General features: G+C 31.7%; 11 protein-coding genes across 13 annotated transcripts; 9 read left to right on the forward strand and 2 right to left on the reverse strand.

Moving 5' to 3' along the window:
• Positions 1–7,692: 7,692 nt before the first annotated feature.
• On the reverse strand, positions 7,693–31,057 carry LOC114739776 (germin-like protein subfamily 1 member 13). 2 transcript variants are annotated; one of them, XM_028927853.1, is made up of 3 exons: positions 31,010–31,057; positions 8,608–8,749; positions 7,693–8,435 (listed from the first exon to the last, which is right to left on the reverse strand). In XM_028927853.1, the coding sequence occupies exons 2-3, from the start codon at positions 8,729–8,731 to the stop codon at positions 7,885–7,887; spliced, it is 675 nt and encodes a 224-aa protein (XP_028783686.1). In that variant the 5' UTR covers positions 8,732–8,749; positions 31,010–31,057; the 3' UTR covers positions 7,693–7,884. The 2 variants fall into 2 exon arrangements, with proteins under 2 accessions (XP_028783686.1, XP_028783685.1); XM_028927852.1 differs by lacking the exon at positions 31,010–31,057 and having other exon boundaries at positions 8,608–8,751.
• Positions 8,348–92,120, forward strand: LOC114739775 (germin-like protein subfamily 1 member 13). Of its 2 annotated transcripts, none has more exons than XM_028927851.1 (2): positions 8,348–8,407; positions 91,376–92,120. In XM_028927851.1, exons 1-2 carry the CDS (start codon positions 8,369–8,371, stop codon positions 91,925–91,927), a joined length of 591 nt encoding a protein of 196 aa, XP_028783684.1. In that variant the 5' UTR covers positions 8,348–8,368; the 3' UTR covers positions 91,928–92,120. The 2 variants fall into 2 exon arrangements, with proteins under 2 accessions (XP_028783684.1, XP_028783683.1); XM_028927850.1 differs by lacking the exon at positions 8,348–8,407 and adding an exon at positions 91,066–91,189 and having other exon boundaries at positions 91,377–92,120.
• On the reverse strand, positions 10,970–12,086 carry LOC114739781 (germin-like protein subfamily 1 member 13). Its single transcript, XM_028927858.1, has 2 exons — positions 11,926–12,086; positions 10,970–11,840 (listed from the first exon to the last, which is right to left on the reverse strand). The coding sequence occupies exons 1-2, from the start codon at positions 12,047–12,049 to the stop codon at positions 11,293–11,295; spliced, it is 672 nt and encodes a 223-aa protein (XP_028783691.1). The 5' UTR covers positions 12,050–12,086; the 3' UTR covers positions 10,970–11,292.
• Positions 26,763–27,623, forward strand: LOC114739777 (germin-like protein subfamily 1 member 7). The gene is made up of 2 exons (XM_028927854.1): positions 26,763–26,923; positions 27,010–27,623. Exons 1-2 carry the CDS (start codon positions 26,800–26,802, stop codon positions 27,555–27,557), a joined length of 672 nt encoding a protein of 223 aa, XP_028783687.1. The 5' UTR covers positions 26,763–26,799; the 3' UTR covers positions 27,558–27,623.
• LOC114739778 (germin-like protein subfamily 1 member 13) lies at positions 30,956–31,880 on the forward strand. Its single transcript, XM_028927855.1, has 2 exons — positions 30,956–31,079; positions 31,168–31,880. Exons 1-2 carry the CDS (start codon positions 30,956–30,958, stop codon positions 31,713–31,715), a joined length of 672 nt encoding a protein of 223 aa, XP_028783688.1. The 3' UTR covers positions 31,716–31,880.
• Positions 44,821–45,588, forward strand: LOC114739783 (germin-like protein subfamily 1 member 13). Its single transcript, XM_028927860.1, has 2 exons — positions 44,821–44,954; positions 45,041–45,588. Exons 1-2 carry the CDS (start codon positions 44,831–44,833, stop codon positions 45,586–45,588), a joined length of 672 nt encoding a protein of 223 aa, XP_028783693.1. The 5' UTR covers positions 44,821–44,830.
• LOC114739779 (germin-like protein subfamily 1 member 13) lies at positions 49,303–50,085 on the forward strand. Its single transcript, XM_028927856.1, has 2 exons — positions 49,303–49,449; positions 49,538–50,085. Exons 1-2 carry the CDS (start codon positions 49,326–49,328, stop codon positions 50,083–50,085), a joined length of 672 nt encoding a protein of 223 aa, XP_028783689.1. The 5' UTR covers positions 49,303–49,325.
• Positions 59,008–59,828, forward strand: LOC114739782 (germin-like protein subfamily 1 member 13). Its single transcript, XM_028927859.1, has 2 exons — positions 59,008–59,131; positions 59,220–59,828. The coding sequence occupies exons 1-2, from the start codon at positions 59,008–59,010 to the stop codon at positions 59,765–59,767; spliced, it is 672 nt and encodes a 223-aa protein (XP_028783692.1). The 3' UTR covers positions 59,768–59,828.
• Positions 63,490–74,769, forward strand: LOC114739786 (germin-like protein subfamily 1 member 13). The gene is made up of 3 exons (XM_028927863.1): positions 63,490–63,623; positions 72,740–73,116; positions 74,599–74,769. Exons 1-3 carry the CDS (start codon positions 63,500–63,502, stop codon positions 74,767–74,769), a joined length of 672 nt encoding a protein of 223 aa, XP_028783696.1. The 5' UTR covers positions 63,490–63,499.
• On the forward strand, positions 78,393–79,255 carry LOC114739780 (germin-like protein subfamily 1 member 13). Its single transcript, XM_028927857.1, has 2 exons — positions 78,393–78,533; positions 78,623–79,255. The coding sequence occupies exons 1-2, from the start codon at positions 78,410–78,412 to the stop codon at positions 79,168–79,170; spliced, it is 672 nt and encodes a 223-aa protein (XP_028783690.1). The 5' UTR covers positions 78,393–78,409; the 3' UTR covers positions 79,171–79,255.
• A 10,427-nt stretch (positions 92,121–102,547) lies between the features above and the next one.
• Positions 102,548–103,324, forward strand: LOC114739785 (germin-like protein subfamily 1 member 7). The gene is made up of 2 exons (XM_028927862.1): positions 102,548–102,688; positions 102,776–103,324. Exons 1-2 carry the CDS (start codon positions 102,565–102,567, stop codon positions 103,309–103,311), a joined length of 660 nt encoding a protein of 219 aa, XP_028783695.1. The 5' UTR covers positions 102,548–102,564; the 3' UTR covers positions 103,312–103,324.
• Positions 103,325–144,179: the final 40,855 nt, after the last annotated feature.

Raw genomic sequence — 144,179 nt, forward strand, 5'->3', positions numbered from 1 at the left:
ATCTCACCTTCCTCTTGTCTCATGTATCAATAGTAGGAGCAAGTTCTTGAAAGAGAAAGAGCAAACTTATAGAGGATATCTAAAGGTGGAGACTCCAAAGAAGCTTTCAATAATTATCATATTAATTGAGTTCAATTAATGCTAATAGTGTGTGTGTGTGTGTGTGTATGAGTGTGTTTAATTTAAAGTTTCCTTAAGTTTAAATTTATACTCTTATATATAAATCTCCTTCATATCGAAGTGCAAGGAGGATGAGCATCGATAGGTAAGGGCTATGTCAAATACAAAGCCAAGTACATGGTTAAATAGTGATAGCTGATTGTAATAATTAATTAAGCTTTATATTTGTGTTTGCTAAATTTACCCTAAGTGGTCGAATTTGGTTATGAAATTATGTATGAAAATGGCACACATCCGGAACTTTAAAATGAGCACTAGTTTATAATTTTTGGATCTGTATATTAAAAGATATTATTTTTTTTTCAGTTTGGATTAGAATTCTAGAATTTTCTGTGTATATTCTACTGTACAATTTTGGTTTATGCGAATTATTGGACCAAACAGGACTAAGATGAGCCCAGGTCTTAATTTTTCTTCATATTCCTTAAGCCTTGCAACAAATAAATGGACACTTAACACAACAATTATAATATCATTCACAAATCATGATTAATATAATAATTTTACTAATTTTGAGTATGCATAAATCTTTTCCAATTCATATATAAAAAAACAAATGTATTATGATCAGAATACTAAACTTTCTATAGATGTTTCGGTAGAATCTTCTAAATTATATATAAAAATCAATACAAGTATAAATTTATATTTACATAAATAAGTAGTTGAGCAAAACAGATTTACAACTCTGGATTAGCAATAAAAGCCCTCACGGAGATGCAGGGCCAAAGATACTATCTGAGGCCATAAAAATCTCCCAGTGAATAACATCCCAATAATAGAATTAAGGCAAAGCAAATGTTGAGAGAGCAAATTACACAGATATAATTATGTAAAATAAAATATTAATAGTACCTTTCAATATCTAAGTAATTAAACTAGTAAGACATAAAAGAAAATGATAAGAAACTTTTATTATACAAAATTAGCTAAACATCCAAACGACTTATTTATGAAATCAATTTATGAAATAGTGTGAAAAAAAAAAACCATTTTTGATGGAGGACTTTAATAAAACGAGCAACAAGCATGGACATGTAGTTTACAAGAGTAAGTAACTAACAAACACGACTGAATCTATGAATATAAACGTGGGAATGATTCCCACGAATATTATGTGAGATTGATGTTAACCAAAAATAAGTATGGGAACAAAGCCCACAAATAACAAGCACGGACGAAATCACTGATACTAGCAAGCTTGATATCAAACATGGTGCGCCACGGGTGAACAGTATCGCTGTTAGCAAGTAATGTTCTGAATTTACACTACAAAAAAATTGACTTTTAGCAGCGATATTAAAAGTATAAAAGTCGCCGTTGAAAGTCTTTAGCAGCGCGACTTGTCGCCGCTAAAAAGTTGTTGCCGTAGTAGCCGTGGCTGAAAACTTTCAGCGGCGACTAAAAAGGTCACCGCTGAAAACACTTTCGGCGACGACAAGAATGTCGTCGCTGAAAGACACGCTGAAAGTAATGCCTAAGAAGAATTGGCTTTACCAACGTCACGTCATCACTGCCGGCCGCCACGTCATCACCGCTGGACGCCACATCATCGTCGCCAGCTGCCACATCATCACTGTCAGCCGCCACCTCCACATCATTGCCACCATAAAAAAACATTCAACAAAAATCATCATAGAAGATCAAACGGTAACAAAAACATTCTTTCAATGAAAATACTTCAAACTCTTTTCCAAAAAGCATTGGAAATCCATCAAGCCTAGAGTATTTCGAATGACAAAATATATATTTACACACACACACACACAAGCTCCGGTCCCAATTATAAGAGCTAGTTGACTAATTTGAAAAGATTAAGGAAATAAGTTAAGTGAGTTAATTGAAATAAATAGATGTTGTCTTTCCTAAAATATCCTTGCTAATCAAGTGTATTGGTTAAAACTACCATTGTTAGAAGGATTATTTTAAGAAAAAAATGCATAAATATGAGAGACAAGGTGAATTAGGGTCTTATATTTAGGACTAAAATAAAAGTTAAATAAGATCTTATATCAAGGACTGGAGGTAGTATATGTAGACACACACTGCTGGCAAAATATATATATAATTATATTTATATATAGACAGACACACACATCAGAAATATACTTTAACACATATGAATTACTTGATGTATAAATATAAAGATAGGAGAAAATTTTTCTAAAATTTAATTGAGACACTATTCACTTGCTTGATGCGTTCTTATAACTTGCCTCTTAACACCCTTCATTTACACATCTGGGCAACATCCTTAATCCTCCCAAGTCTCAACATATTTATAAAATAACTTTTATATTAACTTTAGTCGTTAAACAATAACCCTACTTACTTACCCAACTTATGATACTTTTTCATGGATGTCTCCCAGCGAACGTCCTGCCCATTCCTAATTACATATCAATAGAAAAATGAAATAACATACAACTTATAATCTAAACAAATCATCATCGTCAACTCAATTCCATAAGTCCTTATACCAAACATTTCATCAAACATTTTACATGCACTTTACAAAATAAAATAAGAATAAACAAACTTATTTATTGAAATTTCACGTCAATATTCTCCCCACCACCACTATCGTGAAGATATGAAGCATCCAAATTCCATTTTTTGGCAAACTTGTGTTAATTCAAAACAGAACAGAACCTAAATCAATTCCTTTCCACTTCGAACAACCAAAATACAAAGTACAATTTCCCACCCACAAGAAACCTCTTTTCTTTCCGACATTTTTTTCGAACATTCAGCGCACAAAGTTTTGTACACATTTATGTTGTTGTTTTTGTTGTTAGATTTTCCATTTTGAATGAATATCCATTTTAAAAATGAGTAGAGAATGCTCATCTATAATTTAAATTATTTAAAGTATTTCACAGTTTATTTAGTATCAAAAAATATGATCAGAAAAATCCTCCTAAAAAAATGACTGTTGAATTTCAAAATTTCAAATCAGAAACTACTACAAAAATGTATTGTCATTTGCTTTTCGAGTATAATCATTTTCTTTGTGAGTGTAATCACCAATACTGATTTAGAATTTTGAAATTCAACGATCATTTTTTAGGATTTTTCCAATATTATTTTAGTTGTGTTCAGCACTATAAAAAATAATTAAAAAATATTTTATAGGGGTTAATGCATAGTCATTTAATGGATTTTAGATGAGTTAACAGCGAGATTAAAATATTTCCTGAAAAATAATGTAAGAGTACAGCTGCTTCTGAAAAAATTAACACTTTTGGGAAAAGAATTGCACTACAAAATATTTTTATAGTGCTGAACACATTTGAAAAAAATATTTTAATATGCTGAATGAATCTCAAAATATATTATAGTATTAGAATCATCTAGTAAAATACTTCATGGTCGTGTGCTCACCTTAACCCAATAATTAAACATTAAGTTAAATTATCGAATCTTATATAATCTGAAATGATTCCAAAATATTATGTTACCATCAAAACCAATTTATCAATTGACTAAGTTTGTTCTAAGCAAATAACATTAATTATACAATAAAAAATGACCTACGCTCACCATGGCTAATGAAAAGAGATGGAACTTGGAAATACTTCCTCCAATTCTTAATACAAAGAACTATTTAACTAATTTAAGTAGATTAAAAATAAAAAAATTAGTTAATTATAATAAAGATGATTTAATCTTTTTAAAACAACCTTGTAATATTATATTTTAAGTAAATTAGTTTGAAAAAAATTACAAAATTCAATGCACAACTATTTACTACTCCCTCTAGTTCAAAATATAAGTTAAACTTTCTTAAAAGGGTTAGTTTTTCTTTTATACGATAACATTGACTTTTATTCAAGCATTTAATGAGATTTTTTTCAATTTTATCCCATATATTTTCTCTCCTTTTTAATTCATCTATTACATCTTTTGAAAACTGGAATGAGTAGATATTAAAGAAATTGATCAGATAGCATTCTTTTACTATTAACCCAACGCAAAATTCATCTTTCGTCTTCAAAATTCTTCAAATTTTGATAGATTCCCCATGCATGCATGGTAAAACGATAGAAACGTTGAGAAATTAAAGGACCACTACTCCTAGTTGTTTTCTTGTTCTAATTGGACGACATATATAGTACCACCTCCAATACTTAATTTAGGACTCAATTGGCTAACTTAAAAAAAATTAAGAAAACTAAATAGCTACTTAACTATAACATATATTATATGATCTTTCTAAAACATTTATATGTATTATTTAGTTATATATCAGTGTATAAGTTGAGCAAATTAGTTTGGAGAAAAACAATAAATACTATACTTTAAAATAATTTATTTAACTTATATTAAAGACTAGAGGTAGAAATATAGTAATGAAAAACATCTGTAATTGCTGAAATGGTTCTGTATGCATTCTTTGTGAATGTTTTAAGAGGTTGCGTGTTCGAGACGTGGCATGGTATACACTTCCTCCTTTGAACCAAAAAAAAAAATCTGTAATTGCTGAAATGGTTCCTATATTTTTTCAATTAATTTAGGACCCAATTGATTAATTTAAGAAAATTAAGGAAACTAAACAGTTACTTAATTATAGCATATTATTATATAATTTTTTTAAAGATACTTATATGTGTTATTAAATTATATGTCAGTTTATAAGTCGAACAAATTAGTTTAAAAAAAATGATAAATATAATACTTTAAAAGAATTTATTTAATTTTTTTAATCTCATCAAATTAGTTAATTAGGTCTTATATTAAATATTGGAGGTAGTAATATAGTAATTAAAAGTATCTGTAACTGCTGAAACGGTTCCTTTTTTTTTTTCCAATTATGGGACCGGTTTAAACTTTTATCGTCTCATACAGTTTCTTGATGTCTCTTCTGCCTCTCTCAAAAACACGAGCATGTATATCCTAACGATCTGTTAGGGTATGGCGTCGCCAAGTGCACTCTTTGCTTTTATAATTTGCTTTAGACGTCAGCCTCACTTGTCACCAAAAAAAAAAAAAAAGACTCGAGCATGTTCCCATGACTTTTTCTCACTACTATTTTATGAATACTTTTAGATGTACGATTATGTTGACCTAGTTCTTCGTTGACGTCGGTCAGTGTTTTATTTCACGAAATAATTAATGATGTTAAGTTTTTTTTGGCCAAAAATTAATGATGTTAAGTTGCTCATTCAATTTTTGTTATTCTCCTCCCCACCTTCATTTCTTGTTTAGAAAAGTCTATAGGAAGACGTTTTCGCATTCTTTTAAATATAATAACCCCAAACCCTTTTTCAAGGGCTGGCTCTTTAGGTCAGGCCAATCTTTATTGACAGATCTATACAAATAAAAATAAAAAGTAAAATATATAGTAGAAAGATTACTGTACCAAATATTTTTTAAATAAAAAAGGACATTAATTATTAATATATATTTAATAATATATTAAATTATTTATATAGTTATGTGTGAGTTTATATAGTATAGAAATAATATAATTATTTTTTTGTTTGCAAAGTAAATAACAATATTTACTCTTACCAATTTTCCTTGGAGAAGGTATGCTCTTGGAAAAATCACAAACAAAGAACCTAAAAAATTGATAATTATGACTTAGAAAAATTAATTAAGTTAGTTATTTGTCATATGTGTTGGCACTGGATCAAATAATTGGAATTATCTATTGGTCGGAACCCTTTACAATCAATAAGAATATTTTTGGAAAAGATGGGAGACAAAGTGAATTAAAGTCTTATATTTAGAATCAAATTCAACTCCCAACTAGCTTTACACTAAAAACTAGATATAGTGTTAACATAAGCAATGAGTATATCTAATAAAAGGGAAGGAGTGAACAGACATAAAAGATAGAGCAAAATACTATCACCTCCTTTATGTTGTCTTAATTATACAGACTTTCTTTATTTTAAAAACATACATTTAAGTCTAAACCAATAACTTTATTAGAAATATTTTGAACAGATTCTACAAATATATTTTTAAATTAAAATTTATATTAAAATAAATTTTATTTATTAATTTACCCTTCTTACTAAATGGGAAAATTACAAATAAAGACCCCTAAATATATAAAATTATGATTTGGGACTCTAAATTGGAAAAATAGCAAGTAAAGACCCAGGCCTACTTTTACAAATATAAAATGTGGGTGAAATGCCTAAAATGGCCATCAGACAAATTGTGATTTAGTCTATTGAAATTGTCATTCGCTAAAATAAACTTGTCATTTCTTATAGTCAACTTGTCATTTGGTATACCCTCAGTCAAGTTGTGATTTGATCTATTGAAGTTGACATTCGCTAAAGTGAACTTGTCATTTTTTATAATCAATTTTTCATTTGACCGAGGGGTATTTCAGACATTTCATCTACATTTCATATTTGCAAAAGTGGAATTGCATCCTTATTTGCTGTTTTCCAAATTTAAGATCCCAAATCATAATTTTACATATTCAGGGGTCTTCATTTGTAATTTTTCCTTACTAAATCCCTAATTTTACTTTCCATAGTTTGCAAACATGGGAGGTATTAGGTATCAAGTAAAAACGCTTGAAAAAAAAGTAATTTTGCAAAGTCGAGACAAAAATTTTTTTACATATTTACTTTGTATATCATAGAATTACTTTTAAACTATAGTTTGATTTCATCCAAACATCTCCTTAGAGGGGAGGAATCAAATCGCAAGAACAGCCCTGGAGAACTCAAGTGCAGCAATGGAGAACTGTTCCATTTCAATTCTCTCTCTCTCTCCCTCTCATACGTATATAATTGATTAATTACTTGATACGAGTTAAGACAAAATTATAATCTCATATGGTTTCTTGATGTTTCTTCTCTCTTTCTCTCTCAAAAACACAAGCATGTTCTCACGACCCTTTCTTACTACTACACTATTTTATGAATAGTTTTAAATGTACGATTATGTTGACTTTTCTTCTTTCGGTGGCGTCGTTCAGTGTTTTATTGCTCAAAGAATTAATAATACTAATAATATTGTTAAGTTTCTTACTATTTTATGTTCAAAGTTTTTTTATTCTCTCTCTCCCTCTCCCTCTCTCATTTCTTGTTTAGAAAAGTCTACAGGAAGACGTTTTCTCCTTCTTTAAAAATTAAAATTTACAATCGTAATGCTACAACGATAATTTTAAAATTGCACGTAATTTTGCCTGCGTATTTTTTTTTGCTTATATTTATTTTGTAATTTATGACATCAATCATTAAAATATATTCACTCAAGCAATAAGCTGTATGTTAAAGAACGACATCGTTTTTATTCTCATAGAACATAAATGAGTTTTTATGGTTAATTAGCCGCGGTTGAACGTTGTCATCATAATTTCTGAAACGAGTCTACCTTGTCGAAGCGAACTTTGGAGACAGATATAAAAAGTAGTAAGGTACGTAGGACTCAGAATAAAGAGAAAAGAAGAAAATCGTCAAACATGAGTTTAATAATTAACTGATGTTAATCAGAATATGCAAAGCCAAATGAAATTGGAAGAGAGAACAAGGCAACAGGTTAAAAAGAAGCATCATATTTATTTATTCCGAGATATATATAAATGAAGTTACATGAGTAAACAGTGTAGATTATGCTTGCATGCCTGTCATATAATAGAGGAGACAACATAAAGCTGCAAGCATTTATATTTATTTAGTTACTCCAGAATACGAACTAGAATTATGGAGGTATATATAGGAGATAGGCTATTTAGACGTTATTGTCATACCATTGTTGCTTTTGAAGATAGGCAATTATGTTCTTGTCAACTTGGAAGGCTTTAGTGAGAACATCAGGAGAGATGAGAGGATCGGATCCAAACAGGGCTTTAGCAATTGTAATGACTCCTGGATTTTGGCTACTAAGGCTAGAAAGTGCCACAGCATCGTCTTTGCCAACGTTGAGTTGAAAGTGAATCATACCAAAGGGAAATATAAACACCTCTCCTTTGTTGAGTACTTTGGTAAATAAACGATTGTCGTTTTGATTGGAAGCCACAAATCCAACCATGAGAGTTCCTTCAAGAACGGTCAACACCTCAGTGGCACGAGGGTGAGTGTGGGGAGGATTCAAACCATAAGATGCGTAATCGATACGAGCAAGGGAGACTCCAAGAGTGTTGAGCCCTGGAAACTCATTTACAGACACCTGAGTCACTTGGGAGCCCAATGGGTTGTCTGTGTTCCCTGGCATTATGCGGAAGAAGAAGTCTTCTGCTTTCACCAAATTGGGATCCTTGCAGAATTTCCCATTCACAAATACTGCACAAAAACAAATTCATTACTAATTAACAGAATGACTAGATATATAGACCAATGATAATGTAGTTCAGGTGGTAAGGGAGCTACTCTAGCTTAACCAGAGGTCTCATGTTTGAGTCCTGGGTGAAAAAATAACATAAAATATGCATGGTATTATAGTGCGTGTACTTACCTCCAAGTTTGGTATCATTCACACCCACACAGAAATCTTGAAGAGGGCTGGGGTCATAGGCAGAAGCAACAGAGCAAGCCAAAGCCAAAAGGGCAATGAAAGAGATCCCTACTGAACCTTTCATCTTTCTCAAATCCTTTCTTCAAATTGTGTTTCTTGTGACAGAATGCAGATCCGGTTGCCATCTATTTATAGCTCAAGGAAGCAGCCCTCCTCGTATGTTGAATTAGCATTCGTTTTTACTTTTTACTTAATCAAAAGGAATATATATCCACATTACTCTATCAATTATTAATATTATCTTTAATGCATTGCTGGAAGCATTCATTAATTAACAAGGTACTTAAGATTTGACTTGGACTTCTTCTCATCGCTCTTCATCACAACTCTAGGCCTAATGTTACAAGGATAACATTGTGCCCTACATTTCTTATTATGAGATTTTTACATACCAGAATTATTTATAATTTTTCCAAAGTTTTGATTCACAGGGAATATAAATTAAATGTCTCAAACCATTATATGTCTTCTGATATATTACCTAGAATGGGTGACATCTTAGTTAAGACTTGGTAAAGTCTTTAAAATTATCTCATCTCTCTCTCTCTCACACAAAATCAAACGTAAGCATGTTTCCATGACCCTTTCTTTCTACTATATATTATATGAATAGATTTGAATATAAGAGTATTTTATCTTCTCTTCTTTCGCTGACGTTTCTCAGTGCTTTATTCCACAAAATAATAATACCGATATATTGCAAAGATGTTTACTTATGTTCACAGTTTGTTATTCTCTCTCCTTCTGTCTTGCATTTCTTGCTTAGAAAAGTCTGCAAGAAGACGTCTGTATTTCTTTTAAAACTTAAATTTACATTCGTAATGGTACCGTCGTCAATTTTAAAACACAACGTAACTTTATGTCAACTTTTCAAGTCTTTAATTTTCATCTTGTGCACAGGCATGGGTGTGGGGAGCACATAAGAAATATTTTGAATGCTTCAGATTTAATTTAAATATTTTTATATTTTAAATAACTTTTTATTTTAATTAACACCAAATTTAAAATAAAGATAATTTTATTACTGAAACTTCTAAAAAAAAATTTGTTATTGAAAAAACTGTAAATTAAAAATTTGAAATCTAAACCATTCAAAAAAGATATAAACTTATCCTCAAAGTTTTTACTCAAGATCGCTGAGCATCTGAAAGATATTTTGGATGCAAATTTGCTCCCAAAGTTTAAAATTATAGCAATATTACCCCTACAATTAACAAACTAACATTGATATTTAAAATAGTGAAATTTACTATTAACATTCTTAATGGTAGGAGACAATATTTTAAACTTTTGGATTTGCACCCAAAAAAATTTTCAAGCGCCCAGCAATGAGGTGATGTTTGGATAAGCATGTTGCAACTTACATAAGAAACTAAATAATTTCAAACATCAATGCAACCAATGGATTATATTTCAGAACATCTGATCATACCGAATCATTTCTAAATCATTATGAGATTTCATGATTTCAGAAATAATCACACGTGTCTGCTTAAAATATTTCAAACTTCTTCCGGTAGAAAATACATACTTCAATTTGTCTACACAGTGATTTCTAAAATTGCTTATATATTCTATATTATTGATATCAGATTCTTATGTTCATTTTAAACAAACATTCAATCCTTAACAAAAATTTGATATATTGCGTACTATTTTAATCCTGTACGTCAAGTTAAAGGCATTAACGTATCAACGAAATCACAATCACAAAGTCAAAGCCGTCAAATCTTGTAGCATCAAATATTCCAATTTCTGGAGAAGTGAAAGAAGAAAATAGTAAACCAAAGACTGTAATTTAGCTGATATAATCAGAATGTGCGAAGCAATTTATTACTTTATTCCTTGACGTTCCTGTTACAGGACAGCAAGCAGTTATCTGAACAGAAAAAACAATGTATATTACTTTTTTTTTTTTTTAGGCTTAGTTGGAATGGCTTACAAGCAAACTTTTCAATTGTGATGTACGGCACATGAGAAAAGCATGTGAGTGGAATTTTCTCTCGATTTATGTGAAAGTGTTTCCATCGCAGATCCAAACGGATGTACTACCTCCAGTTCTAATTATAGGAGTCAGTTGATTAATTTGAGGAGATTAAATAAGTAAGTTGAGTTAATTATTTGTCCTAAATAGGTGTTATCTTTCCTAAAATATCTTTACTAATCAAGTGTATTGACTAGAACTATAATTATTAGAACTATCTTGAAAAAAATTGAGTAAATATCAGAGACAAAGTAGATTGGGGTCTTATATTTAAGATCAAAATAAAAGTCAAATAGAGTTATATTAAGGACCGGAGGTAATATTTGTTTAGCTAAACCGAAAGTAAAACTAAGTACGTAACAGATAAGACGTCGAACGTTGGCTTCACAGAGGTATAAGTACATGGTATTATGAGGTGAGCAGTACGACTTGTGCAGGAAGCCAGAGGAAATTGGAAAGGAGAACAAGGTGCAAGGTAAAAGAGAACACAACATATTTAGTTATTCCAAAAATATATAAATGAAGTTACATGAGGATAGAATATTGATTTTGCATGATTGTCTTGCAACACAAGATCGTTGCATGCATCTGATTTATTTATTTATTACAGAACAATAATGGGTACGCAGTGAATAGCGTGTTTAGTTATTATCGTACCATTGCTGCTTTTGAAGATAGGCAATTATATTCTTGTCAACTTGGAAGGCTTTAGTGAGAACATCGCGAGAGATGGGAGGAGTGGATCCAAACACAGCCTTAGCAACAGTAATGACCCCTGGATTTTGGCTACTGAGACTAGAAAGTGCAACAGCACTGGCATGGCCGACGTTGAGCTGAAAGTGAATCATACCAAAGGGAAACACAAACACGTCTCCTTTGTTGAGTACTTTAGTAAATAAACGATTGTCATTTTGATTTGAGGCCACAAATCCAACCATGAGAGTTCCTTCCAGGACAGTCAGCACCTCTGTGGCACGAGGGTGAATGTGGGGAGGATTCAGACCATAGGGAGCATAATCGATACGAGCAAGAGAGATACCAAGAGTGTTGAGTCCTGGGAATTCATTTACAGACACTTGAGTCACTTGGGAACCCAATGGGTTTGATGTGTTGCCTTCCATTATGTGGAAGAAGAAGTCATCAGCTTTCACAAGCTTGGGATCTTTGCAGAATTTCCCGTTAACAAATACTGCACAAAAGCAAGTCAATGTTACTAATCAATGAAAAAAAAATATAGAGGTATACATGCATGGTATTATTGTGTGCATACGTACCTCCAAGTTTGGTATCATTGACACCCACACAGAAATCTTGAAGAGGGCTGGGGTCATAGGCAGAAGCAAAAGAGCAAGCCAAGGCCAAGAGGGCAATGAGAGAGATCCCTACTGAAACTTTCATCTTTCTCAAATCCTTTCTTTAACTTCGAATTGTGTGTTTGTTGTGACCACATGTTTTGTTGTTGTAATCTATTTATAGACTAGGAGAGGAGCCGTCATTGTTGAATTAGTATTATTTTTTTTGTTTCGACTTAATCAAAACAAATGTATCCACATTGTAAGGTAGCAAATATTGACATTATATTTAGTCCATGGCTGGAGCCGTTCAACGATTAGCATATCTAAAGTATCTTTTACTTACTCAACATGTCAAAGTTGCTATGTTATAAAATATATCAATATTTGAATTCTTCCTTGCGATTACTGTTTCTCATCAGTATTATAACTTTTTTTTTAAAAAAAATACTTTTATGCATGAAAATATTTTGTGCGGGTCACCCTTCCCTTCCCTATGAGGAAGAGTATGAAACTATGAATAGGACAGTCAGGGGGCAAAACAGGGGGGGAAAACGGATTATGAAGTTTGTAGTATAATATATAATTGATTGATTCCTTGGAGGAAGAAAGTTAATTTAGACTTGGTAAAGTCTTCAGATGGTTTAATTAATTTGTTCCCATGACCCCTTTCGTTCTCCTATTCTATACATGGTTTTAAATATTTGATGATTTTACCTTCTCATCTTTCGTTGACGTTCTTTATTTTACAAAATAATAATACTATTAATAATATTGCTAAGTTCTTGCTACTTATAGTCGTAGTTTTTTTTTAATTCTTTCTGTCATTTCTTGTCTTCTTTTAAAATTTAAATTTACAATCGCAATGCCACCAATGTTAATTTTAAATCACAATTGAACGTAATTTTGTGTCAACTTTTCATGTCTTAAGTTTTCATTTTGCGCACATGTAAGTGCATACACACACAAAGTCATTGCAAACTTTATTTGCATACACTTGAGAAGGTTTAGTGTGTGTGTGTGTGTGTGTGTGTGTGTGAGTTTTTACAAAAGAAAAGGAAAAAAAGGTTGATAAAGGAATGGGTTAAGTTTCGGTACGATATTATTATCAATGACCTAATCAGAAGTTCATATCCATCATTATTTCCGAAAACCAGTAGTCTACTTTGTTAAGGAAATCTTTAATTTGAAGACGAAGATAAGGTAGGACGAAGAACAAAGAGCAAACCCCTGCTGTGAAAATGCTAAAATTTGACGATTATTTTATTTTATATAAATTTATTGGAACATAGTATTTTATTTTATGGCTATTTAGGCATCGAACTCACATAAATATAACAGTTACATGTGATATGTGTATATTTTGTAATTAAATAAGTTCAGATTTTGGATATTGAATTAAATTTATAAATGTTTTATAACCATTTAACTTATTATATATATTAAACTAAATTTTCAGGATAAAAATTACAAAATCTACTTTTGTCCGTTTTATTTTGTAGGAAAAATGAAATAAATTGAAAAGTGGAAGAAGACTTGGACCCACATGAGATTTGGAAAGAATGAGGCCATTAATTGTAATTTTCTCTGATAAAAAAATAAGTTTCCAATCTTTATATAATTTCATCAAATTTTGAATCAGGTCGCTGTAGTATTTTATAGTTGTCAAAAAGAGATGATAAACCTAAAATATAGTGTGAAGCTTAAGCAAGAAAGGAGATAAAAATGATGATGAACAGAGGCCGAAAAACGGGCCGACTTGTTTAAGATCAGTTGAACTTAAAAAGGCCTGCTTTATCTGGCAGAAAATTAAAGGGCCAGCCAAAAAAATTTTTTAAAGTTAGCTAATAATTAATGTGCAAGTAATATATGTTTATTTTTTTAACAGCTGGAAAAGTAGAAAATTCTAGCTCTATACTCTCCATCTCTCTCGCTTTCACTTCGCTCAAATCTTGCTCCCTCCCACACACCGTCACACTCACGCAACGCCTTCCCTTTCCTTGAGTTTCTTCAATCATTCTGTTGATGCAACGGTTGGGTTTTCCTGTTGTTGTGCTTAGTGAATTATGGTTTTAATTCTTTAAACCACAAATAAAAGAAAGATAAGATTTTCCTCTTGAGAAAATTTTGATGAGATGAATGATTGATGTTTCCGGAGAATTCTTTTTGAGTATTTCATTAAATGTCATTATTTGGATATTGAAATAAAATATTTTCATGAAATAATTGTGACCTAGAATCCTGTAGTATTCACACTGTGCCAACCTCTATATCCGCTATAGATATTACGAAAAAAAATGAGACTGGGTTATTTCTTTTAAAGGAGACATGAGATAAATAATTTATTAAAACTTTTCATACTTTATTTTTGAGTAATTTAAACTTAAAATTTTTATTTTTGAAGAGAATTAATTTTTTCACACATTAGGAGGACTTGAACTTAGTAGCATCATATCTTTCCCACGATCAAAACAAGGAAAAACTCAAGAGACTGATGAATTATTAGCTATATTTATCCATTTAATGAGTAATTTTTCCGTTTTGTTTTCATTTTTTATAAAAATATATGAAAAATAAAATAATTTTGTTAAATGGGTTTGAAGCACACGGGCTGGCCCAGAACCCATGAGCTCAAAGGTTAGGCCTTAAAAAAAGGAAAAATGACAAAAAAAAACTAAAAATTACTAAATCCCAAATCAAGTTTGGTAATAATATTTTATTTGGTGTTGACAACACTAAATTTGTAAATAACAACAATTTTTTGTTGATATTTCTTGTTTGACATTTAGTAATTTTCATTTTTTTAAATCATTTTCCCTTAAAAAAAACACCCCATTTCTAAAAAGCAGACCTGAATGGGTTGACCCATTCCCATGATACCACCAGGATTGAAACTTATATAAAATGACATCGTTTCAAAGAATTGCAGGACATGCTCTATTAAGAGAAAAGAGCTTTAAGTTCAAGAGATTGAAATTGTCAAATTGGTTTTAGTCATTTGAGGATTAATTCAACCAAATTTATTCCCCTGACTTTTTTTATTTTGAATAAAAAAGTAAACTGTTGTTTGAACCTGTCCATTACTTTTATCCAGTCTCAATTTTGCACGGAATATTAGGCTTGTAATTTCACATGCAAATTATTTTATAGAGAAAGATTTCTATATTTCACCTAAAAGAATTGTCAAGTTAGCGTATGACTGAGGCCGTATCTTCTTTTTGAGTCGGTCATTCTGGAAATCAATAAAATAATTTTCAACGGAAATATATTTAAGTAAAAGACTTATTTAGTTCAAACACCTTAATATTCAAGTAAGATATTAATTAAGGGAGGACGTGAGCAAAACAAAATTTAAGTTTTGGATTCATACTTGCTTTATGACTTGTTTGATATTATAGAAGAGTTTTTTACGGAAGTATAATTAAAAAATGAAAGTAGGTAGAATAGGTAACAAAGGTATATAGAATTAAAGTGGGTTTTAAAAATATATTTGTTATAAACAAATGACTACCTAAACCTAATATAATTTGATATTTTTATGCATGAAAATGTATAATATTGGTATATAACGAAAAGTATTCAAATGAAAAATTGAAATATTGGTATATAATTGAGACTTGTTTTCAAAGAAATAGGAAAAATTAATTTCAAGTCAAAAATAAGAAAGCACAAAATATTCATATTTTCAATCTAAAATCTCAATTTTTATGCAAAATCCAAAAATCAACCAATTTATCCAATTATGCATAAAAAATCTAATTAAGCTCAAAATTATCATTTAAATCTTGAATTAATGTGGGATAAAATATATAAAAATTAGGCTTTATCAAGTTGAACATCTTAGAAAATGAAGAGAGTCAATAAAAAAAATATAATGGAATGTAAGAAACTAACTAAACTTGAATTGGGTCATTCTTTTTCTTTTTTTCTTTTTTCTTTTTTTTCTCTTTTTTTTTCAAGCACTTTTTTTTTAAAACTTTCTTAGGCCGTTATGTATATGCTCTTTTGACGCGAACCTTCATATTGGTGATACAAAGGCCCGGTTACTCAAGCATGGATAACTCATTGGCACTAAGATGCTACTAGCACGCTCATAGCCCTTACTGGCCTTTTGATGCGAAGATCAACATTGGTGATGAAGATCCCCGGTTACTGAGCTCAGCTTAAACTAGAGGAGCGGAATCTTATTACAATATTTTTTTTTCTTTTTTTCAAATTGACCCAAACCATAACTCCAAATGTGTTCCTCCATCCCAAGCACATATAATATAACATTCTTCAACTCCTAAGACATTCAAAAAGGGTAAGATTTTTTTTTTTTTTTGCTATGGGTTAAGAGAGAAAAAATGATGAAGGCTCAAAAGGGGTTAAGCAAAGGATAAATGTAGAAAAGGGTAGGCTTTTGGCTTATCTGGCTAGAAAAATTAAACTGAATGCCTTTATCATCTTTATGAATGCAAATGCACAAACGTGGTCTCAAACAAGATTCAAGTCAAGTTCTAGATTGAGAAAAGAGATAGGAGTATACACACATGAAAAGAAGACATGTATCAGGCTCAAAACCTCACTAGGTACATGATTGCTAGCTTAAATTCACTTAAGTCAAATCCATTGCCACTTAGCTTATCCGCTCAAAACATGATCAATCACTTTTCAAATCAAGAATGCATCATATTTGAATCACTTCAAACTTGCAATCTTCACATTCAGAATAAAATAAACAAAAAAAATTTTTGAACAGAAAATTTCTTTCTTTTCTTGAAAATAAGAAACAAAAACGAAAGTAAAAACCAAAATATTTTTCTTTTCCTCATTTTAAAAACAAAAAACAAAAACCAAAAGTAGAAACAAAATCCCTCCCCTACACTTAAACCATGCATTGTCCTCAATATGAAATGTACATCTAACCAATACCAACAAGTAATGCAAGTAAAAGAGAAAAGAAGGAATACGACCAGATGAGTAGAAGTTTGAAGACCCAAATAAAGCAGTAGAGTTGGCATATCTCCTTTGTTTGGTGGCAAGTCACATGAAAGCACTATTGGTATTTGCTTTTGATGTTCAAAAGACATCATCTCCTTCTTTAAGATCCTCAAAAAACACTTTAATTCAAGTGTAATAACCTGAAACTTTTATTATAATTTATGTAGTAATTATATAAATTTTGTAGCTAGAGCACAACAAGGAGGTGGGAGATGACTAGCAGTAAATGGTGCTAAAAGATTAAAGCTCCCAGGTTCGAATCCTCCAATTGTTCAGGGAAAATATCTTTTCTCTCCTATTTTATAAGAGTTCCCCAAATGCTTAAAAAATAATAATAATAATAATAATTAAAATATTGATCCTAAGTATAAATGTGATGTCAAAAAATTTATAAATGAGAAAGTCTGTGATTTTTTTTTAGTGGAGCTTTGATATTTTGATTTTGGGTTATTAGGGGATTGAGGAGTGAACTTATCTCAAGGTTTTATAAACCAAAACCATTTAAAGGTGGGAGCACAGGAGGTGAGTGGATAACATCCCATTATTACAAATTTTACGAGTAAGCTTTTATTGTTATTGACTCAATTAAACTTTCAGTTTTTCTTTATTTTTCATTTTATCAAAGTGATCATATTTCTTGTCAAATTTTTGCTTATTAAATGTCTTAACATGTTACTTGTTGAAAGAATAATTTTGCTTGTTATGACAAACAAAATGTCAGCGATTGATCCCATGCATGCTTGTACATATTTTAAGAGGACTGAATACAGAACGCTGGTTACTAGTAGCAGTATTGTTGGTCCTTGGCGCGCCATGGTAAATTCGAGCTCGCTTGATTATTCGTGGGCATAATTCCCGCGCTTGTTTCGTGGTTTCGGCTACGCTTGTTTCGTGTCTCCGGCTACGCTTGATTGGTTACTTGCCTCTCATGGACTGTGTGTCCATGCTTGTATTCGTGGCTTCAAGCCGCGCTTGTTGTTTCGTTCTGTTGATGTCCTACAGGTGATATAACATTTTATACTTTTTGTATTGCAAGTTATTTTATTATGAAAAGTGTTTTTACGGATTTATTGAGTTTAATCACATATTTAACCTTTTTAATTTATAGCCATACGTTGTATAGATCTTAAATCTTTGCCATATTAATACTCAAATTTAAAGTTATTTCATTCTTTTCTTTTAGTAATGCATTTAAATTTGATAAATGGGATGTTATTCACCAATAGATTGTTTTTGGCCTCAGATAGCACTCCAGACTCTGTATTACCAGCTGAGCCGTGAAGAGCCTTGTCAAAGATCCAGAGCATGTAATTTTATTTTGAGTAATTGCTAGCTAATGTAACCACAAGAGTACTCGTATGTCTTTATTTTATTAGTTAGATGCTCCACATAATCTTGGGTTAGGTCCTAGTCTTTTGGGTTATTTTGGAATGTAATTATATACATTGGTACTGGGGAGCAAACCTCCAAATTTTTATTCAAAAAGAAATGTGCTAGCAGATGATGGGTTTTATTCAATGAGATCCTTCTGTTTATGATTACTTTAAAAATGTTATTTATACAATTGTTTACATATGTTTAGGCTTGGGAGTGTGAGATCTCTCTTATTTCTGCTCTAGGCATAAAAAAAAAATTGGGGCGTGACATCAAGTATGGAAGGTGTCTGGATAGGAGGAATCAATCCATATACCTGCACAAAACCATGACTCCAAGCAATATCCTGTCTCATAAAAATATAATCAATAAACTCAACAAACTTTTCAGCAATTAAGGAAGATCCCAAAATAAATTGATGAAAACAAAGACTTGGAACTCCCAAATATTGTGAACAACCCACAAAATCAATATGACTCTCCTCAATAAGAGTCAAGCTTGTTAGAGAATGAAGTGAAAGGTGATTACTCAAAATGGTCTCCCCATGCTTATCATCGTCATTACACAAAGCAAATTCTACATGTGAAGTCTCATCAGGCAACATGTCCTTACTGTTTAAGTGCACATCCAACTCAAGATTTCCCCCACACTTATCCTTAACAACATCCTCATTAACAACAGTCATGTTAAGATCACAAGTGATGTCAGCAGAATCAAAAGAAATACTACTTTTACCATGCAAAGCATCAATACACAAAGGAGCATCAGCACTCAGAGATGATACATTATCTTTGGACTCAACAGTGTATAGGGGGTCAACAATGATCTCTTCATCAATTTCATCATTAGACTCATCTTGCTTAAAATTCTCTATCGACCCAACACAATCAACAGAATTTGAATCAGAGGTATAGCAATAAGTATCAACGCATGAATTGCAAGATGCAACATTATTTGACTCAATAGAACCAGTCAATCCAGAAACATCATCAGTGCATGCATATTCGGTTACTGTACTATTCATGTCATCATGTGAGACAGTAGGAGCAAAAGGATATGGATCATTAGAGGGTGAAAATGTGCTATCATATGATAATTCACCATTTGTTTCCAATTCTCCATTTTCCAAGTCGCTAATTGCATTAGACAACTGCTGAATTTGAGTTTGTAGAGTCTGAATCGCTTGATTGTGTCGCAATTCCCTTTCTTCAAACTTGTTTAGTAGGATTTGCATCATAGTCTCCAGCTTGTTCTCTAACTTTAAGTCTTCTTGAATAGGCATAACTTGATGGACATATCCAAGATTTGAGTAATTTTGCCACATTGGAACATTAGTCATAGTCTCCAACCTACTCTCTATTCTTGAATATGGATCATATCCCTGTGTCACATCATGGACATAATGATAAGGCATAGAAATATAAGAATGATTTTCATAAGGAGAAGCATTCCAAGCCATCATAAATTTAAGATCAAGAACATCAACACAAATAAAAGGAAAAGAAAAACTAAACTAATAAAAGAAGGCTGAAAAAATATTCAGAAAAATTAAAGAAGAAAAACCTGAAAAAATGAAAAAAAAATAAAGAAAATTCGAAAAAAAAAAGAAAACTCAATGAAAATGGTTGAATTTGGCTAAAACAACCCAGCCCTGATACCTAAAGGTATCAAAATTGATCAGCACACCCAAAAACGTTAAGAACCCGAATCTTACAAAAATCTGGGCAGTGAAAAGTTAATTTTCAGAGCAGGATGAATTAGTTAAATTAACCGAAAATAGAACAGGTAATAAAGAGAAAATAAAATGCAAAGAAAAAAAATGCAGGAAAAACAAGAGAAATCACCTAGAACTCAAACCTAAAGTTTAACCATTGCTCCCCGGCAACGGCGCCAAAATTGATGATGCCTCTGTCGTCAAAGCATTCAATTAAACTAGGTCCTAATTAATTTGTAGCTTAGGGTCGACCTAGGTCATTACTTCCAAGGAGCAAGTTGTGGGTTTCTTTAGGTGAAAATTTAGGTGATAAAAAAAAATGCAATAAAGTGGACCCAACTAAAATGCAAAATTCTAATTCTAAATGCAAAATGCAAATGTCCTAAAATCTATATGAAAATTAAATCAAACTAAATGAATGCAATGCAATTTTTGGGGGGTTTTTTTGAAGGAAAATAAAAATAATGAATAAAGAGAATTAATCAAAAAGCAAAGAGAATTAGCAAGTAAAAATTCAGAGATTTCTCTTCAGGTATGGTAGAGGGGACAACTTAGGATTTGCATGGATTTAACCTTCATAACCTTAATCAGTTAATTAGACCAAAGGGAAGTGATAAGAGAGTAGAATTAATAAACTTAATTACCTTCTTGAAACAAAGGGAACCCTCAATCTCAAAAACCCTTAAACTATTAGAGAACTCATAACAGTATAAGGTTGGTTAATTAAGCTTATTAAAACCAATGAAAATAACTCAAATTAATTCTGGAAAGTATGTTTGAAATTATCCAATTAAACAATTAGATAATTAACCAACTTAATTAAACAATTAAGAGGTAAAAGAACCAAAATTTTGCAATCAAACCACATTGATAATTAAACTCATAATGAAAACTCAATTATAAATTCAATTAACAATGCAAAGGTTTTAAACACAAATTCCAACAAGTGTCTCGGCACAAATAAGATCCAAATATCAATCCAATCCAAGAATAAAGATGACAATCTAGAACTAAATTGTCTCAACAAAAATACAACTTAAAATCATTTAAAACTAAATAATCTCAAGTCCTTGAATTAAAAAGATGAATGGAACATCACTCCCTTGTGGTCTTCAAGTGCTAGCCCAAGGCTCTAGTCTCCTTCATGCTCCTCCCAAGTTGCCTCCCTAACAAGCTTAAGCTTCCATCAACATATCTCCTCCTCCAAAGTTGTTAGACAACATAGCCATGGATGATGAGGTGTGGATGACTGAGAACAATTGGCGTGATTGAAGGGATGGGAATAATGGATATTTGATGAGTGGACGATGGAGTAGGCGTTGAAGATGAAAACTGTTGAGAGAGAGCTTTTCTTGATTGCGTCTATGGTGAGAGAGTGAGCGTCTCTATGGAGATGGAAAAGTGTGATATTTAGGCGTGCTTCCCTCCTCCAAAAATAAGGAAAATAGTATAATAAGGGAAAAGGAAATTTTTTGTGGATCCAAAGCTCAAGCCCATTAGTAATTAATTGATCCACTTGATATTAGCCATTGGATTGTTCTTAGATTCTAAGAAATAATCTTGCACCATTGGATTCCCTATGTGCCCCTTTCTTGACCTACAAGAATTTAAGTGCATCTATTAATGTAGATTATATCCAAATATAATCAAAAATTAAATATTAAATCTGCACAAAAATTAGGCAAGAAAGTGCAAAACTTTCTAAAAATAATCTTTCTAAAAATATGAGACTTGTTTTCAAAGAAATAGGAAAAATTAATTCCAAGTCAAAAATAGGAAATCACAAAATATTTATATTTTTAATCCTAAATCTCAATTTTTATGCAAAATCCAAAAATCAACCAATTAATCTAATAATGCATAAAAAGTTCATTTAAGCTCAAAATTATCATTTAAATTCTGAATTAATGTGGGATAAAATATATAAAAATTGGGCTTTATCAATAATTTTAAAAATATTCTACCTCAAATCCTTAACATATGAATTAGTTTTATCCTAAATATAAGACTTTAATATATTTTTTGTTTTCCAAATTTATAACTTTTTTCTTAAATTATCCTTACTGATTGTAAGGGTGATTCTTACCAAAGAGCAGCTTCAAAGCACGAATAACAAGAGTAGTTTAAAAAGCTAACATATATTTGTTATAAATGATTAACTTAACTAATTTTTTTAATATCTCTAAATTAATTATATATCTTTTATATTAACAAGCGGAGGTAGTATCAAATATATGATATGTTAGGAATCTTAACTTAGGATAACGAAGTGGTGTATGACAATTTTAATGAAACAAACGAGGATGTTATTATAATTTTTTAACAAATGATTAAGAAAGCCCTGAATAATTCACAATCTCACTTACTACTCTTAACACCTGAAAAAGCATGGTAAGAAGTTCTTATACTAAAGATCGCAAAAAGATCAGTCAATCAAATATTGTTTAGCTATAAAAAGTAGCGTTTAGCATCAGCAAACCATGTATTTGCATGCATAAGGAAGAATTATTTCTCAATCATAATAATTAAGTCCAATTAAAAAAATCAACTCAAATTTTCCCTTTATTTTTCTTGTCAGTCATTAATTAATTACTCACTCTGGCCGATTATTTCTATATAAGTTCTCATTACTTTACAAGATAAAATGTATTATCTTTGATTTTTAATATAAGAGCTTGATAATTAATTTGTGAGTATTAAGAATCAAGTTAGTTATTTGTAACAAATTCATGTTAGTTTTCCTAAAATACCTTGCATAATCATGTGCATTATAATTACTTCTTAATAAAAACTTTCTTAATGTATACAATAATAAATAGTGATATTTTAGGAAAAAAATTATAAATTTAAGAGACAAATTGAATTGAGATTTTATATTTAAAATTAAAATAAACCCCTTGATAGCTCCTATATTTAAGACAAGAGGAAATATTATATTATATGAAAGATGCTTTTAATAAGGGCACAAAATTATAAATTTTATAAACAAATAAAAACAGAGCAACTGGGTGAAGAAACCGAAGAAAGGATGCACCTGATCAGAAATTGTCGTCAGAAATTGTCGTCATACATTACAACGACGGAAATCTCTCGTGGATCAAACAAGTGGCTGGAGTTCATTTCGTTACAGGGCGTGGAGTGGGCTAATTAGATAGAACTTCAAACAGGAAGCAGGGCAAGAACACCAAGAAAATCCATTGGTCTATCCTGTTTGGGTATATCTGTTGGGATATTTGGCGAGATCGATGCAGAAAACTGTTTAAAGATTTCATTAATGATGCTAGATTATTTGTGAATAGGAATTGGCAGGTCCTGATTAGACATTCTTTTAGTGAACTTTTGTTTTGGCTCGACCATTTAGGTAAACTATCTCATAGTTTAGAAGCCAGTTTTTGGATCTTTGATCAACCTCTACCTATTACACAAGAAGGGGAGGTTGATGAGGGATAAGTGCCTTGGCTTTAGTTATTAGCTTTTGTTTTATTGTATTCGGGTTTTATTAAAAAAAAAAAGTTTGGTTTTGAAAAAAAAAGAAAAGAATGAGAGATGACGTTAATTAAGGGCTTTGTTATATCTTGTTAATTAAGGGCTCAATCATCCACAACAAAAATTTAATTAAGTCAATTAATGATTGATGCCGTGATATGAATATGTTTTGATTAAGACATCCACCTAAAAGCTGGGGTAACAAGAAAACGTGCAATTGCACGAAAGATCGAACTTAAAGATAAGCTGCCATCTCCACCAAAAGCCTACCAATCGTTGCATTCTACTCCCTCCGTACCTTGTTATAAAAAACAATTACTAAAATCATGTAATTCAAAATGTTAGTTCAATTTCGTTAAAAGTAATAAATGTATAAGATATATATTTTTTATTATACCCTTATTTGTCAAGAGATTATATGAGAAATAATGAGTAAGATTTATTATAAAGAGATAATAAGCGACGCATATTTAATGGGATAAATGTGAAAAGAATATTTTAAAATTTTCAACAAAGAGAATTCGTTTTTTATATTTAGGAACACTGCTACCAAATATATTGTTTGTTTTTACAAAAAGGGACGAGGGAGTATTGCTTATAATATTCGCTCAAATCTTTATTATAAAGACCTCCAATATGTTTTTAATATAATGTTTTATTTAAAGTATTAGTTTTGTCCAGCTAGCAATTTTAATCAATTAAAAAACTTTTTAGGTAATTAACCAAACACCTCTAACTAATGCCTTTCATTGAGATTTGAGAGTAATTTTGATATTTTATAATAAATAATTAATTTTAATAACTTCATTAATTTATATAAAGTTGTTAGTAGGTGCTTTCAATAATGACCGGAGAGAATATGAATGATGCAAACGTCTATCCCTATATCTTTCAAATGGAGTTATTTATTCGTTTTCTTGTTTGAGACTTACTTGGCTACGCTGGAATATTTTTTTTTTTTCCTGATTTGGATAGCTACCTAATAATATTGATTAGCATCTGAACGCATAGTTTGTTTCTCATTTAATTTGGAAAGTCGTTCATAGCAAGTCTTGACTACGAAGGAGCTAGCCGCAGGTTTTATAAAACTTGGAATCTTATAACTTTGTTTTCATACAATTTTTCTTTTTCATTCATATTTATTTATATACCACCTGGGTCATTATATTGAACTCTAAATATAAGACTCTAAACTATTTTGTTTTCAGTATTTAAATAAACAATCCTTACAGTAATTACACATACTAATGAGTCTCCATCAATGGTAGTTTTAATGCACATTAATGGGGATATTTTAGGAGAAACAACATCCATTTATTATAATATCTAATTTAACTAACTTTCTTAATATTTTCAAATTAGTAATCTAGTTCTTATGTTAAGTGCCAAAAGTAGTACATTGATTTCTATTTCATTTTAATGATAGGGTTGCTAGTACAGAAACTGTTGTTAATACAGGCTAGTAAAGTGAGACTTGTTCTACAAACTGAAGTAATCTTAAAATCCAATTACAAATATACAGAGTAATGATTAAATCAATCATGCTTACCTCACTTCTTAGCTTAGCTTGGCAAGCCTGAGAGGAAATGATGCCAAACCCCAATTTCAAATGCAATTTACATGATTGGAATAATTATCACTTAAAATTCTCAATTCTCTCGCCTATAACTCCCAATTTCACATTCCCAATCTAAACTCTATCGTTTCTTAATCCAATTAACTCATTAGAAAGTTCAGTTCACCACATAAGCCTCCCATTGCACAAAATCCCCTAGTTGCATATTTATGTAAAATTCAAGTTTAAACCAACAATTAACTTCAATTTAAGCTTAGATAAAACCAACCAAACCAATAAATTGCACTTCAATTGTATAGTAATCATCATTATCCAACTTAAACTCCAATTTGTTATTGAACCCTAACTCCAAATCACCTAAATCATAGAATAGAGCACAAATGAAAGTTATTAGTTAGAAACACTAGATGAAAAAAATTAATATTTTAATTTCGATAAAATGGATTATATTTCAAAGCATGTGGAAGATGCTTGGATCAAAAGGACTACAAATTATATATACAAATAAGCGAAAGAGCAAGTGGATGAAGTTTGGCATATGCGATTTATGTTTGTGGAACATATAAATATGCTGCGGGATAAATACCCTATCAATTGGTGAAAAGAATGAGAGCTTTGGGTTAATTAATGACTCAGTCGTCCACCACAAAAAAAAATTAATTAATTCAATTGATAATCGTTATTGTAATATGGATATAAATGTTTTGCATTAAAAAAAAAAATTAGCCATAGATTTTTTTTGGGTCAAAAATTAGCCATAGATTTTAACAACAGAATTTACAAATTGTGTTAAAAAAAAAGTCAATAAATTTATTAACTACGGAATTTTGTTGCTAAATTGATTAAGGAAAAAACTTTGACTGCTAACGTGTGGTTTCTTAGTACTCCCTCTGTCCTATATTATAAACAACAACTACTATTTCCTTCTTGTCCCTAAATATAAGCAAAATTTACAAGTCGTCTTATATTTTTGTAACAAATTCTCTATTTTGCCCTCATTAATTACTTATTTTAATACTCAATATATTTATTATCTCAATTCTCAAACCATCATCTCTCCATCACACATTTTTTCTCTTCTATAATTCTCTTTATTATAATAATTTTCTTATTCTCTCTCTTATACTCTCTCCCTCCATAAATAAGGGCATTTTAGTGAGAGAAAAAACTTCTAATTTTTACACATTTATTGTCTTTAACTAATTTTAACTAATATTTTGATCTACGTGATGAGCTCCAATATTGCTTATAGTATGGCACGGAGGGAGTAGTTGATTAAGACTATCCACCTAAAGCCTGGGGTAAAGATAAAGAACAAGGGATTAATTACTGGAGTAGTTATTGAAAGGCTGAAGGAAACTAACATAAGCTGCCACGTTACGTTACATGTGCCCCACATTTCTTTCTTTCTTTCTTTATTATTTCTTTATCTCTTGTTCTAGGAACCAATCACTGACACGTTAATATGCTCGTAACTTCAGGCGGCTTAGATTAGTGAAGAAGAAGACTGACGAATAGTCCAAGTCAAATTTTACTTACATTGTTAATATTTGATTGGCTAACGTGGATATATTTCCTTGTGATTAAATCGGAAAACCAAAAATTATATGAATACTAACTCAAAGGGCCGGCTGCTATCTTGAGCTATAAATAGATGGCAACCACAAATGCATTTGGTCACAACAAACACACAATTAGAAGTTAAAGAAAGGATTTGAAAAAGATGAAAGGTTCAGTATTTATCTCACTTGTTGCCCTCTTGGCCCTGGCTTCCTCCGTTGCTTCTGCCTATGACCCTAGCCCTCTGCAAGATTTCTGTGTGGGTGTCAATGATACCAAACTTGGAGGTAAGTATACACACAGCACCATTTATATTGTATCTTTCCCTATATTTCTCGTCATTGATTAGTAATATTGAATTGGTTTTGTGCAGTATTTGTGAATGGCAGATTTTGCAAAGATCCCAAGCTTGTTGAAGCGGAAGACTTCTTCTTCCACATAGTGGAAGGCAACACATCAAACCCATTGGGCTCCCAAGTAAATCAAGTGTCTGTAGATAAATTCCCAGGACTCAACACTCTTGGTATCTCCCTTGCTCGTATCGATTATGCTCCTTATGGTTTGAATCCTCCCCACATTCATCCTCGTGCCACTGAGGTGCTGACTGTCCTCGAAGGGACTCTCATGGTGGGATTTGTGGCCTCCAATCAAAATGATAACCGTTTCTTTACCAAAGTACTCAACAAAGGAGATGTGTTTATATTTCCTTTTGCTATGATTCACTTTCAACTCAACGTCGGCCATGGCAATGCCGTCGCCCTTTCTAGTCTCAGTAGCCAAAATCCAGGAGTCATTACTATTGCAAAGGCTGTGTTTGGATCCAAACCTCCCATCTCTAGTGATGTTCTTTCTAAGGCCTTCCAAGTTAGCAAGGACATAATTGCCTATCTTCAAAAGCAACAATGGTACGACAATAACTAAGTAATCTATTTTGTAATAAAATAATAAATAAATAAATATGCAAGCAGCTTTATGTTGTAACCTTAATTATATGATGTGCGTGCGTGCATGCATGCATAACCAAGTCTCTTTCCTCATGTTGTAACCTCGATCATATATTTATGCATAATTAAATATGTGTGTTCTCTTTTATCTCGTACGTTGTTCCCTCTTCCGATTTTATGCTTCCTCCTTAAGTGATGTTCACCTCAATAATACTACTTACAGCTCTGAAAAGCGAAACGTCTTATATCTTATGTACTTCTGGGACAGAGTGAGAAAGAGAATGAGTGAGAAAAGATGAGAGACAATGGACAAGGAAAAAAAAAGGAGGGAGAAATAAAAGGGAAAAATAAATTAACTTTTTAAATAAGTACAAAAAGTAACTTATAAAAAACACATCCTCTATCCGAAAAATTATTACTTTTGGAATAATAATAACTGAACTCGCGTTTATTATTTCTTCCTTCACAACTGCAGAATTTGGTTTGGATTATGCTTTGAAATTTGACAGTCACGTTATTCTGTTGACTTGGCTCGATTGGACAGTGCTTTAATTTCCATTCGATTTTTTCATTAACTCGTTGGTGAGTGAACTTAACGTGTGATTAAAATAGTACACAAATTTAAAACGAATTTATCAAATCGATATCAACAGTATAGAATGTATGAAGAATCCTAAAAATCACTGTATAGTCATGTAGTGTTTTCAGCGGGAGGCGACCTCCTCTCCTCTCTTCTTCCCATCATTTTCCATCTTCTTTTTCTAACAGTTAGATCAACATTTTAATAGTTCAGATTTTAATTTTTTACATTATTATTAAAATATTAAGTTATAAAAATAAATAAATAAAAAATAAAAAACTGAAAGTTAAATTTGACAGTTTACAAATGCACTAAATGTTTTTAAAAATATTTTATAAGATGTTTTTAAAGATATTAAAATCTGAGCCATTGAAAAGTATTAATCTAACTGTTAAAAAAAGAAGAGGATGTGAAGGGAAGAGAAGAGGTCTCCTCCCGTTTTCAGCTGACAGGATCGGATTTGAAATATTTTAAGCAAACACAAGTGATTATTTTCAAAATTCTGAAATCTCATAACGAATTATTCTTAAAAACATATTAATAAATTAATAATTGACACCGTTCTAAAATTCTGAATCATAATAAAGAACCACAATAAATTAAAGAATAAAGAAAAGATAAAGGAAATCAATTTCAAAAAAGGATTAAAAAATTTTGAGAAGCAGTGTTATAGAAGTTTAATAAGGAAAAGATATAAGATAAAAGAATAAGAAAAATCAGTTAAAAGGTTGTAATCTCACTTTTTTAACTTCTTTTTTTAAAAATCGAGCTCATTAAAATTTTTGCAGACCCTTCGTTTTTGGATAAAATTATGATCATGCTATTGATCCCTGCTCTGCTCATCTGCAGTTTCCTTCTGGCCTTGGACTTCTGAGAAATGAGAATTAATTTGTTATTCTTTACTCAATTTTGGTGCTAGTCCGCTATTACTTTTGGATGATGTGAGCGTGACCATCTCCTCTCTCAGCTTCTCTCTTCCCCTCCTTTGCAGCTTTGCCCACCATCATCATCATCTTTATCTCCTTTCTTGCTTAAGCTTTACACTAACTTTTAGATTTATCATTTCCTTTTGACAGTCCTAAAATAGTATAGGGACCTGATTAAAATTTATAAAATTATAAAGATTGGTATATTAGTTTTTTGTCAGAGAAAAATACAATTAAGATCCTATTCTTTCCAAATCTCATGTGGGTCCAAGTCTTCTTCCACTTTTCAATTTATTTTATTTTTCCTACAAAAGTAAATTTTGTACTTTTTACCCTGAAAATTTGGTTTAATATATGTATAGTGAATTAAATGGTTATAAAATATTTATAAATTTAATTCAATATATCCAAAATCTGAACATAATTAATTACAAGATATGGCACTTATCACACGTGCGCAGCTGTCATATTTATGTGAGATCATACGAAAACTAAATAACCATCATATGGAATATGTTAAAAATAAATTTGTATAAAATGAAATAATCGTCAAATTTTAGCATATTAGCAGCAGTGTTTGCTCTTTATGTGAGATCAGATGAAAACTAAATAACCATCAAATAATGATGAGAAAGTTAAACCCTAATTAACCATAAAATCTAATTTATACTTTGTAGGAGCAAAAACGTTGAAATCCTTAAGCATACAGCTTAGTACTTTAATGAATGATGTGAAAAATTACAAAACAAAGCATTTTAATGGCCATGTTTCAAATAATTCACGTATCGATCTTTTTATGTTTTTATCACCCAAACATTTTTACATTGAGAAAATATTGATGGCTATGAACTTCTGATTAGATCAATGATAATACTGTATCGAAACCTAATCCAACCCTTTATCAACTATTTTTTCCTTTTTCTTTTGTAAAAATTGTAATATATATTTATATTAAACCTTCTCAAGTGTATGCAAATAAAGTTTGTAATGACTTTATGTGTGTGTATGCACATACATGTGCAGAAAAATGAAAATTTAAGACATGAAAGTTGACATGAAATTACGTTCAATTGTGATTTAAATTAACATTGGTGGCATTACGATTGTAAATTTAAATTTCAGTTGTAGACTTTTCTAAAACAAGAAATAACAGAAAGAATAAAAAACTGTGAATATAAGTAAGTAGCAAGAATTTAGCAATATTATTAGTATTATTATTTTGTAAAATAAAGAACGTCAACGAAAGATGAAAAGTTAAAATAATCAAATATTTACAACTACGTGGAGAATAGTAGAACGAAAGGGTCATGGGAATAAATTAAACCATCTGAATAGTGAAAACCTTACCAAGTCTTAATTAACTTGCGTCCTCGAAGGGGTCAATCAATTATATATTATTATACAAACTTCACAATCTTTTCTTTTCCTTTTTTCCTTCTTGACTATCCTATTCATAGTTTCATACTCTTCCTCATAGGGAAGGGAAGGGTGACCAACACCAAAATATTTTGATGCATAAAAGTACTTTTTTTTTCTAAATAAGTTATATTACTGATGAGAAACAGTATTCGCAACGAAGAATTCAAATATTGATATATAATTTTAAAATATAGCAATTATGATATGTTAGGTAAGTAAAATGATACGTCCAATTTGCTAACCGTTGAACGCCTCCAGCCATGGACTAAAGATAATATCAATAATTGATACCTTACAATGTGGATACATTTGTTTTGATTAAGTCGAAACAAAAAATAATACTAATTCAACAATGAGGGCTCCTCTCTTGAGCTATAAATAGATTACAACAACAAAACATTTGGTCACAACAAACACACAATTCGAAGCTAAAGAAAGGATTTGAGAAAGATGAAAGGTTCAGTATTTTTCTCACTTCTTGCCCTCTTGGCCTTGGCTTCCTCCTTTGCTTCTGCCTACGATCCCAGCCCTCTTCAAGATTTCTGTGTGGGCGTCAATGATACCAAACTTGGAGGTAAGTACACACACATAATACCGTATATATTGCATCTCTCTCCATGTTTCTTGTCATTGATTAGCAATATTGAATTGGTTTTGTGCAGTATTTGTAAATGGGAAATTCTGCAAAGATCCCAAGCTTGTGAAAGCAGATGACTTCTTCTTCCACATAATGGAAGGCAACACATCAAACCCTTTGGGCTCCCAAGTAACTCAAGTGTCTGTAAATGAATTCCCAGGACTCAATACTCTTGGTATCTCCCTTGCTCGAATCGATTATGCTCCCTATGGTCTGAATCCTCCCCACATTCACCCTCGTGCCACTGAGGTGCTGACTGTCTTGGAAGGAACTCTCATAGTTGGATTTGTGGCTTCCAATCAAAATGACAATCGTTTATTTACCAAAGTACTCAACAAAGGAGATGTGTTTGTGTTTCCCTTCGGTATGATTCATTTTCAGCTCAACGTCGGCCACGACAATGCTGTGGCACTTTCTAGTCTCAGTAGCCAAAATCCAGGAGTCATTACTATTGCTAAGGCTGTGTTTGGATCCACTCCTCCCATCTCGCGTGACGTTCTCACTAAAGCCTTCCAAGTTGACCAGAACATTATTGCCTATCTTCAAAAGCAGCAATGGTACGATAATAACTAAACACACTATCCGCTGCCCATCCATTATTATTCTGTAATAAATAAATCAGATGCATGCAACGATCTTGTGTTGTAAGATACGCATGCAAAATCAATATTCTTTCCTCATGTAACTTCATTTATATATTTTTGGAATAACCAAAGTAGTATGTTGTGTTCTCTTTTACCTGCACCTTGTTCTCCCTTCCAGTTTCATTTGGCTTCCTGCCCAAGTCGTACTGTTCACCTCATAATACTACGTGCTAATACCTCTGTGAGCCCCATGTTGGACATCTTATCTGTTATGCCCTTAGTTTTACCTTAAACAAAGGAAAAACAAGTAATCTATATTGTTTTCTCTGTTCAAATATAACTCCACGCATTGCCCTGTAACGAGTGCCAAGGAATAAAGTACTAAATTGCTTCGCATATTCCGATTATATCAGTTAAATTACGCTCTCTGGTTTACTATTTTCTTCTTTCACTTCTACACAAATTGGACTATTTGATGCTACAAGATTTGACGGTTGTGACTTTGTGATTGTGATTTAGTTAATACGTTAATGACTTGAACTTAACGTACAGGATTAAAATAGTGCGCAATATATCAAATTTTTATGAAGGATTGAGTATTGTTTAAGATGAACATATCAATTAGATATTAATAGTATGGAATATATGAGCAATTATAGAAATCACTGTATAGACTAATTAAAGTACGTATTTCCTGCCGAAGAAGTTTGAAATATTTTAAGCAAACAGAGGAGATTATTTTTCAAATCATGAAAGCCCATAATGATCAAGAAATGATTCGGTATAATCAGATGTTCTGAAATACAATCCATTGATTACATTGATATTTCAAATTATTTACTTTCTTATATATTTACTCAGTCTGAGTTAAAATATACTCATAAGCTTGATCTATATATCATGACTCAATATTATATTGCAGTAAATTGAAATATAAATTTTCTAAATGCTTCAATTTGCAAGCTGAAATCATGATTTAAAACACAATAAGACGGCTTATTGTTTGCATTACCAAAATAATCTAATGCCATTTTAAAATACGAAAAAGTCAATAACTGTTGATTTACTTGTTATAGATTTGTTCATTTCTCTATGTTTACCCTAAAGTGCATACATGGTGATAAGTAATATAGTGAATAAAAATAATATTGTTTCCGCTGAGACTCTTGTTTCTAAGACCCGAATATAAAAAATATTATAAATCAAATCTTACATTTTGGACTAGAAGTAGTATTTCTGTGAGATTTCTGTGAGATCATATCACAGTTAAATAATTGTCAAATAAAATATATACCAACATATAACCATCAAATTAAAGTTTTTTTTTTTTTTAGTTGTGTTTCCTTGCTCTTTATTCTAAGTCCTATCTTACTACATTTTACCTTTGTCTTCAAAGTTCGCCTTAACAAGGTAGACTTGTCGGAAATAATTATGATAATGTCATATTATATGAGAATAAGAAGGATAAAATCCTTAAACATATATGATGATAATGTTATATTATAGGAGAATCAAAGCGATAAAATCCTTAAACATACAGCTTATTGCTTGAGTGAAGATATTTTCATGATATTTCATAAATTACCAAATAAAACATTGTAATAAAGCCCATGACATGTAATTGCCATGTCTCAAATAGTTCACGCAAATGCCCTTCAGTAAATCTTGATCTTTTGATATTTTTATCACCGACACATTTTTATAAGGAAAAATTGCAAAAAAAGACCTTGGAATTACAAAAACGCAGATAGGGACCTTGACAACTTCACTTTGGGTTTTGATAATAATAATATGTCATAAAGTTGTCAAAACCCAAAATCAAGTCGTCAAGGGTCTCCTATCTACGTTTTTGCAATTCTAAAGTCTTTTTTTGCAATTTTTCCTTTTTATAACAACTCAAAGTAACGACAATTAGAAAATATTGATGGATATGAGCTTTCGATTAGGTCAATAATGTAAGATATTTTAATTATATATTTTATATTATATTATATAATATTATTTTTTGTTTTCATTAAAATATTGAGTCTGGTCTGTTAATCAATTAGGCTCAGTTAGGATTTTTTAGACTCGGTCCTTTTTAGTTATTTATTGATCTTGATGGTAAGTTAAGTTTTTGATGGCTGACTGAGTAAGTGAAGAGAGAGAAAACCTAATTTACTACTTTTGAGGGTTCCCTAACTAGTGGCGACTCTTATTAGTTTCATCATCATGCCCACCTTCCAGTTAGAAGAATTCTAACATTCTTTCTACTAACAGGTTTCTATGTTTTCAGTTGTTCTAATCCAAATTTAAATTATGAGTATTGTTGGTTGCTTCTTTAGATCATCTAGCATGACGAGATGTATTTATATAATTGTAAAATTCCATATGATTACTTGGATAAATATTTTGTTCATATGGTTTGTTCTAACATGTGGCATCAGAGCCTGGTGTCAGATCTCCCTCTGTTTGCTATTTTTATATATGAGATCTATCTATTTTATTATTTAATAATATTTTGAGAAGACGCTACAGTAACATTATGTCTATGTTCTTCGTTTGTTTCAATCGTAATATATACACATAAGTTTTCGGATTTTGGAAAGTTTTATGTTGTCTGTGATGTTGTCGAGCCTGTGACAAGGAGAAGAATGTTTTATACTACCTCTAGTTCTTAATATTAGACCTTATTTCATTTTTATTTTGGTCCTAAATATAAAACCCCAATCTATTTTACCCCTCATATTTAATCATTTTTCCTTAAGATAGACTTTCCAATAATAGTTTTTTTAGCCAATAAACTTGATTAGTAAAGATATTTTAGAAAAGACAATATCTATTTATTACAAATAACTAACTTAACTTATTTTTTTAATCTGCTCAAATTACTCAATTGGCCTTTTTACTTAAAAGACTGGAGGTAGTATCATTCTCTAATAATTGCCGACGTCTTTGCTGTCAAATTCCATGGCCGACGAACGGAGATTATCCTCAAAGTCGATATCTGTTTTGTTTTGTTTATTTATTTATTTTTTTAAAGCTCTTTTCCATGCTTTGATGGCTTAAAGACTTCTTGACTTCTTGTTATTCTTGTTCTTGATTTCACGCACACTGAAGAACGGTACCTGAAACGCCGCACGAATTTGCTGGCTGCGGCGGCTTTGCAATTTGGTTTCTTCGCTGGTCAGGAGTCGGGTAGGTTAACCCGACTCCATCGAGCAGCAGATGACCCAAAATGCAACAACGCGTTGCTGTTTTGCTCAGAATGAAACACACCGTTTCATTAGTTCCTGGAGCTGGGCGAAAGCATATTGGAGTCTCATTTCGGCTTGCTACAATAATTTTATTCTGTTGATTGCATCGTTATGGGCCTAAGGTTTTGGGTTCTGCATTTGTGTTATTTCATTTGCCTTTATTTTTTATTTCCAAATTGGGCCCTAAGATTTGGGCTTCTGCAAAATATTTTCTCTTACGTTGTGTGTTGTTTTCAGCAAGTTGGGCTCTCTGTTTTGGGTTTCCAGTTTGGGCATTTTAACTGGGCTGTGCAGAAGAGTGTTTGTTTTCTGGTTTTATTTTAATTTTCCAGATTGGGCTTTCATTAAGTCTGGGGCATTTTTGGTTTACTTTTAGAAAATGTTTTGGGCCATAGAAATTATTTCAATTTCTTTTTTTGCTAAAACATAAGTATCTTCCTATTAGAAGCAATCCTATTTGAGGTATTATCGGACATTAAATGTGGACAACTCTCTCAGTGGGGATTTGAATCTTGGTTCGCCATATTGTGAGGGCTAGTCCTTTACGCTAGACCCAATCTCCGTTGGTAATTATTTCAATTTCTGAAAATCGGAACCTGGGCTTTTGGTTCTCTGGGCTTTTCACTTTTTCTTAGAATGGCCCCTTCAGTTTTTGGACTTTTTGTAAAAAAATTATTTCCAGCACAGTCAGATTGTGATTTGCGCCTTCAATTTGATGTTTTCAATTCATAAATCCCTTTTGTCACCATTTTGGGTCTCTGTTTCTCTTGACTTTAGGAAAACTCTAATGCTTGATTATTGGAGAAATGGTGGCTTACTGGGGCTCATTTTGGTCTTAAAAAACATTGTTCATTTCTGGAATTTGGGTTTTAGGCTCCATTTGTCGGTTTGCCCTATGGGCCAATTTTTTTTATTGTCCATTTTAATTGTTTAAATAGAGGGGAAATCAATTTTCAGCTATTTTGACATTTTGAAAAATTTACAAAATTTAATTTTAGGTGGGTCATTTAATTGTCTAAATATTTGGAAAATTGGTTTTAGTCAATTATATCCTCGTTTGATTTTTGCAAAAAAAAAAAATTGTATTTGAGCTGAAACATGCTGAGTTTGTTTATTAAACAATTTTTTGTGCATAAAATAGTAGAAGAATTTAATTTTAGTTATTAAGTCACTTATGTTGATTAAATTAATTGAATGAATTCTCCATTATGTTGTGCATATATGAAATTTAAATGTACATAGTTGAATCCACCTACGAGGAAGAGTATGAAACTATGAATAGAATAGTCAGGGGGCAAAAAAAGAAAAAAAAAAGATTGTGAAGTTTGCAGTATAATATATAAGTGATTGATTCCTTGGAGGAAGCAAGTTAATTATGACTTGGTAAAGTCTTCAGATGGTTTAATATGTTCCCATGACCCCTTTCGTTCTACTATTCTATACGTACTAGTTTTAAATATTTGATTATTTTAACCTTTCATCTTTCGTTGATGTTCTTTATTTTACAAAATAATGATACTATTAATAACGTTGCTACGTTCTTGCTACTTGTATTCGCAGTTTTTTTTATTCTTTCTGTCATTTCTTGTCTTCTTTTAAAATTTAAATTTACAATCGTAATGCCACCAATATTAATTTTAAATCACAATTGAACGTAATTCTATGTCAACTTTTCTTGTCTTAAATTTTCATTTTGCGCACACGTATGTGCATACACACATATAAAGTCATTACAAACTTTATTTGCATACACTTGAGAAGGTTTAATATGTAGATATATATAACAATTTTCACAAAAGAAAAGGAAAAAAAAAGTTGATAAAGGAATGGATTATGTTTCGATACAATATTATCATTGACCTAATTAGAAGTTCATATCCATCATTATTTCCGAAAACCAGTAGTCTACCTTGATAAGGCAATCTTTGAAGACGAAGATAAGTAAGGTAAGACTTAGAATAAAGAGCAAACACTGCTGCTAAAATGCTAAAATTGGACAATTATTTTATTTTGTATAAATTTATTGGAACATAATATTTTATTTGATGGTTATTTAGTTGTTGATGTCACATAAATATAACAGCTACATGTGATATGTGCGTATTTTGTAATCAAATATGTTCAGATTTTGGATATATTGAATTGTATATGTTAAAATAAATTTTCAGGATAAAAATTACAAAATCTACTTTTGTACCTTTTGTTTTGTAGAAAAAATAAAATAAATTGAAAATTGGAAGAAAGCTTGGACCCACATGAGATTTGGAAAGAATGAGGTCATTAATTGTAATTTTTTCTGATAAAAAAAATTAATTTGCCAATCTTTATAATTTCATAAAATTTTGAATCAGGTCCTATGGTATTTTAGGGCTGTTGAAAGGAAATGATAAATCTAAAACATAGCATGAAGCTTAAGCAAGAAACAAAATAAAGATGATGATAGACTTAGAACTAGAAAAACGGGCAGACCCATTTAAGCTTGTTTAAGTTCAGAGCCAGACTTGTAATTTAGAGTTGCTAAAGGTTAGTTGGACTTAAAAGGACTAGTCCTGTAAAGCTAAAAATTAAATGGGCCGCCCATTCAAGTCCACCGATTTTTTTAAAAGTTAATTAATAATTAATATGTAAGTATTTTAATTTTTTTTTCCCAGGAGGCAAAGTAGAAAATCCTAGCTCTATGCTCTCAATCTCTCTCACTCTCACTTTGCTCAAAGTCAAGTCTTAGTCACTCACGCAGCGCCTTCCCTTTCCTTGAGTTTCTTCAATCATTCTATTAATGCAACGATTTTCCTGTTGTTGTGCTTAGCGAATTATGGTTTTAATTCATTAAATCACAAATAAAAGAACCTCTTGAGAAAATTTTGACGAGATGAATGATTTTAGAAAGAAAATGCTTCTGGAGAATTCTTTTTGAGTATTTCATATTTGATCAATTTTATGCGAAAAAATTAAATGTCATTATTTGGTTATTGAAATGAAATATTTTCATGAAATAATTGTGACCAGGAATCTTGTAATATTCACCTGTGCCAACCTCTATATCCACTCTATATATCACAAACAAATGAGAATGGCTTGTTTCTTTCAAAGGAGACTCATATGAGATAAATTAATTTGTTGAAGTCAAACTTTTCATACTTTGTTTTTCAGTAATTTAAACTTAAAATTTTTATTTTTGAAGAGAATTTATTTTTGTACACATTAGGAGGACTTGAACTTAGTAGCATCATATCTTTCCCACAATAAGAACAAGGAAAAACTTAAGAGAATGATGAATTAGTAGTTCTATTTATGCATTTAATGAGTTTTTTTTTTTTGCTTTGTTTTCACTTTTACAAAAATATATGAAAAATAAATAACTTTGCTAAACGGGCCTGAAGCCCATGGGCTAGTCCTGAGACCGCGAGCTCAAAGTCTGGACTCAACAAAACACTTCATTTCTGAATAGCAGGTTTAAACGGTTCCAGTACTTTCAAGATTGAAACTTGAACCAATAAGTGTTGATGCAAGTAGAAGGGACTTGGACACCTTAAAGATCATGTTATGAGTTCATCTTTGGGATGGTATGCATAAAAAAAATACTGTTGAGAGGGGTCTCCGCTACAGTGCCTAACAGTACCCTGAAAGATTAGTCTCTTACCTTTCGGATAGAAGAATATCCTAGCCAACCGGGAAAAAAAAAAAGATTGAAACTTATATAAAATGACAACCTTTCAAAGAATCGCAGGACGCGCTCCGCTAAGAGATAAAGAGCTATAAGTTGAGTGATTGAAATTGTCAAATTGGTTTTAGTCATTTGAGGATTAATTCAACCAAATTTGTTCCCCTGACTTATTTCGAATAAAAAAGTAAATTGTTGTTTGAACCTGTCCATTACTTTTATCCAGTCTATATTTTGCACTGAATATTAGGCTTGTAATTTCATATGGAAATTATTTTAAGGAGACAAATTTCCATAATTCATCAGAAAGAATTGGTAAATTAGAGTAAGAGTCCGTATCTTCTTTTTGAGTCGGTCATTTTGGAAATCAATAAAAAAATTTTTTAAGGGAAATATACGTAATTAAGTAAAAGACTTATTAAGGTCAAACACCTTAATACTCAAATGACATATTATCTCTCATCCTTAATATAAGTGTTAGTTTACTTTTAATTTGATTCTAAATATAAGATCTCAATTCATTTTGTCTTTCATATTTATCTTTTTTTCAACGTAGTCCTTATAGTAGTTGCATATGTTAAATGTTCTATCAAATAATAATTTTAGCTAATACACATGATTAATAAATATAGTCTAGGAAAGATAACGTTTATTTATTACAAGTAATTAACTTAACTAATTTTTTTAATCTCTCCAAATTAATCAACTAGATCTTATATTAAGTATCAAAGATAGTATTAATTAAAGCAGGACGTAAGCAAAATAAACACTTAAATTATCCGTGTAATTTAAGTAAAGTTCTCGATTCAAACTTGCTTTATGACTTGTTTGTTATTATAGAAGAGTTTTTGATGGAAGTATAATTAAAAAATAAAAGTTGGTAGAATAGGAAACAGAGGTAGAACTAAAGGGGGTTTTAAAAATATATTTATTATAAACTTATAACTACCTAAACCTAATATAATTTGATATTTTTATGGATGAAAAATATATAATTTTGGTATATAACGGAAGGTATTCACAATGAAAAATTGAAATATTGCTATATAATTTTAAAAATATACTACCTCAAATCCTTAATATAAAAATTAGTTTGGGGATTGGATTTGATCCTAAATATAAGATCTTAATCTATTTTTTTGTTTCCCAAATTTATAACTTTTTTCTTAAATTATCCCTACTAATTGTAAGGGTGATTCTTAACAAAGAGTAGCTTTTAAGCACAAATAAAAAGAATATGTTAAAAAAAACTGACATACATTTATTATAAATAACTAACTTAGTTAATTTATTTAATATTTTAAAATTAATTATATATCTCTTATATTAAGAAGTGGAGGTAGTACCAAATATATGATATGTTAGTGTAACGAAGAGGGTGCATGACATTTTTAATGAAACAAAGTAGGATGTTATTATAATTTTTTAACGAATGATTAGGAAAGGCCTGAATATTATTATAATTCACAATCTCTCTCAAACTACTCTTGGCACCCGAAAGCATGTTAAGATCTTATACTAAAGATCGCTAAAAGAACAGTCAACCAAATATTATTTAGCTATAAAGAGAAGTGTTCGGCATCTGCAAACCATGTATTTGCGTGCATAAGAAAGAATTATTTCTAAATCATAATAATTAAGTCCAATTAAACAAAAATTAACTCAAAATTTTCCTTTACTTTCCTCATTAGTCACCAATTAGTTACTGCTTTTGGCTGATTATCTCTATATAAGTTCTCCTTACTTTACGAGATAAAATACACTACCATCGATTTTTAATATAAGAGCTTGATAACTAATTTATGGGTATTAAAACTCAAGTTAGTTGTTTGTAACAAATGTGTGTTAGTTTTTCAAAATACATCTTCTAATCATGTGCATTATGATCAGTTCTTGATGGAAACTTCCTTAATATGTACAATAAATAGTGATATGTTTGAAAAAAAATTATAAATTTAAGAGACAAAATTAATTAGAATCTTATATTTAGAATCAAAATCAACCCCTTGATAGCTCCTATATTTAAGACAGGAGGTAATATTATATTATATAACATACAAAAGGTGCTTTTAAAAGGACAAAAAAATATAAATTCTATAAACAAATAAAACAGAGCAAGTGGATGAAGTTTGGTTTAAAAAAACAATGAGAGGTGGGGTTAATTAATTAAGGGCCTTGGTATATCTTGTTAATTAAGGGCTCACTCATTAACTACAAAAATTTAATTAGGTCAATTAATAATTGGGAGAATTACAACAAAATTCCAAATAAGGAAAACAATTGAAAAATAAGTTCAAGAGGTTGTCATTCTCACTGTAAGACTTGTCATTATAGGCTAGGCTGTTGAGGTTGTTATTGTGACCTTTTAGTAATTATTTTTTATTTGTGGGACTTGATTGTAATTCTGCCTTAATAATTGATACCGTGAGATGAATGTGTTTTGATTAAGACATCCACCTAAAACCTGGGCCAATCGGAAAACAAGGAATCAAGTGCTGAAGAAGCTGTTAAAAAACAGGAAGATAAAAACGTGCAATTGTACGAAAGATCCGACGAGACACCTTGACCAAAAGCCCACCAATCGTTGTATTCTACTCCTTCCCTGTATCCTTACAAGAAACAACTACTAAAATCACAATCATATGATTCAAATTGTTGATTAAATTTAGTTAAAAGCAATAAATATGTAAGATATATCTATATATTTTTAATCATATCCTTATTTGTAAAGAAAATATGTGAGAGATCATGATTGAAAATTTATTGCGAAGAGATAATAAACAATGTACATTTAACGAGGTAGAAGCGGAAAGACTATTTTAAAATTTTAGATAAAGAGAATTTTTTTTTTGCCTTATATTTAGAGACACCACCATAAAAAAGATTGTTTTTTTATAAAAGGGAACAGAGGAAATGTTGCTTAATATTCGCTCAAATCTTTATAAAGACCAATATATTTTTCAAATATGTTTTATTTAAAGTATTGGTTTTGTCCATCTGGCAATCTTAATCAATTATAGAACTTTCTAGCTAATTAATTAAACACCTCTAACTAATGACTTTCATTGAGATTCGAGAGTAATTTTGATATTTTATAAGAAATGATTAATTTTAAATAACTTCATTAATTTATGGAAAGTTTTTAATAGGTGCTTACAATAACGACTGGAGGGAATATGAACTATGCAAACGTCTATCCATATTTTTCAAATGGTGTTGCTTTTTCTTGTTGCTTGATCACCAACTCGAACATCAGTTTACTCAATAACTGGCTCAAGTAACAATTGATAATGACTTTTCATTTCCTCATTTCTTCTAATGCTTTTACTTAATAACATGTTTGAGTAGCATGTTGCTCGAGAGCTTAATCGATCAATGTAGAACTTCTGGTCTTTGCCTCACTAAATTCGAATTCTGATTCAAGCAAAATGAACTATGCAAACGTCTATCCATATTTTTCAAATGGTGTTGCTTATTCGTTTTCTTGTTTGACGCTTACTTGGCTATGCTTAAATATGATTTTTCCCAGATTTGGATGGTTAGCTAATAATATTGATTAACATCTGAGTGCAACGTTTGTTTCTCATTTAATTTAGCAAGTCGTTCGTTTGTTAGTGAGTCTTGACTATGAAGGAGCTAGCCGCAGGTTTTATAAAACTTGGAATCTTGTAATTTTGTTTTCATACAATTTTACTTTTTCATTCACATTTATTTATATACTAATTACAGTCTTTAATATAAAAGCTAATTATAGATTCAATTAGATTTTAAATATAAGATCTCAATCCACAAGAAAATTATGATAGTAAAAAAATTTGAGAAATTCAATTTTCATCTCAGTCCTTTCAACTCTATTGTTGAAAAGCAATCCTTACAGTAAGTACACATGTTAAAGTGTACTATCTCTATCAATAGGTAGTTTCAAAACGCATCAATAGGAGTATTTTAGGAGAGACAACATCTATTTAGTACACATACCTAATTTAACCAACTTCTTTAATATTCATAAATTAATTATCTAATTCTTATATTAAGAGCCGAATGTAATACATTGATTTCTGTCTCATTTCAATGATAGGCTTACTAGTACAAAAACTATTTGTTAACACAGGTTAGTAAAGCAAGACTTGTTCTACAAATTGAAGTAATCTTGGAATCCTGTAACTTCGTTTTCATACAATTTTACTTTTTCATTCATATTTATTTATATACTAACTACAATCTTTAATATAAGAACTAATCAGAGATTTAATTGGATCATAAATATAAGATCTCAATCTATTTTGTTTTCAATATTTATCCATTTTGCCCTCAAACAATCTTTACAGCAATTGCACATGTTAATGTGTCTCCATCAATGGGTATTTTTAATGCACATCAATTGAGGTATTTTAGGAGAGACAATATCCATTTATTATTAATACCTAATTTAACTTCTTTAATATTCGTAAATTAGTTATTTAGTTCTTATATTAACAACTAAAAGTAGTACATTGATTTTTTATTTCATTTCAATGATAGGCTCACTAGTAAAAAAACTGTTGTTAATACAGGTTAGTAAACTAAGACTTGTTCTACAAACTCAAGTTATCTAACAATCCAATCGCAGATATACAAAGTAAAAATTAAATCAATCATGCTTACCTCACTTCTTAGCTTAGCTTAGCAAGCTTGAGAGGAAATGATGCCAAACCCCAAATTCAGATGCAATATAAATTATTGGAATAATTACTTATCGATACAGAGGATGATCAAGTAATAAACACTAACTATATATCTCACTTAAAATGCTCAATTCTCTCACCTATAGCTCCCAATTTCACATTTCCCAATCTCAATTCAATCGTTTCTTAATCCAATAACTCATTAGAAAGCTCAGTTCACCATCTAATCCTCCAATTGCGCAATATCCCCTAGTTGCATAACTTTTTAGGGTAATTGCATTTCCATTTATAGTAATCATCATTACCCAACTTAAACTCCAATTTGTTATTAAACCCTAACTCCAAATCACGTAAATCATAAAATAGAGTGTATGTGGACTACCTCCATCAATGAAAGTAATTAGTCAGAGAAGTTTAGTTAAGTAGTTTGGAAGTTTTATAATTTAGTGTGGTATAATTTGGATAAAATGTATTATATTTCAAAACATGTGGGAGATGCTTGGATCAAAAGGATTCTAAACTATATATACAAATAAGCGAAAGAGCAAGGGGATGACGTTTGGTATATGTGATTTAGTGTCGGTGGAACATATAAATATGCTGTGGGATTAATACCTTATCAATTGATAAAAAGAATGAGAGCTTTGGGATATTAAGGGCTCAATCATCCACCATAAAAAACATTAATTAATTCAATTGATAATTGTTATTGTAATATGGATATAAATGGTTTGCTTAAAAAAAAACAACTCCTTTGATCCTATTTATAGGATACTTCCAATATACTTCACGTAGATCAATTAACATATACATTCTTAAAAAAATAACTATTTACACTATAATAAATAAATAACAAGATAGTATATTCATACTAACAATTTAATGATGTGACTTATAAATAGGATGGAAAAAAAATCTTCTCACTCTGCCTTTATAGGACCAGAGGAGTAGCAAATTAACAATAGATTTTAACAATAGAATTTACAAACTGTCCAAAAAAAAGTCGATAATTTATTAACCACGGAATTTTGTTGCCAAATTGATCGAGGAAAAAACTTCGATCGTTAATGTGCGGTTTCTTAATAGTTGATTAAGACTATCCACCTAAACCCTGGGGTAATGATAAAAATCAAGGGATTAATTACTGGAGTAGTTATTGAAAGGCTGAAGTGAACCAACATAAGCTGCCACGTTACGTTACATATGCCCCGCATTTCTTTCCTTCTTTCTTTATTTTATTATTTCTTTATCTCTCGTTCTAGGAATCAATCACTGACACGTTAATATGCTTGTAACTTTAAGTGGCTTGGATTAGTGAAGAAGAAGACTGACGAATAGTCCAAGTCAAATTTTACTTACATTGTTAATATTTGATTGGCTAACGTTGATATGTTTCTTTTTGATTAAATCGGAAAACCAAAAATTATATGAATACTAACTCAAAAGGACGGCTGCTACCCTGAGCTATAAATAGATGGCAACCACAAATGCATTTGGTCACAACAAACACACAACTAGAAGTTAAAGAAAGGATCTGAGAAAGATGAAAGGTTCAGTATTTATCTCACTTGTTGCCCTCTTGGCCCTGGCTTCCTCCCTTGCTTCTGCCTATGACCCTAGCCCTCTGCAAGATTTCTGCGTGGGTGTCAATGATACCAAACTTGGAGGTAAGTATACACACAACATCATATATATTGTATCTTTCCCTATATTTCTGGTCATTGATTAGTAATATTGAATTGGTTTTGTGCAGTATTTGTAAATGGGAAATTCTGCAAAGATCCCAACCTTGTGGAAGCAGAAGACTTTTTCTTCCACATAATGGAAGGCAACACATCAAATCCACTGGGCTCTAAAGTGACTCAAGTATCTGTAAATGAATTCCCAGGACTCAACACTCTCGGTATCTCCCTTGCTCGTGTCGATTATGCGCCCTATGGCTTGAATCCTCCCCACACTCACCCTCGTGCCACTGAGGTGTTGACTGTCCTCGACGGGACTCTCATGGTGGGATTTGTGGCCTCCGATCAAAATGATAACCGTTTCTTTACCAAAGTACTCAACAAAGGAGATGTGTTTATATTTCCCTTTTCTATGATTCACTTTCAACTCAACGTCGGCCCTGAAAATGCCGTTGCCCTTGCTAGTTTCAGTAGCCAAAATCCAGGAGTCATTACTATTGCAAATGCTGTGTTTGGATCCAAACCTCCCATCCCTAGTGATGTTCTTTCTAAGGCCTTCCAAGTTGGCAAGGACATAATTGCCTATCTTCAAAAGCAACAATGGTACGACAACAACTAAATAATCTATTTTGTAATAAAATAATAAATAAATAAATATGCATGCAGCTTTATGTTGTAACCTTAATTATATGATGTGCGTGCGTGCATGCATGCATGACCAAGTCTCTTTCCTCATGTTGTAACCTCGATCATATATTTATGCATAATTAAATATGGTGTGTTCTCTTTTATCTCGTACGTTGTTCCCTCTTCCGATTTTATTTGGCTTCCTCCTTAAGTGATGTTCACCTCAATAATACTACTTTACAGCTCTGAAAAGCGAAACGTCTTATATCTTATGTACTTCTGGGACAGAGTGAGAGAGAGAATGAGTGAGAAAAGATGAGAGACAATGAACAAGGAAAAAAGAGAGAGAGAAATAAAAGGGAAAAATAAATTAACTTTTTAAATAAGTACAAAAAATAACTTATAAAAAACACATCCTCTATCCAAAAAATTATAACTTTTGGAATAATAATAACTGAACTCGTGTTTTATTATTTTCTTCTTTCACAACTGCAGAATTTGGATTATGCTTTGAAATTTGACAGTCACGTTACTGTGTTGACTTGGCTAGATTGGACAGTGCTTTAATTTCCATTCGATTTTTTCATTAACTCGTTGGTGACTTGAACTTAACGTGTGATTAAAATAGTACAAAAATATAAAACGAATTTATCAAATCGACATCAACAGTATAGAATATATGAAGAATCATAAAAATCACTTCATAGTCACGTAGTGTTTTCAGCAGGAGGCGACCTCTTCTCCTCTCTTCTTCCCATCATTTTCCATCTTCTTCCTTTTCTAACTGTTAGATCAACATTTTAATGGTTCAGATTTTAATTTTTTTACATTATTATTAAAATATTAAGTTATAAAAATAAATAAATAATAAAATAGTAAACTGAAAGTTAAATTTGACAGTTTACAAATGCACTAAATGTTTTTAAAAATATTTTATAAGAAGTTTTTAAAGATATTAAAATCTGAGCCGTTGAAAAGTATTAATCTAACAGTTAAAAAAAGAAGAGGATGTGAAGGGAAGAGAAGAGGTTCTCCTCCCGTTTTCAGCTGACAGGATCGGATTTGAAATATTTCAAGTAAACACAAGTGATTATTTTCAAAATTCTGAAATCTCATAACGACTTATTCTTAAAAACATATGAATAAATTAATAATTGACACCGTTCTAAAATTCTGAATCATAATAAAGAACCACAATAAATTAAAGAATAAAGAAAAGATAAAGGAAATCAATTTCAAAATTGGCTAATAAGCTTGCTTTTTGCCTTTAAAAAGCTTAAACAAGGCTCCAAATATCTCACGGAGAATTCTTAAATACTCATGATAGTATGATTGGAAGCCTATTGAGTGACGCTTATAATCATATAAATATGTAGGATTCGCTTTGTGAAAGGTGCTTCACGTCTTCAAGTCTTTCCTTTTTCGTCTTCGGCAAAAACTACAACTAAATATCCCATTCTATTATTGTCTCATCAGCTCCTCTCTCTTACCCAGCCTAATGTTTGGTACGAGAGAACTGGGGGGAAAAAGGATTAAAAATTTTGAGAAGCAGTGTTATAGAAGTTTAGTAAGGAAAAGATATAAGATAAAAGAATAAGAAAAATCAGTTAAAAGGTTTTAATCTCACTTTTTAACTTCTTTTTTAAAAATCGAGCTCATTAAAATTTTTGCAGACCCTTCGTTTTTGGATAAAATTATGATCAAGGCCTCATCATGCTATTGATCCCTGCTCTGCTCATCTGCCGTTTCTTTCCGGCCTTGGACTTCTGTGAGAAATGAGAATTAATTTGTCTCTCTTTATTTTTTCATCAAGTTTTGAATGAGGGTTAAAAAAAAAAATCAAGTTTAATGCAATTGTCATTATTTACTCAATTTTGGTGTTAGTCCGCTATTACTTTTGGATGATGTGAGCGTGACCATCTCCTCTCTCAGCTTCTCTCTTCCCCTCCTTTGCAGCTTTGCCCACCATCATCATCATCTTTATCTCCTTTCTTGCTCAAGCTTTACACTAACTTTTAGATTTATCATTTTCTTTTGACAGTCCTAAAATAGTATAGGGACCTGATTAAAATTTATAAAATTATAAAGATTGGTATGTTAGTTCTTTGTCAGAGAAAAATACAATTAAGATCCTATTCTTTCCAAATCTCATGTGGGTCCGGTCCAAGTCTTCTTCCACTTTTCCATTTATTTTATTTTTCCTGCAAAAGTAGATTTTGTACTTTTTACCCTGAAAATTTGGTTTAATATATGTATAGTGAATTAAATGGTTATAAAATATTTATAAATTTAATTCAATATATCCAAAATCTGAACATAATTAATTACAAGATATGGCACTTATCACACGGGCGTAGCTGTCATATTTATGTGAGATCATACGAAAACTAAATAAACATCATATAGAATATGTTAAAAATACATTTGTATAAAATGAAATAATCGTCAAATTTTAGCATATTAACAGCAGCGTTTGCTCTTTATGTGAGATCAGATGAAAACTAAATAACCATCAAATAATGATGAGAAAGTTAAACCCTAATTAACCACAAAATCTAATTTATAGTATGTAGGAGCAAAAACGTTGAAATCATTAAGCATACAGCTTAATACTTTAATGAATGATGTGAAAAATTACAAAACAAAGCATTTTAATGGCCATGTTTCAAATAATTCACGTATCGATCTTTTTATGTTCTTTATCACCCAAACATTTTTACATTGAGAAAATATCGATGGCTATGAACTTCTGATTAGATCAGTGATAATACTGTATCGAAACTTAATCCAACCCTTTATCCACTATTTTTTCCTTTTTCTTTTGTAAAAATTGTAATATATATTTATATTAAACCTTCTCAAGTGTATGCAAATAAAGTTTGTAATGACTTTATGTGTGTGTATGCACATACATGTGCAGAAAAATGAAAATTTAAGACATGAAAGGTTGACATGAAATTACGTTCAATTGTGATTTAAATTTAACATTGGTGGCATTACGATTGTAAATTTAAATTTCAGTTGTAGACTTTTCTAAAACAATAAATAACAGAAAGAATAAAAAACTGTGAATATAAGTAAGTAGCAAGAATTTAGCAATATTATTATTAGTATTATTATTTTGTAAAATAAAGAACGTCAACGAAAGATGAAAAGTTAAAATAATCAAATATTTACAACTACGTGGAGAATAGTAGAACGAAAGGGTCATGGGAATAAATTAAACCATCTGAATAGTGAAAACCTTACCAAGTCTTAATTAACTGGCGTCCTCGAAGGGGTCAATCAATTATATATTATTATACAAACTTCACAATCTTTTCTTTTCCTTTTTTCCTTCTTAAGGGAAGGGTGACCAACACAAAATATTTTGATGCATAAAAGTACTTTTTTTCTAAATAAGTTATATTACTGATGAGAAACAGTATTCGCAACGAAGAATTCAAACATTGATATATAATTTTAAAATATAGCAATTATGATATGTTAGGTAAGTAAAATGATACTTCCAATTTGCTAACCGTTGAACGCCTCCAGCCATGGACTAAAGATAATATTAATAATTGATACCTTACAATGTGGATACATTTGTTTTGATTAAGTCGAAACAAAAAATAATACTAATTCAACAATGACGGCTCCTCTCTTGAGCTATAAATAGATTACAGCAACAAAACATTTGGTCACAACAAACACACAATTCGAAGCTAAAGAAAGGATTTGAGAAAGATGAAAGGTTCAGTATTTATCTCCCTTATTGCCCTCTTGGCCTTGGCTTCCTCCTTTGCTTCTGCATACGATCCCAGCCCTCTTCAAGATTTCTGTGTGGGCGTCAATGATACCAAACTTGGAGGTAAGTACACACACATAATACCGTATATATTGCATCTCTCTCCATATTTCTTGTCATTGATTAGCAATATTGAATTGGTTTTGTGCAGTATTTGTAAATGGGAAATTCTGCAAAGATCCCAAGCTTGTGAAAGCAGATGACTTCTTCTTCCACATAATGGAAGGCAACACATCAAACCCCTTGGGCTCCCAAGTAACTCAAGTGTCTGTAAATGAATTCCCAGGACTCAATACTCTTGGTATCTCCCTTGCTCGAATCGATTATGCTCCCTATGGTCTGAATCCTCCCCACATTCACCCTCGTGCCACTGAGGTGCTGACTGTCCTGGAAGGAACTCTCATGGTTGGATTTGTGGCTTCCAATCAAAATGACAATCGTTTATTTACCAAAGTACTCAACAAAGGAGATGTGTTTGTGTTTCCCTTCGGTATGATTCATTTTCAGCTCAATGTCGGCCATGACAATGCTGTGGCACTTTCTAGTCTCAGTAGCCAAAATCCAGGAGTCATTACTATTGCTAAGGCTGTGTTTGGATCCACTCCTCCCATCTCGCGTGACGTTCTCACTAAAGCCTTCCAAGTTGACCAGAACATTATTGCCTATCTTCAAAAGCAGCAATGGTACGATAATAACTAAACACACTAACCGCTGCCCATCCATTATTATTCTGTAATAAATAAATCAGATGCATGCAACGATCTTGTGTTGGAAGATACGCATGCAAAATCAATATTCTTTCCTCATGTAACTTCATTTATATATTTTTGGAATAACGAAAGTAGTATGTTGTGTTCTCTTTTACCTTGCACCTTGTTCTCCCTTCCAGTTTCATTTGGCTTCCTGCCCAAGTCGTACTGCTCACCTCATAATACTACGTACTAATACCTCTGTGAGCCTCATGTTGGACGTCTTATCTGTTATGGACTTAGTTTTACCTAAAACAAAGGAAAAACAAGTCATCTATATTGTTTTCTCTGTTCAAATATAACTCCACGCATTGCCCTGTAACGAGTGTGTCAAGTAATAAAGTACTAAATTGCTTCGCATATTCTGATTATATCGGTTAAATTACGCTCACTGGTTTACTATTTTCTTCTTTCACTTCTACACAAATTGGACTATTTGATGCTGCAAGATTTGACGGTTGTGACTTTGTGATTGTGATTTAGTTAATACGTTAATGACTTGAACTTAGCGTACAGGATTAAAATAGTGCGCAATATATCAAATTTTTATGAAGGATTGAGTACTTGTTTAAGATGAACATATCAATCAGATATTAATAGTATAGAATATATGAGCCATTATAGAAATCACTGTATAGACTAATTAAAGTACGTATTTCCTGCCGAAGAAGTTTGCAATATTTTAACCAAACACAGGAGATTATTTCAAATCATGAAATCCCATAATGATCTAGAAATGATTCGGTATGATCAGATGTTCTGAAATACAATCCATTGATTACATTGATATTTCAAATTATTTACTTTCTTATATATTTACTCAATCTGAGTTAAAATATCATTCCTAAGCTTGATCTATATATCATGACTCAATATTATATTACAGTAAATTGAAATATAAATTTTCTAAATGCTTCAATTTGTAAGCTGAAATCATGATTTAAAACACAATAAGACATAGCTTATTGTTTGAATTACTAAAATAATTTAATGCCATTTTAAAATACGAAAAAGTCAATAACTGTTGATTTACTTGTTATAGATTTGTTCATTTCTCTATGTTCACGCTAAAGTGCATACATGATGATAAGTAATATAGATCAAAAGACATGTGAATAACTTGGGGGAATGGTGTCTCGTTTTTGGAATCACCTGCTGGTTTCTTTGGAATTGGAGAAATCAGGCTCTTTTCTCTGAAGAGTTTGATGATAGGAATATCAGTATTAATACTATACGGAGGTATGTGCAGCAAGTGGAGGATAGTCGCAACGAATTCATGGATGGGAATAGGAAAGTATGGAGAATGTATGGGTGGAAGCCACCCGAAAATGGGTGGGTGAAGCTTAATATAGATGGTGCTGCAAAGGGGCAGACTGGGGGAGCTGGATGCGGTGGACTGATTAGGAATGGGAATGGTGACTGGCTTGGAGGCTTTGTGAATAACATAGGAATCTGTCCTGCGATGAGAGCAGAGTTTTGGGGTGTGTGGTCTGGATTTAAACTACTGAAGGAGAGAGGGTACAGAAGAGTAATTGTTGAATCAGACTCTCGCACTGTAGTCGCAGTACTGAATGAATTTCTTGTACAGAAAAGGACTGATAACAGATTTATGATACAGATTAGTAGGTTGATATCTGATGATTGGGAAGTTAAGGTTGTGCATACGTATAGGGAGGGGAATTTTTGCGCAGATTGGTTAGCCAACTGGAGCCTGTCAAAGAATCCTGGTCTGCAGCTGTTACGTGAGCCACCAACTGGTTTACTTGACTTGCTGTATAGAGATGCTATGGGTGCTTGCCATCCAAGATTAGTTACTGATAGTGTTTGATTTTGGGCGTTTGCCCCATTGTACACCAGAAAAAAAAAAATAATAATATCGTTTCCGCAGAGACTCTTGTTTCTAAGACCCGAATATAAAAAATATTATAAATCAAATCTTATATTTAGGACTAGAATAACATCTGTGAGATTTCTGTGAGATCATATTACAGTTAAATAATTGCCAAATAAAATATATACCAATATATAATATAACATAAAATAACCATCAAATTTAAGTATTTTTGTAGTTGTGTTTGCTTGCTCTTTATTCTAAGTCCTATCTTACTACATTTTATCTTTGTCTTCAAAGTTCGCCTTAACAAGGTAGACTCGTCGGAAATAATTATGATAATGTCATATTATGTGAGAATAAAAACGATAAAATCCTTAAACATATATGATGATAATGTTATATTATAGGAGAATCAAAGCGATAAAATTCTTAAACATACAGCTTATTGCTTGAGTGAAAATATTTTCATGATATTTCATAAATTACCAAATAAAACATTGTAATAAACCCCATGACATGTAATTGCCATGTCTCAAATAGTTCACGCAAATGCCCTTCAGTAAATCTTGATCTTTTGATATTTCTATCACCGACACATTGTTATAACAACTCGAAGTAACGACAATTAGAAAATATTGATGGATATGAGCTTTCGATTAGGTCAATAATGTAAGATATTTTAATTATATATTTTATACTATATTATATAATATTATTTTTTGTTTTCATTAAAATATCCTGAGTGTGGTCCGTTAATCAGTTATGCTCAGTTAGGGTTTTTTAGACTCGGTCTTTTTTAGTTATTTCTTGATCTTGATAGTGGATTAAGTTTTTGATGGCTGATTGAGTAAATGAATAGAGAGAAAACCTAATTCACTACTTTTGAGGGTTCCCTAGCTAGTGGCAGCTCTTATTAGTTTCATCATCGTGCCCACCTTCCGGTTAGAAGAATCCTAACATTCTTTCTACTAACAGGTTTCTATGTTTTCAGTTGTTCTAATCCAAATTTAAATTATGAGTATTGTTGATTGCTTCTTTAAATCATCTAGCATGACGAGATGTATTTATATAATTGTAGAATTCCGTATGATTACTTGGATAAATATTTTGTTCATATGGTTTGTTCTAACATGTGGTATCAGAGCCTGGTGTCAAATCTCCCTCTGTTTGCTATTTTTGTATATGAGATCTATCTATTTTATTATTTAATAATATTTTGAGAAGAAGCTACAGTAACATTATGTCTATGTTCTTCATTTGTTTCAATCGTAATACATACACATAAGTTTTCGGATTTTGGAAAGTTTTATGTTGTCTGTGATGTTGTCGAGCCTGTGACAAGGAGAAGAATGTTTTATACTACCTCTAGTCTTTAATATTAGACCTTATTTTGCTTTTATTTTGGTCCTAAACATAAAATCTCAATCTATTTTGCCCCTTATATTTATTTATTTTTCCTTAAGATAGTCTTTCCAACAATAGTTTTTTTAAGCCAATAAACTTAATTAGTAAGGATATTTTAAGAAAAATAATATCTATTTGTTACAAATAACTAACTCAAAGTCGATATCTGTTTTGTTTTGTTTGTTTATTTATTTTTTTAAAGCTCTTTTCCATGCTTTGATGGCTTAAAGACTTCTTGACTTCTTGTTATTCTTGTTCTTGATTTCACGCACACTGAAGAACGGTACCTGAAACGCCGCACGAATTTGCTGGCTGCGGCGGCTTTGCAATTTGGTTTCTTCGCGGGTCAGGAGTCGGGTAGGTTAACCCGACTCCTTCGAGCAGATGACCCAAAATGCACCAACGCGGTGCCGTTTTGCTCAGAATGAAACACATCGTTTCATTAGTTACTGGAGCTGGGCGAAAGCATGTTGGAGTGTCATTTCGGCTTGCTACAATAATTTTATTCTGCTGATTGTATCGTTATGGGCCTAAGGTTTTGGGTTCTGCATTTATGTTATTTCATTTGCCTTTATTTTTTATTTCCAAATTGGGCCCTAAGATTTGGGCTTCTGCAAAATATTTTCTCTTACGTTCTGTGTTGTTTTCAGCAAGTTGGGCTCTCTGTTTGGGCTTTCCAGTTTGGGCATTTTAACTGGGCTGTGCAGAAGAGTGTATGTTTTCTGGTTTTATTTTAATTTTCCAGATTTTTTGGTTTACTTTTACAAAATGTTTTGGGCCATAGAAATTATTTCAGTTTCTTTTTTTTTTTGCTAAAACATAGGTATATTCCTATTTGAGGCAATTTTATTTGAGACACTATCGGTCACTAAATGTGAGAACCTCCCTCAGTGGGGATTCAAATCTTGGTTCGCCACGTTGTGAGGGACTAGCCCCTTACGCTAGACCCAATCCCCATTGGTAATTATTTCAATTTCTGGAAATCGGAACCTGGGCTTTTGGTTTTCTGGGCTTTTCATTTTTTCTTAGAATGGCCCCTTCAGTTTTGGGGCTTTTTGTACAACAAGTATTTCCAGCACAGTCAGATTGTGATTTGCGCCTTCAATTTGATGTTTTCAATTCATAAATCCCTTTTCTCACCATTTTGGGTCTCTGTTTCTCTTGACTTTAGGAAAACTCTCTAATGCTTGATTATTGGAGAAATGGCGGCGTACTGGGGCTCATTTTGGTCTTAAAAACCATTGTTCATTTCAGGAACTTGGGTTTTAGGCTCTATTTGTCGGTTTGCCCTATGGGCCAAGGTTTTTTTTTATTGTCAGAACCATTTTTGGCTGAGTAAAGTAGCATTTAAATTGTCTTCCATTTATTTAGCCACTAGGTTTATGTGTAATTCATTTCATGTGCCATTTTAATTGTTTAAAAAAAGGGGAAATCAATTTTCAGCTATTTTGACATTTTGAAAAATTTACAAAATTTAATTTTAGGTGGGTTATTTAATTGTCTAAATATTTGGAAAATTGGTTTTAGGCAATTATATCCTTGTTTGATTTTTGCAACAAAAAAAAAATTGTATTTGAGCTGAAACATGCTGAGTTTGATTTATTAAACAATTAAACAATTTTTTGTGCATAAAATAGTAGAAGAATTTAATTTTAGTTATTTAGTCACTTATATTGATTAAATTAATTGATTGAATTCTCCATTATGTTGTGCATATATGAAATTTAAATGTACATAGTTGAATCCACCTATGAGGAAGAGTATGAAACTATGAATAGAATAGTCAGGGGGCCAAAAAATAAAAGATTGTGAAGTTTGTAGTATAATGTATAACCGATTGATTCCTTGGAGGAAGCAAGTTAATTATGACTTGGTAAAGTCTTCAGATGGTTTAATTTGTTCTACTATTCTATACGTACTAGTTTTAAATATTTGATTATTTTAACCTTTCATCTTTCGTTGACGTTCTTTATTTTACAAAATAATGATACTATTAATAACGTTGCTACGTTCTTGCTACTTGTATTCGCAGTTTTTTTTTAATTCTTTCTGTCATTTCTTGTCTTCTTTTAAAATTTAAATTTACAATCGTAATGCCACCAATATTAATTTTAAATCACAATTGAACGTAATTTTATATCAACTTTTCATGTCTTAAGTTTTCATTTTGCGCACACGTATGTGCATACACACATATAAAGTCATTACAAACTTTATTTGCATACACTTGAGAAGGTTTAATATGTAGATATATATAACAATTTTTACAAAAGAAAAGGAAAAAAAAAGGTCGATAAAGGAATGGATTATGTTCCGATACAATATTATCATTGACCTAATCAGAAGTTCATATCCATCATTAGTTCCGAAAACCAGTAGTCTACCTTGATAAGGCAATCTTTGAAGACGAAGATAAGTAAGGTAGGACTTAGAATAAAGAGCAAACACTGCTGCTAAAATGCTAAAATTGGACAATTATTTTATTTTATATAAATTTATTGGAACATGATATTTTATTTGATGGTTATTTAGTTGTCGATATCACATAAATATAACAGCTACATGTGATATGTGCATATTTTGTAACCAAATATGTTCAGATTTTGGATATATTGAATTAAATTTGTAAATATTTTATAGCCTTTTAATTTATTGTATATATTAAAATAAATTTTCAGGATAAACATTACAAAATCTACTTTTGTACGTTTTATTTTGTAGAAAAAATAAAATAAATTGAAAATTGGAAGAAAGCTTGGACCCACATGAGATTTGGAAAAAATGAGGTCATTAATTGTAATTTTTCTGATAAAAAAATTAATTTGCCAATCTTTATAATTTCATAAAATTTTGAATCAGGCCCTATGGTATTTTAGGGCTGTTGAAAGCAAATGATAAATCTAAAACATAGCATGAAGCTTAAGCAAGGAACAAGATAGAGATGATGATAGACTTAGAACTAGAAAAATGGGCAGACCCATTTAAGCTTATTTAAGTCCAGGGCCAGACTTGTAATTTGGAATTGCTAAAGGTTAGTTGGATTTAAAAGGGCTAGTCCATTAGAGCTAAAAATTAAATGGGCCGCCCATTCAAGTCCACCAATTTTTTTTTTGTAAAAAAGTTAATTAATAATTAATATGTAAGTATTTTATTTTCCCAGGAGGCAAAGTAGAAAATCCTAGCTCTATTTTCTCAATCTCTCTCACTCGCACTTTGCTCAAAGTCAAGTCTTACTCCGTGACTCTGTCCCGCACACCCTCACACTGCCCCTTGTGCTCACTCACGCAGCGCCTTCCCTTTCCTTGAGTTTCTTCAATCATTCTATTGATGCAACGGTTTTCCTCCTGTTGTGCTTGGCGAATTATGGTTTTAATTCATTAAATCACAAATAAAAGAACCTCTTGAGAAAATTTTGACGAGATGAATGATTTTAGAAAGAAAATGCTTCTGGAAAATTCTTTTTGAGTATTTCATATTTGATCAATTTTATGCAAAAAATTTAAATGTCATTATTTGGATATTGAAATGAAATATTTTCATGAAATAATTGTGACCAGGAATCTTGTAATATTCACACTGTCCCAACCTCTATATCCACTCTATATATTACAAACAAATGAGAATGGCTTGTTTCTTTCAAAGGAGACTCATGTGAGATAAATTAACTTGTTGAAGTCAAACTTTTCATACTTTATTTTTCAGTAATTTAAACTTAAAATTTTTATTTTTGAAGAGAATTTATTTTTGTACACATTAGGAGGACTTGAACTTAGATGATGTGAGCGTGACCATCTCCTCTCTCAGCTTCTCTCTTCCCCTCCTTTGCAGCTTTGCCCACCATCATCATCATCTTTATCTCCTTTCTTGCTCAAGCTTTACACTAACTTTTAGATTTATCATTTCCTTTTGACAGTCCTAAAATAGTATAGGGACCTGATTAAATTTATAAAATTATAAAGATTGGTAGATTAGTTTTTTGTCAGAGAAAAATACAATTAAGATCCTATTCTTTCCAAATCTCATGTGGGTCCAAGTCTTCTTCCACTTTTCCATTTATTTTATTTTTCCTGCAAAATTAGATTTTGTACTTTTTACCCTGAAAATTTGGTTTAATATATGTATAGTGAATTAAATGGTTATAAAATATTTATAAATTTAATTCAATATATCCAAAATCTGAACATAATATATACAAGATATGGCACTTATCACACGGGCGTAGCTGTCATATTTATGTGAGATCATACGAAAACTAAATAAACATCATATAGAATATGTTAAAAATAAATTTGTATAAAATGAAATAATCGTCAAATTTTAGCATATTAACAGCAGCGTTTGCTCTTTATGTGAGATCAGATGAAAACTAAATAACCATCAAATAATGATGAGAAAGTTAAACCCTAATTAACCATAAAATCTAATTTATAGTATGTAGGATCAAAAACGTTGAAATCCTTAAGCATACAGCTTAATACTTTAATGAATGATGTGAAAAATTACAAAACAAAGCATTTTAATGGCCATGTTTCAAATAATTCACGTATCGATCTTTTTATGTTCTTTATCACCCAAACATTTTTACATTGAGAAAATATCGATGGCTATGAACTTCTGATTAGATCAGTGATAATACTGTATCGAAACTTAATCCAACCCTTTATCAACTATGTTTTCCTTTTTCTTTTGTAAAAATTGTAATATATATTTATATTAAACCTTCTCAAGTGTATGCAAATAAAGTTTGTAATGACTTTATGTGTGTGTATGCACATACATGTGCAGAAAAATGAAAATTTAAGACATGAAAAGTTGACATGAAATTACGTTCAATTGTGATTTGAAATTAACATTGGTGGCATTGCGATTGTAAATTTAAATTTCAGTTGTAGACTTTTCTAAAACAAGAAATAACAGAAAGAATAAAAAACTGCGAATATAAGTAAGTAGCAAGAATTTAGCAATATTAGTATTAGTATTATTATTTTGTAAAATAAAGAACGTCAACGAAAGATGAAAAGTTAAAATAATCGAATATTTACAACTACGTGGAGAATAGTAGAACGAAAGGGTCATGGGAATAAATTAAACCATCTGAATAGTGAAAACCTTACCAAGTCTTAATTAACTTGCGTCCTCGAAGGGGTCAATCAATTATATATTATTATACAAACTTCACAATCTTTTCTTTTCCTTTTTTCCTTCTTGACTATCCTATTCATAGTTTCATACTCTTCCTCATAGGGAAAGGAAGGGTGACCAACACAAAATATTTTGATGCATAAAAGTACTTTTTTTTCTAAATAAGTTATATTACTGATGAGAAACAGTATTCGCAACGAAGAATTCAAATATTGATGTATAATTTTAAAATATAGCAATTATGATATGTTAGGTAAGTAAAATGATACTTCCAATTTGCTAATCGTTGAACGCCTCCAGCCATGGACTAAAGATAATATTAATAATTGATACCTTACAATGTGGATACATTTGTTTTGATTAAGTCGAAACAAAAAATAATACTAATTCAACAATGACGGCTCCTCTCTTGAGCTATAAATAGATTACAGCAACAAAACATTTGGTCACAACAAACACACAATTCGAAGCTAAAGAAAGGATTTGAGAAAGATGAAAGGTTCAGTAGTTATCTCCCTTATTGCCCTCTTGGCCTTGGCTTCCTCCTTTGCTTCTGCATACGATCCCAGCCCTCTTCAAGATTTCTGTGTGGGCGTCAATGATACCAAACTTGGAGGTAAGTACACACACATAATACCGTATATATTGCATCTCTCTCCATATTTCTTGTCATTGATTAGCAATATTGAATTGGTTTTGTGCAGTATTTGTAAATGGGAAATTCTGCAAAGATCCCAAGCTTGTGAAAGCAGATGACTTCTGCTTCCACATAATGGAAGGCAACACATCAAACCCATTGGGCTCCCAAGTAACTCAAGTGTCTGTAAATGAGTTCCCAGGACTCAATACTCTTGGTATCTCCCTTGCTCGAATCGATTATGCTCCCTATGGTCTGAATCCTCCCCACATTCACCCTCGTGCCACTGAGGTGCTGACTGTCCTGGAAGGAACTCTCATGGTTGGATTTGTGGCTTCCAATCAAAATGACAATCGTTTATTTACCAAAGTACTCAACAAAGGAGATGTGTTTGTGTTTCCCTTCGGCATGATTCATTTTCAGCTCAACGTCGGCCATGACAATGCTGTGGCACTTTCTAGTCTCAGTAGCCAAAATCCAGGAGTCATTACTATTGCTAAGGCTGTGTTTGGATCCACTCCTCCCATCTCGCGTGACGTTCTCACTAAAGCCTTCCAAGTTGACCAGAACATTATTGCCTATCTTCAAAAGCAGCAATGGTACGATAATAACTAAACACACTATCCGCTGCCCATCCATTATTATTCTGTAATAAATAAATCAGATGCATGCAACGATCTTGTGTTGGAAGATACGCGTGCAAAATCAATATTCTTTCCTCATGTAACTTCATTTATATATTTTTGGAATAACTAAAGTAGTATGTTGTGTTCTCTTTTACCTTGCACCTTGTTCTCCCTTCCAGTTTCATTTGGCTTCCTGCCCAAGTCGTACTGCTCACCTCATAATACTACGTACTAATACCTCTGTGAGCCCCATGTTGGACGTCTTATCTGTTATGCACTTAGTTTTACCTAAAACAAAGGAAAAACAAGTAATTGTACGAAAGATCCGACGAGACATCTTGACCAAAAGCCCACCAATCGTTGTATTCTACTCCTTCCCTGTATCCTTATAAGAAACAACTACTAAAATCACAATCATATGATTCAAATTGTTGATTACATTTAGTTAAAAGCAATAAATGTGTAAGATATATCTATATATTTTTAATCATATCCTTATTTGTAAAGAAAATATGTGAGAGATAATGATTGAAAATTTATTGCGAAGAGATAATAAACAATGTACATTTAACGAGGTAGAAGTGGAAAGACTATTTTAAAATTTTAGATAAAGAGAATTTTTTTCCCCCTTATATTTAGAGACACCACCATAAAAAGATTGTTTTTTTTATAAAAGGGAACAGAGGAAATGTTACTTAATATTCGCTCAAATCTTTATAAAGACCAATATATTTTTAAAATATGTTTTATTTAAAGTATTAGTTTTGTCCATCTAGCAATCTTAATCAATTATAGAACTTTCTAGCTAATTAATTAAACACCTTTAACTAATGACTTTCATTGAGATTCGAGAGTAATTTTGATATTTTATAAGAAATAATTAATTTTAAATAACTTCATTAATTTATGGAAAGTTTTTAATAGGTGCTTACAATAACGACTGGAGGGGATATGAACTATGCTAACGTCTATCCATATTTTTCAAATGGAGTTGCTTAGTCGTTTTCTTGTTTGACACTTACTTGGCTATGCTTAAATATGATTTTTCCCAGATTTGGATGGTTAGCTAATAATATTGATTAACATCTGAGTGCATCGTTTGTTTCTCATTTAATTTAGCAAGTCGTTCGTTTGTTAGTGGGTCTTGACGAGCTAGCCGCAGGTTTTATAAAACTTGGAATCTTGCAATTTTGTTTTCATACAATTTTACTTTTTCATTCACATTTATTTATCTACTAATTACAGTCTTTAATATAAAAGCTAATTATAAATTCAATTAGATCTTAAATATAAGACCTCAATCTACAAGAAAATTATGACAGTAAAAAAATTGAAAAATTCAATTTTCATCTCAGTCCTTTCAACTCTATTGTTGAAAAGCAATCCTTACACTAAGTACACATGTTAAAGTGTACTATCTCCATCAATGGGTAGTTTCAAAACACATCAATAGGAGTATTTTAGGAGAGACAGCATCTATTTAGTACACATACCTAATTTAACCAACTTCTTTAATATTCATAAATTAATTATCTAATTCTTATATTAAGAGCCCAATGAAGTACATTGATTTCTATCTCATTTCAATGATAGGCTTACTAGTACAAAAACTATTTGTTAATATAGGTTAGTAAAGCAAGACTTGTTCTACAAACTGAAGTAATCTTGGAATCTTGTAACTTCGTTTTCATACAATTTTACTTTTTCATTCATATTTATTTATATACTAACTACAATCTTTAATATAAGAACTAATCAGAGATTTAATTGGATCATAAATATAAGATCTCAATCTATTTTGTTTTCAATATTTATCCATTTTGCCCTCAAACGATCTTTACAGTAATTGCACATGTTAACATGTCTCCATCAATGGGTATTTTTAATGCACATCAATTGAGGTATTTTAGGAGAGACAATATCCATTTATTATTAATATCTAATTTAAGTAACTTCTTTAATATTCGTAAATTAGTTATCTAGTTCTTATATTAATGACTGAAAGTAGTACATTGATTTTTTATTTCATTTTAATGATAGGCTCACTAGTAAAAAAACCATTGTTAATACAGGTTAGTAAAGTAAGACTTGTTCTACAAACTCAAGTTATCTGACAATCCAATCGCAGATATACAAAGTAAAAATTAAATCAATCATGCTTACCTCACTTCTTCGCTTAGCTTAGCAAGCTTGAGAGGAAATGATGCCAAACCCCAAATTCAGATGCAATTTACATTATTGGAATAATTACTTATCGATACATAGGATGATCAAGTAATAAACACTAACTATATATCTCACTTAAAATGCTCAATTCTCTCACCTATAGCTCCCAATTTCACATTCCCAATCTCAACTCAATCGTTTCCTAATCCAATAACTCATTAGAAAGCTCAGTTCACCATCTAATCCTCCAATTGCACAATATCCCCTAGTTGCATAACTTTTTAGGGTAATTGCATTTCAATTTATAGTAATCATCATTACCCAACTTAAACTCCAATTTGTTATTAAACCCTAACTCCAAATCACATAAATCATAAAATAGAGTGTATGTGGACTACCTCCATCAATGAAAATAATTAGTCAGAGAAGTTTAGTTAAGTAGTTTGGAAGTTTTATAATTTAGTGTGGTATAATTTGGATAAAATGTATTATATTTCAAAACATGTGGGAGATGCTTGGATCAAAAGGATTCTAAACTATATTTATAAATAAGCGAAAGAGCAAGGGGATGACGTTTGGTATATGTGATTTAGTGTCGGTGGAACATATAAATATGCTGTGGGATTAATACCTTATCAATTGATAAAAAGAATGAGAGCTTTGGGATATTAAGGGCTCAGTCATCCACTATAAAAAACATTAATTAATTCAATTGATAATTGTTATTGTAATATGGATATAAATGGTTTGCTTTTAAAAAAACAACTCCTTTGATCCTATTTATAGGATACTTCCAATATACTTAACGTAGATCAATAACATATACATTCTTAAAAAAATAACTATTTACACTATAATAAATAAATAACAAGATAGTATATTCATACTAACAATTTAATGATGTGACTTATAAATAGGATGGAAAAAAAATCTTCTCACTCTGCCTTTATAGGACCAGAGGAGTAGCAAATTAACAATAGATTTTAACAATAGAATTTACAAACTGTCCAAAAAAAAGTCGATAATTTATTAACCACGGAATTTTGTTGCCAAATTGATCGAGGAAAAAACTTCGATCGTTAATGTGCGGTTTCTTAATAGTTGATTAAGACTATCCACCTAAAACCTGGGGTAATGATAAAAATCAAGGGATTAATTACTGGAGTAGTTATTGAAAGGCTGAAGTGAACCAACATAAGCTGCCACGTTACGTTACATATGCCCCACATTTCTTTCTTTCTTTCTTTATTTTATTATTTCTTTATCTCTCGTTCTAGGAATCAATCACTGACACGTTAATATGCTTGTAACTTTAAGTGGCTTAGATTAGTGAAGAAGAAGACTGACGAATAGTCCAAGTCAAATTTTACTTACATTGTTAATATTTGATTGGCTATTGATATGTTTCTTTTTGATTAAATCGGAAAACCAAAAATTATATGAATACTAACTCAAAAGGACGGCTGCTACCTTGGGCTATAAATAGATGGCAACCACAAATGCATTTGGTCACAACAAACACACAATTAGAAGTTAAAGAAAGGATCTGAGAAAGATGAAAGGTTCAGTATTTATCTCACTTGTTGCCCTCTTGGCCCTGGCTTCCTCCCTTGCTTCTGCCTATGACCCTAGCCCTCTGCAAGATTTCTGCGTGGGTGTCAATGACACCAGACTTGGAGGCAAGTATACACACAACATCATATGTATTGTATCTTTCCCTATACACTACAAGAAAATGTTGAAGTAGCAGCGGAACATTTCTAGTGGTTCAACAAAACCGCTAGAAATTCCAAATATTTCTAGCGGTTTCTATAAAAACCGCTGCAAAATACAGACGGTTTGACCATTGCCCGCACATTTCTAGCGGTTACCACCTAACCGCTAGAAAATTAGAGCTAGAAAATTCCCCGGGCTTTGGCGGGAACTTGGCGCCAAATTTGTAGCGTTTACTTTCTAGCGGTTCAGGCCAATAAACCGCTAGACACCGAAAAATTCTAGCGGTTGATGAATGAACCGCTAGAAATATTTTTCATTCCCCGAGGAGTTTAGAAATTTCTAGCGGTTCGGTCCGAACCGCTAGAAATTTCTAGCGGTTGCGGACCGAACCGCTAGAAATTTCTAGCCGTTCTGCACTGAACCGCCAGAATTTCTAGCAGTTCTGGGCCGAACCGCCAGAATTTCTAGCAGTTCTGGGCCGAACCGCTAGAAATTTCTAGCGGTTTGGACCGAACCGCTAGCCAATTCCCGAGGCACATGTGACCGTTGGGAATTCCTAGCGGTTCGGCCCAAAACCGCTAGAAATTTCTAGCGGTTTGGACCGAACCGCTAGGAATTCTCGGTCTATATATACCCCCCCACACTCTCACTTCTTCAATCGTTCTGGAAGCGAAGCTCTGCTGAATTTTCTCCACAAACATATTTGAGTTCTGATTCAGTTGCAGATCCTTGTTTTCAGGTAAAAATAGTAATTTATTGATAAATAATTTTTATTTTATGTTTTATTTTATTTATTTTATTATGTTGTAGCTTATAAATAATTTTTCTTTTTATTTCATTTATAAATAATTACTATTTGTTGTTATTAGGATGACTCGTCGACACGGGAAAGACCCAGTTGATCCTGAGAGAGCTGGACCTAGTGAGGTTCATCATGATGCTGGTGAGCCATTCCCCAGCATTCATGACTACGATCTCAGCGAGGAGGATATCCTCAGTTTTATGGAACAGGATGATTTTGAGCGGACTGAGGAGGCTCATTTTACTGGGGATGAGCAACCCCATGCTGATGCTGATGCTGCTGACGAGGAGGAGGAGGAGGAGCAGGATCAGGGGAATGAGTATCCCCAGGCTGCGCAGCGTCCTGCTCCGAGACGTCAGGCTGGTTATGAGGTGGAATTTGTCGGTAAGTATTTATTTAACTTTTTAAAGTTTTGATCAGTATTTAATTTATATAGAAATTGTATTAATTTATTGATATATAATTTATTTCTTAATTAAATTTTGCAGACACTGAGGGGAACAGGTCCTATCGGAGGCTGACAGCCAGAGAGCTGTCTATGATGACGAGCGGACGAGTGGTTGTGCCGCTCAATGAGTTGGGCCAACTGACGAAGAAAGGTGGCCAGTTGTACAACAAGTACGTGCGCCTCCTTGGTCAGCAGTGGACGCTGTTCCCCATCTACGTGCAGGACTGGAAGAAGATCACCTCAGACAAGAAGCAGCAAGGCTGGGAAATGATGAAGGTAATATAAAATTGTTATTTATAATTTTTTTTAATTTAAATAAATGATTATATATTTTGTTTTCAAATAATTTAATTGTTTGATTATAATTTTTTATTTATTTAATTTGTTTGTTATTTATAATATTTTTAAAAGTAGTTAAATGAATATATATATTTTTTATTTAAATTATTTAAAAGTAGTTAAATGAAAATAATTTGTTATTGATTTCATTAATTTATTACTTATAATAATTTTAAATTTAGTTGAGTAAAAATATTTTTTCATTTAAATTACTTAATTGTTTAATTATTATTTGTTTTTGATTATTGAAATTGCTTAATTATTTGTTTATAATTTGTTATTTAGTTAATTTATTATTTTAATCATAGAGTAAATTTATTCTGGGGGAGGAGTTGAGGGCTGACACGATCAAGAGGCTTGGGATGGCATGGAAGAACAGGAGGGCCGACCTGTGGAGGGAGAAGAAAGGTGACGGGACGAGGCCCCTCCAGGAGATACTGGCAGATGTACCTGGTGGAGTCCCGGACCAAGACTGGTTCAGTTACGTCTATTTTAGGATGACGGCTGACCAGATGGTATGATAATATTGTATTAATTATAATTTCTTTATTTTTTATCCGACTTGACTCATTTAATTTAATTTTTTTACATTTTGCTTCAGGCTCTTTCTAGGAGAAATGCTGGGAGCGTCAGGCATCAGACGATACGTCATAGGGCTGGATCCAGGAGCTTTGCGATCACTTATGACGAGATTGTGAGTACTTGAAATAAATTTATTAAATATGTATATGTATTTAATTTGTAACTAATTATTTCTTTGATTTCATTTACAGAGGGAAAAGACGCAGCAGGAGCGGGGATACACGCCCACTTATGGCGAGATGTGGCCGATGGTGTATAGACCCCGAGACGGGCGTGCGTCGGATGAGGTTGAGGAGATAGCGGTAAGTAATAAATTAAATATTAATATAATATCACAGTGTAGATATCATTATATTATAATTAACTTCTTTATATTAATTTTGGTAGGCACGGATGACTCAGGTCGATTCCGAGTTGCGTGAGTCTCAGGGGTCTGCCTTGGATCCCACCGCCTCACTTTTAGCGGGTCGTGGCCGGCCGCAGCACCCTGGTCGAGTTAGCGGGCTTGGACTTGGACCTACACCGACTAGGTTGCCCCGCTCAAGTGGCGCTGGCCCTTCATATACTGCTGGGAGCTCTCATGCGAGTGCGAAGCGGCCGGGTTCCTCATCCTCAGAGGAATTGCGAGAGGAGCTCAGACAAGAGTTTGAGGCCAGGATGGAGGCCAGGATCGTGGAGCGTGATCGTCAGTTCCAGGAGCGTGATCGTCAGCTCCAGACGCAGCTTGACCAGCTCTTGGCAGCTGCTACGGCTCTGCGTCATGTGGTGGTCAGTATAGCTCCAAACATCTCGGTTCCTGACATCCCCGACCTACACATGCCACCAGTCCCGCCCCTACCCCCCATCCGCCAGTCCAGTCCCAGCAGGTTGAGCGGCCTGCCCACCCCCAGCCGGAGGATTCAGCAGAGGATGATCACGATGATGCTGCTTCTGCCCCCCACCCATGATTTGCTTTCATTGTATGGGATTTTATTAGAATCTTGATTTTACGGTTTTATATACTATTTAGATATTTATTTAAATTTTATATTTATTTGTTTACTTTATTGATTTATTTCTATAATTTTATTTATGTCAAGTACTAATTAATATTGAAATATTTATTTATTTATTACAACATCAACATTACAATTTATTAAACACGTTAAACATGTTAATTAATCAAAATAATTCTATAATCATTTATTAATTTAATAAATATTTATTTTCGTAATGTTATTAATTTATTGTGCGGTATTTCTATTTAATATTTAAAAATAATATCGTTTGTAGCGGTTCAAAAACCGTTAGAAAATTCAACTGGATTTTAACCATCGTTTGTAGCGGTTTTCTTGTGAACCGCTAGAAAATTAGCAAATTTTACCTAATTTTCTAGCGGTTCTATAACCGCTAGAAAATTCAAAACCGATGGAGACAAAATTCCCGTTAAACCGCTAGAAATTTCTATCGGTTTGTAACCGATATTTAGAATTTCTAGCGGTTAATAACCGCTGGAAAATGAAAATTTCCGTTAAAACCGCTACAAATTTGTAGCGGTTTTGTAACCGCTACAAAAAAATGACCGTTCCACCAGCCTCCTTTATAAGCTGAAGCACTCCAACTGAATTCCATTTTAACTTCTTTTGAGCTCTGTGTCATATTTTCACGAAATTTGAGCATTATTAGTGATGGATAGGTCGTGGATCAACTTGCACCGGTCGACTCCGCAATACTTGGCTGGTCTAAACTATTTCTTGGATTTTGCTTTCGCCAATGCTGCCGTAAATGGTAAGATTCAGTGTCCCTGTCCTAAATGTAATTTCAAAAAGTGGCATCCCAAAGATATTGTTAGGGAACATTTAATCTTTAAGCCTTTTCCGCGAGAGTACGTATTTTGGCAACTACATGGGGAACGGCTAGATATGGGTGCTGAGTCAGTGCCAGTAGTTTCACGGATGGGAGTTCGAGTGGATGAAGCCGATGCCGTGAATGATGCTGTGCGTGATGCTTTTGGTGTTCACGAAAGCTCGAATCCCAACGAAGATGAAGTAGAGGGACCTCAACCGGAGTTTCTAAGAAACGAAACTGCTCGGGAATTTTTTGACCTCATGACCGAAGCTGACAAGCCTCTTTATTCTGGGTGTACAAAGTATTCGAAGTTGTCATTCTTGGTGAGGCTGTATCACATCAAATGCTTGTGCGGTATGACTGACAAGGCGATGTCTATGTTGCTGGAATTACTGGGAGATGCTTTCCCCCAAGCTGAATTCCCTCCATCTTTTTACGAAGCAAAAAAGATTATTAACAAGCTTGGCTTGAACTATAAGAAGATAGATGCATGCCCAAACGACTGTATGCTATACTGGGGAGATGATGCCAACAAAGAGATTTGTACGAGATGCAAGACGTCACGCTATAAGTCGGTACGGAAGGGCAAGAAGCAAAAGAAGAAACCGGCCAAAATTCTCAGGTACAAATTATTACAGCGTGTTACTTGTTCCGTCTCTAAAAATATTCGATATTTGAAATTCTTAAAACAATTGATTATGTCATCAATTTTCTTAAATTGAGTCAATATTTAGTATTTAAATATTCGGTATTTTAAATTTTTAATATATTATTTTCTTAGATACTTTCCTTTGAAACCACGGTTGCAAAGAATGTATATGTCATCAAAAATGGCTCAGCACATGAGGTGGCACGCGACTGAGGAAAACCTAGATGGTAGGTTAAGGCACCCACGAGACTCGGAGGCGTGGAAAGCGTTTGATGCGAAATTTCCAGACTTTGCCAATGATCCTAGAAATGTACGTCTTGCATTGGCAACCGATGGTTTTAATCCCTTCGGAAACATGAGCACAAGTTACAGTATCTGGCCGGTGGTGTTAATTCCATACAATCTACCACCTTGGATGTGCATGAAGCAGAGCTCCTTTTTGCTTTCCATGATCATTCCTGGCAAGAAAGCACCAGGAAATGATATTGACGTATACCTGCAACCGTTGATACACGAATTGATCGACCTATGGACGAATGGTGTTGAGGCATATGACTCACATGACAAGCAACTATTCAATCTCCGTGCAGCCTTGATGTGGACAATAAGTGATTTTCCCGGTTTGGGAACTTTGTCTGGCTGGAATGTGCATACTGGGTTGGCCTGTCCTGAGTGCAATTTTGATTCTGTGCCATGTCGCCTTCCACACAGTCGCAAGTGGTGCTTCATAGGACATCGACGGTTCCTTGATTCCAAGCACAGACTTAGATTGCAACGGATTCGCTTCGATGGGAAACAGGAGAAGAGAGATCCTCCTGTTACTTTGTCTGGTATGGATATTTTGCGGCAGTTAGAAGATGTTCATGTCGAGTTTGGTAAGAGTGTGGATCCCGAACGATTGGGACGATGATCTCGTGGGACATCTGATACGCAACCTATGCAATGGCGGAAGAGAAGCATATTTTTCACTCTTCCTTATTGGGAATCTAATTTGCTACGACACAGTTTGGATGTTATGCACATTGAAAAAAATGTGTGCGATAATGTGCTATATACGTTGCTCAATGAAGCTGGAAAGTCCAAAGACCATCTCGCAGCTAGAAAAGATTTACGGGCCTGGGGAATTCGTGAAGAGGCTTGGCCTGATGAAAACGACAAGTTTCAGCCAGCTAAATTCACCTTGACAAAGCAGAACAAGGATATCTTCCTCTCGACGTTGAAGAACATAAAAGTACCAGATGGATATTCTAGCAACATCTCAAGGTGTATCGATCTGCAGGCTCGAAAGGTTACTGGGTTGAAAAGTCATGACTCTCATGTTCTTATGCAACAGTTACTTCCATTGGCCTTGAAAAACACACTTCCTTCTGATGTATCGGTGGTTTTGGTAGAATTATGTTCATTTTTCAAGAAGTTGTGTGCGAAGGTCTTGGTAGCGGAAGAGCTTGATCAGCTGCAAAATAAAATTATTCTTACACTTTGTCACTTGGAGATGATATTTCCTCCATCATTCTTTACTGTTATGGTTCACTTGACTGTCCACCTTGTTCGAGAAGCAAAGGTTGCTGGCCCAGTTCACTATCGATGGATGTACCCTATAGAGAGGTACTAGATTATCTTTTATTCCCGCCTCTTTAAATTTCACATTGTTCTTTCATTTACTCGTAATTATTAATGCAATTTTAACTTACAGGTACTTGGGAAAATTAAAATCATATGTTAGGAATAAGGCATGGCCTGAGGGGTCAATAGCAGAAGGTTATTCCGGAGATGAGGTCCTAACTTTCTGTTCGAGGTACTTTGATGACATGGAGACATCTTTTAACCGCCCGCGTCGCGTAGATGATTCTCCTCCTGGTCCTTCCACGTCAACTTTATTTCCTCCTGTTGGGAAACCAGTTGGAGGATATGAATTCTTCAGACTCACTCCTACAGAGAAACTCCAGGCACACAGACACGTTTTGATAAATTGCAGCCAAGTTGAACCCTTCATGCAGTAAGTATATATATCATATAAGCTCACTAGCTTTTACACTTTATATTTGTTTCTTACTGACTCTTCTAACAAATTACACTTTACTATAGTGAGTTTAGGAGTTATCTCAGGCGTCAGCTACGGGGCCGTGCGCGTTCTGCTGACATTGATAAAAGAGTCCACAAAGAGTTTCCCAGTTGGTTTACACGTCGAATACGTAATGACAACAGCCCATACACAGATGAATTCAAAGCTCTTTCTCTCGGTCCGTTAGACCATGCACGAAGGTTTACCGCGTACAATGTCAACGGCTTCAAGTTCTGTACGGTTGGACGTGATCAGGGATTGCTCACACAAAACTCTGGAGTTTGCGGGACATTCGGAACGAGATGTTATGCTAGCAGTAGTGATGGCGATATGCGCTTTGGAGGCGTCACTTACTATGGAAAGCTAATTGACATTATTGAGTTGAGTTACCAGCTTTTCACCGTGACACTGTTCAAATGCTCCTGGGCAAATACGACAACTTCACGGGGACTCGCTACTGACCATTTGGGCATCACCTCAGTCAATTTCTCTAGACTTATTCATACGGGGGCATCTGAAGATGATGAGCCATATATCCTTGCTTCTGAGGCACACCAAATTTACTATGTCGAGGACGAGAAACATAAAGACTGGAATATGGTCGTTCACCTCAAGCCACGGGATCTTTACGATATGGGTGATGGTGACATTATTTACGACAGTGAACCCTTCCAACCCTCGAATTTTGAAGACTTCTTTCCTCAAGGAGATGATAATTTGCCACTTATCAGGTACACGTCTTTTCTTAAATTATTTAAATAATTAACTACTAATTACTAATTTTTTCCAAATACAACATAAATTTAACAAATTTTTTTAAAATGTGTCCTTTCAGGCCGGATGATGATGGAGAATAGCAGCATCCAAAATAAATTATTTAAAAAAATTTTCGTCCATAAATACATATGTATAAATTAAAATTCGTACAGTTTTTTTAAAAATAAAAAAATTTTCATTTGTAGCGGTTACATAACCGCTACAAATTTTTTTCACGAAATTGTATTTTGTAGCGGTTATTAACCGCTACAAATGTATTTTCACGAAATTGTAATTTGTAGCGGTTATTAACCGCTACAAAATACATATCTATAAATTAAAATTCGTTCAGATTTTAAAAATAAAAAATACTAAATTTCTAGCTGTTAATAACCGCTACATATATAACCGCTACGAAATACTAGCGCTTATAGATACGCTAGAAAATGAATAACAGCTACAAAATGCAATAAAACGCTACAAAAACACCGCTACAAATGTGTCGCTGATCTCTATAAATACCATATCTTCTCTACATTCATTTACTCCATCTCTTTTCCTTCCTCTCCTATTCTTCTTCATAATTCTCTCTTTTTTTCTTACTATCTCATATGGTGGTTTTTTTCTCTTTACTCTATGGTAAGTGAATTTTATTTTATAATTCATTGTATCTTTTATTTGTTTTTATTTAAAATTTACTAACATATTTATTTCTCCTTTCCTTTCAGATTTTTCTTCTCCACACTTGTCATGCCCTCCTCAACTGATTCAAATACTCATCAACCTAATACTATAGGTTCAATATTACAAAATATATCATCTTCAATTCAACTATCTTATTAAATATTCAATTAAATTATCTTATTAAATTAAATTCACTTCTTTTGACACATTCATAATTTAATTACATATTTTTATTACAAAATTTGAATATATAAAATGTAACATATAACTAATTATACAAATTAACAAAAATTCTTCAAAATAATTTATTTAATGGTTTTTAAAATTATAATATGAAAAACCATAAATTTTTTTTTCTGGCACGGTAAACATTTCTAGCGGTTCCGAACCGCTAGAAATATTTCGTCAAATTTAAATTTTGCGCCAAAATTTCTAGCGGTTCAAACCGCTAGAAAATTTTTTCCCGCCATTCCTAAAATTCAATTGGCGGGAAAATTTAATTTTCCAAACATTTCTAGCGGTTCTATAACCGCTAGTAATTTCCGCGCGCTACTGAAATTATTTAATTCCCGGTAAAATGGATTTCGTTTAGCAGGTTTCTAGCGGTTATAAAACCGCTAGAAATTTTTTTCCGGGAACTTTTCTAGCGGTTTTATAACCGCTAGTAATGTGTCTCCTTCAGATATTTTCTAGCGGTTAGAAACCGCTAGAAATTTTCTATCGTTTTGACCATGATGTGTAGCGGTTGCGATAACCGCTAGAAATTTTTTCTTGCACCTGTTTTTCTAGCGGTTTCCTTAACCGCTACAAATTTTATTTGTTGCGGTTAAAACCGCTAAAAATGTAACACTCTAACCGCTAGAATTAACATATTTTTTTGTAGTGATATTTCTGGTCATTGATTAGTAATATTGAATTGGTTTTGTGCAGTATTTGTAAATGGGAAATTCTGCAAAGATCCCAACCTTGTGGAAGCAGAAGACTTTTTCTTCCACATAATGGAAGGCAACACATCAAATCCACTGGGCTCTAAAGTGACTCAAGTATTTGTAAATGAATTCCCAGGACTCAACACTCTCGGTATCTCCCTTGCTCGTATCGATTATGCGCCCTATGGTTTGGATCCTCCCCACATTCACCCTCGTGCCACAGAGGTGTTGACTGTCCTCGAAGGGACTCTCATGGTGGGATTTGTGGCCTCCGATCAAAATGATAACTGTTTCTTTACCAAAGTACTCAACAAAGGAGATGTGTTTATATTTCCCTTTGCTATGATTCACTTTCAACTTAACGTGGGCCCCGTGAAGTTGAACTTCCCTTAATTATCGCTTTGGGGTTACTCCAAAAATTAACCGAATTAATGCAATACAGTGCAAAACTCGGGTCGTTTCACTTTGAGGAGCCGAAAACGAAATTAAACCCTAGTAAATAAATGCAAGTAACCTAAACTATAAAAAGGATTTTTGATTTGATTTTGAAAAATTGCTAACTAAATGCCCTGAATTAAATTGAAATTAAAATACTTGTTTTCATGTAAAAATGATTAAAATGAATGAAGATTAAAGAAATGAAAATGAGACACACAAATAACACTGATAAAAATCAATCCTCCAATTCAACAACGCAGGCAATCATCACTCTAAAAGATGTGAGAGTTAAAACAATGAATTAAGAATTATAATTAAGCTTTTAATCCAACAACCGAGCCACCTCGAATTGCCTCAAAATATTTTCCCAAAAATTCAAATTACTAACTGCAACCAGAATAGTAAAATGAAATTAAGGATACTAAAAACCAATGCTCAATTAAATTCTTAAATCCACAACAATAGACTTAAAGCTAGCAAGAGACAATATGATCCAAGATTCCAAGCCACTTTAGAAAATCACAATATATTAACTCCAAAATCAATACAAATGTCATAACCACAACATCATAATTGAAATCAAAGCTATAAACAGCCCAATGTCAAATGCTAAACAATAATTCAGTCACAATAATCCCCAAATATAATCAGATTAAGCAATACAATTATCCCAACAATCAGAAAAACTATCCTAAGACCTAGGAATTATTAAACAATTATTGAGTAGGAAATTAAAGCAACTAAAACTCCCCTTTGATGATCTAAGCTCCTGCCATTATTGTTGAATTAGAGAATTAGGAATTAGCCACGGTTTGCCATCAAATTCGCTGCAATCAGTATTTTGCTACAGGATCCCATGGAAGAACACTGTTCACGCTAAATGGTTCACGTCTCTGTTTCGCTCGCGCCTCCCTCTTCCGTTCGGCGTGCTCTGTTCTTTTCCAGGTCCGTCGCTCAGCTCGTGTGTGCGTTTTTAGCTTCCGTTCGGCGTCTTCTGTTTTTCCGCTCGTCAGCTTCTGCCGCGCCTCGCGTGTGTGTGTGGGGTTTATTTCAGTCCGCCTCTTGGAGAAGATGATGAATATTGGATTATTAGGGTGGGGCAAAACGTTGCGTTTTGCCCCACCTATTATTATTATTATTTTTATTTTTAATTTTATTTTTCTTTTCTTTTCTTTTTTTTTTTAATTTTTAAATCTTTCAAGAACCTGCAAGCAAAATTCAAGGATAAGGTAGCATTAATTGTCCTCAAAAATCAATTAGTCACAATTAAATCAAAATATGACAATTTTGCCCCTATAAAATAATAATTCAAAATAAAATAAAATAAATCAATTAAGGCAAAAAGGGACCAATTAAGCTGACAAAACTCATATAAAAGATACCAAAATATATAAAAATAATTGAGTTTGTCACCCTAAAAATGCCGTTGCCCTTTCTAGTCTCAGTAGCCAAAATCCAGGAGTCATTACTATTGCAAATGCTGTGTTTGGATCCAAACCTCCCATCCCTAGGGATGTTCTTTCTAAGGCCTTCCAAGTTGGCAAGGACATAATTGCCTATCTCCAAAAGCAACAATGGTACGACAACAACTAGATAATCTATTTTGTAATAAAATAATAAATAAATAAATATGCATGCAGCTTTATGTTGTAACCTTAATTATATGATGTGCGTGCGTGCATGCATACATAACCAAGTCTCTTTCCTCATGTTGTAACCTCGATCATATATTTTGGCATAATTAAATATGGTGTGTTCTCTTTTATCCCGTACGTTGTCCCCTCTTCCTATTTTATTTGGCTTCCTCCTTTAGTGCTGTTCACCTCAATAATACTACTTACGGCTCTGAAAAGCGACACGTCTTATATGTTATGTAGTTCTGGGACAGAGTGAGAGAGAGAATGAGTGAGAAAAGATGAGAGACAATGAACAAGGAAAAGGGAAAAATAAATTAACTTTTTTAAATAAGTACAAAAAGTAACTTATAAAAAACACATCCTCTATCCAAAAAATTATAACTTCCGGAATAATAATAACTGAACTCGTGTTTTATTATTTTCTTCTTTCACAACTGCAGAATTTGGATTATGCTTTGAAATTTGACACATTACTGTTTTGACTTGGCTAGATTGGACAGTGCTTTAATTTCGATTCGATTTTTTCATTAACTCGTTGGTGCCTTGAACTTAACGTGTGATTAAAATAGTACACAAATTTAAAACGAATTGATCAAATCGATATCAACAGTATAGAATATATGAGGAATCATAAAAATCACTGTATAGTCATGTAGTGTTTTCAGCGGAGGGCGACCTCCTCTCCTGTTTTCTTCCCATCATTTTCCATCTTCTTCCTTTTCTAACTATTAGATCAACATTTTAATGGTCCAGATTTTTATTTTTTTACGTTATTATTAAAATATTAAGTTATAAAAATAAATAAATAAATAATAAAAAACTGAAAGTTAAATTTGGCAGTTTACAAATGCACTAAATGTTTTTAAAAATATTTTATAAGAAGTTTTTAAAGATATTAAAATCTGAGCCATTGAAAAGTATCAATCTAATGGTTAAAAAAAAAAAGAAGAGGATGGGAAGAGAACAGAAGAGGTTCTCCTCCCGTTTTCAGCTGACAAGATCGGATTTGAAATATTTTAAGCAAACACAGGTGATTATTTTCAAACTTCTGAAATCTCATAACGAACTATTCTTAAAAACATTTGAATAAATTAATAATTGACACCGTTCTAAAATTCCGAATCATAATAAAGAACCACAATAAATTAAAGAATAAAGAAAAGATAAAGGAAATCAATTTCAAAATTGGCTAATAAGCTTCCTTTTTGCCTTTAAAAAGCTTAAACAAGGCTCCAAATATCTCACAGAGAATTCTTAAATACTCATGATAGTATGATTGGAAGCCTATTGAGTGACGCTCATAATCATATAAATATGTAGGATTCGCTTTCTGAAAGGTGCTTCGCGTCTTCAACTCTTTCCTTTTTCGTCTTCGGCAAAAATTACAACTAAATATCCCATTCTATTATTGTCTCATCAGCTCCTCTCTCTTACGCAGCCTAATGTTTGGCATGAGAGAACTGGAAAAAAAAAGAAAAGAAGGATTAAAAAAATTAGAGAAGCAGTGTTATAAAAGTTTAATAAAGAAAAGATATAAGTTAAAAGAATAAGAAAAATCGGTTAAAAGGTTTTAATCTCACTTTTTTAACTTTTTTTTAAAAATCAAGCTCATTAAAATTTTGCAGACCCTTCGTTTTTGGATAAAATTATGATCAAGGCCTCATCATGCTATTGATCCCTGCTTTGCTCATCTGCCGTTTCCTTCCAGCCTTGGACTTTTGAGAAATGAGAATTAATTTGTCTCTATTTTCTCATCAAGTTTTGAATGAGGGTTAACAAAAAAAAAATCAAGTTTAATGCAATTCTTATTTACTCAATTTGGGTGCTAGTCCGGTATTACTTTCGGATGATGTGAGCGTGACCATCTCCTCCCTCAGCTTCTCTCTTCCCCTCCTTTGCAGCTTTGCCCACCATCATCATCATATTTTTTATGTCCTTTCTTACTTAAGCTTTACACTATCTTTTAGATTTATCATTTCCTTTTGACAGTCCTAAAATAGTATAGGGACCCTGTTAAAATTTATGAAATTATAAAGGCTGGCAAATTAGTTTTTTTGTCAGAGAAAAATACAATTGAGACCCCATTCTTTCCACGCCCATGTGGGTCCAAGTCTTCTTCCACTTTTGAATTTATTTTATTTTTCCTACAAGATAAAACGTGCAAAAGCAGATTTTGTCCTTTTTGTCCTGAAATTTTGGTTTAATATATATAGTGAATTAAATGGTTATAAAAAAATTTATAAATTTAATTCAATATATCCAAAACCTGAACATAATTAATTACAAAATATAGCATTTATCACACGTACGTAGCTGTTACATTTATGTGAGATCATACGAGAACTAAATAATCATCATATAAAATATGTTAAAAATAAATTTATATAAAGTGAAATAATCGTCAAATTTTAGCATATTAGCTGCAGTGTTTGCTCTTTATGTGAGATCAGATGAAAACCATCAAATAATTATGAGAAAGTTCAATCCTAATTAACCATAAAATCTAATTCATACTATGTAGGAGTAAAAACGTTGAAATCCTTAAGCATAGCTTAATACTGAAATGAATGATGTGGAAAATTACAAAATAAAGCATTTTAATGGCCATGTTTCGAATAATCCACACATCGATCTTTTTATGTTTTTTATCACCCAAACATTTTTACATCGAGAAAATATTGATGGATATGACCTTCTGATTAGGTCAATGATAATATTGCATCGATACTTAATCCAACCCTTTATCAACTATTTTTTCCTTTTTCTTTTGTAAAAATTGTAATATATATTTATATTAAACCTTCTCAAGTGTATGCAAATAAAATTTGTAATGACTTTATGTGCGTAGATTTAAGACATGAAAATTTAAGACGTGAAATAACAGAAAGAATAAAAAACTGCGAATATAAGTAGCAACAATTTAGCAATATTATTATTAGTATTATTATTTTGTAAAATAAAGAACGTCAACGAAAGATGAAAAGTTTAAATAATCAAATATTTAAAGCTGCGCATAGAATAGTAGAACGAAAGGGTCATGGGAATAAATTAAACCATCTGAATAGTGAAAACCTTACCAAGTCTTAATTGACTTGCGTCCTCGAAGGAGTCAATCAATTATATATTATTATACAAACTTCACGATCTTTTTTTCCCTCCCATTTTTCCCTCTTGACTATCATATTCATAGTTTCATACTCTTCCTCATAGGGAAGGGAAAGGTGACCAACACAAAATATTTTGATGCATAAAATTATTTTTTCTAAATAAGTTATATTACTGATGAGAAGCAGTGTTCGCAACGAAGAATTCAAATATTGATATATAATTTTAAAATATAGCAATTATGATATGTTAGGTAAGCAAAATGATACTTCCAATTTGCTAACCGTTGAACGCCTCCAGCCATGGACTAAAGATAATATTAATAATTGATACCTTATAATGTGGATACATATGTTTTGATCAAGTCCAAACAAAAATAGAATACTAATTCAACAATGACGGCTCCTCTCTTGAGCTATAAATAGATGACAACAAATCCATTCTGTCACAACAAGCACACAATTAGAAGTTAAAGAAAGGATTTCAGAAAGATGAAACGTTCAGTAGGGATCTCTCTCATTGTCCTCTTGGCCTTGGCTTGCTCCTTTGCTTCTGCCTATGACCCCAGCCCTCTTCAAGATTTCTGTGTGGGTGTCAATGATACCAAACTTGGAGGTGCGCATAGACACAATAATACCATGCATATTGTATACCTCTCTATATTTCTTGTCATTGATTAGTAATATTGACTTGGTCTTGTGCAGTATTTGTGAATGGGAGGTTCTGCAAAGATCCCAAGCTTGTGAAAGCAGATGACTTCTTCTTTCACATAATGGAAGGCAACACATCAAACCCACTGGGCTCCCAAGTGACTCAAGTGTCTGTAAATGAATTCCCAGGACTCAACACTCTTGGTATCTCTCTTGCTCGTATTGATTATGCGCCCTATGGTCTGAATCCTCCCCACATTCACCCTCGTGCAACTGAGGTGCTGACCGTTCTTGAAGGGACTCTCATAGTTGGATTTGTGGCTTCCAATCAAAATGACAATCGCCTCTTCACCAAAGTACTCAACAAAGGAGATGTGTTTGTGTTTCCCTTCGGTATGATTCACTTTCAGCTCAACGTTGGCCATGCCAATGCTGTCGCACTTTCTAGTCTCAGTAGCCAAAATCCAGGGGTCATTACAGTTGCCAAGGCTGTGTTTGGATCCACTCCTCCCATCTCACGTGACGTTCTCACTAAAGCCTTCCAAGTTGACAAGAACATCATTGCCTATCTTCAAAAGCAGCAATGGTACGATAATAACTAAACACACTATCCGCTGCGCATCCATTATTATTCTGTAATAAATAAATCAGATGCAGGCAACAATCTTGTGTTGTACGATACGCATACAAAATGAATATTCTTTCCTCATGTAACTTCATTTATATAATTTTTGGAATAAACAAATATGATGTGTTCTCTTTCACCTTGCACCTTGTTCTCCTTCCAATTTCATTTGTCTTCCTGCCCAAGTCGTACTGCTCACCTCATAATACCGCGTACTTATGCCTCTGTGAGCCCCACGTTGGACGTCTTATCTGCTATGCACTTGTTTTTACTTTCGGTTTTGCCAAACAAATACATCCCACTTAAAACAAAGGAAAACAAGTAGTCAGTTAAATTGCTTTCTCTGTTCAAATATAACTCCATCCACCCCTTACCCTGTAACGGGTATGTCAAGGAATAAAGTACTAAATTGCTTCGCATATTCTCATTATATCAGTTAAATTACGTTCTCTGGTTTACTATTTTCTTCTTTCACTTCTACACAAATTGGAGTGTTTGATGCTAGAAGATTTGACGGTTTTGACTTTGTGATTGTGATTTAGTTAATACGTTAATGACTTGAACTTAACGTACAGGATTAAGATAGTACGCAATATATCAAATGTTTATTAAGGATTGAGTACTTGTTTAAAATGAACGCATCAATTAGATATCAATAGTATAGCATATATTAGCAATTATAGAAATCACTGTATAGACTAATTAAAGTACGTATTTCCTGCCGAAGAAGTTTGAAGTATTTTAAGCAAACGTAGAAGATTATTTTTCAAATCATGAAATCCCATAATGATCTAGAAATGATTCGGTATGATCAGATGTTCTGAAATACAATCCATTGATTACATGGATATTTCAAATTATTTAGTTTCTTATATATTTACTCAATCTGAGTTAAATATCATTCATAAGCTCGATCTATATATCATGACTCAATATTATATTCCAGTAAATTGAAATTTGAATTTTCTAAATTCTTCAATTTGTAAGCTGAAAGCATGATTTAAAACATAATAAGACATAGCTTATTATTTCAATTACTAAAATAATTTAATGACATTTTAGAATACGAAAAAGGCAATAACTGTTTATTTACTTGTTATAGATTTGTTCATTTCCCTATGTTTACGCCAAAGTGCATACACGGTGATAAGTAACACAGTGAATAAAAATAATATTGTTTCCGCAGAGACTTTTGTTTCTAAGACCTGAATATAAAAAATATTATAAATTGAATCTTATATTTAGCATCAGAAGTAGTATTTCTGTGAGATTTCTGTGAGATCATATCACAGTTAAATAATTGCCAAATAAAATATATACCAATATATAACATAACATAAAATAACCATAAAATTTAAGTATTTTTGTAGTTGTATTTTCTTGCTCTTTATTCTAAGTCCTATCTTACTACATTTTATCTTTGTCTTCAAAGTTCGCCTTAACAAGGTAGACTGGTCGGAAATAATTATGGTAATGTCATATTATACGAGAATAAGAACGATAAAATCTTTAAACATATATGATGATAATGTTATATTATATGAGAATCAAAGCGATAAAATCCTTAAACATACAGCTTATTGCTTGAGTGAAAATATTTTCATGATATTTCATAAATTACCAAATAAAACATTGTAATAGACCCCATGACATGTAATTGCCATGTCTCAAATAGTTCACGCAAATGCCCTTTAGTAAATCTTGATCTTTTGATATTTTTATCACCGACACATTTTTATAACAACTCGAAGTAACGACAATTAGAAAATATTGATGGATATGAGCTTTCGATTAGGTCAATAATGTAAGATATTTTAAGTATATATTTTATATATTATATTATTTATTTTATTTTTTTTTTGTTTTCATTAAAATATCCTGAGTGTGGTCTGTTAATCAGTTAAGCCCAGTTAGAGTTTTTTAGGCTCGGTCCTTTTTAGTAATTTCTTGATGGTGGGTTAAGTTTTTTACGGCGGACTGAATGAGTGAATAGAAAGAAAACCTAATTCACTACTTTTGAGGATTCTTTGAATGGTGGCGGCTTTTATCACTTTGCCCAACTTTCAGTTAGAAGAATCCTAACATTTTTTCTACTAACAGGTTTCTATGTTTTCAGCTGTTCTAATCCAGATTTAGATTATGAGTATTGTACATTGCTTCTTTGAATTATCTAACATGACAAGATGTATTTATATAAGTCTTTCGTTGCTACTATGATAATTGTAGAATTCTATATGATTATTTGGATAAATGTTTTGTTCATATGGTTTGTTCTAACATGTGGTATCAAAGCCTTGTGCCAAATCCCCCTCTGTCAGGTATTTTTATATAGGAGATCTATCTATTTTATTATTTAATAATATTTTGAGAAGAAGCTACAGTAACATCATGTCTGTGTTCTTCATTTGTGTCAATCGTAATACACACACATAATTTTTGGAGAGTTTTATGTTGTCTAGGATGTTGTCGAGGCTGTGACAAGGAGAGGAATGTTTTATAGTACCTCTAGTACTTAATATAATATTTTATTCAACTTTTATTTTGATCATAAATATAAAACTCCAATCCACTTTGTCTTTCATATTTATTTATTTTTTTTCTTAAGATAGTATTTCTAATAATGATAATTTTAGCTAATAAACTTGATTAGTAAAGATATTTTAGGAAAGATAATACCTATTTATTACAAATAACTAACTTAACTTATTTTTTTAATTTACTCAGTCAACTAGTTCTTATACTTAGGACTAGAAGTAATATCATTCTCTAATAACTGCCGATGTCTTTGCTGTGAACTTCCATATCCTCAAAGTCGATATTGTTTTGTTTTGTTTTTTTTAAGCTTTTTTCCATGCTTTGCTGGCTTAAAAACTTCTTGTTATTCTTGTTCTTGATTCCACGCGCACTGAAAAAGGGTACTGAAACGCGGCACGAATTTGCTGGCTGCGGCGGCTTTGCAATTTGGTTTCTTGGCGGGTCATGGGTCGGGTATCTTAACCCGACTCCATCAGGATGACGACCCAAAATGCACCAACGCAGTGCTGTTTTGCTCAGAATGAAACACATCGTTTCATTAATTCCTGGAGCTGGGCTAAAAGCATATTGGAGTGTCATTTAGGCCTGCTACAGTAATTTTGTTCTGTTGATTGTAGCGTTATGGGCCTAAGGTTTTGGGCTCTGCATTTATTTTATTTCATGTGCTTTCATTTTTATTTGCACATTGGGCCTGAAGATTTGGGCTTCTGCAAAATAGATTTCTCTTACGTTCTGCTTTGTTTTCAGCAAATTGGGCTCTCTGTTTTGGGTTTCCAGCTCGGGCATTTTAACTGTGCTGTGCAAGAAAAGTGTTTATTTTCTGGTTTTATTTTAATTTTCCAGATTGGGTTTCATTAAATCTGCGCAATTTTTGGTTTACTTTTAGAAAATGTTTTGGGCCATAGAAATTATTTCAATATCTGGAAATCAGCACCTGGGCATTTGGTTCTCTGGGCTTTTCAATTTTTCTTAGAATGGCCATTTCAGTTTTTGGACTTTTTGTATAAACATAGGGGCGTTGGTATTTCCAGCGAACTTAGATTGTGATTGGGGCCTTCAATCTGATGTTTTCAATTCATAAATCCCTTTTGTCACCATTTTGGGTCTCTGTTTGTTTCTCTTGACTTTAGGAAAACTCTTTCCCATGTTTGATCATTGGAGCAATGGCGGCGCTATTGGGGCTCATTTTGGTCTAAAAGAACGTTGTTCATTTTTGGAATTTGGGTTTTAGCTCCATTGGTGGTTTTGCCCTATGGGCCAATTTTATCTTATTTTCAGAAACATTTTTGGGCTGAATAAAGTAGCATTTAAATTGTCTTCTGTTTATTTAGCCTCTTGGTTTATGTGTAATTCATTTCATGTGCCAATTTAATTGTTTAAATTAAGGGGAAATGAATTTTCAGCTATTTTGACATTCTGAAAAATTTACAAAATTTAATTTTAGGTGGTTTATTTAATTGTCTAAATATTTGGAATATCGGTTTTAGGCAGTTATATATTTGTTTTATTTTTGCACAAATTTTTTTTTTTTTGTATTTGAGCTGAAACATGCCGAGTTTGATTTATTAAACAACTTTTGGTGCATAAAATAGTGAAAAAAATTTTAATTTTAGTTATTTAGTCGCTTATGTTGATTAAATTAATTGGTTGAATTCTTCATTATGTTGTGCATATATGAAATTTAAATGCACATAATTGATAATTGTTATTAGCATGTAGAGTTAAGGAGTAGCCACAATATCCTCTGCTATAGTGCATGCATAAATAATCACATATTGATTTTAAAATATCAATTATAATCAAGGAGTAATCATAATTTGATCACATAGATGATTTAGTTGATCCAATTAATTAGTTGAAACTCTCATTGATATTGTGTACATATATGGAATTTAATTGTACATATATGATGTTAATGATTAGCATACATATTTTGTTTAAAGAGTAGCCACAACATCCTTATACACCATGTTATATGTATAGACAATCACATGTGAATTTAAAATATCAATTTTTGCTTAAATGTACAATTAATATACACATTGATTTGATATTTTGTGATACGCCTGTAGAGTTGAGGAGTTGCTATAGCATCCTTACGTATACATGCATTCTAAATTATCTTAATAGAAAAATTATCACATAAAGATTTAAAGATATCACATGTAATTAATTATGTGATTATATTTAATCTTTTCTTACAAGTAGATAATTATAATTACATATTTAATTAGGATGGAATAGAAATGGCTTTATGATTCCTAAGTAGCTCATAGGTATTAGAAAATCTAAATGCATTCTAGTTTCACTAATTAGAGGAGATAAATTTATGCTATGCTGAAGTTTTTGCCCACAGGTAGACTTTAGTGATATCTAACCAAAAAAAAAAGACTTTAGTGATATGAAATTTATGTCTGTACGATTTACATTGGTAAATGTACGCTTAAAAATGATGGTTGATTGCCTCAGAAAGTGTTGGTGTACGCATGATTTAAATTTAAATTTTATTTTGCAGTGTTATTGTTATCTCTAGTTGTATTATTTTTATCTCGTTACTTGTTGACGTTGATGAAATTTTATTATGGACAATTATTGAGCCTAAAAGAATATAAATGTAACTTCTTCAATCAAATAGAACTTGATATTAAAAAGGTTCTAGTACCTATTGATACTAGCATAATGAGATAGAGTTATGAGATCTACTCAATACAATTATCTCAATTAGGAGCTAGTTATGGGCATATAACGAATGAAACAAAGCCAAGAATTCTCATGGATCGAAGGACAAATTTGAGAAATTCTCATAAAAAGTCATTGCATTGTATGATGGCTATAAAGTGATTTTCTATAAAATGTATTGACACAAGAGATCTCCATTATTGCTGGTAAAAGAGATTCTCAATTTATTATCTTATTAGCATGAGCTGTTATACCTTTTCATAAATACATGCAAGATTAAGTATTTATTGAGAATATATATATATATATATTAAGTATTTGGCTCAAATTGGGAAAAGAATGAGATTCTAAATAAGGGTCATTAGGTCACCAACTTCAAGACCATGAAGTGATATACATATATAGGAATTACATGCTGATAAAGAAAGGTCTAACTGGAGATAATGATGGATAGATTCTTGTCATTGGTGCATTTAAAATCTCATTTTGTTTAAACTAATCATGAGAAGGATTTCTTCAAGTTATGTAGTGCACAATATTTTCAATGATCATCATCAGTAATGAGATTTAATGATCTCTTAACCTTATTCATTCTAACCTATGTATGGTTTACATTAAGAAATATGTAAACCATCGCACTACTGTAAGAGAGCTTGAAGGATTATGACTAGTAAGATAGTACATATACTATTATTTATTTCAAGTTTATGTTCTAGTAAACAGAATTATATATTTCCCTAATAGGTGTCCTCTCACAATGCCTGATCATTATTTGCCCTATAATTATGTAATCATCATTTGATGTGTATAAGGTAAAAGTGGTTAATATGATAAATAGATTAATGCAATGAGATCAACAGGGAAGATAGATGAAATGAAGTTATGTCTTAGTCCAAGTGGGATAGCATTTCTCTTCTGCATATCCATGGAGTTTTGAAAAATCCAAACATCTAAAAAATAGATAGCAAGGTAGGAATTTATCTAACAAACTGCACTACTGCATATATATTAGGAGTCTATTGATAAGAAGGAGTAGGGGACAGCTTTTAACCCAATTCTTGCAATGTGTACATCGTTGATGGACAATAATATAGTCTATATGTTCAGTTTCTTCGTACAAGAAATTACTTGGTGATGTTGTTGAGAGAAGAAACATAGATTAATAGACATATTGAGTAATAAAGTTTACAATTTGAGTTTCCTCTTGGGGTACACACTCAAGCCAATTTTATATATTTTAAATAAGATTCTAACATAGTTTGTATATATTTAAATTCTTTAAAAATCTAAAGGGTTGAAAGCTCAACTTATTATATACACTTGTACAAAATTGTCTTATGAAGGAAATAGTATAGAAGGAAAATATTTCTTGAGACTTGCATTGCATATTTTGATGAAAATGCATAAATGTCTCAGGCATTCAAGTGTTTTGTCTATCATATTTTGGTGTAGTATTTTGAAGAATGCCAAATTTATTATGATTGTCATGATTAGTGGGAGTGATCAAGCTAATTAAGAGTGATCACATTTAAAGAACAACTTCTAACTATGGTAGAACATTGGTTTTACATGGCACTCACCTTGTTGTTAAGGTGAATGTAAAACCATCATGAAGTTCTTAGATTCACAATTGATTATGCTTGAAATTATGAATATCAAAATTAAGAATTTCAACAATTATACAAGGAGTATCTGAAAATAAATAAGGGATATCTCAAAATTAATGGATGATACTCTTTTCTGCAGCTTTAATATCATCAATAGATTAAATTAAGATTAATAGTGATTGAAATTGGCAATTCACAATAACTACATGATGTGCATAAAAGTATTTAGTCATACTCAATATAAATATTGAGTATGACCTTAATTTTATATTTCAAGAATTGGAATAAATTTAAAGTAAAGGCATTATTTTATGATAGATATGTGAGATCCTAAGGCAAACAATGATATTTGGATATTTGTGTAGTTGTTAGTGTGCAACATTGAGTAATACAAAAAAAATGTTGTTGGCTGAAGTTTCTCTATAAAGAAAAGGAACTCATAATGAGATATTATCTCCTATGTTATTGAATAGTACCTTTCATATTTTTATAATGTTAATGTTTATATTGAGTTGAAATATTATTAGAATCTTTCCATTTTGACATAAGGAGATATATATGAATTAATAAAGGAGGTCCAATAGCTTATACAAGGAGAATTTAGTCCATCAGCAAGTCTCATAATAGTAATAATAAATATATTATGATATAATCACATACATAATCAAGTTGAGAATATCATGGTCATGTTTGTATCACTTGATTAGTAGGAGTTAAATCATCTATAATTTGCATGTGGGTGATCTATATATTGCTCATGTTTAATGACTCAAGGTGTTAATAATGACAGGATGGTCATTGTTCAAAAGGTGTGATATAATTACTTAGGTGTGGTATTCTTTCAGAATATATAAATGGTTTATTCTTAAGGTATTTAAGATCATCATAAGTAACTTATAATTACTAGTATTTGAACATCCATGACTAGATGACATTTTTCATGTGTAACACACTTGATATGAGGATATCATCAAATTGTCCATATATCTCTAACGTGATCATTATCTAAAGGAGATGATAAGTATTCCTTCTAAGATAATTGCTAAGGTAAAGCCTTATTTGAATATGCACATAACAGGCAAAGCCATTGGAATGAATATTAGGAGGATTCTCAAGCAAATTAATGCTTGAATGATAACTAAAAATTTGCAAATGGTGAAGTATATTACTAAATGTACATTAAGTATCATGCCTTACATATATGAGAGTCAATTTTCTTGAATGATTGAAATTGTTCAATTTAGTTGGATGAGTTAGCAATAAATTGTTAATATTGTGATATACATTCATACTTGCTGAACAAGTTACACAATGAAGGAGTTCAAGATTGCTAAACAAGCACTGGTTATTTACTTCTATCATAGAATGTCTCTTCTATTCATTCATAAAGGCAAGTTGTAAGATTATTGATTAATGAATTTTATCACAGGGATTTGAATTATTGAATTAATTTCAAATCCATTAAGGGTGTTTGTTATATGACCATGGATTCAATTAGTCATAAAACACATAAAGCATAGATCCTTTGAGTAAAGAGCATGTTATTAGAAAGGCCAAAGGATCAATATCTTATTAGAGATGGATCACATTTAGTGATCTAGATGAGGCATTATCAGGTGATGAAATTCAAATTGTGGTTTGTTGTCTCAAGTTTGGTAACTGAATTATGTGAGATTAACAAACATTCAAGTTGAAACCGAATAAACATTTAAGATTTATTCAAAAAGTTATAACCCATTAAGTAAGGATTCTACTTGTAATACATGAAAGGTAACTTAAGGGGACTTACTGTGAATATTCTAGTAGTATTGTCCTAATTAACCTTGACACGTTAACTGACATATAATGTATATAGGCCAACTGAAAGAATATAAGATATTTTAATTATATTATATTATTATGTTATATTATATTTGTTTTAATTGAAATACCTGAGTATAGCCTGTTAGTCAGTTAGGCCTAGTCCAGGTAGGGTTTTGAAATAGCCTGTTAGTCAGTTAGGCCTAGTCCAGGTAGGGTTTTGAACTTAGTCCTTTTTAGTCATTTCTTGACCTTGATGATCGGTTAAGTTTTTGACGGTAGACTGAGTGAGTGAATGGAGAGAAAACTTAATGCACTGCTTTTGAGGGTGCCTTGACTAGTGGTGGCTCTTATTACTTTCATCATTGTGCCCACCTTCTAGTTAGAAGAATACTAACATTCTTTCTACTAACAGCTTTCTATATTTTTGGTTGTTCTAATCCAAATCTAGATCATGAGTATTGTAGATTGCTTCTTCAAATTATCTAACGTGGCAAGAGGTATTTATGTAAGTCTTTTACTGCTACTATAATAATTGTAGAATTCCATATGATTAGTTGGATAAATATTTTGTTCATATTTTTTGTTCTAACAAATAATGTATAGAAACTTAATCCATTCCTTGGTCATCTTTTGTGAAAAAAATGTGAAGTATATATACTAAACCTTCTTTTTGATAAAAACAGAAAACAAAACTTCTCAGGTGAATAAACTAAAGTTTCTTATGAATTTATGTGTGTGTATAGACATACATGTGAGCAAGATGGAAATTAGAGACTTGAAAAACTGACGTAAAATTAAGTTCAGTTTTGATTTACAATTAAAGTTGGCATTGCGATTGTAAATTTTAATTTTCAAAAGAAGGTATAGACGTCTTCTTGTAGGTTTTCAAACAAGAAATGAGAGAGAATTAAAAGCTGTGAACATAAGTAAGCACCTTAGCAATACGTAAGTATTATTATTTTGTGAAATAATTGAGAAACGTCAGCGAAAGAAGAAAAGTTAAAATAATCATAGATTCAAAGCTATTCATAAAATAGTAGAAAGAAAGGGTCATGGGAACTTGCTTGTGTTTAATTTTGATATATAGCCGAGTGTGTGTACAGAGAGAGAGAGAGAGAGAGAGACGCCAGAAACCATCTGAGATGATAATTTTGAAGACTTTACCAAGTCTTAACTTGTTTCCTAGGGAATCAATATAAATTGTAAAGTACACAGACCACACAATCCTATTCTAACCCTTTATCGTGTCGAAGGGTGACCCACACACTTACCTCAAAAGAGATGTAATGGTAAGAGACATTTGAACTCATTCCTTAATTGTTAAAATTTATGGGCAATTAAATTTTTTTATTTAGGACTTATATGCAATTATTCCTTAAAATTTTGATCCGTCCTCCAACTAGGATCAGTACTTATGCCCAGTTTAGTATCATGGAAGAGCATTAGAAATTAAGGGAATTGAAGTAGAAATAAAAATAGAAGCGGAATGGAAGGTATTTTTTACAATATCTTTGGTATGACCATGGAAAGTTCTTACAATTTATTAGTCAGGAAGTTTTATATATAGTTTTAATTAATGATATAATTAATATGGAAAAAATTAATGTTTTAGACAAAACATTTTATATATTACAAAATGGGCAGGAGATGCATATAATAGTAGCGGCAATGGTTGTTTGAAGAGTAGGAGGAAAGATGAATAAAAAAATTGTGCATAATGTCTTCAAGTGTTTGGTCTAACAGTTTCCTTTAAATTTAATACACCCCACCTATTTCAATTTTAGGGTGCAAATTGAGTTGATTATATAATTTTTTTAGGATATAATGAAGACTAAAGTATTATTTGCATTCACAAAACTCAAGTTGAGACAATAATGGATTTTACAAAGTGATAGTATAACTTGACTTTATCTCTAGTGCACTAAAAGACTAAGGCAATAAATTTGATATTGTATGTGAATAGAGTGATGATATTCATAAACAATGAAGTATGATGCTTTGAATTGGTGGTTGTTGAAGCAATATGCCTCTTCAACATTGAAAAGTCATAACTCATAACTCTAAGTTATTTAATGAACCAACATAACTTCAATAACCAATAGTTACTTAAAATATTTTTTTTTCAATGAAGATCAAAAACATTCTTCTAGTAACGAGGGTTTCCTTAATTAAAATAACACAGCCTCTCATCAAAGCTGTAATCACCAAACCTCTGGGCTTCAGTCGTAGCTCATAACCTCCCATAGGTAATTTTTTGAAGAAGACATGACTTTGGAAATTTTTAGTGTTATAATAACTTCCTACATAAGGAAAATAAATACTATGATGCTTATCAAATCTCAACCGTTCATATTTAATATTAACAGTCTAGATTTAATTGTTTATATTTTTGGTTTTTTAAAAATGATTTTTTTAATAGGTAGATAATCTAAAATAAATATAATCTTTTAGATGTACATTTTTTAAAAAATAATTTTATTTAAAAATTATTAGTTGAAAGTTTTAAATCTAGACTTTTAAAATTGCATTTGCATAGTATAGATTTCACCACAGCAATAAACATTATGGTGCTAGTCACTACTATGACTACCGAAATTGGTTCCCCCTCCATAACCTTTCGCATGAATTTCTTAACTTGTAAGGACATGATTTTCAAAAAACACATATCTTATTTTGAAAATATTCCGACATATAATAATTACCCGAATGAGTATAAATTATATAGACAAACAAACAAAAGAGTGAGAGACAGAGACAGAAGTGTGAAGAAACAAACCATCTGAGATGATAATTTTTGCATCAGGGGAGGAAAAATATGGAAGACTTTACCAAGTCTCAATCGCTTCCTCCTGGGAAACAATCAATGATATATTATAACGCTCCACACAATCCTCCAAGGAATAGGACTGAAGATATTAAACAACGACGTTTCTAAGAAATGTAGGGCACATTGTTGTGCTTGTAACATTAGGCCCAGAGTTGTGATTAAGACCGATGAAGAAGTCCAAGTCAAATCTTAATTACATTGTTAATGAATGCTTAGCTTCCAGCAATGCACTAAAGATAATATTAATAATTGATAGAGTAATGTGGATATATATATTCCTTTTGATTAAGTCAATACTAATTAATAATGAATAGTAATTCGATTTACAGTGAAGGCTGCTTCCTTGAGCTATAAATAGATGGCAACCAGATGCATTTGGCCACAAGAAACACACAATTTGAAGAAAGGATTTGAGAGAAAGATGAAAGGTTCGGTAGGGATCTCTCTCATTGCCCTCTTGGCTTTGTCTTGCTCTGTTGCTTCTGCCTATGACCCCAGCCCTCTTCAAGATTTCTGTGTGGGTGTCAATGATACCAAACTTGGAGGTACGTACACACACTATAATACCATATATATTGTATATCTTTCTACATCTCTCGTCATTTTTACTCAAGACTCAAACATGAGATGTCTGGTTAAGCTAGAATAACTCCCTTACAACCTGAGCTGCATGCTCATTGGTCTATATATCTGGTCATTCTGTTAATTAGTAATGAATTTGTTTTTGCGCAGTATTTGTGAATGGGAAATTCTGCAAAGATCCCAATTTGGTGAAAGCAGAAGACTTCTTCTTCCGCATAATGCCAGGGAACACAGACAACCCATTGGGCTCCCAAGTGACTCAGGTGTCTGTAAATGAGTTTCCAGGGCTCAACACTCTTGGAGTCTCCCTTGCTCGTATCGATTACGCGCCTTATGGTTTGAATCCTCCCCACACTCATCCTCGTGCCACTGAGGTGTTGACCGTTCTTGAAGGAACTCTCATGGTTGGATTTGTGGCTTCCAATCAAAATGACAATCGTTTATTTACCAAAGTACTCAACAAAGGAGAGGTGTTTATATTTCCCTTTGGTATGATTCACTTTCAACTCAACGTTGGCAAAGACGATGCTGTGGCACTTTCTAGTCTCAGTAGCCAAAATCCAGGAGTCATTACTATTGCTAAGGCTTTGTTTGGATCCGATCCTCTCATCTCTCCTGACGTTCTCACTAAAGCCTTCCAAGTTGACAAGAACATAATTGCCTATCTTCAAAAGCAACAATGGTATGACAATAACGTCTAAACAGCCTATCCACTATATATAACTTCCATAATTCTAGTTCGTATTCTGTAGCAAATAAATAAATACAAATGCTTGCAGCTTTATGTTGGGTCTTCTATTATACGACAGGCATGCATACATAATCTGTACTCTTTCCTCATGTAACTTCATTTATATATCTTGAAATAAATAAATATGATGCTTTCTTCTTTAATTACCTCGTACCTTGTTCTCTTTTCCAATTCCATTTGGCTTCCTGCACAACGTTGGACGTGTTATCTGTTTATGTGCTTAGTTTTACTTTCTGTTTCACCAATTCCATTTTACTTTCTGCCATGTTGCAAATTGTTCACATGTTCTTCAGTAAATCTTTATCTTTCTGTTTCTATCACCGAAACATTTTCGATATCAACTTTATGAGTAACGACAGTCAGAAAACATGGATGGATATGAACTTTTGATTAGGTCAACAAAGTATCGAAACTTAGTCCATTCCTTTATCAACTTTTTTCGGTTTTTCTTTTTCTTCGTAAAAAAGTTATTATCTATATCAAACCTTCTCAAGCGGATGCAAATAAAATTTGTTGACTTTATGTTTGTGTATACACAAACATACATCTGCACAAAATGATTGTTTTTTTTAATCAGATACAATTAAAGCACTACGCAAAATTACATTCAATTTTAAAATTTGCATTGGTAGCATTGCGAAGGTAAATTTTAATTTTAAAAGAATGGGAAAACTTCTCCCTATAGACTTTTCTAAACAAGAAATGAAGGACCTTGAGAATAAAAAAAAATTGAACATAAAATAGTAAGCAACCTAACATTATTAATTATTTCGTGAAATAAAACACTGAACGACGTCAACAACCCCTGTCCCACGATTGCAATGCGGTGCCAATTCTGAAATCTTATTTTGGCCCCATAAAAAAGAAAAAAGAAAAAAGATCGAACCAAGGATATTTGTATAATTAATTGGAAAAAAAATAGGAACCGTTTCAGCAATTACAGATGTTTTTAATTATTATATTACTACTCCCGATCTTTAATATAAGATTTAATTGACTAATTTGAAAATTTAAATAAATTACTTAAATAATGGTTAAATAATTCTTCGTATTAAGAATTGGAGGGAGTATTTCCAAGTTCCATTTCTTTTATATGCCATTTTTTATTGTATAATTAATGTTATTTGTTTAGAACAAACTTGGTCAATTGATAAATTGGTTTTGATGGTAACATAATATTTTGGAATCATTTCAAATTATATAAGATTCGATATTTAGCTTAATTGAGTCTAATATTATAAAATATTTTATCATTCATTCAGCACGTTAAATATTTTTTAAAATGTGTTCAACCCTATAAAATATTTTGTAGTACAACTCTTTTCATAAAAATATTAATTTTTTTAGAAGCGGTTGTACTCTTACAGTATTTTTCAAGAGAAATTTTAATCTCGCTATTAGCTCCTCTAAAATCCATTAGATGACTACTATAAAATATTTTTAATAATTTTTTATAGTGCTGGACACAACTAAAACAATATTTTAGAATAGTGAATGAAGTGCAAAATACTTTAAAAATGAGCATTCAAAGTGATGAAGATAATTTAAATTAGAGATCAGCATTCTCTACTCATTTTTAAAATGGATATTCATTCAAAATGGAAAATCTAACAACAACAACACAAATATATACAAAAATTTTTCAATCACTCTATCTAGATTCCCAAGCCTAAACTAAAAACTCAATGCAAATAATTTAAATTTCACAAAAATAAACAATAAAAAATTGGTGATATAGTGAGTTCCTGCGTGGAAAATAATCATATAAATAAACCATAATATAATCAATCAATATAATGTAATAAATGAATATACATTTCATTCGCACTATCTAAGATGAGATTTAGACAACTCAGATTTTATTATATTCAATTAATGATATTTATTTCAAATAATTATTTACATTAAATTTCCAATTATTATTATTACTACTACCACTACAATAAAGCATCATATGGATTGTCCAAATCTCCAAATCCAGGCTGGCAGTTTGGGATTTTTTTGTGTGGAAAAAAGTGTTCATTATACCGTATCAAATTGGTCCCGAAATGGAGGACAGTGTATAGGCTTAGAGCCAGACAGAGTTTAAAAACGTGTTCTTTGTAGTTTCTGTGTTTGATGGACGATTCTCCAAGGGCCAAAAAAAAATAATCAAAGAGACCCACGACGTCCAGGAAATTGTCTTTATACATAGTGTGTTGTCATGTCACCCCAAAAAAAATATTCCTCTAATCTTTAATATAAAATCTAATTCACATATTTATTAATTTTTTTTAAATTAATTCTATTGATATCTCCTCAATAATAATCAAGTAGGAGGGGAAAGAAGTGAATTAAGAAAGATATTTAGTGTATTTTAGAAAAAAAATATCTAATATTCTTAATCTACTCAAATTAATTAATTAGGTTATATATTCAAGATGGGATATATAGTGTAGCAGATAACATACATATGTCCTCGTTACCAAAAAAAAAAAAAACATATATATGTCCTCAAAAATGGAAACCCAAAGTAGTGGTGGTCCTCAATTTGCCTTGTTAATTAATGTTTTTAGCATATTTGCGCGTAGTAGTCTTGTCTTGTTCGATGAAAACCCGTACGATACGAACGAGAGGTTCTTCGACCTCTGCTCCATGTTATCTCTCATTTCATCATGCATGCGTGGAAGTTACATCGTTAAATGCATACGTATAATATAGTATAATATTCCCTCTGCCCTTCCTTATAAGAAATGACTATCAAAATGGTACAGTTAAAAATGTTAGTTAAATTTAATTAAAAATAATTAATATGTAATATATATATCTAATTATATTCTTGTTTATAAAGAGAGTATATGAAAAATAATGAGTAAAAATTTATTATAAAAAGATAATAACATATCTTTAAGTGGGGTAAAAATGAAAAGACAAGTTTAAAATTTTCAGACAAAAAGATTTGTTTCTAAATCCGAACCTTTTATATCTCGATGCTAAACCTTAAGTGGCCAAGCAAGCAGTAAGAATGAATTCCTCTTTATTAGCTTCTTGAGAGCTTGGTTAATTTTGCCCCTGTAGCTCCAGCTTGCTCAGTTTTAGGGGTTGAATTGACCGACTTAGCATCCGGATCGATCACTGACTCTCGGCCCCGTTGTTTGGCTTCCACTCCAGTTGACCTCTCTTGTTCTCCTCCCCCCCCCCCAACACAACCGGGTGGAGGACTCGTAAACTTATTCCTGTAGGTCCTCTTGTAAAAGGACATGGAAGGAGTAAATAATTGTGAGACGTGGCATTATTTTGATGTTCTTGGTCCCACACATGGAAGCTTGTCCCATAAGCATTAGTTTCAAGCATTTGTTGGCCCGTTGGGCCAAATCTTTACAAAATCTGAATCCGAATCTTCTTATCATGGCCGCACGTTTTGGGCTTAACCTTGGCTCAATTCCATTTTGGGCTTGGGGTACTAAAATTACCATTTCACTCCTTTCGTCATCAATACCTGATTACCAAACGAATTCTAGAACTTAATCCTTAGTATATTATAAGGATTTTATTCCTTAATTAACTTCTTTAACTAAAAAAAATCATCCAAAAATTTCAGCACAAAAATTAACCTCTAATTAGTTTCTCTTGAATTTTCGGGAAAGATAGGCCATTGTTTCCAGAAGTTAGCAGTAAAATTATTTAAGTCATATTTGGGGATTAAACCTCTTCATAAGCTTTTTAAATTCTAAAAATAATATTTCATAATTTTTTTCCAAATTTTCCTAGGCATTCAATAATTTTAGTACTCATTTATTTCACTTATCTCCTTAAAATTTCACTCAAAAATAGGTGTTTTTTGCCAATAAAATAATTTTGAGGCTCTAATTGTTAAAATAATCTCTATGAACCTCATAAATATTTAACAACCCATTTTTCAGAGTCTTACAATTCAGGATGCTAAAAGATCAGTTTCAGTTCAATACGACATAATTTATTATGGGGCATACTCTAAATTCAATTGTAAAGTTGCTTGAATCTTCTGCAGGCCTCCAATATATTTTCCCTGTGACCAAAGCCACTGATATTTACGTAAGAAAATGTTTGATGGTTTTCTTTTTTTGGTTGCCAAATTTGATGTTTTCGTTTGAAAACCGTTGCATGTATGATGATTACTTTAAGGGTTAAGATGTGTTCAGCACTCCAAACTATTCTGTCAGGTGTGCTTAGTATCCTAAAGCATTTTGTGGTGAGTCCATCACCTTGAAGTATTTTTTCAGGTGCATTCAAGCTCCGTTTGGGTGACACCCCAAACCATGGTTTGAGGACCCAAACCATGGTTTGGGTGATAAGTCACCCAAACACCCACTGGTTTTGGGCAAACCGTGGTTTTAGACCAAAACCATGGTTTTGGAAAAAGCAGAAATTTTTTGCTTTTGGAGAAAAAAGGGAGAGTGTGAAAGCTTATAAGATATGTATCTTGTTATTTTTTTTTATAAACATATTTTTTATAAACATATTTAATTTTATATTTTATAAATATATATACATATTAATTATTTATTAATTATATTATCTTATGTATTATTAATTATGTTGGTAAAAAATATCTTATTAACAATTTTATTCCTTCAAATTAAAATATATCATAAAATCTATTTTTCTGTAATTATCATATTAACTTATGTCTTTTTTTTAGTAATTTGTATATATAAAAAGTGCTTCTGATAACAACTATCCAAACACTCTTACTTCTCAGAATCACTTTTTTATAAAATCTATTCTTCACAGAATCTATTCTCTCCAGAATCTATTCTCCAGAATCACTTTTCCAAACCACGGTTTGGTTTCATCCAAACACACCCTCAGTACCCTAAAATGTTTTATGGCGTAATTTTACTTTTAAAATATTAATTTTTTTCAAAAGGAGTTGTGTTTTTAAAGTATTATTTTATGAACAGTTTTAATTTCATTATTAACTCTTCAAAAGATCCATTAAATGAATGTATATTAAGCACCATATAATATTTTTCAAAATGCTAGATGCACCTAAAAAAATACTCTAAGGTTTTTAATGTACCTGAAAAAAGGTGTTAGATGAATCACAACATACTTTAGGTGTACTGGACGCACCTGGCAAAATGTTTTGAGGTAATGGACGTAGCTTAAGCCTTACTTTAACCATCGAATTTATGGTTTAGAGTTAGATAATTTCGAACAATTTATTTAGGGAAAATTACAAATGAAGTCCTCTAAATATGTAAAATTACAATTTGGGACCCTTAATTTGAAAAATAGCAAATAAGGATTCGGTTCTATTTTTGCAAATATGAAATCATGGTGAAATGTCTGAAATACCCCTCAGCTAAATAATAAGTTGACTATGAGAAATGATAAGTTCACTTTAGCGAATGACAATTTCAATAAACCAGATCACAACTTGACTGAAAGTATGCCAAGTGACGAGTTGACTATGGAAAATAATAAATTCACTTTAGTGAATGACAACTTCAGCAGATCAAATCATAACTTGGCTAAGGGGCATATTAGACATTTCACCCACATTTCATATTTGAAAAATAGAACCGGGTCTTTATTTGTTATTTTTCAAATTTAGAGTCCCAAATTATAATTTTACATATTGAGAGTCTTTATTTGCAATTTTCCCTCTCATTTACCTCCAAACAATTCCAGATATGAGCCATGTTTTCTTTCGTTTTTTTTTTTAAATGGTTCAGGCTTGGTGTTTCCATGCACATAAAGAGAAAAAAGTACGAACATAATAACGGAGACATTTGAAATCCTCGGATTTAAAGTATCTGGAGGTAACAATGCTCCATGCATGGGTATATTTCCCGGGGCGAGGTTCCATGGGATGTACTTGCTGAGTTCTTGAGAAGACCCGTGGTTACAACACCTAGCAGAAGGTTTTGTCAGGGTATATAACGGTTAAAAGAGACAACCATCATATACATGCAAATTTATTTTTAAATAAAAAAATATTTGATAAAATTTGACTGTTTCGTGATTAATTAAACATCAAGCTTTTTTTTTTTTAAAGTCAAAGTCTCTTTAAATTACTCTAGATTTGAGACTAATCTCTATTAAGTTAAAATTGCTAAAGTTAAAACTCTTCCAATAAGTACGCTTATCAGAATTTGAGCTTATGTTCTCCTTCCTATGCGTTAAAGCTATTTGTCATCTCAACCAATAGCTTATTACTACTTGGTATTAACCATCAAGCTTACTGGATGGAGGGGAGGGGAGAAGAAAATTTAATGAATTTGATTTAAAAAATTGAAGAAATGGGGTTAAAATTTTTTAATTGGTTTTTCTTATTTTTTTTCTTATATATTCCCTTTATTAACATTTTATACCTCAGTTCTCTAATTTTTTTTTTAAAATTGAACTCATTAAAATTTTTCCTCCTCTCTCCTCCATTTCCCTCGTATATAAGGATATCTTGATCAGGACAAGGGTGAACACCAGTAGGCATTAAATGAAAATAATTGAATTAAGGCGATGTTTCATTTGGACTTGTTGAGTCCAAAGAGTCCTTTAGGGCAACTAAACATCTGATAAACTATGTTTTCCTTTTTTTAATAGCGATTTAAAAAGTTCTTTTGCCAAACTGGAACAGAACATCAAAAGCACATTCTTTAAATGTAACCTAGACTTTCTTATACTCTTGAAAGTTCAGACTTTTATCTAAACAACCCTTTGTTCCCATATTTACCCCTCTAGATCAGTTATATATGTCTATTTTGTTCATTGACCCGTCTTCTTCTCTTTCGAATCTGTGAGTGCTTTTCTTCCTTCTTCCCATTCTAGAGGGGCAAATATGAGAACAAGAACATATTGTTACCAAAAGTCTCCCTTTTAGTAATGACATTAAAAATTGCCTTTGGAAATCTTCCTTTCAACAGTGACTTTTGATATATTGTGGGAGAAAGAGAAGGAAGAGAAGCGAAGTTAAGTTGGCCGAGATAACAATCAAAGCAAATTAAACAACATCATACTACTCTAATCTTTAATCTAAGAGCTCGTTTAACTTTTATTTTGATCTTTAATATAAGACCCCAATTCACTTTGGCTCTCATATTTATCTATTTTTTTCTAAGATATTCCTTGTAATAATAGTAGTTCTAACCAATACACTTAATTAGTACGGATATTTTAGGAAAGACAATATCTATTTATTAGAAATAACTAACGTAACTAATATCCTTAGTCTACTCAAATTAGTCAACTAGCTTTTATATTAATGACAAAAAATAGCCTTATTTATTCAAAACACATAATAATCATCAATAACATTAAATAGGCTGATTTATTTAGAGAGCAATATTAGGGACAGCTCATGAAACAGTATCAGCAGCATTAATATCAAACACCAACATACGCATCAATAATCACTCAACGGACTATCTTTCGAATAAGAGGCGCAAAGGTGGAGGATGGGGCCAAGGTGGGGGCTGCTGGCGGCGGCGGCGAATGGGTGGGGATTAGTGGAATGACATATTTTGTTACATTTTTATACTATCTCTGGTCCTTAATATGAGAGCTAGTTGTCTAATTTGAATTAGATTTAAGAAAGTTTGTTGAGTTAGTTATTTGTAATAATTAAGTGTTATTATCCATATAATATCCTTGTTAATCATGTATTAGCTAAAACTATCATTTAATCGAACTTTTAACATATGCAACTCTACAAAGACTACTTTAGGAAAAAAAATAGATAAGTGTGAGATACAAAGTGAATTGAAGTCTTATATTTAGGACTAAATTAAAAATCAAACTAGCTCTTATATTAAGGACCAGAGGTAATATTTGAAGGCAATATAATACGAATGAATGTTTACATGCTCTGATTTAATAATGTGGAACGCACCAGACATGGTTGAAGCATCCTTATGTGGACCAATCACCCTATATAGGATACTCTTTGTTATCATGAATTTCGATACTCCAGTTAGCTGATTTAGCACAATGAGAAACCTCAACAAATTCAAAATCAATTATTTGTCCCAATTTGGTACTTTCTGAATGTTGGTCTCCATTATGGATAATCACCTTCTTTGCATCAGCACCGATTATCACCGAAATCGGGCACGTATAGTCCCGAGTTTGTTCGGTTTGAATTCCGTGGGCAGTGTCGGTGGCATCAAGAATGTGGTATAGCTTACCAGGCAGAAGAGCTTTGCGATGCACATTTTCTTCAGCTAGGGTTAGGGTTTGTTGAATGATGAAGGCAAAGAGAAGGAAAATAAGAGGAGGCAAAGAGGTGCTCATTTTGGAAGACTGAAATATGATAGAAAAGTGAGAGGGTGTGTTGTGGAAAATGGAAGCTTGCATGGCTTCTATTTATAGAGTTACAAAAAGGTGAGAGGGCAATAATAATCATGCAGTTTAATTAGCTGGTTTATAAAAATGAAAGTCTTTTTTTTAATACAAAAAATGAAAGTCTTTTAATTTCACGCAATAGATCAATGTTGATAAGGTGAAGGACAACTGGTTGTGGTTTCCATTGAATTGGGCCGCTGCTATTCGCTAAATTACGAGAGATATTAATTAGCATGTTTTAAATAAATGACTCTGTAGATTCAACCAAAAAAACAAAAAGAGCAAATGAATAAGTAATTCTTTTCTGGAGAAATCCAGTCAACTGGACCACTGAAATTTGCTAAAACACATATAAGTTAACAATTGACATTGCTTTTGTATATGTGTATGTGTGTGCATATATATATATATATATATATATATATATTGCTTTCACATGGGAATTCTTCATTGGAGATTATCTTATTCGATAAATGACAGTAATTACACATGTCAATGAATCTCCATCAATGATTAATTTCTATGCATATTAATGGGGATATTTTAAGAAAGATAGTATCCATTTATTACAAATACCTAATTTAACTACCTTAATATTTACAAATTGTTATTTAGTTCTTATGTTCAGGACCGAAGGCAGTATATTGATTTCTGTCTCATTTCAATGATACGCTTAATAGTACAAAAACTGTTGTTAATAAAGTGAGACTTGTTCTACAAACTAAAGTAATCTTACAATCGAATCACATATATACAGAGTAATAATTAAATCAATCATGCTTACCTCAGTTCTTAGCTTAGCTTAGAAAGCTAGAGAGGAAATGATGCCAAACCCCAAATTCAAATGCAATTTACATAATTGGAATAATTACTTATCAATACATAGGATGATCAAGTAATAAACAGTACTTTTATATATAGCTTAAAATTCTCAATTCTCTCGCCTATTGTCAATTCTCAATTCCCAATTTCACATTCCCAATTTAAACTCAATCGTTTTTTGTAATCCAGTTAACTCATTAGAAAGCTCAGTTCACCATCTAATCCTCCAATTGCACAAAATCCGCTAGTTGCATAACTTAGGGTTCATCCAAAATATCTTTATGTAAAATTCAAGTTTAAACCAGCAATTTAACCATTAAACTTAAATTTAACCTTAGATAAAATCAACCAAATCATTAAATTGCATTTCAATTGTATAGTAATCATCATTATCCAACTTAAACTCCAATTTGTTATTAAACCCTAACTCCAAATCACCTAAATCATAAAATAGTGTATGTAGACTGCCTCCATCAATGAAAGTAATTAGTCAAGGAAGTTTAGTTAATTAGCTAGGAAGTTTTATAATTAGTTAGAAACACTAGATGAAAAAATTATTATTTTAATTTCGATAAAATGTATTATATTTTAAAACATGTGGGAGATGCTTGGATCAAAAGGATTATAAATTATATATACAAATAAGCGAAAGAGCAAGTAGATGAAGTTTGGTATATGTGATTTAGAGTAAGTGAAACAGATAAATATGCTGCAGGAGTAATACCTTGTCAATTAGTCAAAAGAATGAGAGCTTTGGGTTAATAATTAAGGGTTCAGTCATCCACTATAACAAAATTAATTAATTCAATTGATAATTGTTATTGTAGTATGGATATAAATGTTTTGCATTAGAAAAAACAGCAAATTAGCAATAGATTTTAACAACAGAATTAGCAAATTCTGTCAAAAAAACCGTCAATAAATTTATTAACGAGGGAATTTTGTTGCTAAATTGATTAAGGAAAAAACTTTGATCGTTAATGTGTGGTTTCTTAATAGTTGATTAAGACCATCCGCCTAAAACCTGGGGTAATAAACAAAAAACAACGGATTAATTACCGGAGTAGTTATTGAAAGGCTGAAGGAAACCAACATGAGCTGCCACGTTACGTTACATATGCCCCACATGTCTTTCTCTCTCTCTTTCTTTTATTATTTCTTTATCTCTTGTTCTAGGAATCAATCACTGACACGTTAATATGCTTGTAACTTTACGCGGCCTAGATTAATGAAGAAGAAGACTGATGACTAATGCAAGTCAAATTTTACTTACCTTGTTAATATTTGATTAGCTAACGTGGATATATTTCTTTTTGATTAAATGGGAAAACCCAAAAAAAAAAAAAAAGAATACTAATTCAAATGGACGGCTGCTCCCTTGAGCTATAAATAGATGGCAACCACAAATTCATTTGATCACAACAACACACAATTAGAAGTTAAAGAAAAGATTTGAGAAAGATGAAAAGTTCAGTATTTATCTCACTTATTGCTCTCTTGGCCTTGGTTTCCTCCTTTGCTTCTGCCGATGACCCCAGCCCTCTCCAAGATTTCTGCGTGGGTGTGAATGATACCAAATTTGGAGGTAAGTGCACACACACAAATACCATATATACTGTATCTCTCTATGTTTCTTGTCATTGATTTGTAATATTGAATTGGTTTTGTGCAGTATTTGTGAATGGGAGATTCTGCAAAGATCCCAAGTTTGTGGAAGCGGAAGACTTCTTCTTCCACATAATGGAAGGCAACACATCAAACCCCTTGGGCTTCCAAGTAACTCAAGTGTCTGTAGATAGATTCCCAGGACTCAACACTCTGGGCATCTCCCTTGCTCGTATCGATTATGCTCCCAATGGTTTGAATCCTCCTCACACTCACCCTCGTGCCACTGAGGTGTTGACTGTCCTCGAAGGGACTCTTCTGGTTGGATTTGTGGCTTCCAATCAAAATGATAACCGTTTCTTCACCAAAGTACTCAACAAAGGAGATGTGTTTATATTTCCCTCCTCTATGATTCACTTTCAGCTCAACATCGGCCGTGGCAATGCCGTTGCCCTTTCTAGTCTCAGTAGCCAAAATCCAGGAGTTATTACTGTTGCAAAGGCTGTGTTTGGATCCAAACCTCCCATCCCTATTGAGGTTCTTTCTAAGGCCTTCCGAGTTAACAAGGGCATAATTGCCTTACTTCAAAAGCAACAAAAGTAAAACAATAACTAAACGATCTATTTTGTAATAAAATACTCCTTTGGTCCTAAATATAAGACCCTTATACTGTGTATAAGAGTCTTAAATTACTGTGTATAAGGGTCTTATATCTAGGACCAGAGGAGTAGTAAATAAATAAATGTGCATGCAGCTACTTTGTGTTGTAGCCTCAATTATATGATATGCATGCATGCATGCATAACCAATCTCTTTCCTCATGTTGTAGCCTCAATCATATATTTTGGCATACTTAAATGTGGTGTGCTCTCTTTTACCTCATACGTTGTTCTCTCTTCCAATTTCTTTTGGCTTCCTTCTTAAGTGCTGTTAGCTCAATAATACTACTTACAGCTCTGAAAAGCGAAACGTCTTATATGTTATGTACTTCTTAGGGAGAGAATGAGTGAGAAAAGATGAGAGACAATGAAGGATAAAAAACGAGAGACATTAATTAGTTAGAGAAAAGGGAGAAATAAATTAAATTTTTAAATAAGTACAAAATGTAACTTATAAAAAACAGGTGCTTTATTCAAAAAATTATAACTGTTGGAATAATAATAACTGAACTCGTGTTTTCTTATTTTCTTCTTTCACAACTGCGGAATTTGGAATACTTTATGCTTTGAAATTTGACAGTTACGTTACTGTGTTGACTTGGCTAGATTGGACTGTGCTTTAATTTCCATCGTTAACGCGTTAGTGACTTGAACTTAACGTGTGATTAAAATAGTACGCAATATATATATATTTATATATATGAGTAAAATACTCTGAATACCTTCTAGTTTGCATTAATTACAAAGACCTCTCTTCTATTTCAAAAATATACATTTAGTCCAATTATTTAACACCGTTAGGAATATTCTAAAAAGATTCTAAAAATATTATTTTTAACTAAAATTTATATTAAAATAAATTTTGTTTATTATTTCATCTCTCATTCTCATAAATTTCTAAATTATATTTGTTCAGTTACATCCATTTCATTTAGTTAAGATAAACATAAAAAATTAGATTAAAAATTTAACTAATTTTTTAATAAGTATATATACTTGACTAAATATGTTTATAAATTTTTGTAACAAAGATGTGTTTAAAAGTTTAGAATTATAAATTTAAATAATTTTTTAAATTTTTTAAATTTATATCATTTAAATTTTAAGATAAACAAGAACTATGTATTTGAAATATGTTTTTACAATTTAAAAAAAATCAAAGTAAATAATTTCTAACGAATGTGATAAAATATTAAAATTATAAAATTTTATGATTCAGATCAAAATTTTAAAAATAATTATTTTTTTATTTTATAAAAACAGCTTTTGGAAAATATAAATGTCTAAATAATTATTAAGTTAAAAAGCGGCATTTTGACCAAAAAAATAATTTAAAATCAAACTTAATGATCAACTAACAGTTTAGGTGGATGAAAATAAAATCTTAAATATAAAAGGAAGGTTTATGTAACATATGTTTTAACTGTAAAGAAGGTTTATATATGTTTTCAAAATAAAAAGAAGGTTTTTGTAATTGACATAAAATAGAAGAGTGATCGGTATATTTTACTCTATATTTGTGTGTGTATTTTTTTATGAAGCACTGAGTACTATTTGTTTAAAACGAATTTATCAAAGAGATATCGACAGTACAGAATATATGAAGAATTATAAAAATCACTTTACAGACATATAGTGTTTTCTGCTGAAAGGCTCAGATTTGAAATATTTTAAGCAAACATAAGTGATTATTTTTAAAGTTCTGAAATCTTATAGTGAATTATTCTTAAAAACATATAAATAAATTAATAATTGATGCCTTTCTAAAATTCTGAATCATAATAAACAATCACAATAAATTAAAGAATAAAGAAAAGATAAAGGAAATGAATTTCAAAATGGGCTAATAAGCCTCCTCTTTGCCTTTAAAACGCTTAAACAGAGCTCCGAATATCTGAGAGAGTATGATTGGATCCGCTTTCTGAAGGGTGCTTCGCGCCTTCGTGTCTTTCTTTTTGTCGTCTTCGGCAAAAATTACATATATCCACTGTGTCTTCCCCTTTCTTTTTTAACATCCGAGAAAATTATGACTCAAGACCCCCACTCTTCGTGTCTTTCTTTTTTAAAAAAGTAGTGTTATAAAAATCTCTTCTTCTTTTTTATTTTTTAAAGTCAAGCTTATTAAAATTTTTCTTTTTCTTTCTTCTACGCGTTTTTCTTGAAAATTTTTATCCTGAAAATTTTGGTTTATTATGTAGTAAATTAACTGGTTGTAAAATATTCATAAATTTAATTTAATATATCCAAAATCTGAAAAATTTAATTACAAAATATACACTCATCACATGTAGCTTTTGTGTTTATGTGAGATCATATGACAACTAAATAACCACCAAATGAAAATTTGTTCCAATAAATTTATATAAAATAAAATAATAGTCAAATTTTAGCATTTTAGCAGCAGTGTCTGCCCTTTATGTGAGATCATATGAAAACTAAATAACCATCAAATAGTGAGGAGAACGTTCAATCCTAATTAACCACAAAATCTAATTTATACTGAGAATAAAAACGTTGAAATCCTTAAGCATACAGCTTATTGCGTGAGTGAAAATACTTTAATGAATGATGTCATAAATTAAAAAATAAAACATTTTAATTGTCATGTTTCAAATAATTCACGTATCGATCTTTTTATATTTTTTATTGTAATATCCCAAATTTTGATACCAGAAATTTATAAGATGTTTTGAGAGGCACAAATATTTAGTTAAAGCCTCAAGAAATAATAATAATTCTATAAAAGCCTATTTTCGAGTAAGAGATATAAGAAAATAAAGAAAGAAATAATTATTAAAAATATATAATAGCCCAAAATAATTAAAGATAAATTATAGATAATTGTATTATTTTGAGAAATAAATGTGTTTATGGAAGAATAAAAGGGTAGAGATAATTTAAAATCTAATTTCCTAAATTAAAGGTTTATTTTTTTGAGAAATTTAAGAAAAATAATTATAGGTTATTATTTTTTTTTTAGCCTGCAAATTTCAGACAAGCTATTTGGTGGGTTAACGAAGCTAAATAAGAGAGAAAACTCCTATAATATGCCGAAGATTAATTTTAGGAATTAGTTAAGATTAAAATAAAAGTTCAGACAATGGCGGAGTTAAGAGTTATAAGGACAAAATAGCCTTTTGTCTTTCTCTCTCAATGCCATCGACTATATCTCATTCCCAAATCCTTCCCTTCGTGTCACGTTCTCTGCCTCCCTTTCACTACTTTCAGCCACCTCTTCTCTTGCATCATATTTTTTTTCAACACGCTTTTCTTCTCCTTCTTTAACAAGAATCGTATCCAAGAAGCTTGATGGAGTATATTAGTGAGAGGCGGGAGAGTGAGTGCAAAATAGAGGAAGAGACCGAGAGAGAGCTAACGCTGAGGGAGAGGGAGATCGAAACAGAGGAAGCTTTTGAGAAGAAGCTGGATTTTGGAACCAAGGCAGGTTCCTAAGCCTTTCTCTATCTCTGATTTCTTCGATTAGAGTGATTTTTGGAGAGCGAGAGAGAGGATGACTGGTTTCTAGTCTTGAGTGAGGGAAAAACTCTGATTAAGTGTTGAAATTGTAAATAGAGGTAGTTAAGAATAGACAACAATTGTTGCATGTGCTTAGATTGCTCTGTTTTGTGGCCTCTGAATGTGTATGATCAGACATGTGCTCTGTTCTAAGATGAATGCCCAAATCCCATGTTTTGTCTCCTGTTATGTCAAATATTAGATTCTTTGAACAAAGTTAATATAAGCGTGTGTGTGTGTATGTGTGTGGGTTGCTTGTGAATACCGAAACAGGAACATTGTGCTTATTTCAGTTTGTTTGATTAAAAAAAAAAAAGATGATTATGGCGGTGAAGTGTGCTGTGAAATATAATACTCTTCCAATCTTAAATGTAAGACCCATTTTGTAGTGTAAAATATAAGACTCATTTTGTAGTGCAAATTTTATATTGCACACTACAAAATGGGTCTTCTATTTAAGAGCAGAGGAATATATGAAATCATTGATCTATGGTTGTTTTTATTTATGCCTATTATGTGACTGCATGTTGGTTTATTTGTATGGGTTTATAGGTACCGAAACAATGTGTTATATGGAATGAATTTTTGAGTCCCATGTTCCCTCTTCTGTTATGTTAAGCATCGGACGCTTTTGAATAAAATAGTTAATACAATTATATATATGTGTGTGTGCTCTGTAAATGCCGAACCAGGACGATCAAGTGTTGGGCTGTAATAATGTAAAGCCAAAACTATAATGTGGTTTGTGGTTGTCATTTTGAATGCCTAGTAACTAATTTAAATGGACCAAATAAAGTTAGAAGCATGATGAAATTTTCAGATTCGGAGAAGGTGAGAGATATGAAGAAAAGCAAACAGAAATATGTAAGTTCATTTTGAATATGAAGTGTAAAGTTTTATATGATTTTGTTGCTGAACTATTGTGTAACATTCCAAATTTTCATGTTTTAGGAGAACAAGGAAAAGAAATTATTAAAATTATCTAGTGCCCAAGAAAATTGGGAAAAATTATGAAATATTAATTTCAAAGATTTAGAAATCTTATGGAAAATTTTATTCCTCAAAAAGTGGTTTAAATAATTTTTAAAGTTAATTTCGAAAGTTAAAGAGTTCTATTTCTTTGAAAATTAAAAAAAATAGTTGAGGATTATCTTTGAGCTGGAATTTGTAGGATAATTATTTTATGTGATAAAGAAGCTAATCGAGGCATAAAATTCTTAAAATGAGGTGAGGATTAATTTCTGGAATTAAATGCTATTTTTTGAAAAATTCAAGAAAAATAGTTGGGAATTGATTTTTGACCTGATATTTTTATGAAAATTATTTTAGGGATCAAGGAAGCTATTGGATAAGGAAAATACATATAAAATATTGTGAATTAATTTTTGAATTAATTTTATAATTTCAGAGTAATAGGAAAGGGATAAAATTGGGAGAAATGAAAGAAGTAATGGGCAAGATGGGCTTTTCACTCCATCATACCCCTCCCACGTGCGCCACACCCTTATTAATATCGGACTCCTCTTCCTTCAGCCTCATTTTCGACCTGCAGCAGCTGAAACACGAGAGAGAGAAAGAGTGGGAGAAGTCGGAGGAGGAGCTTGCCCGGAGAGGTGATTGGAGGAGGTGAACTTACATGCAAGGGTGATTTCGGTTAAGTCCAGTCCTCCGATCATCATTCCACTCTTCTTTCTCCACTTTGCTGTGTCCTCAGAGAGATGATGAGTGGTCAAAACCTGGGCTGTGAAGAAATGAAAGAAGCAAGCAAATTAATGATAGAAAATCACAGATAGAAGTTGAAATAGGATTGTGATACAGTTGCATGTATACTTATTGCTCTGGTTTGTCTTTGCCGAAACAGGGTCTGCTGAGTTCTTTCATGTGCATGGTTTTGAATTTGGCTAGGAAAATAACGCATGAGAATATAAAGAAGCTTAAGAAAATGATATATGTAGATGTATTTGATTGTATGTGGAGTTCTATTTATGGTGGGTGATTTTCAAAAGCTGGAAATAAGTTTCAGATTACAAAGGATTGGTTCTGGTTAGATGGCCAGAATGAAACAATTAAATGCCAAAGTAACTAAACTACATCTATAGATGGTATGGCTGTTCGAAAATGATGGTTTGGGTGTATATCTCAAATCTGGGATGAAATTCCAGATCTATTACTTGGTGCGTGTTATGTAAATGTATTTGTATATATACAAACACACACAGCTATTATGCTATTTGAAAAACGGTAAATTGGAAGATGTGTGTGAAAGTTAAATCTGGAAATTATTTTAGAAGATAAGAGGTTGGGATGCTTTTGAATTTGAACGCATTAAATATGGGGCTGCTGTTTGGTGGGTGGGTGGGTGTGTGTGTATTTATGTATATATTTGAATATAGGATAATGAGAGTTAAATCTGAAAAACTTGATTTAATTACATATGAAAGAGGCTAGGGAGGTTAAACAAAATGAATGAGGGAGTTTTATGAGACCAAATTACAACTTGGCTGATGGTATACCAAATGATGAGTTGACTATGGGAAATGACAAGTTTATTTTAGCGAATAATAACTTTAGTAGACCAAATCACAATTTGGCCAAGGGATATCTTAAACATTTCACTCACATTTCATATTTGCAAAAGTGGGACTCGGTCTTTATTTGTTATTTTCCAAATTCAGGACCCCAAATCATAATTTTACATATTAGGAGGACTTTATTTGTAATTTTTCCAAATTTTAAAGCTCTAAAAACTAGGCTATTAAGGAATCATGAGGTTCAAGGGAATTATTTTAATGATTAGAGCCTCAAAATTATTTTATTGTTTAAAAACCTATTTTTGGGTGAAATTTTAAGGAGATTAAGGAGGAAAATATTTATTAAAATCATTTAGGGGCTGTTTGTTTTTGTTTTTCGTTTTCTTATTCTCAAAACAATTTTATAAAATTGTTTTTAAGACCAACTTTTGGAAACAAAAAACAAAAAAATTTGTTTGGAAAATAATTTTTAAAAAATCACATTTAAAAAAATTTTAAAATTACACTTTGGCAAGTGGTAGTTATCACTAGTTGTGATAAGTAATAGGTAGTAGAGGAGAAGAGAAGAATATTTCTCCAATTTTTCAAAACAAAAAAAATAAAAAACACAAAAAAAAAAGAAAATATGTAAAAGTTGTTTTGGTTTTTCCGTTTTTAAAAACATATTTTTTTTAAAAACAATCAATTAAAAAATTTGCCAAATAAGTTTTTTTTTGTTTTTAAAAATAAAAATCGTTTTCAAAACAAGAAACCAAACAAAATACTTAATGTCTAAGAAAATTTGGGAAACATTATGAAATATTATTTTGAGGATTTAGAAAGTTTATGAAGAGGTTCGATTCCCTAAATATGGCTTAAATGATTTTAAAGCTAATTTATGTATATAAGAACCTGTTTTTTCTAGAAATTCAAGGAAAAATAGTTAGAGGTTTACGTTTATGCTGAAAATTTTAGGATAAATTTTTTATGAGATAAAGAATTTAATTGAGATATAAAATCCTTAAAATGAACTAAGGATTCATTTTTGAAATTAAGGGTTATTTTCTTGAAAAATTTAAGAAAAATAATTAGGAGTTGATTTTTGACCAGAAATTTTTCAAGAACTTATTTCACGGGTCAAAGAAGCTAATAGAGGATCAAAATTTATTAAAAACATCAAAGAATGATTTCTGGAATTATTTCTTAAATTTCAGAAATTGGGTGATGGATGAAATTGGAAGCAAAGTAATAGAAGGGCAAGTTGTACATTTCAACCTCACTACAACCTCACCCGCGCCTCCACTCCTCTTAATCCACTAGAAGTCATTTCTCTCCTTCACTTTCATCTGCAACCCTAGAGTCAGAGAAGCTAATAGAGGATCAAATTTATTAAAAACATCAAAGAATGATTTCTGGAATTATTTCTTAAATTTCAGAAATTGGGTGATGGATGAAATTGGAAGCAAAGTAATAGAAGGGCAAGTTGTACATTTCAACCTCACTACAACCTCACCCGCGCCTCCACTCCTCTTAATCCACTAGAAGTCATTTCTCTCCTTCACTTTCATCTGCAACCCTAGAGTCAGAGAAGCTAATAGAGGATCAAAATTTATTAAAAACATCAAAGAATGATTTCTGGAATTATTTCTTAAATTTCAGAAATTGGGTGATGGATGAAATTGGAAGCAAAGTAATAGAAGGGCAAGTTGTACATTTCAACCTCACTACAACCTCACCCGCGCCTCCACTCCTCTTAATCCACTAGAAGTCATTTCTCTCCTTCACTTTCATCTGCAACCCTAGAGTCAGAGAGAAGTTGAGAGAGAGTTTAAGAAGAAACTACAGCATCGTATTGCCGGAGAGTGATCGGAGGAATTTTTTTGTTTTTTTTTGGGCATAGGTGATCTTCCTAATCCTCCTCCTACCCTCTGATTTTTCCATTGTGTCAGGTTTTGGAAGTTTTGGGTTTCTGAAAATTGATGGAAAGTGAAGAAACTAATGATCAAGCTAAGAATAAGGTAGCTATAGGTAGATTAAAGCTTGTGTGGGTGAAATATGGGCTTGCATGTAAGGTTGATGCTCTGTTTTTGGGATCACTGAACAGGGACTGTTATTCCTGCAAGTTTTTGGCTTCGGGTTCAGTGGAAAAGAAAGTGTGATGATATATAGATATATATAGTTGTGATTTCGTTCACTTAACTAAAAAATATAGAACCATATAAATATATATATACATATACACAAACATACACTTTATGTATATTGCTATTTGAATAGGGGTATCCATCGGGTCTTTGGGAATTGAAGGAGAGAAGCTCTATATATATGGGTTTGAATAAGACTTACTTCTTTATCCCAAGTTAACCGTATTGTCGGAACAATTTTAGTAGGAATTATGGATTGAGGTTTTGTGTGCAGGGGAGAATGAAATAATCTATATATTTCCATATATGTCTTCATGTGTTGGTACTTTTGAAACTGAAAATAGATGAGCTAAAGAGTGCAGGTTTGGAAACAATGTTACAGTTTAATGATATATAGATGTACATATATATATATATAGTTAGATTTGCAAATCAGTTAAGATGAGGAAATCGAACATTAAAGTGTGCTATTTATTCCACTGTTTTGGAAGTTATAAGAAAGGCGAAGAGTTGATGGAAGGTGATGATAAAAGCTCGCAGATATATACACACGCATAAGTGAAGGCTTGATAGGACTTAGAAGATTATGGAGATCATGGTTGGAAATAATTCCTATTGATGTTTTTCTATGCAAAATATTGTCCTATTTATTCTAATCGTGCTTGGGGATTAAGGAATAACTAGTGAATCAATTTTATTAAAGTCTGGAAATTTGCTGGAGAAGGAGTAAAGCCACGGAGTTTAATGGACAGAATGATTAAGAACATAAAGAATAATTATACGTGTGCGTGGCTGTTTGGTTTTGATATGAAGAATGACTTTGGAAGCTTAGAGTTGATGTGGAAATGCTATCTAAATAATTAAATTAGAGTATGGTTTTAGAACTTTGATACTCAGAATTTATTGGGAGGAGAATCATGTATGGTTTATTCTTAAAGTTTTGAATGATAAGTGATGATTATGTAAGTTAATTTGTTTTATGGTAGAAGGGTGAATAGAAATGCTTGAAACTTGGGGACTTTAGAATTTTGAAGAAGAATACTGATTAGAACTCTAAAATATGAAGCTTCGAACTAAGGGATATTTTTTTATGAGGTAGTATGAAATTATTGGATTTTATTGATAAAAGAACCTATAAAAGGTTGAATTGAGTGATTTAGCTATTGCCCTTCAATCTGGGTTTTCCTTTCAGATTTAAAGCAAAGGATTGTATGGATTTGGAAAGTACAAGGGTGGCGGTAAGTTGATTATAAAATATATTAGTAAAACGTCTAAACTAAAATGAATACAATTATGAGTTATTGTAAATGTTTGGGTGTGTCTCTCAACCAATCATAGGATTATGGTTAAAAGTAACGTGATTGTATTGATAACTTCAAAAGTCTATGAAAGAAATGTGAGGATTAATAAGGGGAGGACTTAAGGAGTGTCTTTAAATGTAATAGATAAAATAATATTTTTGACCAAGATGATCAGTTATTAAATAAGGTAACTGTTTGGAGTTTCAAAAGAAAGGAAAGCCTTTTGGAAGTTGTATTATGAATATGGAAAGTGTTCAGGATGATTAACTACTAAGTAAAGACAGATTAAAGAAGATTTGGAATTTAAAGAAAGATATTAGATTTATGAATTATAGTTGGACCAAGCATTGATCTATCCTTATGAATATAATAAGTTTTGATATCTACAAAAGCCTACTGAGGAAGCTAAACGAAAGAAGAAAGTAAGGTTTAATTTCAAAGTGTAAGGCTCAAGTGGTAGTTCTTTCTTACTTTATACTTGTATATGATTGCTGCATATCTGTTTGTGCCATGTGCTATTCCAAAGCATAAGAACATGTAATCTTCAATTCTTTGCATGAGTTATTAGCCTTGATCATGTGCAGATAAAAGATATGGGGCCTTATGTACCTTCATTTGCACAGCCTTACGTGTCATTCAAGTGCGGCCTTATGAGCTATTATTTGTGTGACCTTATGTGTTGTTATATGTCTAGCCTTATATGCTGTTGATTGCACATTCAATTTGACTATTTGTCATTGCACTTAAAGGTTATGTTCCGTTTGGTTTGTTTTGCATGCTTTGTGTGATTTGCATATGTGTTTAATGGAAATTACTATTACAGAGATTTTCCTGAATCTCACCCTCCCTTTCATAATGTACAGTAAGGGCAAGTAGCTCCAAGGATAAGGACACTATAAAAGCTAAAGATGGGCATGTTTGAAGAGCAGGAATGCTTACTACTTTTTATACTTATGAGGCAAATTACTTTAGTAGTTAATTAACTAACTTATTTAAATGTTTATGGGCAAGTAACCAGTACTTAGTTGTGTATATACTATTTTATATCCTCCATAAGGAGGTATGCATTGCCAATGCATGGGTAAGTGCCATTGACTGAGATGGCCGTTGTATACACCTGTGTAATAGCATTATTATTAAGTATGTGCGACCGCATTATTGGTAATACGGGTAGGGTTCAAATGTAAATCACTCGTCAGTTTTCAGTTGGTATATGATTTGCAAAAAAAAAAAAACCCCAATTTTACTCAGGACAAAAACCTGACGTTTAGGGATTCACATTCTTTAAAATGACCTGATTAGTATATAAGAAGGTAGTTATTGCAATAAGTATCTTAGAAAGATTATATAATGTATTTTATAATTAAATAATTGATTAGTTTTCTTATTTTTTTTAAATCAATTAACTGGGTTTTAAATTAAGTACGAGGTGGTACTATACATGTCGTCCAATTGGAACAAGACCACAATTAGGAGCACTGGTCCTTTAATTTCTCAACGTCTCTATCGTTTTATCATGCATGCATGGGAATTTACCAAATTTGAAGAATTTTGAGGAGGAAAGATGAATTTTGTATCGGGTTAATAGTAAAAGCATGTATCTCATCAAATTCCTTAATTCTACTAGTCTTCAATATAGGAGCTAGTTGTACACTAAATTTAGTCTTAAATAAAAAGAGAGAATCCCAATTAAATCCAATTGAAATATCAAAATTCAAGTTAAGGCATGCACTTTTAACAAATCTCTAATTAGGCCAAGAAGTCTTATTAAAATTTTGTTAATGTTGTTAAAAGACTAAAATGTCCCTTTAAATTAGCAAATTGATAGTTGCACCAATTAATTTATGACCTAGTTTTTTGTTTTGTTTGAGATGCTATGTATCGGCTTCATGCGTTCTTGTAGTAGTGTCTATGTATTGTTAAAAGGCTAAAATACATATTTTTTGTATAAATTTATATTAAGTAGTTCATATTATTTCATCTGTCCCATCAAATCTTGGAAAAATTATTTAGATCTTTAGTACAAGTTCATATTAATTATTGGTATGAATTTTAGTAATGAGATTATAAGATATAACGTGGTAAGAATGTTTATATGACAGATATAGCAAAGTAATTAAGAAAGAAATGACAAATTTGATGCTAAAATCTATCAATACATTAAGATTCTGATTTTTCAACTACAAGAAGAAAAAATTTCTTCAAAAAATTATTAATTTAATGGAGTTAGAATCAGGCAACTGAAAGGTTCTTGTTCCTATTATAGGAAAAAAAAAAGAAGTCCATGTTCCCATAAATTTCTCATTAATATATTAGAGTTAGTATAAAATGTTATATTACGCATTGTCAATTTTCTGATCTTAGTATTTTCAAATTTTCTTATGTAAGACTTTTTTTATAAAGGGAAAACCATATTGAAGGTACCTCTACTTTCTCTCAATTTTTAATTTGGTACCTATGTGTTTTTTTCCCTTTAATTAAACATTTAATTTTATGTTTTTAGCAACATTAGCTCTTAAAAATTTGTTCTATTGATATTTTTAGTCTCTACGTAAGAATTAATGATGTTAATGGAGCAAAATTAAAGATTTAGTTAAGAACAAAAAACACATAGGTACCAAATTAAAAATTAAGAGAAAGTATAGGTACCTCCAATATGGTTTTCCCTTTTATAAATAAATACTATATAATGTCAAGTTTTCATGGTTGAATTTTTTGTTTTCAAAATAATATTATTTTAAATTATAAAAGGACATTTTAGTCTTTTGATAACATTCAAAAATCCCTAATAAGGCCTCTTAGCCTAATTAAGAATTTATTAAAAATGTAGGCCTTAATTTAAATTTTAATATTTTAAGAGGATTTAATTAGGATTTTCCCAAATAAAAAACTCAATTTACTTTATCTTTTTATATTTATAATTTTTTTCAAACTAATTTAATTAAAATCTAATGTTATAAGGTTGTTTTAAGAAGATTAAGCCATATTTGTTATAGTTACCTTATTTATTTATTTTTTTAATTTACTTAAATTGGTTAAATAATTATTCGTATTAAGAATTGGAGGGAGTATTTCCAAGTTCCATTTCTTTTCATTAGCCATGGTGAATATAGGTCATTTTTTATACAATTAATATTATTTGCTTAGAACAAGCTTATTCAATTGATAAATTGGTTTTGATGGTAACATAATATTTTGGAGTCATTTCAAACTATATAAGATTCAATAATTCAACTTAATGTTTAATTACTGGGTTAAGGTGTGCACACAACCATGAAGTATTTTACTAGATGAGTTTAATATTATAAAATATTTTGTGGTTCATTTAGCATATTAAAATCTTTTTTAAAATGCACTTAGCACTATAAAATATTTTTAGTACAACTCTTTTTCTAAAAATATTAATTTTTTCAGAAGCAGTTGTACTCTTACAGCAATTTTCAGGAGGAATTTTAATCTCGCTGTTAACTCCTCTAAAATCCATTAAATGACTGTGTATTAAGCACTATAAAATATTTTTTTAATAATTTCTTATAGTGTTGGATGCAACTAGAATAATGTTTTAGGATACTGAATGGACTGTAAAATACTTTTAAAACGAGCATTCAAAGAGATGAAAATAATTTAAATTAGAGATGAGCATTCTCTACTCATTTTTAAAAAGATTTCATTCAAAATGGAAAATCTAACAACAACAACATAAATATGTACTAAACATTTTCAATTACTCTATCTGGATTCCCAACCCTAAACTAAAACCTCAATGCAAATAATTTAAATTTCACAAAAAACACTAAAAAATTGGTGATATAGTGAGTTCCTGGGGTGGAAAATAATCACATAAATAAACCATAATATAATCAATCAATATAATGTGATAAATGAATATGCATTTCATTCGCACTCTCTATAATGGGATTTAGACAACTCAGATTTTGTTGTATTCAATTAATGATATTTATTTCAAATAACTCTTTATATTAAATTTCCAATTATTATTATTATTATAAAGCACCATATAGACTGTCCAAATCTCCAAATCCAGACTCGCAGTCAGGGATTTTTTTTTTTTAAGTGTTCATTGTACTGTATCAAATTGTTCCCAAAATGAAAGACAGTGTGTAGGCTTAGAGCCAAACAGAATTTAAAAACGTGTTCTTTGTGCTTTTCTGTGTTTGATGGATGATCTCCCCCCGGGGGGGGGGAGGGGAGATGTCGGGAAATTGTCTTTATACATAGTTTCTTAGCATATATCACCAAAAAAAAAAGATACTTTTTCAGTTCTTAATATAATATTTAATTGATAAGTTGATGTTAGTCTTACATATAAGACTTATTTTATATATTTATCAATTTTTTTTCAAATTAACCCGTTGGTTTTCTCTCAACAATAATCAAGTTGAAGAGGAAAGAAGTGAATTAAAAAAAATATTTAGGATGTTTTAGAAAATAACATATCATATTAATTAATTTAACTAATATCTTTAATCTACTACAATTAATTAAGTTATATATTAAAGATCAGGATATGGTGTAGCAGACAGCATACATATATATATATATGTCCTTCTTACCAAAAAAAAAAAAACCATATATATGTCCTCAAAAATGGAAACCCAAAGTAGTGGTGGTCCTCAATTTGCCTTCTTAATTAATGTTTTTAGCATATTTGCGCGTAGCAGTCTTGTCTTGTTCGATGAAAACCCGTACGATACGAACGAGAGGCTCTTCTACTTCTGCTCCATATTATCTCTCATTTCATCATGCATGTGTGGAAGTTATATCGTTAAATACATGCGTACGTGTTTAACTATACATATAAGATAATATTCCCTCTGCCCTTCTTATAAGAAACGATTATCAAAATCATACAGTTTGAAATATTAGTTAAATTTAATTAAAAATAACTAATATGTAAGATATATACACATATTTTCAATTATATTCTTATTTGTAAAAAAAGCGCATGAGAAATAATGAGAAATTTATTATAGAAAAATAATAACATATATTTAAGTAGGATAAAGTAAAAAGACAAGTTTAAAATTTCAGACAAATAAAATTTGTTTCTTATATTTAAAAATACCACTAGAATTTTTTATAAAAAGGGACAAAAGGAGTAAATAATCGTGAGACGTGGCAGTATTTTGACGTCCAAAGAGTACTTTTTATGTACGGCAAGAAAATTGTGTTAAAAGTAAACTAAAACAAATGCTAATCTGACCATTAATTACTCTTTATGATCCTTAAAATAAAAACTATTTAATTAATTTAAATAAATTAAAAAATTAATTAATTGATTAATTATAACAAATATAATATGATCTTCCTAAAATATTCACATATAATATTGATTTATATATTAATTTATTAGTTAGGTTAATTAGTTTGAGAAAAAATAATAAATATAATATGTAAATTGAATTAGGATATTATATTTAAAAATAAATTTAACTCCCCGTGAAAAAATTGTTCTAATTATTTTATTCCTAGACAATATTTTTATGACCAGCTGACCGGCAGTCGTAAAGTTCTAATAAAAGTAGGCAAACGGCTTGGTGGCACCTGGAATTGCTGTATGTCGATTGAAGTTTTGCGTTCAGATCTTTAACGGGCCGCAAGTGTTATACTTTTACCATTTCAACACCCATGAATTACCAAATTGTCCTTCCATCTTTTTGATATTTCTCTCCATTTCCCGCGGTCTTCAAGGGATGAGAAGAGGGAGCGAAGCTTCGGCAAGTGGGCATAGTGGGAAGCCCTTTCTAGAATCACTCCCTCCGCCAATATACTTTCTCTGTGCTATCCAACTCGCCAAAAGTTCTTCCCTTCTCCTCATTGCTGTCGCTGCTGTGCATTGGGTGAGTGCAAGTGTTGTTTTCCTTCCTCCTCATCCTTTTGTGCGGCGATGGTGTAGGGCATGTGCAGAGATTTTCTTCTACCTCTGCTTTGTATAATACTGCCTATGATAACATAAAGCTCTGAAAAATAGGTTATTAAGGAATAATGAGAATCACGGGAATTATTTTAATAACTAGAGCCTCAAAATTATTTTATTGTTTAAAAAGCCTATTTTTGGGTAAAATTTTAAAGAGATTAAGGAAGAACATATTTATTAAAATTATTTAATGCTTAACAAAATTTGGAGAACATTGTGGAATATTATTTTGAGGATTTATAAAGTTTATGAAGAGGTTCAATTTCTCAAGTATGACTTAAATGATTTTAAAGCTAATTTCTGCAGATAAGGACCTATTTTTCTAGAAATTCAAGAAAAAATAGTTAGATGTTTATATTTGTGCCAAAAATTTTAGGATAAATATTTTATGAGATAAAAAATTTATTTGAGGCATAAAATCCTTGAAATAGGTTAATGATTAATTTCTGGAATTAATAGCTATTTTCTTGGAAAATCCAAGAAGAATAGCTAGGAGATAATTTTTGACCCAAAATTTTTATGGACATTATTTTATGGTCAAAGAGGCTAATGGATAAGAAAAATGGATACAAAACATGGTGGAATAATTTCTGGGTTCATTCTCTAATTTCAGAAAATAGGGAAAGGATTAAAGTGAAGACAAGGTTTATTGTGAATGGCAAAATGGTCAAGACAATGACCCATACCCACACCTCACGTGTTACCCCCTCCATTTAATCATCAATGACTCACTCCCTTCTCATTTTATCATCTGCACGCTGAGAGAAAATCAGAGAAAAGAGAGGGAGAGACCGAGAGCAACAAGGAGGTGACAGGGGTGGGTGACCGGTGGTCGGATTCTCGCATGCAAACAGAGTTTCAGACTCAGGAGAGCCTTTTGAGTCTCATTCCGCCTTCATTTTTCTGGTTTAGTACTATTGTTGGCTATGATTATAGAGAGAGAGTGGTGGGGAACTGAGAGAAATTGATGGAAAGAAGAGAAGGATCAGTGAATTCATGTTCTATGGCAAGACTGAAGTGTGTGGAAGTAGTTTTTATGCTTGCATGTTGCTGTTGTCTTTGTTTTATGATTCTTCGAACAGAGTATGATGTTTTTGTTAGAACAATCCATATGAACACATATATTTCCCCAAATAGTTATATGGAATTCTACAATCCTTAGAGTAGCAGCAAAAGACTTATAAATAACTCTCGCCATACTAGATAGTCTGAAGAAGCAATCCACAATGCTCTTGTTCTTGATCTGGATTAGAATAACTGAAATTATTTAGATATTGTTAGTAGAAAAGACATTAGGATCTCTTCTGACTGGGAGGTGGGCATAGTGATGGAACGTGGAAAGAGCCACCGCCAGTCAGGGAACCTCAAGAGCCATGTATTAGGTTTTTTTCAGATGCTTGCTTAGTTAGCTGTCAAAACTCAACCCACCATCAAGTTCAAGAAATGACTAAAAAGCACTGAGTCTAAAACCCTACCTGGACTGAGCCTAACTAACTAACGGGCCACACTCAGGATATTTTAATTAAAACAAAATAATATAATATAATATAAAATTTATAATTAAAATATCTCACATTCTCCCACTTGATCCGAACATAATATGTCAATTGACATGTCAAGGTTAATTAAAGCAATACTAATAGAATCATGGTGATAAATCCCCTTAAGTCGAGTGTTACCTTCCATGTATTATAAGTAGCATCCTTACTTAATAGGTTATAACTTTATGAATAAACCTTAAATATTTATTCGGTTCCAACTTGAATATTTGTTAATCTCACATAATTCAAGTGCCAAACTTGAGACAACAAACCACAATTTGAATTTCATCACTTGATAACACCTCATCTAGATCACTAAATGTGATCTATCTCTGATAAGATATTGATCCTTTGACCTTTTTAATAGCATGCTCTTTATTCAAAGGATTTACGCTTTATGTGTTTTATGACCAATTAAATCCATGGTCATATAACAAACACCCTTGATGGATTTGAAATGAATTCAATAATTCAAAATTCTATGATGAAATTGATTAATCAACAATCTTACAACTTGCCTCTATGAATGATTACAAGAGATATTTCATGATGGAAGGAAACAATCAGTGATTGTTTAGCAATCTTGCACTCTTTCATGATGCAACTTGTTCATTAAGCATGGATGTGTATTACAATGTTAACAATTTATTGCTAACTCATCTAGCTAAATTGAACGATCTCAATCATTCAAGAAAATTGACTCATATATGTGAAACATTATACTTAAACATTTAGTAATGTACTTCATCATTTCAGCTTTTCAGTTATCATTCAAGCATTAATTTGCTTGTAACTCCTACTAATATTCGTTACAATGACATTGCTTATTTTTTGCACATTCAAACAAGGCAATACCTTAGCAATTAACTTAGAAGGAATACTCATCATCTCCTTTACATGATGATCACATTAGAGACATATGGACAATCTGATCATATCCTCATATCACGTGTGTTACACATGACAAATGTCATCTATTCATGGATGTTCAAGTATTTGTGATTATAGGTTACTTATGATAATCTCAAGTACCTTGAGGATAATCTATTTATGTATTCTAAAGGAATACTGCACCTTAACCAATAATATCACAACTTTTGAACAATGACCATCCTATCATTTGTAACACTTTGAGTCATTAAATATGAACAATATATAGATAATCTAAATGCAAATTATAGATGACCCAACTCCCACTAATCAAGTGATACAAACAAAACCATGATATTCTCAACTTGATCATGCATGTGATTATAACATGGTATATTAATTATCACTATTGTGAGACTTGCTCATGGACTAAATTCTCCTTGTATAAGCTATTTGCCCTCTTTAACTAATTCATATATCTTTCCTTATGTAAAAAAATTAGAAAGATTCTAACAATATTCCAAATCAGTATAGATATTAGCACCATGAAATATGGTGGGAACTATTCATTAATATAGGAGGTAATATTTCACTATAATGAGTTCCTTTTCTTCATAGAGAATCTTCGGCAAATAGTATTCTTTTGTATTACTTGATGTTGTACACTAGTAACTATACAAATATTCAAATGTTATTGTTTGCCTTGAAATCTCATATATCTCTCATGAAGCAATGCTTTTATTTGGAATTTATTTCATTTCTTGAAATATAAAATTGACGTCATACTCAATATTTATATTTATGTTCTAGCTGCATGCTTCATGTAGTCACTGTGAATTGCCAAGTTTCAATCACTATTGATCTTAGCTCAATCTATTAATGAGATTGAAGTTGCAGAAAAAGAGTATCACCCATCAATTTTGAGATATCCCTTATTTATTTTCAAATACTCCTTTTATAATTGATAGAATTCTTAATATTGACACTCCTAATGTCAAGCATGATTAATTGTGAATCTAAGAACTTCATGATGGTTTTACATTCACCTCAACAAGGTGAGTACCATGCAAAACCAGTGTTCTACCGTAATCCAAGGTTATTCTTTACATGTGATCACTCTTTATTAGTTTGATCACACTAATCATGGCATTCATAATAAATTTGGTATTCTTCAAAATACTACACTAAAATATGATGAACAAAACACTTGAATGCTTGAGACTTTTATGCATTTTCATCAAAATATGCAATACAAGTCTCAAGAAATATTTTCCTTCTACATTCTTTCTTTCATAAGACAATTTTTGTACAAGTATATGTAATAAGTTGAGCTTCCAACCATTTAGATTTTCAAAAGAATTTAAATACAAATTAAGTTGGAATCTTATTTAATATATACATAATTGTCTTGAGTGTGTAACCCAAGAAGAAAATCAAATGTAAACCTTATTGCTCCTTATGTCTAATAATGCTATATTTCTTCTCTCAACAACATCACCTAGTGATTTCTTATATGAAGAAACTTAACATATAGACTAGGTTATTGTCCATCAATGATGTATTCATCATCTATCTTCCTTGTTGATCTCACTAAATTAATCTCTTTGTCAGATTAACCACCCAATTTTGCCTTGTACATATCAAATAATATTACACAATTATAAGGCAAATAGTGATCAGACATTGTGAGAGGCCACTTATAAGGGAAATATGTAATTCTATTTACTAAAACATAAACTTAAGATAAATAATGGTACATGTAATCTCTTACTAATCATAATCCTTCAAGCTTTCTTAAAGTGGTGCGATGGTTTACGTATTTCTTAATGTAAACTGTACATAGATTGGAATCAATAAGGCTAAGAGATCGTTCAATCTCATTCTTGATAAACCTTTTGACCTTTTCATGAAGATCTTTGAAACTATCGTGCACCACACAACTTGAAGAAATCCTTCTCATGATTAGTACAAACAAAATGAGATTTTAAATGCACTAATGGTAATAATCTATCCATCATTATCTCCAATCAGACCTTTCTTTGTCAGCATATAATTCTTATATATGCATATCACTGTATGGTCTTAAAGTTGGTGACCTACTAACCCTCACTCAAAATCTCATTCTTATCCAAATTTAAGCCAAACATTTAATATATACTTTTTCAATAAATACTTAATCTTGCATGTATTTATGAAAACGTATAATAGCTCATACTAATGAGATAATAAATTGAGAATCTCTTTCACCAACAATAATGGAGATCGTTTGTGCCAATACACTTTATGGAGAATCACTTTATAGTCCGCATACAATGCAATGACTTTTCATGAGAATTTCTTAAATTCATCCTTTAGCATATGAAGAATTCTTGACTTTGTTCCATTCATTATGTACCCACAACCAGCTCTTAAATGAAATCATTGTATTAAGACAATTTGGTGTCATAATACTATCTCATTTTGCATGCTAGTATTAATAGGCACTAGAATTTTCCTAATGTCAGTTCAATTTAATTGAAGAAGTCACATTTTTCTTCTTCTATGCTCAATAATTGTCCTTAACTAAAAAGATAACAATAATGCTGTAAAACAAAGAATTAACTCTCAATCATGCTTGCGACAACACTTTATGAGGCAATCGACTGTCACATTTAAGCGTACGTTCACCAATGTAAATCGTACAATCATAAATTTCATATCACTAGAATCTACCTGTGGGTAAAGACTTCAGTATAGCACAAATTTATGTTCTTTAATTGGTAAAACTAGAACGCATTTAGATTCCTAATACATGTGGGCTACTTAGAAATCATAAAGCCGTTTCTATCCCACCCAAATTAAATATGTAATTATAATTATCTACCTGTGGGCAAAGATTAACCATAACTACATATTTAATTACAAGTGATGTCTTTAAATCTTTATGTGATGATTTGTCTATTAAGACAAATACATGTACATGTAAGGATGCTGTGACTACTCCTTAACTCTACATTTGCATCACAAAGACATCAAATCATTGTGTGTATTAATTGTACATTTAACCAAAATTGATATTTTAAATCCACATGTGATTAAATATGCATACAACATGTGAATAAGGATGTTGTGGCTAGTCCTTAAACAAATATGTATGCTAATTAGAGCCGGTAATATGGGTTAAGCCTACGGGCTCAACCCACCAACCCACCACTACGCCAAGAAGTGGCGGGTTGGGTTGAAAAAAATTAGGACCGTTTTAAAATGAATCTTTTGAGCTCGTAACCGCCAAACCCGTAACAGTGGCGGGCTAACCCGCTGGGTTGGCGAGCCAGCCCGTTTTACTTTTTTTTTTTTTAATAATTTTCCTTTTGAATGGAACACACCGTGTAGGAGTCATGAGGCATGATTGAGCACTTGACACATTGTGTTTGTGACTTTGTAGTGTTGCACCGTTGTTAATTTGCATTTATGTTTTAATTTGGGTATTTATTAAATCATTTTGGATAGATTGATTATGTAATCATGTTTAATATTTTGAGATATTTGAAAGTTTAAACTTTGTATTCTATGTTTTATTTTTTATAATTTCTATATTTGCATGTTTTATTTTAGATATTTAGGAATTTGAGTAAATTTTATTTAAAAAATTTTAAAAAAATTGGTGGGTTGTGTTGGAAAAATCCCAGTCCGCCAGAAGGCAATCCTAAAAAGATCGAACCGCAGGTCTTCAGACCCGCCATAGGCCAGCTCGTAACCAGCGGGCTGGCCTGTATTACCAACTCTAATACTAATCACTAGTATCATATATGTACAATTAAATTCCATACACACACACACACACACACACACAATATCAATGAGAATTTCAACTAAATAATTTAATCAACCAAACCATTTATGTGATCAAATTATAATTACTCATCGATTATAGTTGATATTTTAAAATCCGTATGTGATTATTTATCTATGCACTATATATAAGAGGATGCTGTGACTACTTCTCACAACTTTGCATGCTAATCACAATTATCAACTATGCTCATTTAAATGTCATATATGCACAACATAATGGAGAACTTAACCAATTAATTTAAATATTTAATCAACAAAAGTCTATTAACAAATTAATTTAATCAACAAAAGTGACTAAATAACTAAAATTAAATTCTCCCACTATTTTATGCACCCAAAAATTGTTTAACAAATCAAATTCAGCATATTTCAACTCAAATATAATTTTACAAAATTCAAACAAATATATAATTGCCTAAAAACAAATATTTAAACAATTAAATAATAGATACAAGAAATTTTACAAAATTTCAGAGTATGTTAAAATAGCCAAATTGATTTCTCTGACATTTAAACCATTTAAATGGCACATACAATATATTACACATAAACCAAAAGGCTAAATAAATAAAAGACAATTTAAATAATATATTATTTAGCCCAAAACCCTTTCTGGAAATAAAACAAAATTGGCCCATGTAATAAACACAAGACAGAGCCCAAAGTCCAAAATTCCAGAAACAAACAAAGTTTTTTGTTTTTTAATGCCTGAAAAGAGTCCCAAATAATAAACTAGAAACTTAGACAAAATTTATTTAGCCCAAAACAATTTCTGGAAAATCAAACCAAACAGCCTAATCACTATAACCCAAAACAGGGCTCAAAACTAATTTTCCAGAATTTGAAAACAAATATATATATGGCTACACTAATTTTCTGGAAATAAACCAAATGGTTTAAATAGCAAAAGTCTTAAACGGAGCCCAACAGTGATTTTCCAAAAATGAAAACAAATTTAGGCCCAAATAAGAAATTTCCAGGAATATAGAAAACAAACAGATATCGCCCAAAACAGTAGCCTAATGTTACTGTGCAAAAATATGTTTTTTTAACAAGTGGCCTAAAAATAGTGAAGGCCTATTCTGAAAATTAAACAGAAACAGAAAAAATAAATTTGCACAGCACAAAATAAAATTGAAAAGTCCAAAACAAGAGGCCCAAAATGGAAACAACATGAAGAAAATTAACCCAAAAAAATAGGTGTAAAACCTTAGGCCCAAATGCGTCAGCCCAGCTTCCTCAAATAAGTGAAACGGTGTGTTTCACTTTCTAAGCTCAATGACGCCGTTTACATGGATAGAAGGAGGCTATTAGAATATGTAAAACGACACCACCTCCAGAGAACTGTGTTTGCTTGGATACAGATGGATCGACCAATCATCTCCAACTTGCAGTTGGAGGAGGCGTTATCCGGAATTCAAGAGGTGAATGGCTCCTGGGATTTCAGAGGAAGCTAGGAATGCTGCCACCTACTTCGGCAGAGTTAATGGTGCTGCTAACAGGACTTAAATTGTGTAAATCTCATGGCTATACTAGTGTAGTCTCACATACCGACTCTTTGGAACTCTTCCATTTAATAATGTTTGAAGGTGGAATTAATCACCCACATCGGGCGGAGATCAACGAGGTCAGAGAACTACTATATTCCGATTGGGATATATCATTCACATATGTCCCCCGTTCAGCTGTACATTGTGCAGATTTCCTGGCAAAAGGGGCACATCATATTCAGGAGGATATGGTGGTGTTGTCACAACCACCTGATGACTGCTTGGCTCATCTGCAAGCTGATATGGAGTAGCTCCTGGGAGTTTCTTGTACTTTGATTATTCAAGCTTAGCTTGCCCTCTTGTATTAAAAAAAAAAAAAGAATATGTAAAACGACACTGTTTCGCGTCATCCCCCACCCAAAAAAAAAAAAAAAAAAACTAGTTGGATCCCTAGGACCCGAGCCTCATGTGTAGTGTGACCCGTAGCCAGAGCCGCCACCGTCTAACCGCCACTAGCACCTTCGTGCGACTGTTACTGGCTTTTCTGGGCTCATGTTCGGTGAGTTTCACGGAGTAGTGACCATTAGAAAAGGATGACGCTGATATGAGTAAGAAAACATGCTCAAGACTAAATTGGAAAACTTGATTCCATATAGAAACTGGAGAGCGACTTCGAGACTCTAGTTTTGTGAGAATATAAACCGCAATAACAAAAATCTTATGGAGTTTGACATTAGCGAAAAAAGGCCTCCCAATTAACAAAGATTCTTTCACAATATAAAATGATATATGGCTATATAAGGTTTCAAAAGCAATGATTTTAAACAAATGATATATTGAATCACATGTTGAAACCCGAACCAATATCACAGATCGAATATAAATTTTCTTACAAGGAAAATATTCACAATAATCTAAGCAGAAAAAAAAATTAATCAATGCATCATATATAGAATTAGCAGGCGGAGGGAGATCTAGAAAAACCTGGCTCTGATACTACATGTTAGAACAATCCATATGAACACATATGTTTCTCCAAATAGTTATATGGAATTCTACAATCCTCAGAGTAGCAGCAGTAGCAGAAGACTTATAAATACTTCTCGCCATGCTAGATAGTCTAAAAAAGCAATCCACAATGCTCTTGTTCTTGATCTGGATTAGAATAACTGAAATTATTTAGATATTGTTAGTAGAAAAGACATCAGGATCTCTTCTGACTGGGAGGTGGGCATAGTGATGGATCTTGGAAAGAGCCACCACCAGTCAAGGAACTTCAAGAGCCATGTATTAGGTTCTTTTCATATGCTCACTTAGTCAGCCGTCAAAACTCAACCCACCTTGAACTAAAAAGCATTGAGTCTAAAACCCTACCTGGACTGGGCCTAACTAACTAACGTGCCACACTCAGGATATTTTAATTAAAACAAAATAATATAATATAATATAAATTTTATAATTAAAATATCTCACAGTTTCTGGTTGCAAGGCGTCGAATATGTGGTGTTAGGAGAGAGGACACATGCAATACATGAACATGGAGACGCGTGTTGAGTTACTTCTTTGTTCTCTGGTTGTTTGAATCTGGTTTACTTGTTTTGGAAATCAGATATCTTATTTGCTTCTCGGTGCTGAGAAATTTTTGAGTAGGAAGAGGAGCAATATATATATATATATATATATATATATCGTCGCCTAGATGTGTTAAATGTGTGATGGTGATTCTTTGATTTACATGAAAAGGGAGAATTGAAGCTTATACATATATATACACACACATGGTTGCCATGACTGATTTGAATTAGTTCTTGGAGTTAACAAGAGGTAACATGTGTGTGTGTGTGTGTATATATATCTATATACATATGCTTCGGTTGCATTGTACTAAATCCAGAAAATTTTCCGAGCTACCCCAAACATTAATGGAGAATAGAAAAGGTTAGTAGGGGCCATGGATTAAGCATGTATAAGAGGATTCTGGGGCTGTGTTAGAATATATATATATATATATATATATATATATCTGTATGTGTGCGTGATGTTATGATTTGATGGGCTGAAATTTGAAGCAAAGTACCAATGTGAAGCATACTGTTAGATGCTTTTAAGTGTTAAAAATTCTCTTATATGGTAAAACTAAGTGTAGACACATGATAATTTAAACATTGTTCTTGATCTGGAAATTTTGTGGAATTAAGAAAAAGGGATAGGTACTGTTTCAATTGTAAGGAAATTAAGGAGAATAATGAGATGTTCAAGTAATATAAGATAGATAAATATAAATGTATATTTTAGCTGTTGCTGTATAAAGAGTGGGTCTTCTTTTAGATGAATAAAAGTGGGTCCAAGGATTCAAAGATGATGGCTTAAATGTGCTTGAGCTGGGAACTAATTTGATGCTGCTGTTTTATGTTTCTTGACGCCAAGAAATTGTTTTAGAATCTTAAATGAGGAGTTGAATAGAAACATTTTTCAGATTTGAGGTTAAAGTTGCTCAAGGGAACAAAAAGGATTAGATGTCTAAATGACATAGTATTTATGTAGAAGAATTAAAAGGGTGCATATGAGGCATTAAATGTGGGAGTTCAAATATGGAAGTTGAGAACAGTATATATCTCACTTATTGATGCTTTGAATTGTTGATAGTGTTGCTATTAGGAACCTTTTAATTAGAAGGACAGAATTTTGTTATGTTAATTAAATAAATGTTAGGAATTTATGACGTTAAAGGCCTATGCATTTGGAACTTTGGAAGCTGAAAGTTTGCAAGGAGCTTGTTGTTCTAAGGGTATCTTCCAGCGAAAAATGCATGGTATTAGAATCTAATATGATGACTATCACACCTCTCTGTATAACTCATTATACATCAATTGGAACTATTATAACGTGTTTCGCAGCGTTTCCGAATGAAAAATTTCAACTTTAAAATTTTGCCTTCAATTCTGTTTGTACACTGTTCATCCGAAAATAGGCTAACTTTGAAAATTTATAACTAATTATAGAGAAATTGAAATGATGTAGTTCAAATTTTCACACGAAGCTCGCTAAGATTTTTATAGAGAAAAAAAATACTCATTAGACTCAATTCGATCTAGAAAAGCACCAGAAAAATCGACAAGATGCACTTTTATTTGGTCAATTTTCCAATTTTCAGTATTTTTATCCAATTTTAGAAGGGCATAACTCTTAGCACAAAACTCCAATTTTAATGGTTTATTACTTGTTTTAAAGCTAAAAATAAGATTTATAAGCCTGTAAAATTTCATGCCCAAATTATAACAATTGCTCATTATTTTATGTGCCACAAATTTGACACTATTTAGGGAGATTTTATCCCCTAATGTCACTTTCTTTAATTTATCTCCCATTTTTCTTCTTCCTAACTCTTTTAACATTGCACCATTCATAATTTTAGCATTTGAGCATGTCATACAAATATAATTTACATCATATTACTATCTATAATCCATTACAAACTTGGCATAAAGTTGGATAATACATCACATAATATTCCAAACAATATGACATTCACAAAGCTCTTCTATCCCAATACCATTTCCTTGCCTTTGCCATCAGATGAATCATTCCCTATTTGAGACATAATTTAACATAGGAGGAATGAGATTTCTATGAAATCTTAGTAGCATTTGAATTATAATTATCATGCAAATCAAGCAAGTTATCATGTGACATGTTATCATACCTCAAGACATAATCATCTACATAAAATCATGCTTAATGCCATGCTAAAAGAGGAACATCAAAACTTCTACAATGACAAAATTCAATGTATTTGGCCAAAGCATAAACCAATGTTATTCAACCAATCCCTGCCATAACACAAGTTCCTCCATCCAAGCAAACAACAAATCACATTAAATAAGCAAGATTAACAATCAAATTATAATTCAAAGCTACCTTTTAACACTTGTCCAATTGGTTACTTCAAGAACAAGGTTTCCTCTTGGTTCCGCCTCACAATGCCTATTAAACCAAGCATAAACATAGGCCATATTAATTCCTAAATCACTTAAATACAACTCTTAAGCTTTAACTCAATAATTTCTTCCCTTTTTCCTTTGATTTTTAGCAAAATGATTCCTCCTTTAGAATTAATAACCTCATGACCCAATCCTACACAATTTTTCATGAAGAATCCAATGTTGCAAATCAGATTTTTAAAATTCAAACTCCTCGCCCTTGAACAGTGACTGGCCGAATAGGGGGTTGTATATTTCTAAAAATTTTATTTTTTATTCCAATGATTTTAAACACTTTCCAACAATATATCTCTACATAAAAACATGTTCTAAAGCCATTGGAATCATCAAATAAAGCCAAAACAATAAGCTCCTACGTGAACAGTGCTGACTGAAATTTCTCCCCTTAAACCCTAACTTGGATTTCATCCAAAAATCAATCCATACACCACTTAATCTTCCTTATTCCACTCGATTATTAAGGTTTCTATCCTTTCCTAAGCATCACATGGATGGACCGAAATTTACAGCATTTTTTCATAATTTTCCAAGCCAAAATCCTAATCCAATCAATGTAAAACTTAAGGATAATGATGCTTAGACATACCTTAATATTTTCTTAGTGTAATTTGGATGATTCCTTGCCTAAAACACTCAAGAATTTTGAAGAAGCAGGGCTGGAGCTACAGTGACAAAGTCTCCCCTTATTTTTCCAATTTTTCCGACACTTATTTGTATTTTCTAAGGGGTTATTTATAGAAAAATTAAGCTTCCTCCCCCTCTGATTTTGGATGATGAAATGGCAGAAAAATGGGGTGAGTTGGCAGCCATCAAGTGCCTCTACCCTTCAGATCTCACCATATGGCTTTTCTCTAGATTATTCCACACAATTATCCCTTAATTTCACATTTATTTTAATAAAATAGAGGGACCTGGAAGCTGCACGAAATTGAGCTCAATATGGGCCCCACATATGGTTTGGGTTGGCCCAAAAAGATGGCCCACAAACTAAATCACTATCTCAAACCAATTTGGAACTTTATCGGTTACTATTCACTATTAATATTACATAATTTTTTCAGACTTCCAAAAATTTATTTATCTCTATGATAATTCACCTTTTGATATGAGAACATGATCTGGAAGTTTTCATAATTTTTTGTCATCTCTAGGTATTTATTTTGAATTTTCTCTGATTAGGCCTTTATCGGTAAATCTGAGAAAAAATAAATTTCCTAAAATTAATTCCTAAGCTTCTAAGGCCTAAAAAAAATTTATAGATTCAAATAAATATTTAGATAAATTATTCATCTTTCTCCCAAATTTATTGAGGCCTCCAACTACTTAAAATAATTATTTTCCTTCAATTTCCCAATAATTTCCTGAAAAACCTCTATTTACGGGAAATTCCGTCATAATTTGCTTTCACCGTAAATTCACCTTTTAGGCCTGCACTGATTTTTCAAAACCTCTAATTTATACTTCCATTTTTTGGGAATTTTCTAGAATTTTTCTCAAATTTTTCTGTTTTGCCTTTCTTAGATTGATTATTACAAAAATGCTAGTCCGGACCTTATCAGGGTTTCACATCAAAAGTTATTTCATCTCTCTATCTAGTTCTTACATTGACCCTTATCCTAATTTTTAATCTCTTATGGCTAGGTGAAAATTTTTGGGATGTGACAATGACTTAAGTATTGTTTTAAATCTGGAAAATTTCCAGATTTAAGTAGAGAAGTTATATATTTGATTTTCATGGGAATTTGCATTGGATAAAAGATATTATAGGTATTTAGATTATGAAAATATATGCCTTCCTACGTGTGTCTCGGCCAATTGGTAAAAGTAGGATTGAAGTTTAATTGATTTAATTCCAATAAAATTACAATGATTAAGTATGGGGAGCTCATTATTTGTCCTCAAATATAATAGATAGAGATAATATTTTTGACAAAGATACTTGAAGATTTAAAAGAAAGGAAACCTTTTGAAGGTTATATTATGAATAGGAAAAATTGTCCAGGATGACCAACTATTAGGCAAGGGAAGAATTTAAAGAAATTGGACTTTAAAGAAAGTTACTTTATAAATTATAACTAGATCAAGTATTAGTATACCCTTACGAATATGTTAGGTTTTGATATTTGCTCAGGTCCACAAAGGAAGCAAAACAAAAGGAAATCAGTAAGGTTTGAGTTGGAAGGAAGCAAACTAGGTAGTAGTTCTTTCCTATCTTACGCTTACATATGATTGCTATATGTCTGTTTGTGCCATATTGCTATTTTAAAGCATGAGAACATGTAATCCTTAATTCCTTGCATGGTTTAGCTATGGCCACGTGTAGCTGATAGACACGGGACGATATTTGCCAATTATTTGCATATTATTTATTCAGCTTGTCTATCAATTATTATACATAAATGATTAATTTAATTAGCTTGTAAGGTTATATTCCTCTTTGGTTTTTTTTTTTTGCATGCTTTATGTAATCTGTATATTTGTTTGATAGAATTTACTACTTCTTTAGAATCTCGCCCTTCTTCCATGCCATACAGCAAAAGCAGGTACTTCTAAGGGCAAGGGAGTAGTGATTGGTAGAGCTTGAAGGTGAAGGGAGCTGAAGATCTTTTGTGTATATATTTTGCTTAAAATGCTTCTTATATTTTACTATTTTGGAGTGAAGATAATATATATATATATATATATATTGTCATGTAAATGTTTCTCCATAAAGAGGTGGCTAAGGGAAGATAAACTATAGTAACCGCCATTCATAGGAATGGCCTATATGTTGATATATATGTGTGTGTAGTTATTATGCCTAGATTGTGTATATGAATATATGTACCCTTTTCTATGAGCCAGTGGCCTGGGTATTGAATGTTAATCCTTACTAGTTTTGTATTTAATTAATTACAGGTTGCTTTGAAAGTAAGTTTAAAAGAAAATCCCAGTTTTCTTAGGACAGAAACATGGCTCTTAGTGGTTTGAAGTCAAATAAAATGACCCTATTAGTATATAGAAAGTTAGGTGTTGCTCTGCCGTTTTTTTTTTTTTAATGTATATAAGTAGAATATGCCTTTTTCCTCTGTGTTCGGCTATGAGTTTGTGGGTTTGGAAAATTTGATTCACCCCCCCCCACTTCTAATCAGTGCTTGGTTTAAACTGTATCAGAGTGTGATGAATAAATAGAAATGGGGTTTAAAGTTGAAATAGATTGAGTTTGGGGATTATGATTCTATGAGAAATATTCTTAGGGTCTGTCAAATTTAATGCACAGTGAATGTTCAAAATAATGTCAGAGAGCAAAGAGGTTTATTGTGTATGGGAAATTCTACTTTGTATTTTTGTTGTTCGAAGTGGAAAGGAATTGATTTAGGTTCTGTTCTATTTTGGATTAACACAAATTTGCTAAGAAATGGAATTTGGAAGCTTTTTAACTTGACGATGATGGTGGTGGGGAGAATATTGATGTGGAATTTCAATAAATGAGTTTGTTTATTCTTATGTTATTCCTTAAAGTGCATGTAAAGTGTTTGATGAAATGTTTGGTATGGGAACTTATGGGATTGAGTTGATGATGATGATTTGTTTAGATTATAGTGCTTTGTTATTTCATTTTTCTATTGACATGTAATTAGGAAAGGGTAGGACGTTAGCTAGGAGACATCCATGAAAAAGTATCATACTTTTTTTTTCCCCCCGATGAGATGAAAAAGTATCATAGTAAGTTGGGTAACTAAGTAGGGTTATTGTTTAATGCCTAAGTTAATATAAAAGTTATGTTATAAATATGTTGCTATTTGGGAGGATTAAGGTGGTTGCCCAGATGTAAATGAAGGGTGTTAAGAGGTAAGTTATAAGAACGCATCAAGCAAGTGAATAGTGTCCCAATTAAATTTTAGAAATTTTTTTTCCTATCATTATATTTACACGTTAAGTAATTCATGTGTCAAAGCATATTTCTGATGTGTATGTGTGTCTATATATATATATATATATATATATATCATTTTGTCACTCGAAATACGGTAGGCTTGATGGATTTCCAATGCTTCCTGGAAAAGAGTTTGAAGTATTTTCATTGAAAGAACGTTTTTGTTACCGTTTGATCTTCCGTGATGACTTCGTGGAATGTTTTTTATGTGAGCTACTATTAATGTAAAAGAATTTTGCTGACTGATGGAATTTGAAAGAAATCATTTGAGATTTTGTAAAATTTCGTGCTGGGTTCTTCTTTTATTATATGTATTTTTACTAACTTTGTTATTAAAGGAATATATTTTTTTGTTGCAAGTGGTTAATTGCTTGAAACGTTTTTGAGAGAAACTAAATTCAGAACGCCACTTGCTAACAACAATACTGTTAGCCCTTGGAGCACCATGTTTAGTATCGAGTTGCCTTGTATTCATGACTTCGTCCACGCTTGCTATTCTTGGGCTCCATTCCCACATTTGCTATTCATAGCTTCGACTGTGCTTGTTACTTCGTGCTTGTATTAGTGCATTATGGTTAACATCAAGCACACTTGATATTCGTGGGAATCATTCCCATACTTGTATTTGTGGCTTCGGCCACATTTGTTGGCTACTTGCCCTTGTAAATTGTATGTCATTCTTTGGTAGCACTTTTGAGGCATGAGCGCTACCTGATATTCTAGTTTTTTGGGGGGGAAAGAAATATTAACATCAGGTAGCATTTACTCTAAATAAACGCTACCTGATGTTGTTTTTATTAAAAAAAAAAATTGTTTCAGCAGCGCTAGTACTCTAGCATGATTTTTACATAAATTCTAATAAATTTTACAATGAATAACATATTTTATAACTCTCATTATTCCATATTTTTAATCATATTTACAGCATAGCATTTAAAAATACATGTACAATTTTTTAATACAATTACATGACTCCACATTTACAAAATATATGTGTGAAAAAAAATGAGGAATTCTCTAAAAAAAAGTCTTAATAATAAGAGGCTGGTGTACCATACAAGGAAAAAGCTTGACAGAAAAAGGAAAACAAAATATATGTAAATATAAAGTATACTAGAAGTTAGAACTTACCAAGTAATCTAGGAGGTTAAGAACTTACCAAATGCAGAGATTGCAAGCTACGGTAAGACCATGTTCTTGTAAATAAATAAATGAACAAAAACTTCATATGAATATGCATCAAATAACTAACAACCATGATTTAGACAAATACATCAGAAAATAGAGACACATACAACAAGATGAAAAGAGACATTTGGAGTCTAACTTCTTGTGAAATTAGACTATTCGCACATGCCAGAAGCCACTGAAGAGGAGAGATGTAAGCACATAACAAAACGTGACAATATTTAGCAGGTTTAAAGTCATTTCTTACACAAAACTAGAGGAAAAGATCACGAAACCAACAAGGAACGCCAAACATATATTTAAAAAACCACTGCCCAAGAACCCCACATTTTCATGCCATAGGCATTGAAGTGAAACATTTCATAAATACTTTGAAAACTTCAGATCTTGCAAGTCACCCGCCATCTTATGTAAGATTTAAAAGAAAGCAACTACAGCCGTTCAATTATGTTGTAAAACTTCAAAGATAGAGACTTGGATCAATATTGTAACTTCGAAGAATGTCAAAAATAAAGATTGGTTACTCACCTCAAAATCTCAATCTGCTCACAAGTTTGGGTCACTTTTCTTGCTCCACATGTTAGTCTGAGCTTGTAGTTTTCCAGAATTGTCCTGCAATTTTTTTTTTAATTTTCCCAAAAGCCCAGATTTAGTATATTTATACATTAAATTTGGATATATGAATAGCCAACACCGTCCTCACTCATCAATCAAAATTTTATTACCCACTTTGTAGATCTATATCCCATTCAATCTGTCAGGTCTTCTTCTTCATTTGTTCTCAGGTTTATTAGTGCAACTTGTAATGCAAATATGTAATAATGCCGAGAAAGACAAAGACAATTGTTTTAGATAGACTGTCAAACTTACCTTCAAATAAACATCAACATCACTTCTTTCATATTGAACATCCTCAAACTCATCCAAAATAAAAAATTCCAAATCTGATACACCCTACAGGACCTGACCAGAAAGGAAGGAAAATGTATGAATTACTAAACAATTCCCGTAACATCCTTATCTCCCGCAGGTAGAATAACGAGATAAACACGACCTTTGATGCTAATCTATGACTCCAAGTCAAATCAACAACTAAGCTAAGAGCACCAATGTATATGATAAAATGTATAGCAAGCTTTGCTATTGGCAAGCCATAGCACTATAACTTTTTACTCAAATTCTAAATAATGTATGGGAAAACATGTCTGGATGCTGATATATATTATTTAAAGCACATATGCTCTGCAAGGTCGCTTGTGCTGAGGATTCACTACATCAGGTAAAGGCTTGAAACCACTTCCTGCAAAAATGTGGGATGGCATGTGTAAAACATTAGGAAAGCTCCATTATAAAAGAAAATTGCGTAAAAGGATGTTGACACAGAAGAAGAAAATACAATTGACTTATCAAATCATATGCCCCCAATAAGATGAGAGGGACATGACAGAAATAAAAAAAAATTACTTTAAAAAAACAATAAGACCAAGGGAGAATGAATTTTAAAACGATAAATAGGTAATTTTAACAGATTTTAATGTGTTAAAACCATTATAAAAGTAGTCAAAACCATTACAAGAGTAATCAGCTTGATCTCTTGGTCTTTTTAAAATTCAACAGGCATGTTTACGCCATTTTTCTGAATGCCAATGAAGATGCGGGAGAAAGAGGAAAGACTGGTATCAAATTTGGTAGAGTAAATGCACATATTGCTGTCTAGCTTCATGAATGTCCAAATAAGAAATAAGAATGCACAATCAATCATTTTGAGGTAAGTTCACACACTGAATTTTGTCCCTTAACACAAATATGTGCAAGTCTAACGTCAGGGCGTGTAATTCTTAACCAGCACTAAGTTTATTAGCTTGAATTTATTTCCAGAGGCTCCTGTGTTATTTATTTATTTATTTTCAAGCTTATTAAAAAAAAATATAAGCGAATAGACCACATGAACAAATTTATAACCCCTAGTTTCACAATTTTTAAATTTTTTACTGAACATATACTGACAGAGAAAAGCACAGAGGGTAAAGAAAAAGAAATAGTAACTGTATAATAAGGTCAAGCTAATTCAAAGTTAAATTGTAGCAGCAAGATTTATTTCTGAGCAAAGATGATGAATCCTTTGCTCCTGTTCCTTCCATCTCCGTCCTCAAATCCAACCATCATTGCCTCCCCCCCTCAAAAAAATCCTCACGCAAATACAAAAGAAACATAGAAAAATAAAGAGCAAAGGAGTTACCTTTATTGGCGTGATGGATAACTGATAAAGAAACTTTGCCCGTCAAATCTTCTTGAAGGCAAAATAGATGTTTTAGTTCCGTAAGACAAGGGCACCAACAAATTTAAACGATAGGTAAGACACCTGTTCTTGATGGGTAGGACAAGGGTTTTAACTGAGGGAGAAAGAGCACCTTTTGATCGAACACGAAGACGCGAATTGGACCCCCAAGGACGGGAGCTATGGCACGATCGCATGACGGTAGCGAGAATGCAATCTGAAAACAGAAGAAGACGTCAATGTTACTTGAGAAGGACAAAGGAAGGAAGGAGAGAACAAAACAGCGCGCCAAAACAAAGAAGGGCAAACTGGAGAAAAGCTCTGCGGGCACCTTTTTTCTGAAAAATTTTGGTCTAGTGGCGCTTAGAAATCTAAGAACATTGCGTGTTTCTGAAAAAGGAAGAAATTGAACTGGTAGCCCTTCACCAGTGAAACGCTACTTTTTTTCCTTTTTTTTTCACCTTGGCCCGTGAAACGCTACTTAGATCATATATTTTTAAAAATAAATAAAAATTAGTGTGACCAGTAGGAGCACTTCACCTATGAAGCCCTACCATTATATTAGTTTCGTACCTTATAGCGGTAGCGTTTAATCAATGAAGCGTTACCACTCTTAACAACTTGCATTTTAGTTACATTTTCTAAATAAATGCTACTAAATGTATGCTATTAAAGTTTTTTTTTTGTAGCACAAAGAATCATCTCAATATATAACGTGCAATGACAATTAGCTAAGCATGTAAACAGCCAATATAATTAAGAACAACATCTTACAAGCAAATACACATGGCGATGACACAAACTCAAGCAAGGATATTACATGTTCAAAGGCATACATGGAAAATATAAGCATGTAAGCAACCAAGCACAAACTATACAAGAGTCAGTAAGTTTCACTACTTTTTGTTTCTGCTTTCAAGTTTCAAGTTGCCTGCTCTTGCTCTAACCCTTTTTTTTTTTGTTTTTCTTCCTCACTTGTTTCGATAGCAATTATCAAATCTTATAATTCATATGTAAATTTATAGAAACTGATTAATGCCTAAACTTTGGTATATTATATTATCATTGCATAATAAACCTCTTCCAATCCCAAGCTCTCACCTACCTCTTTAACTTGTTTCTTCTTCCTTTTCTTTTAATTTATAACTTGCTTACTCTTTAAACTAGAAATTCTTCCTCTATGCTATGTCCACACAATTTTCACATGAAGATTTCCTTTTAAAAAAAATTTAAATTATGAAAATCCAATTCCCTTTCTTTAAATCCCAATGCCAAACACAAACTAATACATACGATCTCATTATCATGATCAATGCCCCCAAGCTTTATGGTCTTAACATTTCCCCACACGATTTTGCATTTTGAAGCCATTGGAATTATAAAATTCATCAAAACTCAAGTCCCTCTAGCTGAAACAGGGCTGACAGAAACAGGGCAAGGACAAATGATGCGTTTTAATTCTATTGCCACCACACACATTCTAGGCTTTAGAACATCTAGGTGTGATTCTAAAATTTAATCAGGATACTTAACCCACATTAAAGTACCCCAGAATAGTGAGTAATTTCCTTAAATTTCAGCTTCCAAGGATTTAAATTTAATCTAGGTATGCATCAACGTATCCATTATAACAACCATCTCGTTAAAAAAAATTTCACTTTTCACATATGCTAAACCACTTTAAGCCTTGTTCCAGAAAATTTCCAGATTTGTAATTATGTGTTCCAACTTAAGTTTAGCAACGTTAATATTCAGACCTTATACCAACACTATATCATATATAAACATTAACTTCTAGGTGCCATTATACCCTTAAAAATTTGGACAGGTCCCTTATTAAACTTTTAAAATTCTCAGCTTCAATAATAGCATCTAAGTTATCATTTTAATATCTGTAAGCATTTTAGATTCTTGCCTTTGCCTAGAAGTGAAGTTGCATGTGGGAGAGACCAACTATTCCTTCCTCTTTGTTCCCTCTTCTTCTTCTTGGTCTCCGAGCTCTCCCTCTCTAAATTTTCTTCTGCTGATCGAAAATGGGAATAAGAGTGAAGGTTAATTGGTTAAGTGGATGGAATGAGAGTTATTTAGGTCCCACACATGGAAGCTTGACCCATGAGCGTTAGTTTTAAGCCAGTGTTGGGCCAAATCTTTACAAAATCTGAAGGCTGAACGTTTGGGGCTTAAACTCGGCTCAATTCCATGTTAAGCGGGGATGTAAAATTACCATTTTATCCCTCTAGTTATCAATGGCTAATTACTAAATAAATTTTAGAAATTAATCCTTAATACATTATATTTCCTCAATTAATTTCTTTGACTAAAAATAATTATTCTAAAAATTTCAGTTTAAAAATTAATCTCTAATTATTTTCCCTTGGTTTTTCGGGAAAATGGGCCATTGTCCCCAGAAATTAGCTTTAAAATTATTTAAGTCATATTTAAGGGATTAAACCTCTTAAAATTTTCAAATTCTTGAGATAATATTTCATACATTTTTTAAAAATTTTCTTAGGCTTTTAATAATTTTAAGACTCATTTTTCTCACTTATCTCCTTAAAATTTCACTCAAAAATAGGCTTTTTGGCCAATAAAATAATTTTGAGGCTCTAATCCTTAAAATAATCCCTATCAACATAACTTATTATGGGGCATACTCTAAATTCAATTGTAAAGTTGCTTGAATCTTCCGCAGGCCTCCAATATATTTTCCCTGTGACCAAAAGCACTAATATTCATGTAAGAAAATGTTTGATGGTTTCTTTTTTCTTTTTTTTTTTTGGAGGGGGGATTTGACGGTTTCGTTTGAAAACCGTTAAATGTATGGGGATTGCTTTAACCATCAACTTATGCTCTAGGGTTAGATAATTTGGAGCATTTCATTTACCTCCAAACGATTCCAGATATGAGCCGTGTTTTCTTTTGTTTTTTTTTTTTTAGTGGTCCACGCTTTGTGTTTCCACGCACATATAAGACAAAGAAAATGCAAACATAATAACAGAGACATTTGAAACCCTCGGATTTAAAGGATAAGACTCATGTGGGCGAAGTTCATGGGATGTATTTGCTGAGATTCTTGAGAAGACTCATGTTGTTACAACACTTAGGGGCGGTTTCGGACCTGGTGGGGAAGGTTTTGTCACGGTATATAACGGTTAAGAGAGGCAATCATCACATACATACAAATTTATTTTAGACTTGAGACTAATTTTTATTGAATCAAAAGTGTTAAGCTTAAAATCTTCCCAACAAATATACTTATCAGGATTCAGACTCGTGTTCTTTTCCCTACAAGTGAAATCACTTATTGTTAGTAGCAGTCTCACCCAAGAAGGGGGTGAATTGGGTGAGTTATAAAAATCTTGCGAATGAAAAAACAGTAAGCTAAACAGAAACAGAGAGCGTAAGTTAGAGTGATTTCATCGTAGAAATTAGACACAGAATTTATACTGGTTCGGTCTCAACCACTTGACCTACATCCAGTCCTCAAAACACCTCTGATTATTTGACTAAGTTCCAAGATTAATCAAACTCTTGGTGTTGCAGTACAGCAATTAATTCACTCAATCACTCTCTCTTACTACCTGTAAGGCTACGGACCCACTCAAGAGTTCACACTCTTGAGTTTCAATCAGAAAGTAATTAAAGATGATATGTAGAGTTTTCTTACAGGGTAAATGGATGAGAAGCACTAAAGCCCAGTACAAACAAGAACGGAGTATTGAATGCAACGGTAAGTTATTTTCAGAAGGGAGCTCGCGTATTCAATCTATGCATTCAATGTTTCTTCGCGCTTTTTATAGTTGAGGAAGTTTAATAACTGTTATATGGAAGAGCTTCTAGCCGTTGAGAGTTCGGTTGCGTATTTTTCTAGTTGCAACGGCTTTCGCCATTAATGCTTCTAACATGGTAGGTTATAAGCTACTAAACAACCGTTGGATAACCGTTGAGTTCTTCTTCGTAATTTGTAATAATACTTCAATCTAATAAGCTTTTCTTGCAGAGTAAAGCTAAGGAGCACAATTGATCAAATGATAAAAATGAACATTCATAGTTTGAAAGTGGAATCAATCAGTTGCTGAATGTATTGAACAAGAACTGGACATCCTTGATCGAAATAATGATCGATGAGTGGTTGATCGATCAAATTATCGATTAATCAAATAGAAAGAATTTGAAACAGGCAAGTTTATTTATCAACCAAGTTATGGATTGATAATTTATCGATCAAGTAATCGATAAATGAAAATAGTGACTTCAGAAAAACATGCAGAGAAAAGGCCCAAGGTCACTTTTGATTTTGAATCCCTTAAAATAGAGAATAAAGATAAACAAGAAGGCTGAGAAAAGCTCGAAGGGAAATAATCAACATATTTTGAGAATCACGGTAACTTGTTGATGTTTAACTAGAAAGAGTCAATGATTGATCAAGTGATCGAAAACTGCTTGATCGATCAAGCTATCAATAAAGCAAAGTGAGATAGAAATAGATTTTCAAGGAATAATGATCAAGTACTTTATCAATAAATAAATGATAGAAGACTTGATCGATAAAAGAGATTTAACAAAGAGTTTTTCAAAAGGCACAAAACAAATGATGATCAATTAATATTTGATCGAGTAAGTGATCAATAATAGAGAGACTTAGTTCTGAAATGCCAGGAAAATGTTTGATCGATCACATTATGTGAAAACATGACATTCAGATATATGGGTGATCGATCATTTCATCGATAATTAGATTATTGATCAGTTGATCGAAAAAACATAACTTAAAAAGTAGAGTGAGATAGCGATGATTGATCATTTAATCGATAAATCACTTATCGATCAAGTGATCGGTAGATCAACCAAATAACAACCTTGAATAGGGATATATCAAGTGCGTTATTAAGTAGTGTTCGATCATGTTATCAAAAAATCTCTGATCGATAAATGACGAAAGAAACAGAATATAACCAAAGTGAAAGAGCTTTACCATTTATCTGTATTCTTATCGATGACCTATTTATCGATCCAGTGATTGATAAATACCTACCAAAATTTTGTCCATTATCTAGCAATTGTTCAATTATTAGATCATCGATAAATTGATCGATAATTTTCTGTAGACTTCTATACAAAATAGTGTTAACAATGATCGACCAATTGATCGATCAACACATGTAAACTGATTTATCTATCAAGTTATCGATTAACATTTCTGCTAAGTTACTCATTTACACAGGAAATTTATCTGACAAGTGATCGATAAACCCTTGATTGATTAGGTGATCGATCAACTTACCAAAACACAGATTACCCAATTTGCTATCATCAAAACCTTAAATCTAACACTTATCATCTCAACCAACAACTTGTTCATACTTGGTATTAACCATCAAGCTTATTGGATGGAGTGGAGGAGAGGGAAGGAAAAAATTTAATGAATTTGATTTTAAAAAATTGAAGATATGGGGTTAAAAGCTTTTAATTGATCTTTTTTTTTTTACTTTTTTATCTTACATCTTCTCTTTTTTAAAATTTTATACCCCACTTTTCTAATTTTTTTTTTAAATCGAACTCATTAAAAATTTTGAGTAAAATGCTCTAATTTTATGGACCTTTCATCTATTTTGAAAATATACACTTAAGTCTAAATGGTTAACTTTGATAAGAATATTTTAAAAAGATTATTTTTAATTAAAATTTATGTTGAAATACTTTTTATTTATTCATTAACCATTCATAATACTAAATCCTTAAATTTTGGCTAAAACTATTTTGAAGAATTTAAGATTTGTTCCTTTTCTTTAATTTTATTTTTATTTTACAAATTGTTGTTTGTGTAATGTTCTAATCATATTGGGCCAGAAAATTTAGTTTAGTTCATGTAAACATAAAAAAATTGAATAGAAATGTGACGAATTCTTTAAATGAATAAATAATTGATCAAGTTAAATAAATTATAAATGTTTGCAGCAATTTTTTTAAAAAATTTAAATTGCAAAATTTAAATGCTTTATATGATTTTTCAATCTCACATAATTTATATTATATGATAAAAAAAAAAGAATCTAAAATATTTCTAGCCATTTAGAAGAAACGTTGAGTTTCAATATTTCATGAAGAATTAAAATTATATAATTTCATAATATAATCAAAATTAATATATTTTATAACATATTAAAAATTTTGAAAATACATGTATTATAATTATTTTTGTTTGTATCAAAAAATAGTTTTTATTGATATAAATGTTTAAAAAATTCTTATATTAAAGCGGGATGTTTTGGTCAAGATAAATGT

Source organism: Neltuma alba, unplaced genomic scaffold (assembly GCF_004799145.2).
Source record: "Neltuma alba isolate B1F8T4 unplaced genomic scaffold, ASM479914v2 tig00002907_pilon, whole genome shotgun sequence".
NCBI classification, from domain to species: domain Eukaryota; kingdom Viridiplantae; phylum Streptophyta; class Magnoliopsida; order Fabales; family Fabaceae; genus Neltuma; species Neltuma alba.

Excerpts from the sequence above, each read along its gene's own strand:
- LOC114739780 (XM_028927857.1), top strand. The coding sequence starts at position 78,410 with ATGAAACGTTCAGTAGGGATCTCTCTCATTGTCCTCTTGGCCTTGGCT. Across the intron at positions 78,534-78,622 it reads CAATGATACCAAACTTGGAG|TATTTGTGAATGGGAGGTTC; the intron begins GTGCGCATAGAC and ends GGTCTTGTGCAG.
- LOC114739776 (XM_028927853.1), bottom strand. The coding sequence starts at position 8,731 with ATGAAAGGTTCAGTAGGGATCTCTTTCATTGCCCTTTTGGCTTTGGCT. Across the intron at positions 8,436-8,607 it reads GAATGATACCAAACTTGGAG|TATTTGTGAATGGGAAATTC; the intron begins GTAAGTACACGC and ends GTTTTTGTGCAG.
- LOC114739779 (XM_028927856.1), top strand. The coding sequence starts at position 49,326 with ATGAAAGGTTCAGTATTTATCTCCCTTATTGCCCTCTTGGCCTTGGCT. Across the intron at positions 49,450-49,537 it reads CAATGATACCAAACTTGGAG|TATTTGTAAATGGGAAATTC; the intron begins GTAAGTACACAC and ends GGTTTTGTGCAG.
- LOC114739778 (XM_028927855.1), top strand. The coding sequence starts at position 30,956 with ATGAAAGGTTCAGTATTTTTCTCACTTCTTGCCCTCTTGGCCTTGGCT. Across the intron at positions 31,080-31,167 it reads CAATGATACCAAACTTGGAG|TATTTGTAAATGGGAAATTC; the intron begins GTAAGTACACAC and ends GGTTTTGTGCAG.
- LOC114739785 (XM_028927862.1), top strand. The coding sequence starts at position 102,565 with ATGAAAAGTTCAGTATTTATCTCACTTATTGCTCTCTTGGCCTTGGTT. Across the intron at positions 102,689-102,775 it reads GAATGATACCAAATTTGGAG|TATTTGTGAATGGGAGATTC; the intron begins GTAAGTGCACAC and ends GGTTTTGTGCAG.
- LOC114739777 (XM_028927854.1), top strand. The coding sequence starts at position 26,800 with ATGAAAGGTTCAGTATTTATCTCACTTGTTGCCCTCTTGGCCCTGGCT. Across the intron at positions 26,924-27,009 it reads CAATGATACCAAACTTGGAG|TATTTGTGAATGGCAGATTT; the intron begins GTAAGTATACAC and ends GGTTTTGTGCAG.
- LOC114739786 (XM_028927863.1), top strand. The coding sequence starts at position 63,500 with ATGAAAGGTTCAGTATTTATCTCACTTGTTGCCCTCTTGGCCCTGGCT. Across the intron at positions 63,624-72,739 it reads CAATGACACCAGACTTGGAG|TATTTGTAAATGGGAAATTC; the intron begins GCAAGTATACAC and ends GGTTTTGTGCAG. Across the intron at positions 73,117-74,598 it reads TTAACGTGGGCCCCGTGAAG|GCCGTTGCCCTTTCTAGTCT; the intron begins TTGAACTTCCCT and ends CACCCTAAAAAT.
- LOC114739775 (XM_028927850.1), top strand. The coding sequence starts at position 91,066 with ATGAAAGGTTCGGTAGGGATCTCTCTCATTGCCCTCTTGGCTTTGTCT. Across the intron at positions 91,190-91,376 it reads CAATGATACCAAACTTGGAG|TATTTGTGAATGGGAAATTC; the intron begins GTACGTACACAC and ends GTTTTTGCGCAG.
- LOC114739782 (XM_028927859.1), top strand. The coding sequence starts at position 59,008 with ATGAAAGGTTCAGTAGTTATCTCCCTTATTGCCCTCTTGGCCTTGGCT. Across the intron at positions 59,132-59,219 it reads CAATGATACCAAACTTGGAG|TATTTGTAAATGGGAAATTC; the intron begins GTAAGTACACAC and ends GGTTTTGTGCAG.
- LOC114739781 (XM_028927858.1), bottom strand. The coding sequence starts at position 12,049 with ATGAAAGTTTCAGTAGGGATCTCTCTCATTGCCCTCTTGGCCTTGGCT. Across the intron at positions 11,841-11,925 it reads CAATGATACCAAACTTGGAG|TATTTGTTAACGGGAAATTC; the intron begins GTACGTATGCAC and ends GCTTTTGTGCAG.
- LOC114739783 (XM_028927860.1), top strand. The coding sequence starts at position 44,831 with ATGAAAGGTTCAGTATTTATCTCACTTGTTGCCCTCTTGGCCCTGGCT. Across the intron at positions 44,955-45,040 it reads CAATGATACCAAACTTGGAG|TATTTGTAAATGGGAAATTC; the intron begins GTAAGTATACAC and ends GGTTTTGTGCAG.